The sequence below is a fragment of the Perissodus microlepis genome, chromosome 23 (assembly GCF_051167445.1).
Source record: "Perissodus microlepis isolate ML-2025 ecotype Zambia chromosome 23, ASM5116744v1, whole genome shotgun sequence".
NCBI classification, from domain to species: domain Eukaryota; kingdom Metazoa; phylum Chordata; class Actinopteri; order Cichliformes; family Cichlidae; genus Perissodus; species Perissodus microlepis.
Window position 1 is genome coordinate 24,242,837 of NC_140482.1, and position 106,846 is coordinate 24,349,682.

Sequence of the window (106,846 nt, forward strand, 5' to 3'; positions counted from 1 at the left end):
ATATATTTCTGGTAATTGATTAACTGTTTGAAACTTGTCATTTGGCAGAAATGGAGCTCTCAAACCTTTTTCTTTAATAAGTTTGAGACATTTCCTTTTAAATTTGGCAACAAAGTTATTTTAATGACAAAAACCATACAGGACCAGAAGCAGCAACATAAACAGACACTTTGTATCATTGTTTTTTAAACTGCACCACGTTCACGACGTACAACGTAACGTCTGACGACACAGACCCCTGCTTCCCCGAACGTCCTGTAGCTGTTAGCTTTAGCTTCCCACTAACTCCTCGCGCTGTTTTTAAAACACGAGCTGCAGCTGTAAGTCACTTCACGTGCACAAAAAGCCGCTCACAGACCGTGCTTACCGGGACTAAAAGCGGATGCTGGTCTCCGCAGACCCGGACCGGAGATGAGCTGCTGGTACGGACACGAACTGCAACCAACTTCCGCTTCGAACCTTCAAAGTAAAACTACGCAAAGCCTTACACAGATTTTTATACACCTTATTTTATTGTCACAGTATATATTTGGTTTTATCTTTAAACAACAAAAACAACGAAATAAACAACAAACAATATGAATAATCATAACAGAAACTAATTAAAATACATAATTGATATAAAATAATAGTAAATAAATAACTGAATAAATAAATATATAGCTTAAAACAATAATTACAAACTTAAATAGAATTTAAAAATCTGTGACAACAAGAAAAAAAAAACACAATCACAAATTAATTCATTTAACTGGTTATGAATTTGCATGTCCTGCGTAATTTAATATTACGGAAGTTCCTGGCAACTAATTTCTTAGTTGACTAAATGAGAAAACAAAACGCAGAGTAAAACTAAGGAACACTCAGATATTAGGCAAAATTTTAAAACTGTAAAATTAAATATGTCAAAAACTAATAATAAAGACATCCATCCATCCATCCATCCATCCATCCATCCATCCATTCGCTTCCGCTTATCCTTTTCAGGGTCGCGGGGGGCGCTGAAGCCTATCCCAGCTGTCATAGGGCGAGAGGCGGGGTGCACCCTGGACATAATCATAACAAAAACTAATTAAAATACATAATTGATATATAATAATAGTAAATAAATAACTGAATAAATAAATATATAGCTTAAAACAATAATTACAAATTTAAATAGAATTTAAAAATTTGTGACAACAAGAAAAAAAGACCACAATCACAAATTAATTCATTTAACTGGTTATGAATTTGCATGTCCTGCGTAATTTAATATTACGGAAGTTCCTGGCAACTAATTTCTTAGTTGACTAAATGAGAAAACAAAACGCAGAGTAAAACTAAGGAACACTCAGATATTAGGCAAAATTTTAAAACTGTAAAATTAAATATGTCAAAAACTAATAATAAAGACATCCATCCATTCGCTTATCCTTTTCAGGGTCGCGGGGCGCGCTGAAGCCTATCCCAGCTGTCATAGGGCAAGAGGCGGGGTGCACCCTGGACAGGTCGCCAGTCTGTCGCAGGGCCAACACACAGGGACAGACAACAATTCGCACTCACATTCACACCTAGTGACAATTTGGATTATCCAATTAACCTATCCCCACAAGCTGCATGTCTTTGGACGGTGGGAGGAAGCCGGAGTACCCGGAGGGAACCCACGCAAACACAGGGAGAACATGCAAACTCCACACAGAAAGACCCCAGCCTGATGTTGGAATTGAACTCAGGACCTTCTTGCTGTGCGGCAACAGTGCTAACCACCGTGCCACCGTGCTAATAAAGACATTTTAAACCATTTATCAGATTATTCAGTCATAAATTATGCCACTTAACTGTGCGTCACCTTGCATTATGCATTATCATTGCATGTTATACTCCCGACAAACAACAAAGAAGAAAAACACTGAAAACAAACCAATAATAAATATGATAAAACATGATACTGCAAAAGATGTTTATGTATTACTAAAATATCACAAGTTAACATCAGAAAAACTTACAACAAAACAGTGTGGCTCATTGTGCCGTGGTTTAAGAGTGATGCACACTTTTTGAAAATGAATAACAACCATTTCAATAAAAGTCAAAATCTAAAACAACAAAATGACAAATCATCTATCCATTTTCTTCCATTTATCTGAATTCGTATATAGTGGGCAGAAGCAGGGAATTCCAGACCTCCGTCTTGTCACCTCCTCATTGAGCCATTCCTAGGGTAGCCAATAAGCACAATCTCTGGGTCCTGGTCCTGGGTCTATGTTGGGGCCTCCTCCCAGTAGGGCATGCCACGTGGGTAAAATTCACCCACTTGTTAACAGTTGTAACATGGGGGGGGGCAAAATTAGGTCTAACAGGTTTAGACATGAATTGAACACAAATTCCACTTATGTTTGTTTAACATTTTATTAAGAGAAAATACTAACTTGAATGTAACTAATGCATTTATGAAATGAAAGTTTTGATCTGACTGACTTTTATCACGTAACAAAAAACTAAGACAAAGGACTTCGCATCCTACTGCGAAAAAAAAGCCTTGCCACAAACTGTCAAAAGGGTAGCGAGGAAATTAATATAGTTACGAAATCTAAATCTAATTTCTTTTAAAAAAAATACTTTTATAAATGTGTGTTTATACGTGATGTTCTATCACTTAAAAATTGCTGACAGAAAGAAGCTGAATAACTGCTTTTATTTTGGAAATACAAAGCGTTCAGATTTATGTATTTCCGCCTTTCCTGAGACTTGACTTGAACTCAGTCCTTCACTGAGAAAGCGGCCGTGCTGCACTGCAACATAGCTGACAACAGTTCCACCGAAAGTTTAGTATTCTGTTTATTTATTATCTTCATTTTCCCGAATTAAAAATGTACTTTATGTGCCTTAACTCTAATTAACACAGACGTAGACAGGAGAATACAGACAACTAAGGCCTTGTTTTATAACATTAAACTATATATACATGTATATATATTTTTTTTTAAAAATGCCATTATTAACAAAAATTGCATATGCAAAAATATAAATATAAATGTTCTGGGAGCTTGATTATTCTCAAAGTAAACTTCAGATTAGAATAATCTGTGCAGTTTTACTGTCTTTCTTTAATCTGGACTCAGACGTTTCAGGAAGCACCAACATGGTCAACAAAGCCGCCAAAAAACAAAGTGTTTCGAACATCTGCAGCAACATCTGCTGAGATTATAAAATTATTTTACCCACTTTGTTGTAATAGAATAAAGCTGTTAACCACATTGATTCAGTCAGCATTAAGATTAAAAAATCTTCATGTATTCACATATTTTGTGCTCTTCAAGATTCTCATTTGATAGTTTTTGTGTCTTACATTTCCTTCTTTGAACGCGTTGGTCTCCTCGGGCCTCTAAACTCGTAATCATGAGGAAGAAGCGCAGAGTATGAAGAATCGACCAAAGAGAGGAAGAGAGTGTGACCACATCCTGACACACACATACACATACACACACACACGGTCAGAGTCAGTCAGTCTGAGTGGATGATGTTTCAGGTGAGCGCTCATTTTTGCATTTCAAATGAAATGTTCGCTGTCATTCTTCTTGATTTTTACTTTCCGTTTGTTCGTTTGTAATATTTACTGTTGTGCATCTGTCACATTAACTTTTTCAGCATAGACGTTTTCACTCTAAATGATGCATATGTTTACAGTTAAGGTGGAAACTCTGTCTCTATATAAAACTGTACATTTTTTAAAAGGCTTCATTATCTTTTCTGAAAAAAAAAAAAAAACATTAAAAAAAAAACAAAACTAAAATCCAAATGTGAAAACAGAAGAAAAAGAATGAAATACAATGTTGGTGTTGACCTTCATGTAAAACTTGGAGGTGTCACTTTAAGAAAGGATGAATTTTAATCATCTCTGGGTGTGAATTCTTAGAAGTGTTATCACACATTCACACTTAGTCATATAGGCACCGTGTGGTCTACTTAGTAATGACAGGTCTACTTTGAGTTTAGTTGAACCTTCCATTACACAGTATAGGTCAGCAGAGCCTTTCTACGCACACTAACAGTGCTTAAACACAGTTATTTCTGACTGCTAACTTTCTTTTTGTACAGGGTTTCAGCCATTGAAGAGACAGTATTTCTTAACAAGAGCTATATTTGTTAAAATTAGGAAGCTATAGTGTGACCTGATGACGGCAACAGCTAAAATGCTCAACACGTGCCCTATAGCATAACAACAAAGAAGTTAGAAATAAGGATTTTCACTTGAAACATGCAATTCTAATTGGACCATAATTTCCAAAGTAAGCTTAAAGTTTGATTATACTGAAAAGAAGACTTGATGGAGTGGACTTGAAAGTAAGACTGACATATAAATTAATTGGAAAAGTGTTCACTAAGCTCAGAGACCAAGTGAGCTGTAGACTAATTTTTCATACACGTCTATAAAATCAGGCTTGTGCTGGAAAACAGAAAGTTGTCACATTTTTTTCTGAGGTCCTCAGAATATCACCCAGAAAAAATTATTAGATCCAGTCTGGGAGAGATGAATGAGTTCATGGAGTATCTAAATGGGTGTACATACCCACCAAGCACTGGACCTCTACTGATGATGTTTTCAGGGCCAAATTTAGGTAGCATTTGTGCAGCCCGAAAGTAATTGGAAATTGGGCTGTGTTTAGTACATCTGATTTGAACCAAATTTCAATCAAGGTGGTCATATTATGTGGGCATTTTCAGGTTGTTGTAAAGACTCTTAGAAAATGATGTCTTGCAGCTACAAGGGCTTTGAATCTGTTGATGAACTGGGGACTTTCTTGTTGGAATTTGTGGAGGTGTTGCAATGTTAAAAGATTTGTCTGCCTGCGTGGGTTAGTGGTGTAAAGTAATACAAATAAGCCACAGTCTACAAGTTGCAAAGGTGAAGGCACAACAAATCTCAACCCCTACATGGATACTTGTGGTGGGCACTTAGCCAATGATTCAACTAGCCATGTTTTCTGTTCTGCTAAAGTAAAAAACTATCCTGATGGGTCACCTATAGAGTTCAACCACTTTAATCTTGCAAGGTCTTGCATTGCTTATCCAAACTAATAGAGAAACAAACAAACAAACAAATAGAGAACTAATGTTGTGTTCTAACATCAAAGGTACAAAACAAGTTTAAGTCATCATCCAAAGACAACAACATCTTGTGTGAAACTCCTCACAATCTTGGCGCTCAAGAAAAACAATTAAAATGAGTTTAGGCTTCAGCAAATGCAAGCTAAGTTGACCACTGGCAAGTTCAAAAGCTCTAACCTTGCCAACTGGTTTGAATATCCCGGATGAGACCCCATATACCAGAAACTGGCTCTAGGTATATGGCAAAGAGTGCTTTACGTAAAATAGAATTTATCAGAAATAAACTTCCTTCCATGTCAGCCAGTTATCAGGAACTGTAAGCCAGGACCACCTGCAATACAGTAGGACTGCATTGGACTGTGTGGAAAGGCTCTATTACTAAGAAGAAGATGGATGGAAGGGCAGACCTTTCTCTTTTCTTGATATCTTTTTAGTGTAAAGAGGAAATGCCTTCTCACGTTTAAAAGTTGTTGAGTTGTTGCTCCTGATGTTTTTGCTTTGTGGGATGGAATCATACATTCAAGGCTATATCAGGGCTCCAAAAACACATCAATCTTTGTCTAAATTTGAACTAAACTAAACACTGCCCAGTTTTCAGTGACTGTTTTACAGCTAAATAAAGGCTAACCAGATGTTGCCCCACATCTGTTTTTTAGTATGTCTGTGTGCCTACACAAACTCTCATTAATCATTCATTATCACTTCAACTTAATCAACTTCAACTTCAAAATTTATTTCAAAGACAGAAACATTTCATTCTGACCAAAAACTTTTGAACATTAGTATAGCTGCATTTCAAAATCAGCAGACAACCCCTATCAAGACAGATTCAGATCTACTGTAACAGTAAAGGTTTTCAATTGATATTGTGACTAATGAACAACAATCTAGATGTAAAAAAAGCAAAAGAAATGAATTAAATCTTAATTATTTTTTTTACCTCTATTATATATTCTCAAAATAAGACCACACACACTCACAGAAAAATAGACATCAAAAGAGTTTGCTAATAGAGTTTTTTGAGATTTTCCACAAAACAGTAAGCAATTTTTCCTCTTCCTCATCTTTTCTAAGAACACATCCGCACTCATTCTCTGCACAGAACCCAGAGTGTCACTAACCAGGCTTCAATTGCATCACTGCAGATTCTCATGAAGATGCCATCCAGATAAAGCAGCATCTACTGACCACAATCATGCACAGAAACACACACACTTTCAGGTCAAACAAGTGTGCATGCGCATGACATCATGTCTGACTGTTGGACATATTCTTCATCATCTACCCCTCCTATCACCTACCACCCCTCCCAGACCCCACCTTCCCTCTCCTCCCCCCACTCATTCAGGAACCATGGAAATCCTCCACACGCCAAGGTCATCATTTTTATTTTTTCTTTCCTTATTTAGATAATAATTATTACTGTTAAAAAAAATCATCTTACTAACTTCTACTCATTTATTGATTTCCTCATCTTCAGGTTACATCCCCTCACCTCTTCCCCCAGCAGCAGGGATCCTCTTCCCCTTTCTTCCATCAGCCTCAGATAAGCTCCCCTCAGACTCCATCCCCTCACCTCCCTCCTCCCCAGCTGACCTCCCCTCAGTTTGCTTATCCTCCTGTCACCTCTCCCCACCTTATACCCCATGCTCAGGTGACATCCCCTCATCCTGAACAACAGCCACTGATAACCTCCCCTCACCTCCTCTCCCCAACTCAGCACGCCCTTTATCCTGAACTGCAGCCACAGATATCCTCCCCTCACCTCTTTTCCTCATCTCAGCACAACTTCTTCTGCCAGAATCCCGATCCAGACTTAGATCATTCAAACTGGGCCAAATGTGAATCCAACTCTGAACTTTCCTGCCTTCTTAATGGCAACAGTTTCTCCTACCAGGTAAGAAAACAAAAACGGAACTATTTTCTCTCATCCTGAACACAGATTGATCAATAACCTCTCTCCATTTCTGATCTAAAACAGAACCAAACCTCAGCTCATCTGGATTTTCAGAACCAGAACCAGTTCAGTTCTGGTTTACCTCAACATGAAGATTCCTTGGAGAACACACATAGATCTTACGATGCTCAAACGCTTCTTTTCAGTGGTGTGTGCACACATAGTGACATGTCTAATCCAGGTGAGGACAGCTGGAGGCACCTGGAGCCAACCGTTTCCCAACTTCAGTGTGCCGCATTGGACTCCATATCTGCAGGAGCCCATCAAGCTGATCCATCTCCCCACAGGCTCTCTGTGGGAGGGTGGAGTGCCACAGAGCTCAACCCGGCTGAAGACTTCTCCAGCACCCAGTTTTTCCAGGATGGCTACCTGAATGCTCCGCAGCCTTTCTGTAGCCCCACAACTCCTGGTCCAAGTCCTCATTACCCCCAAACCCCAGCAGTCTCCAGCCCCAGTCCTCAAATGCACCCCAGGGCAGAGAGAACAGGTTTTCACACCCAGATGAACAGTGATCAGACCTCTGATCCAAGTCAGTACCACCAGCATCAGACAAGCCAGCGCCTCCTCTCAAGCCAAACGGAGCAGATGCAGAACCTAACAGGCCTACTTCACACTGCTGGCACGTCTGAGACCAGCTTGTCCACACCAAGACGGGGCCAGCATGTCAGGAGTGCTGCCCAGTCTATGAGCCTCTCTACTGGGCTGAACTGGACAGAAGAGTGTGGAGGAGGGAAAGGAGGGAAAGGAGGAGATGATAGTCATGCAGACTGGAACTGGGTATGTTGTTATGCTAATTTAATTTTTATTAAAGATTATAGTAAATATGGAAGTATGTACAGTAAATATCTATTTGCTGAAGACAGTAGGTAAATAAATCTCTGTAACTAATATGGGTAAAACAGTCAAGTAACAGACACTAACTATATAAAAAAAATATAAAGTTAATAAAAATAAAAAGTAGGTGTTTAAAAGTAGAAACAATGAAGAAAGCAGATGAATAATAATGTCGCCATAAGTTTATTCTGTTGTTTTATTTTTCTTCTGTTAATTTTTAGATGCAAACAGAGCATACCGCTGAGAGTCTTGACACCAGGTAACCCCAATCCCTATCAATAATAAGTATGTTTATAGTTTTAAATGTTTATTTATACATTTTAATGTCAATGATTCCAATATGTGTGTCACAGGCTGCTGTGTATGGTGTGTAAGCGTGACTTCAGGAGCCTGCCAGCATTAAATGGTCACATGCGTTCACACAGTGGATTCAGATCATCTACATGCTTGAAAAAGGTCCTCAGTAACATCTAAAAAAATAAATGAAACAAATCTATAAATCATATATAGAAAAGATACCAACAAGTTAACCAAGTCATAATTCTGAAATCTAATTATTTATTTTATCGGGACAAGAGAGTCAGGTCCCCACACTGCCATCTATACATTGTCATCTAGGCTGCCCCTAGTGGGCTCTTCATGCAAAACAATACAAAGTAAGTCTTTAATATTTATGGATGGATTATTTATTAATTTCTTTGTTACATTTGTTTAGGACTCTGTCCCATCGGTTCAGCGCCCATTCACCATGGTGCTGCCTGTATCTGTCCCAGTGAAATCACGAAGTGTGTCAAAGGCAAGTAGGGGTGGTCAGACAAGAAGCAGCCGCCTCCCTCCAGCTACTGGAAGCACTGCACTCTTCCGCAGCCTGATGCGCCCGCAAGATGAGGAAGATGCTGCCAAAGGCATTAAAGATGGTGAAAAAAGAGTTGCTTCTGCACCTAACAAAGGCACCCGTCACTACACCCCCCCACCCATGCTGTGTCCTCAGAGGGCGGGGCCAGGGTTGTACTGCTCCCTTACCACCAGGAGGCAGCAGAGAGTGCAGACTGTTCAGCTCCACAGTAAGTCATAAAATCGCATTGACGAGCACCTATCTATAACCATCTAATTTTAGCCCATTTCAGCCTCCAAACACTCAACAGTTACGATAAAAACAAAAGCATCACGCTCATCCTGAGTCAATGAAAAAACAAACAATGAGCAGTATGGGGCTGTTCGATATAACGATATATATCGAATGACGATATAAAAACGTCTATCGTTTCATTTTACGCTATCGTTTGTTTCGTGGTGTCGCAAAATAAACTGTTTATGGCAATATTTTTTCACCGTTTTGATGGTCACTGTAGTGGCTATATTAATTTCTTAAAGTTCTCTCTTTCTCTTATATTTAATATAACCACACTACAGACAGACAAGCGCCTGTTTTTATGCGTTGTGGTTAGCAACAACGACAGTAACAGCATCGCGTGTCCGCTTGTTTATGTACCACATAAACCTTTCACAATAAAGCTCAAGATCCTGTTGAGACTTTTCAAAATTATTATTATTATTATTTACGGATGAGAAGTAAAAAAGAGCCGCCAGGTGCTAAAAAAAAAACCTTAGACTCAAACATTAGAACAGGCTTTTCCCCGCAGCACGCTGTGTAATAAATACTCACAAAGAAAACGGCGGCTGTTACAACTTATGTCTAAAAATTTATTGTTTCATGCATCGGTTAAAACACTCGACTCCAGCTACATGACACGCAGCTGGAAACACTTCCCGCAAGTCGAGCTGCACGAGATTCACATAATTTACAGAAAATGTTACATTTTTGTGATTTATATTGTTATCGGATGATAGAATTCTTATATTGGGATTTGAGATTTTGGTCATATCGCACAGCCCTAGAGCAGTATGATTGGATGATTGACATGACACAATGCTAAAGTTAGCATCTGACTGGCAGATGGAGCCAGGGACCTTGGTGCCAAAGAGACTGCCTTTCTTCCTCCTGGAACACTAACATCAGGAATCGTTAAGCCGTACGTAATGTTTGCTTCTTACCAAAATATCTTTGTTATTGTTCTATCTACTGATCGTCTGGTAATCTGGTACTGTCTATCACAGGCAGATCAATTTAGGGCGGGGCTTCCAAGCTGAGATCCCACCGCTACAAGACCAAAAATATGCCCACTCTGACTCCCACAATGCACTACTACAGTGGACTCCGTGGGATGATCTAGAGCGTCCCGTCAATCAGCACAGAGGTACACAAACACATAGAATGCACAGAAATCTTGCTGTTGTTTTCAGATGATCTTGGAACTAATCTTAGAAATGGAACCACTTTTCAAACAGTGGAAGCTCTGCTTATGATGGCTCGATCCAGCGTGGTCCCAGGGGGTGGAGCCAGCGCAGAGTACACTCTCCAAGTCTTATCAGAGTGCAAAGGAGACTTTCTGGTAAAATCTCTTTGACTAGTTGGTTCTTCAGTGTGGGCTTCATAAAAATGTGTTGTTATTGTTTAGAATATTAACATGAAAAATACAACATTCTGAACAGATTACCGAATGGGCCTTTTTTTCTACAGCACCAGGTGAACCAAAATGCTCAGATACACAACAAAAGCCTAAAAGCTTAAAAAAACATCACAATGAAGGTGAAAATAAAACATGCTCAGGAAGAACAAGAAACAACATAATTGGAAACCCGCAAAGAAACAAGAAGACCACAAAGAAACAAAAAAATACACAAAAATGTTAACAAAGTCATAGAAATAGTCACAAAATACAACAAGACACCAGAGTCTAGATTCTACCACAAAGACACAAACATGACCGCATATACATAATTAAAACCACACCACGAGACAGAAAACAACCAAAAGATACATAAAGCTCCTACAAAATGACAAAAAAAATCCCCACAAAGAGACAAAAACATCAGAGAGCCACAAAAAGCACTTACTAAGACAAAAAAGTGACAACAAAGACACATAATCCAACTGCAAAGAGGCAAGAAACAAGAGACAAAGAGACAAAAAAAACAGACAAAATCCACCACAAGGACACCAAAAAGAGGCAAAAACAACCTTAAAGACACAAACAGCTACTGTAAAACAAAACAAAACACACAAAAAAAGACCCAAATAGACTCAAATAACACCAAAAAGACAAAATCCACAAACCAAAAAACTATTTATCAAAAAAAGTATATCTGAAAAAGCAAAAATATTAATGGGACTATAAAAATCTATTTAATCTTACCATGTCAGGCATGACTAAAATGATGTCACTTTATGATGTCTTTCAGTTGACGGTAGAGAAGCTGCTATCGACTCCTGAACCCAACAACCACCGTCACCACACAGGTCAGCTGTTCTTCCATCTAACCACATACTCAGAAATTCACAGATATAAAAAACACAGCACATTTTAATTAATATCCCTATTTATACTGTAGGTGTGAGCTGGAGTGCAGCAGAGAAAAGGTCACTGGTGAAATCTCTGCAGCTCCATCAGAAAGACTTCAGTAGCATCCAGAAAACTGTGAGTTCCTACTAACTACTGTTAATGTCTTTCTGCAGTGCCACCAGTGGGTGAACCAAAAGTGGCAAATTTTGTAAATTACAATTGCTGTTTGTCTGTAACAAGTAATGATGTATCTCCATGATGTTTGTATCCTCAGGTTCAAACAAAGTCCCTCTCTGAGTGTGTTGAGTTTTATTATCTCTGGAAGAAGAAGCTGAGTCTGAGCACCAAGACATCAACTAGCCTGACAGTCTCTTTGCCCAACACAAATGTAAGGAACAAAAAGTTTTTTTTTTAAATTATTTAAATCAGAAGGGTTATCATAGCTGTAGTGGCCCTTTTAGTATATCTGAGTTACTGAAAAGGACTGCTATGACCCAGAAGTCCTTTCAATCCCCTAAATTTTATGGACAAACCAATGACTGTCTGCCACTGCTTTGTAAAGTCCAATTTTTAAATCCCAACTTTAACATATTGTGAACCCTTTGATCCCATTAAGGAAAGTGAAGTCATACGTTATTAGCTTATGCTAGCAAGACACATACGCAGATATCCGCTAAGTGTTAAAATCTATTTGAATGTTACTTTACTCATCACAACTGGGACACTTCTGGATGGTCTCTTAGTAAAATAAACTGCACAGCAAGACATATTATTGGTTAGATAAGTACATTAACAAGTCTGATCATCTTAAGCTGTTGCTATATGCTGATAATGTGATTCTTTATATTCCAGAATTACACAAATCAGTTCAAACAGAAGAACCAGTTCAGTTGTTGGCATAATAAGATATGAGGGTGGATGAATGGGTTGATTAAAACATTGGGCTTTAACATTGATGACTGCAGTTTGTTTGACCTGTTTTTCAGAATTAACAATTCAGCTTTTAAACCTTACTTCTCTAAATCAAACAGTAATGTAGCAGGACGTCTACCCTCATTCAAGTACTTATTTTATACCAATTTATTTTTTGTGTCTTTGGGAATTGACTCAGGACTTACTGGTATTTAGCCTGATTAGGGATTTGTGATGTTTTCATGGGACTAGAATTAGGACTAATTTAGACTTTTAAGCGGGACTTTATTGGAGTTAGCTATGCTGTCTTTTAATTGCTCTAAAGTTCTCTCTGTTTGTGTGTGGGTTTTTTTTTATAATCAAGTATGGAAAAGAGTCCTTTTGTAAAGATTTGGGCTTTCAAAGTTTACTTAAATCTTTAGACCAGGCCCTTTCTGTAATCTTAGTGATCAGTCAGTAAAATGTCAGGTGCAGTTCCTGTAGAGTCAGTCGCCTCAGAGTTTCAGGTCAGTGAACACATATGAAACTAAAGGCTGTGCGAATAAAAACCACAGAAACCAAATTCCTGTTATCACTCCACACACACACTGCAGCACAAAACACACACAAAAACACACACCGGACAGCCACTTCCTGTCAAGAGCCGTCACGTTTGTGAACACACTGTGACATGACATTTCAAATAGCCACCGTGTGAGTGTGGTCAGAGCTCAGCAAGTTTCCATTGGTGTCATTTAGAGTTTTATCATCGGCTTCGTGTTTTAGATTTCCATCAGTTTGATTCATTTCAGCTTCCTGTAGGTACACTGTGGTTTTAGTCTGTTTCATGAATCTGTAAATGTGTCTTTACTTTGTTCCATGTTACTCAGGAGGCTGATCTTTTGAACACACACAGTGACATCTTGTTCAGAATCCAAGTCTACAGGCAGCACCTGAGCTGTGTGAAGTTTCTACAGGATGTTTTTGGAGATGAAAGACTGCACACTTTACAGCTACAGATATTTGAAGTTGGCAGGCCACTAGTCAGAGTCATGATAGATAATTAATATGTCCCATACAGCCTTCTACTAGGTCTGCCTCATTGTAGCTTGATTATTTACCATGATGATTTATAAATATCATCTGGTTATTGAATATAAAAATATATGTTTGTAAAGGGGATTTCCTACAACTGCAAATATAATTCTAATTTAAAAAGTGGTGAGATTGGCATGGGGCAATTGGTCATCTGGTATGGAGTTACGATCTGACTGGGGGTCTTTTTCTTATCATAATGCCAATCTAATGCTCTAGTGGAATCTATGCAGTCCTATGAAAAACTATCTACACCCGAAGATTCAGTACCTCTAAGAGCCATCTTTAGCTGCAGCAATTCACAGTAATCATTTTCTGTATAACTTTAACAATTTCTTACATCATTATCAAGAAACACAATCATGACTGCAGCTTTTTACAATGGTGCTTCATGCAGTTATCGAAGCTTGTGGGCATTTGTTTACGCACGGCTCTCTTAAGGTCCCACCACAACATTTAAATCAGATTCAGATCTAGACTTTGACTCAGACCATTGCGACATCTTGAATCTTTTCTTTTTCAGCCATTCTGTTGTAGATTTGAAGCTGTGCTTGGGATCACTGCCCTGCTGCATGACCCAATTTCAGCCAAGCATCAGCTGTGAATGACCTGGTTCTGTGGATGCAAAACAAGTCCAGTTCATTGTGTCAAATCACTATTGTCAAATGTCTCCACTTTGCTCTTGCATGTCCAAAAGACATTTCTCCAGGAGTCTTGTGGTTTATTTAGTTGCAACTTTGATAACCTAAGCTCTGCTACCATGTTCTTTTTAGAGAAAAGACACCTTCTCCTGGCAACCCTTCCAAACAAGCCAAACTTGTTCAGCCTTTTTCTAATTAAACTATCATCAACTTAAACATTTAACATGCTAACTGAGGCCTGTAGAATCTGAAATGTAGCTCTTGGGTGTTTTGCACTTTGTCTGAGCATTACATGGTCTCACCTTGCAGTGAATTTGCTGGGACATCAACTCCTTGGAAGACTGTTGCATTGTGTTAACACACTCATTTTGGTGATAACAAGTATCACCTTCTTTTCTAACTTCCTCTTTTTATTTATGCAGGGTCAAAGGTCGTCAAGATCTCAGGCTGCTTCATGAACTGTTGGACCGTCGCCCTCTGGAGCTACACACTACTTACCAACACAAGGCTTGAACCAAAACAGCCAAACTGTGTCTGGCTTACTTGTTCACAAAATCACAAGGCATGCTCCTAATTTGATAAAAACCATCTCTAAATCACTAAATGAGCTGAAAAGGAAAACTCCACCAGGACAACCTTTCACCTTGGGTGTTCTGGTGGACACAACAACAGTCGCCTTGAGGTGTATAAATTAAATTGAATTGAATTGAAATCGAATTGAAAGCTTTACAATCCGTTCTGCAAACTGTAGCTTTTCTTTTTTCTGTTATGTCCTTTGACTGTACAATATGGTATTTTAAATGTAAATGTGTGTGTGTGTGTTTTAAATTACTGTCAGTTAATAAACCCACAAACTAAGAAAAGCCAAGAGTCTTACTTGAGAGCACCTCCAGACTTAAGCTCAGGCATGTTGGGATATTGTTTTTCTTCCTTAATCCTGTCAGTCTTCTGCCTCTGGGCCTCTGATGCTCAGTAGAGCTCTACTTATTACCACACCAGGGAACAACAAAGAGACAAAGCAGAAAATTAAACACGAGGGGCCGCAGGCTTTCTGTGTGAGTACAGCTCTTCACATCAATATCCTCTTTTTCAACATCAGAGGAAAATGCTAAAAATAAGTGGATGATAATAAGCCTGAGTAACAAGGTGTCAGACACATTGGTGAGGTTTTACCCTCACTATTGTGTCAGAGGTTATCCCAAAAGCTGTTTTCACACATTCACTGCAGACCTGAGATTTTTCTACACAAGACTTGACAAAGGTGCATGTATGAATGCAAACGTAGCATCAAAAACCAACTCAGACATTAATCCCCAGATCACTGGTATAATGTCTAATTGAGATCATGTGTGCTACCTCCTGCATGCACTAAAGAGACAGCCCCTATGCCCAAAGCACACTGAGTGTTTCCAGTTGTGTGGTTTATTGTGTTGGATCAGGGTTAGTCAGAGTTATATGCAAGTCAGCCCAAAATCAAATACTGAGTCAAGGCTAAAAAGTTCCTTGTTGAAACCTATGAGTCCCAGGTGAAGATATAAATCAAGGCATGTCAAGAGCAACAAGTCAGGTCAAAAGAATAAAACCAAAAAATCGTACTTGACCTGTGACCAGCAATAAATTCCATGTAGACTGGTCTTCCACACCATAGTGGGACAACCCATTCTTTATGTAGCAGGTTTAATATATAATAATATACAAGACCAAAATATTTACAAGCTGTTACCACAAAGTTGTGTGAAACGGCATATCATGCCAAAGCATTGTGTGACAGGTCACATGACAACAACCAGTGACAGTAATATCCAATCAGAACCATGTCTTACACAGGTCAATAAATCTGAGTAATACACACTGTGTTGTCATAAATGTGAAAATTAGTGCCTAGAAAGACAAAAAGGAAACTTACAAGAACAAGTAAATAAAGGATGATATCTCTACAAACCTGGAAACATATAGAAGGAAAGTAGGGGTGCAACGATACTCGTATTGATATTGAACCGTTTGTTATGGCCCTGTCCATAATCTGTTTTGGTGGCTGTTGTTGTCTGTGCCTTTAAGTCTTTGCAGGTCCCGGAGTGGATGAGCTGACGGCTGCTGATTGGTCCCCTGGCCATGTGATCTTCTTCAAATCCCTCACCAGCAGTTATCCTGGGGCAGCCACTGACAGCAACAGCAGACCTGACCCTGGCCTCCAAAACCTGAGACATGTGTGCCTGTGACTTTGTGCGACTTTTCTGAGTTTTGTATATAGTGTGTACATTAGTTTTCATTGTAAATAGCACTGCAACAGAAGGGGTGAGCTGCCTTATTGTTTTTCCTTGCACTGTTTTCTCCTGTTTATTTCAGTTAGGGAGTTAGGTGTAGCGCTTGTCTTTTGTTTGATGTTTGATTTCACATAGGGTTTTAGATAGCACCTCCTCCTGACTTAGCTTGTTTTGTTTGTTATTTTGGCCTTTGTTCACCCCGGAGCTTCATTTTTGCAGTGTAGAAAAATAAATCACGATTCACTAAGAAATTGGTTTCCCTCTGTGTATGGTTTTGGGGACCAGGGCGGGGCAATCTTTCCAAACTTGTGTTGCGTTCCTGTACCCCTAGACTGGGGCGTAACACCGTTTGATACAGTGCTTTCGGTTCGGTACGCATATGTATCGAACAATACAAAATTTTTAATTTATTTCATCAACTTTCCTTCTGACGATGCTGTCTGTGTTGAGCGCTCAGTGGATCTGCGCTGACAGTGCAGCCTAGGCGGAGTAGTCGAACGCAGATTCACTGAGCGCAGGGCAAGCTAGCAAGACAGAAGTTAAGCTCTCCTTGCAACATTGCAAATTGAGCCTCCTCCCCCCTCATTCAGATGTGGCGTTTGGAACTATTTTGGTTTTCATGTGACATATGACCCTGAAGGTAAGCGCGTCATGGACTAAAGTAAAACAGTATGTTGGATGTGCCACGCAATGCTCAATTGCATGGGGTGGGAACTAGTGTGCTAGCGCAGTTAGCTCGTTAACGTGTTGGCCGTCCAGGCCCATGCACGGGGCGATCCGCGGTAGCTCGTTAACGGAGATTTGCCGTGTTGTGGCGTTAACGTCATTTCAATGAGATTAATGCTGACAGCACTAGTGGGAACACAACGAATATGACTGCACATTTACTCCGACATCATCCTAGTGCAAAAGACAAGTGGAAGCAGACAAAAACAACAAGCACGCATGCTACAAACTTTACCCGAGTCATTTAGACAGCCGTTAGCACATGATTCTCCTTATGGGGACCTGATATGTTTAATATGCTGCTGAAAATATAGCCCAGAAGAAGCATATAGTATAGCTTTTATTTTGGAAAGAGCCATTTCTCTGTAATAAACTCTCTTTTCCAAAGACGAGTGATTCCTCAATCAGATACAGGGCTCGCAGTCGGGCTACCAAAATCTATCTCTGCCCTGCCCGTCAGGCTATCATAGGAAGGAAAAATATATGTCAATGCTTTTGCATTCTTTCGGAAATGTAGCTGGGTAATTATGTCATTGGCATCGGTGAGCCACTGTCAATATGTGACCTATTGAAATCGCCTTTGAATTTGCGCTTGTTTTTTGCTTTCACTTTCTGATTGGCGAGTGACGATAATTTGCGCACCAATTCCTCTGACATCGTCTTATCAATCGTTAGCTTACTATGCAAACATGACAAGTGAAATCTCCCGCAGCAAGCTTAAACATGTGAGAGGTTGATCGCGCAGAGAATCGCTGAGCGTTATGTGAGTGCGTGTGTAAAAGCAGCAGGATATATATTTCAGTTCTGCTGAGCCAAATAAGACAAGTCAGGGTGAAGAAGTGACCACAAAACGGAAAAGTTATGACAAATCAGACTATAAGGCAAAAAGAAAGTGCAGCTTTATGGTTTCATGGACAAAAGAATTTCTGTGGCTACAATATGACAAGCTATATAACCAGGGGTGCACATAAGTGGTCCGCAGGTGCGCATTTGCTGTCAAAATAAAAAACGCGCACAAGATAAGAAGTTAATATTATATAATTATACAATATTATACTTTAATGTATAATATTGTAAAGGAAACAAAACATCAATCAAAAAATTGCTCTCTTTTTTTATTCGGGCTACTTAAATTTATTTTGGGCTACCAAAAACTGAAGAGTCCCTGCCCGAAGGGCTACCAGGAATTTTGAAATTTTGCGAGCCCTGAGATATATATATTTATTTTTATTACTTTTTTGTTTCAGCAACATAAAATTTAAAAACTGTACTTTTGAGTTAAAATATATATTTATAATTTTAATAAATGACAAATTAAAAAGGCATGAACATTTTTTTTGTATCGAAAAAATATCGAACCGTGACACCAAAGTATCGAACCGAACCGAACCGTGAATTTTGTGTATCGTTGCACCCCTAAAGGAAAGATATGCATGTAACTGTCCCTGAGACAGTTAAAATAAAGTTGGTTATTTCATGTGTCTGTGATAGATTCATGCTTAATTTAGTTCATTTATTTATAAGATAAGATGATAAAAGTGTAACATTAATTAAAAAATGTCTAAAATATGTAATTACAAAATATGGGTTTGTTAAATATGTAAAATGCTGTAAAGTTTGTATGAGGTAAAGTTCGTAATTGTCACATGACTAGAGTTTGGTTGAGGGCACAACCATGGCATTGTGGAGCTAGCATGGATACATGGCTACAGATGCATCTACAGCCTCAGCGTTAATGTTATTCTGCATGTGGTCCAAGAGGCGCACACGGTATGGTTTCATGTATATTGTTTGTATAATGTTGCATACGTGTTCCACACTGGTAATGAGAGGACATTTTTGTGATATCCATTATTGTGCATTTTTTCTGTTCTGCTTGCACAAGACTGTTTATGGACACTGATATGAGAGACTGATAAGCTCAAAACATTTATGTTGTAAACTTTGTGTTTCTTCAGTTTTCACGGTGTCTGAAGACAATAAGAGTGAGAGAGAGAGAGAAATAAATTTCCGAAGACATCAGTATGATGCGTGGCCATTCTTTGTTGGACCCCTGTAGTTACAGTGAAAACGTACCGCCAACATGGCTGGAAGTTCGACGTTAGAAGCAATGCATGTTCCAGAATAAGAAAAGAAGAAACGTTCTTGACAGCGCAGTGTGTGTGGTTCGAGAACACAGCGGAAAAGAGGCTTGGAAACTTAAAAAGAGGAAACACCATTATTGGCGCTTTGGACGGCAACGACCGCGACTTCACCAATAGAGGGCGACATTGACCATCATAAACTACAGCTCTGCAAATCTCTGCTGCTGCACACAGCAAGAACTGTAAAATCCCTGGCGGTCTTCAAGGAAAAGATAACGGCTCTGCAGTCAGCACCAGGTTGGGCTGTGATATATGCACAACTTCACGGATGTTAGTAAAGTTTGGAGAGGTCTATTAAAATAATAATTTATTTTGTATGAGAAAGGTACTGAGTTAAAGGTAACCAACCTGTCATTATAGCCAAAGTGTTCCCTTTTATTTTACAAGTGGTGTTGTTTAAAGTGTTCTAATAATGTTTAAGAGTTCAACTTAAAAGAAGAATAACAAGGGGTGTAGTTAAGCAAATTGTTGCAAGAATCAGATTGTATTGAGAATTTGCCAGGATTGCATGTACATATAGCAACAACTTGTTTATGCAGCAGGTTTGCTGAAACATGTACAATGTCAGTAAACACAGAAAATTCACATATTGAAGAATGCAGAGAACAAATTGATTCCCTTAAGGAAGAGCTAAGTAGATTGAATGAACAATTGAAATTACAGACTGATGATGTTGAAAGGGAGAAATTGGAGTTACTCATAGGTGATATTCATGCTAAAATAGAAATCAAGCAGATAATGTTGAAGAAGCCTGCCTCTAATACTTCAAGACTAGAGCCCAGGAAATCCTCAAGGGAGCGAAAGTTAACGCCCAAAATGCTAGAACTTAAGCAACAAGAGTTCTCTCAGAAGGAGAGTAAATTTATCCAACTATATGAAAGCTGGAAAGAACAAGTTAAAGCTACACGTTCCAAACTTAAAGATGAGTGCTCTGACCAGGAATTAGCTGACATGATGGATACTGTCGAAGGGCTAGAGTCACAAGTGAAAAATACATACGAACATATGAGATCGCAGTCAGCCCCTTCTACTGAGACTAGAAGAAAAATTGATTCCTGCACAGCAGTAACAGCGGACTTGATGAGAATACTTAAAGTACGTATGAGTGAAGTGGGGCAAGAAGAGTTTGATGCTAAGGCAGAAAATGCGAGACTTCACATGGTGCTAGACAGAGAATATGCTCAGTCAATATTTGGGACTACAATCTCCCGACCTTCTGTACGTAGCTGCCGCTCAAGCTGTTTATCGGAGCAGCAAAGCATCAATGTAAAAAGGGCAGAGTGTGCTGCACAGCTTGCCGCGAAGCAGGCCGAGATAGAGATGGAGGAGGCTATTGCTACACAAAGGCAAGAGCTTAAAAGACTAGAAAATCAGCGAGATCTTCAGGTAATAACTACAAAGCTAAAGGCTTATTCTCAAGCAGATTCAAGTGAAGCCTGTGGAGAAGACAAAAGCGCAAACAGTGCGGTAGTCAGTTGTCCTCCATTAGCTCCTGAAGAAATCATACCAGAGCAAACCTACAAGAATAATAACAATGAACAACCAAACAATAATAACAATGAGTCATTGTTAATGCAAGCCTTGCATGACACAATGGTCCTCACCAGACTTCCTGCACCTGAGCCCCCAGTCTTCTCAGGGGACCCACTTAAGTTCTTAGAGTGGAGCACTAGTTTCAAAGCTTTGATAGAGCGGCGATGCACAAATCCAGCTGACAGGTTGTTCTACCTACGCAAATACATCAGTGGAGAAGCACGGTCTGTATTGGAGGGAAGCTTTTACAGAAAAGATGACGAAGCATATGACCAAGCTTGGGAAGCTTTGAATGCTCGGTATGGCCACCCCTTTATAATTCAGCGTGCATTTAGGGAAAAACTGAACAACTGGCCAAAGATTGGTTCAAGAGAGTCGCTTAAACTGAGACAATTCAGTGATTTTCTGACAGCCTGCAGCAATGCTATGCCATACATCAAAGAACTGCAGGTGTTAAATGACTGTGAAGAGAATCAAAAATTGCTCCAAAAACTTCCTGACTGGGTGACTTCTCGTTGGAATCGTCGTGTCACAGTGCAGTTACGGCAAAAAGAAGAATATCCAAGCTTCAAACAATTTGCTGATTTTGTTGCACAAGAAGCCGAAGTTGCATGCAATCCTGTAACATCATTTCATGCCTTGAAACACACTGAAGAAAGGTCAGCTAGAGACATAAAGCGTCCAAAGGCTAATGCATACATCACAAATGTGAAAGCATCAGAGAGAACAACCACAGGATACAGCGGAGTGGAGAACAATTCAAATGAGCCTGATATAGAAAGAAAAGCAAATGCTTTGCCATCAAACTCAGTCACATGTATTTGCTGTGGAGAAAGCCATTCTATTCACAAATGCCAGACCTTTGCTAAAATGTCCGTGGAGAACAAAAGAAAGTTCATACTTGACAATAACCTGTGCTTTGGTTGTCTCAGAAGAGGACACAATTCAAAAGACTGTAAGCGCAAGGCGACTTGTGGGGTTTGTAAAAAACATCATCCAACAGCTCTTCACGAAGACCGTCCAAAGACTCCAGTGAACACATCATCACATAGAATGCAGGCAGAAGAAAACATATCTGCACTTTCTTGTTGCATGGACAGAGGAGATGGTGGGAGCACATCCATGATCGTGCCTATGTGGGTTTCTTCAACCACCACTCCAGAGAGAGAGACCTTAGTGTATGCTCTATTAGATACACAGAGTAGCAACACTTTTGCAGATCAAGGGGTATGTGAGGAGATGGGGATGAGTTTAGAGCCAGTGAAGTTAAAGCTAACCACTATGATGGGAAGAGATTCCATTGTTCAGAGCGAAAGAGTTAGTGGGCTCAGAGTTAGAGGGTTTTCCTCCAAAAGCTTTATCAACTTGCCACTTGCCTATACCAGAGACTTCATCCCACTTGAACGTTCACACATTCCCACCTCTGAAACTGCCAAAAGATGGGAACATCTAATCAGAATAGCACAGGAGATGCCTGAGTTAATGGATTGCAAGGTCGGGCTGTTAATAGGCTACGACTGTCCTAGAGCACTGGCACCACGGCAAGTAATCGCGGGAGGTGATGAAGAGCCATATGCAATCAAGACAGACCTGGGCTGGAGCATTGTTGGCAGTTCACAAAAAATGGCAACATCAGCAGAAGTGACAGGCCTGTGCCATCGCTAATCTGTTAAGGAACTTCCACCCTTGACACCAGCCACCATCATCAGAGTGCTTGAGTCAGACTTCAAAGACACAGCTCCTGGAGAAAAGAGCATATCACAAGATGACATACAGTTCATGCAACTGCTAAATGAGAAAATACACCAGAATGCTGATGGGCACCTAGAGATGCCACTTCCCTTTAAGGCACGCCCTCAGCTGCCAGAAAATAAGCGTCTGGCTCTGGTGCGACTTAAGCACCTGAAAGGGAAGTTTGAGAAAAATCCCAAATTTAAGGACGATTATGTAAGGTTCATGGACAATGTCTTCAAGGAAGGTGATGCTGAAAGAGCTGAAGATGATCCCAGAGAAGGAAATATGTGGTATATTCCACATCAAGGCGTCTATCACCCAAGAAAACCGGAAAAAATCAGGGTTGTGTTTGACTGCTCTGCAAAGTACAGTGGCACAGCTTTGAATGATCACCTCTTGACTGGACCTGATCTCATTAACAGTTTGACTGGAGTACTCTGCCGATTTCGCCAACACCCAATTGCAATCATCTGTGATGTAGAGAAGATGTTTCACAGATTTCATGTAAACAGAGAGGACAGAAATTACTTGCGATTCCTGTGGTGGGAAAATGGTGAAACAAACACAGAGCCAAAAGAATATCGCATGAAAGTCCATCTTTTCGGGGCCGCATCCTCACCAGGCTGCGCAAATTATGCAATGAAGTATCTTGCGAGCCAAAATGAAAGGGAACATCCCACAGCAGCCAACTTCATCAGAAGTAGTTTCTATGTTGATGATGGGCTAATCAGTGTAAAAACTGTGAATGCAGCCATTGAACTAGTGAGAGATGTGCGGAAGGTGTGTGCAAAGGCAAGACTAAGGCTCCACAAGTTCATATCCAACAACAGAGAAGTCCTGGAGTCAATTCCACATAGTGAACGAGCTAGTGGAGCCCAGGATGTGGACATCAGTCATCATGAACTCCCAGTTCAGACTGTGTTGGGAGTAAGGTGGAGTGTAAGCAGTGACACCTTCTCCTTTAAAGTTGCCCTGGAGGAGAAACCAGTAACACGACGGGGAATTCTGTCCATTATAGCCTCTGTGTTTGACCCATTAGGCTTCTTGGCTCCTTTCCTTCTAATAGGAAAGAAAATTCTACAGGAAATGTGTCTAAAGAGCATTGGATGGGATGAGCCACTGCCTGGTGAATTGAAGCCACAATGGGAGAGTTGGGTCACTGATCTGAAGAACCTGCAGAGACTCCAAATCCCAAGATGCTTTGTACCTGAAAGCCTTGGGAAAGTCCAGAGAATAGAACTCCACCACTTTTCAGATGCAAGCAATCGTGGGTATGGTCAGTGCTCATATGTTCGGGTGATGAGTGAAGACCAAGTGCATTGCTCCTTAGTCATGGGCAAAGCAAGAGTTGCATCCACAAGAGTTGTAACCATACCAAGGCTGGAATTAACAGCAGCAGTGGTGTCCTCAGCAGTCAGCAGAATGCTAAAAGAGGAACTGGAGCTCAAAATTGACCAAGAGTATTTCTGGACTGATTCACAGGTGGTTTTGGGCTACATTAACAACGAAGCTCGCAGATTTCACGTTTTTGTTGCTAATAGAGTGCAAAGAATCAGAGAAGCAACTGATCCTGCACAGTGGCACTATGTTGACACCAATCAAAATCCAGCGGATCACGCTTCCAGAGGCCTCACAGTAGCGGAACTGATCAGTTCAAATTGGCTCATTGGACCTCATTTCCTGTGGGAAAGAGAGTTTGTCACACCAGACTCAACTCCAGACCTTCTGGTAGGTGATCCAGAGGTCAAAACGACACAAATACTACAAACAAAGGTAGTAGAGGACAGGAACTTCTTGGAGAGACTCAAAAGGTTCTCAAAATGGCATACAGCAGTAAATGTAGTTGCCAGGATCCAGCAACTAGCCAAAAGAACCAATGCAACAAAGGGTATAAATGTGGAAGACAGGAGAAAAGCAAGTCATGTGCTTATAAAATTAGCACAAGAAGATGCTTTCAAGGAGGAAATCCAAGCATTGAACCATGGTAAATTACCACAGAGCCATCCTTTGTTCCAACTTGACCCAATATTGCAAGACGATGTTCTCAGGGTAGGAGGGTGGTTAAGGAAGGCTTCCTTACCGCTTGACATGAGGCATCCAATAATCCTACCCAAACATGGCATAATTACACACCTGATTTTAGATCAGTGCCATGAGAAAACCCAACATCAAGGCAGAGGACAGACACTTAATGAGCTGAGAGCAAATGGTTTCTGGGTTGTTGGTGGGAGCAAAGTTGTGGCTAATCACATTAAGCAATGTGTTACATGCAGGAGAGCTCGCAGGCCAACAGAAACACAGAAGATGGCTGATTTACCGGCCGCTCGTGTTGACCCCTCACCACCATTTTCCTATTGCAGGATGGATTGCTTTGGACCTTTCCATACAAAGCAAAACCGCAAGGACTATAAGAGGTACGGTCTTATATTCTTTTGTTTGTCCTCTAGATCAGTCCACATAGAAATGTTGGAAGATCTCACGACAGATGCCTTCATAAATGCTTTGCGGTGTTTTATAGCTATTCGTGGAGCCATCAGACAAATCAGATCTGATCAAGGAACAAACTTTGTGGGGGCAAAAAATGAACTGACAGAGGCCTTAAAGGAAGTAGATAAGGACAGACTGCCTGCTTACCTGGCCAGGAAACAGTGTGACTTTGTCATGAATGTGCCTGACGCCAGTCACATGGGAGGTGTTTGGGAACGGCAGATAAGGACAGTCAGGGGTGTCTTAACCAAGGTCCTTTCACAGAGTGCTGGAAGATTAGATGATGCTTCTTTGAGAACATTCTTCTATGAAGCCATGGCAATTGTTAATAGCCGTCCTCTCACCACCGACAGCATCAGTGATCCCAAAGGCTTAGAGCCCCTCATCCCAAACCATGTACTCACCATGAAAACCTCTGTACCACTGCCTCCACCTGGAAAATTTGTGCCAGAAGATCTGTATGCCAGGAAAAGGTGGCGCAGAGTTCAATATTTGGCAGAGCAATTCTGGAGTAGATGGAGGAATGAGTACCTCTCAAACATCACACGAAGACAACGCTGGCACTCTCCAAGACGAAATGTTAGAATAGGCGACATTGTCATTGTGAAAGACGAAGGAATCCCTCGCAGTGAATGGAAGCTTGGGAGAGTACTGGATGTTTGCAAAGATGAAGATGGTCTGGTTCGGAAAGCCAGAATACAACTAGGAAATAGAAAACTATCGAAAGAGGGTGAAAGGCTCAATAAACCATCCACTCTTGAACGCCCTATACATAAATTAGTGGCCCTAATAGAAAGTAACTAGAATGTTCCAGTGGAGCTTCTGTAAATGTGTATGGGATGGTTAAAGTATTAGGATTGACTTGCAAGTTTGTCACAATTAAGTACTGTTTGGTTCTGTAAATTCCTAGATTTATTCAAATTATTTACAGATTTCATAAATCATAGTAATTTGGTGGGAGTGTAACTGTCCCTGAGACAGTTAAAATAAAGTTGGTTATTTCATGTTTCTGTGATAGATTCATGCTTAATTTAGTTCATTTATTTATAAGATAAGATGATAAAAGTAACATTAATTAAAAAACATGTCTAAAATATGTAATTACAAAATATGGGTTTGTTAAATATGTAAAATGCTGTAATTTTTTCTGTTCTGCTTGCACAAGACTGTTTATGGACACTGATATGAGAGACTGATAAGCTCAAAACATTTATGTTGTAAACTTTGTGTTTCTTCAGTTTTCACGGTGTCTGAAGACAATAAGAGTGAGAGAGAGAGAGAAATAAATTTCCGAAGACATCAGTATGATGCGTGGCCATTCTTTGTTGGACCCCTGTAGTTACAATGCATGATGTTTAATCTAAGATGTAACAAAAAATAATTATATGCAGTTGATTAGAAAAATATCAAACTTCCATTCATTCATTCTCTTCCGCTTATCCTTATCAGGGTCACTGAGGACCTAAGTCTAGGCCTGGATAGGTCGCTGGACTGATGCAGGGCTAACAGAGAGAGAGAGAGAGAGAGACAACCATTCACACTCACATTCTCACCTTTATCAGACTTACTCACCTAATTAACCACAATATGTCACATTCAGTATACACTATGCAAGAAATAGGTCAGTCATGAAACACAACATACAGTGTATCAGGGACCAAGCAGAAAAGAATATACAGGTACAGGTGTAATCATTAAAAAAAAGGGTTTTATTATTCTGCAGAAAGGACAAAATCATTACAAAAATTCAGAATGACAAAAATGAGCTATTTTAGGAACCAAGTGGACCCATAGAAGAGGACAACTTAAGAACTTCTACTTAAAAACCACTTCACAAACCATAACTCTGCAAACTGACCTGCCTAACTGAGAGACAGCTCCAGTTATATAGCAATTGAATGAACTATTGTATACACCAAAGGTGAAAACTACAGAGATAATAGCTAACCATAATACAAGAATGACCCTATTCCCCCCCTGCGTGGTCACAACAGATGGTTAAGTCCATTTAATTGGCCTCTGCAAACCAGCTCCACCCTCAACCTCCTCCTTTACTCAAAAAAAGAAGGACTGGAGCGGTAGCCAGGTAACTCAAAAAGAACAGAAAAGAATCCATATAGCGTGTACCTATGGTACCATAACAAACAATACAAAACAAATTCTGTGCCATCATTTGGACTATAGCTTAGTGCTGGCATGGATTAGAAACTAACTCAAAATTTTGAATTGGTTAACTTATAATCACTGAAGCTTTACAGCCCGAAGTAAAATTAAGACAGTAAAAGTTAACATGAATATTACCCGAGTATTTCAGTTGTGCAGTTCTGCAGCCATTGCACAATGTTACTGACATTTGACAATATACATCATGTTATATGCCATCAGGTCACTCTATCATCGAGACTAAAGCAGGAAATATCCAAGCTAAACTTTGTATAGGGACTCAGTCATCGTAGTCTAAGGCGCTTGGAAAGAAAAGCGTCTGGACTTCTTTAAGTTTTCTTGAAGACGTTTCACCTCTCATCCGAGAAGCTTCAGTTCTAAGCTCAACCGGTGGAGAGTCCCAGATCTCAATACATAAATGATAGTGTTGGACTAGGTTTCACTATGGGTTCACCTGAAACCTTGGCTGATTGTGACCCAAACCTGCTTTCACACCTTGGCCCATGTGGTTAGGTAGAGGATCTATAGGGGGTCCATGACCCTCTTGTGGACACTCCCATAGGGCTTAAAATCTGGGACTCTCCACCAATTGCACTTAGAACTGAAGAAATTTCTTGGATGAGAGGTGAAACGTAAAGAAGTCCAGATGCTTTCCTTTCCAAGCTCTTTAGATCCAAGCTAAAGGTTTTCAGAGTGCACAGTGATGTCCATGTATCTAGGAGGGCTTGTTCTTCATGAATGTTTGAGTACATCTGTCTTTTTTTTCCCTTTAAGACTTCAATTCCATAAAAGTTGTTTTGTCTGAGATTACTATAAAGCACTTTTTTCTACTCAATTTGAGCACTCAGAGTTTATCTCCTTTTGAGATAAAGTGGAAATGTTTTGTGTTTTTCAAACTAATGACTGAAGTCCGCTCAGCTGTTTGAGCTTTCTTCCTTTTCCTTCCTCTTATTTATTTACTTAATTGCTTAAAATAAAACTCACTAAAGTCAGTGTTTCCAGTATTTTCCCATTTAGAAATCTGCCTCTCAGCCATGTTACACTTTCATCTGTTTTTCTTGTTCTGTTTTTTTTTTTTTTGGTTTGTTGACCTAAAACAAACAGCAGATAAGCAAACAGGGAGGAACCACTGCTGTGCGCAAAACTTCAGATAACTTCAGCCTCAATACTGAGGAACCTCCACATTCTTCTTCTAATCCTGATTTTATGTCAAAGCTCAGAGTTTCCTGTCTGCGCTGAGCTTGGGGCCACTAATAAAGTTTGACTCCTCCTTGCTCCAAAGGTCTCCCTGCTCGAAAGCAGGAGAAGAAAGTCAGACGACAGCGAGGAAGGGATGGGAGCACAGGAGAGGGAGGAGGAAGACGGCGCGTCTTCAGTGGGGAGAAAGCTGCAGAAAACCAGCAAGGAGGTTTATTTCAGCGTCCTGCCAGATAAATATGAACCTCTGATTGAGGATGATGAAGAGAGAGAGGAGACTGCAGAGGAGGAGAAGAGGAAGAAGGAGGCGAGGAAGAAGAAAAGGAAAAATACATGCAAGAAGTACAGAAAGGTAAGAAGTCATGACCTTTGACCTGTGTATGAAAGATCCCTCTACACAGCAGTGGCATGTTGATGAAATCATGGCTTAGAACAGACTGTTAAAGACTAATAAGTACAATCAAGTTCAATTACATTCAGAAAATACATATAGTTCATATAGATTACATAGAAATAAAAACATGATGCATAATGATGTAAATAAACAATCTAATTTAATAAAATACAGAAATAAAAAACAGCTCACCAGATATAGGTAGTTAAATGAGTTGTTGGTAAAGGTTTCATATATATTTAAAATTAAAAACATGTATTATTGTAATTGAAATTTCATTAAATCACTTCTATCAAACAAAACAAAAAAGAAAAGGAAAAAAACAAATATGTATCTTTAAATAAATATATAAATAAGGAAATGAACAAAAATATTATTCAATACCAGATTAAAAGAGGATTAAAATTGTATTATATTAAATGCCAAGTTTAAAAATGACTGCTATATTATGCTGTCATGGGAATGAATTTCAGACAGTGGTGGCAGAGTGGTTTTGTCGAAATTGATGGAATTATGAACTCTTGAGCTAGTATTAGTATCAGACTTTGATCCACCATGCAGTACCATCTGGAAAGCATCTGATTGGCAACAGCTTCATTTTTCAACATGACCATGATCCCGAACACACTGGCAATGCAGTAACAGCATACCTGGATAGATAAACACACTAACAGTGTTTGGCCTCCCCAGTATTGACTTTGAAGCTCATTAGAATTGTACAAACTCCATTTCTGCTTCTTATACCATTTCCATGGGCACTTACATGTTTCAATGAATTACTGCACCTATTTTCATTTTTCCTAGTAAAATATAAAAAAATGAAGGGTGGCTCAAAACATTTACTCACTACTGTGTACAATATAAATAAAGTACATAAGAATACGCAAAATAAATTGAATTTAAAATGAATAAATGAATTAAAGTAAGCCTGGTACAAATAAAAATAAAGAAAATTAAAGATTAACATTTAAGATTTATAAGATATATAAGATTTTATATAAAACATGACATCATACAAAGTAGCTTAGGCAGTAACCACACATGGAGTTGTTTGCCTGCAGTGCAAAGGTGTTTAGTCTCAGCTCTCTGCAGTTAATTATTGACTTTTCAGCGTCACTACACAGTTCTGGCCTTTGGCCCCCAAAATAATGTGCTGTGATGATTGTATCCCACTGAGAACAGACAAACATGGAAGTCGTAAAACAGAACTTTTACTATCACAAATACCTTCAGTCAGCCTCAGAATGAAGAGTTGAAACGATAAATAACTCTATTGAGTCCACACTGAAGCAGAGGACCACAAGCAGTCATTAGATTCATTATTTTCACATCCTCTTTATTTATTTAAAAAGAGTCTAAAACTCTCCAAAATTTACTAAAACCATCAAAAGAAGTTGAAGTTGGGCCAGGCTGTACTTTCATTATTACCACTTTGTACTCATGACATTACAGTCAGTGAGCATATCCTGGTAAATCCTCCTTTCAAATTCTTTGAATGACCAAAATTGACAAAATAGGACCTGAAAGGATTGACCTAGTTCATTATCTCAGCAGGAAAGTGTTTACGATATAGAGGTCAGAGCCGAGGGGCATATGAATTTCTTAAGGACCAAAAGACTCAAAGACAGACTCAAAAATAGTTTCTTCCCAAAAGCCATAATCACCCTGAACTCCCACACGCACTGACAACACAGTACCACCCCCATCCCAAGGACTTCCCTCTATAAACAGACTACACAACTACCATAAACACTGTGCAATACTTAATTTTACGCGCAATAACCTACACTGTAAATACTCAACACTATTTGTTTACTTATTTATCTTTTTTATTTTGTTTTTTTCCCGGATTTGTATATTTATACATTTTATATGTTTTTTCTTTTCTAAATACTGTTCATATGTATATAGAGCTGCAGAAACTGTGCATCTCACCACCTTTATTCTCCCACATGTTTGCACTGTGTAGGAGATGCTCTGTATCTCATTGTACATCTGTAGAGTGACAATAAAGGCATTCTATTCTATATCTTTTTGCAACTACAGTGGTTACCCCCTAGTGGCCACCATGCAGAATGCAGGTTTAAGGCACTTCCGCTTTATTACCAAACTCAGAGGTTATCCGTGTTTTACACTGGCTTTGAGTAAGGCTAAAAAGACATTTTTCACCAATATTAAAGAATGTTACTGTTAATGTCTGGAAACATCTCACAAGTTAAACGTTGCCTCCTGGTGATAAAGAACTAGTTCAAGCATTTATTACTTCTAGGCTAGACAGCTGTAATTCGTTATTATCAGGATGTCCCAAAACCTCAGAGAAGCCATGAACAGATCCAAAATGCTGCACTGAGACTACTGTTCAAAATCCTGCTCCTCACATACAAGGTCTTCAATAATCACCATCTTCTCTTAATGACCTCATAGCGTGGTATCACCAAAATAGAGCACTTTGCTCTCAGACTGCAGGCTTATTGTTCTTTGTAGAGCATTTAAAAGTAGAGCCTTCAGCTTTCCGGCCCCTCTTCTGTGGAACCATCTTTAAGTTTGGATTTGGGAGACAAACACTATCTCTACTTTTACAATTTAGATTAAAACTTACTTTTTGCTAAAGCATATAGTTAGGGCTGTGTCAGGGTAGCCTGAATCCTCCCTTAGTTAAGCTGCAATGAGCAGTGTAATTAAAGCTTCTTACTGTTAAAAGGGAGTTTTCCCTTCCCACTGTTGCCACGTGCTTGCTAATAGGGGGTCATCTGATTGTTGAGCTTTTCTCTGTATTATTTTAGGGTTTACCTTACAATATAAAGTGCCTTCAGGCAAGAATTGTTGTGATTTGGCGCTATGTGAGTAAAATTGAATTGAACTGAACTGAAAGTTTGTTATATTTTGCAGACAGTAAAGCAGAAAGTTGACGTCCCAGCACAACCACAAAATGTCAATTTCAATAAATTCATAAATGTATATATCTCAAATATTGTGGAAAATGTTTCACCCTCTGAACCTTAACATTTTCACAAACTACGGACACATTTTTCATTGTAATATAAAGTAATGGACATCTATGGGAACAGAACTACCAGTGCTAAGCAGAGAAATAACTTGAAAATATCTCATCAGCTACCATGAAGTTCGTCTTTTATAAATCTGTAGGTCTGTGGTTTGTCAGTCAAACAATAATAGACAACAACTCAGTATGATGATGGTTTACGGAGCTGAGGTTGTTTGGTAATAACTGAAGAGTTGATACTAAAACTGGAACAGAGTAGCTTTCTGTTCTTATGCTCCACACCCTTCCCTTTCTTAACCCCATTTGTTCATTGTTCATCCTTTCTTCTCACCAGACGCTAACCTTTTTTGCCTGTTCTGTTCTTCTCTTCTCTATCAATAGCAGAGATAAAGGGGATTTTTGCCCCTGTCTTAAATCTATAAAGCTTACAACTTAACCTGGTATCCACCTCCTTGAAATGTAACGACTTGTTGCATCAAATCTGATTGTCTCGCTCAGTATCTTTCTCTCCTTCTAAACATTTCCAGCCACTACTTCTGTTATGTCATCATGTAGCTGGTCAGTCCTGCAGTAAAATCCATATTCCAAATATATAAACTTTATTCTAATCTACAGGTCACAAAGCCACCGCCTTTAGTATTTACCCAACACAACAAATGAGCCTTTGTTGTGCTGGGTAAATATGAAATAAATAGATGCTTTGTTTACATATTTGGTTCAGCACTACTAATTTTGCTTCAGTAGGCAACACATTTTAAAAAAAAAAATTAAAAAAAAGGTGCAACTTTTACCCTCATAGTGGTCTTTTGCACATGTTTGCTGATGAACAATATGCATCTGCATTAGCATAACGAGTACAACAAAACAGGAAATGACCATAAACTAGTATTACTCATTATACAACTTCAACAACGGCAAGCTGTGGCTAAAAAAAAAAAAAAAAAAAAAGTAAAAAAAAAACTGCCCAAGCTGACAAAGACCAATGCTAGAGACAGTTCCTGTATATTACAAGATAGTTTTTAATCTAGTTGTAATTGACCTTAATACCCGTGGTGGGTACAGAAAAAACAAAATGAAAGCACTAATGTTCTTCTTCTCTGGTCTGTTGCAGAATGTGGGGAAAGCACTACGCTTCAGCTGGCGCTGCCTGGTAACTGGTCTGCAGAGCATGGCGTCCGTGTACTCCACACCTCTCTCAGCTGTGGCCACCGTGGTAACAAATGTTCACCAAGCCAGTGGCAGCAAGACATGATTGGACTCGGAGGGACCAGGAGTGTAGCCCCTTACTCCTTGTGTTCAAGCTGACTTTGAATTCATCACCTCTGTTGTGCCTGTTTTGTTTTTATTCTATTTCTGAGATATAAACTGTATATTTACTCGATTTATGAAAACCATTGATACCTGTCACATCTATGGCCTCAGTTTTCAAATTTGAATCGAACCCTGCTGTTGTGTTAAATTAAACAATAGTCTTTCATGTTTCAAAATTCACCTCAAGCAGACCCTTCAGAACACTTTGGGTTTATTTACAGTGTTAAGAAGCTTTCTGTTCCGTGTGGGCTTTGGCAGCCACTGGCAACCAAACAACTAGCAATGTCTGTGTACAAATCTCAACCATAATAAAGGAAGCTCCACCTTGTGGTGCTTCTCCACAACTGCACTTTAGAAACTCATTGGCAGAGATAAATTTTCGAGGTTCTGGAGCACTAAACGGATATATTCCTCCAGTCAACCAACCATATTTGGATGAAGTAAAGATGCTCTAACAGGACGCTGACACACTCCTCTCCTTTCTGCTCTTTTATGTTTTTATCAAGGTTAGGAGAGTTAGTAAATGCTGTTAAAATAATCAGAATGAATTAAAAAAAAAAACTAATTTGTCTTTCATGATGTTTGTTTACATAATCAAAGGTCAGGTACTTTTTGTGCATTTCACAAGTGCTTATTGAAAAATAAATGTAAATATGACAAAAAAAGTGTGAGGACATTTGTTTTTAAGTGGGCGTATTTGTTGATAAGTTATCTGTAATACAACGCAGGAGGTGTAGCACACACACTTTTCCATAGCTGTGGACAATGCAGGCAATAAAAAAGCTTCCACAGCAGCTACACAAAAGAGAGGAGAGCTTTCACATCATCATATATGACAGAGTAAAAACGAAAAAATTTATTTTTTCCCCCCACGCATTGCTGCTTGCGTGTTTCTACATGGACACCCCTTAAAGCTTGTATAATTAAACTTTGGTGCTTTTAGGCACTAGAGTTGTAAAAGGCTATTTTAGGTAACTGCATCCCTCTCAGAACATGAGCTGATATCGATTAGATTTTCTCAGCCACGTTTCGGGTGTAGGATGCCACATTAGCTCTTTAAATGGGCCTCTAGATGCTTAAACGCCATTGCTGGCAAGCTGCACTTTGACCTAGAACATCACCCCTTGTCTTGGTTCTTTTCTTCTCCAGCATCCATATCCTCCTTTACTTTTACAAAACCCCTCATTTCCTTCTTCAGTCATTTTCTCCACTGTCTGCAGAGCTTAATTTATTTTTCTTTCATTGCCTCTTTGGCTGTACCCTCTCTTTTCCAGTACAGGTGGTCCTAGTGCCGGACCGCACATGACCTCCGGGTGTCGCTGTACCGCTGTACTGAAAATAGTCCCCCGCTGTCGGGCCTTATGGAGAAAAGAAGGCGTAATGAAGTTGGCCCTGAATATAAGCCGCCTCCTGCCTGACGGGTCAACCACTTTCTTGTGACAGCAGCAGCTGTTCAGACCTGACCGGCACGCGCTGCTCAGAGGTCTGCTGGAACAACATGTGGAGCTCCTGAAGACATCAAAGTTGTGAGTTTTGAAGTTTCCAGCATGGTAAAGGTCTGGATGAATCAGCTTGTGGGAGACCAGACAGGCCTGCTCATGTCCCCGCTGCAGCTCTCCGTCTACTGGCGCCTCGCTCTAATCTTCTTCTTCACGGCTTTCCTCTTTTTTCTGGACATTTTCACCACCGCCGTGGTCGCCGAGACATGTCGCCATGGCAATGATACTGGCACGTTTGCTTCGTGGCTTGAAAAGTTGGCACCGAACAAGGAGGAAAACCAATCAGCGCTCAGCAAGGTTTTAAAAGACGACGCCGATTGGAGGACAGAGAGCGGGACCCGAGACGTGAGTGAAGATTATTTCCATTGAGAGGTCTGAAGTTGTAACACAGTCATGAATACTGTGATGGTGCACCTGGGGATATTTTTAAGTGCATGTTTCTTATTCCCTTTACTGTTATAGTTATCTCATGGTTTAAAGTGTAGGCCGAAATATAGTTTCAGACACATTAGAAATGAACTGTAATGAAATGAAAAACGTGCAATTAATAAACTAGATTTTCTAGTTATATAACTTTCAGTTTTTTGACACCACTGAAAGGCCAGCTTGTGGCCTCTTTCACTAAACATTGTTTCAACATTAAATGATCGGTTTAAAGTCTCAGCCAACATGCTAACTGGACAGTAATCTGCATTACATAACAGCAACTCTAGAGATTAACATGGTGTTAATGATCAACTTGAAGCTGTTAATGAACCATTTCTGAGGGTAAAGTAAAAAAAGCTAATTTTCTGTAAATTGTCTGTCATTAATCATAACTGAATTTAGCCATGCTTAACATAAGCACGTGTTGTAATCTTTTTAACTCGTTATAGACATTTGTAGTCATGTCTGGACCTCTATCTAGGAAATCCAAGAAAGGTTTCAGTATTTTTCAAGCACAGAATCAAAAATTTGCTAGTTCCGTCTTCCAAATGCACCTGTTCAACTGCTTGTTAAAGCAAATTTCTGATCAACCAGTGGCAGCAACTCAATGCATTTACGCATGTAGACATGGTCCAGGCAAGTTGCTGGGCCAGCACCAAACTATGCATCACAATAGAAAAGAAAGGGTGATTTAAGTGAATTTCAATGTGGTTGTTGTGTTGTGCTCTTCTGGGATTTTCCCCCTCAACCATTTCTAGGCTTTACAGAGAATGGTCTGAAAAACACTGCAGTTTTCTAGGTGAAGAGGAAGATCTTGGAATGCACAGCATGTAGGTGCATTCCTGGATATGTTAGAAGTCACAAATTCTGAGTTCGCAATTTGAATTTTTTTTATGAAATGCCCCTTTAACTTGCATTTCCCACTCAGAAATCCAAAGCAGACCAACTTACCACGGATTACTAACCCGGCTGAATAGGGCTGTGCGATATGACCAAAATCTCATATCCTGATAAGGCATTTATCGTCCTGATAACGATATAAATCACAAAAATTTAACATTCTCTGTAAATTCTGTGAATCTCGGGCAGCTCGACTTGCGTGAAGTGTTTCCAGCTGGGCGTCGTGTACCTGGAGTCCAGTGTTTTAACCGATGCACGAAATTATACATTTTTAGACATAAGTTTTAACGGCTGCCGTTTTCTTTGTGAGTATTATTACACGGCGTGCTGCGGGGAAAAGCCTGTTCTAACGTTTGAGTCTAAGGTTTATTTTTTAGCACCTGCCGCCTTTTTTTTGCTTTTCATCAGTAAATATTCTGCATCTTCCACGTGATTCAGTTTATTTTTAAAAGTCTCAACAGGATCTTGAGCTTTATTGTGAAAGGTTTATGTGGAAAATAAACAAGCGGACACGCGATGGTTTTACCGTTGTTGTTGCTAATAACAACGCATAAAAACAGGTGCTTGTCCATCTGTAGTGTGGTTATATTAAATATAAGAGAAAGAGAGAACTTTAAGAAATTAATATAGCCACTACAGTGACCATGAAAATGATGAAAAAATATTGCCGTAAACAGTTTATTTTGTGACACCACGAAACAAACAATAGCGTAAAATGAAACGATAGAGGTTTTTATATCGTCATCCGATATATATCGTTATATCGAATAGCCCTACGGCTGAATATAAGTAGCAGTAAACTGTAAACTTTTAATCTGTGCTTCCACTATTGTGTATTTGTGACTCATTAAATAAGCCATACACAGAGCAGTGACCAGGCTTGATCAATTGATTGATACCTTGCTAAAAACCAAAACAAATCCATTTTTTTCTAGAATGTTCTAACTCCAGAGTGACCTAACTCCGGAGTTCCAGCATCCGGATTTAAATGTGTCTGAAACCTGACATTTAACCCCTACCTTCTTTAAATCCAGCTATTTTGGTACTGGTTTGTGCTGCAAAAATTGTCATATGTGGCACTATCATTTTAAAGATATTAATAAAAGTTTCTAGAGGTCGTCAGAGGTCAGAAAGCAAATGATTACTCAAATGTTAATGTTAACTAGATTGCTGAGATCAGCATGTGGGCCATCACTAGTAAGTTGTATAAAGTTAACATACTCCATTCTGGAGCAGGAGCTCAAGCAAATCTGACTCTGTCAATGCTACCTAAAAGTCAGGATTTCAGTGCTCCAACAGAGCACTTAGATCATCCAATCACAGGCTCCTAGCACAACCTAGGTCTCGAATGAAGTCGAGAGGAGACCGGGCCTTTGCAACCGTGACACCTAGACTCTGGAATAACCTCCCTGTTCATATTCGTACTGCCGAGTCTATCCAGTCTTTTAAATCACGTCTTAAAACTTATCTTTTTACTTTGGCCTTTGATTCTAACTAGTTGGCTATTCTAGCTTATTGTGTTGTTACCTATTGTTTGTTGTCCTGTTTTATTGTTTGTTTTAATTGTCTCATGTTTTTACTGACTGTGAAGCACTATGGTCAACACTGTTGTTTTAATATGTGCTATATAAATAAATTTTGATTTGATTTGATTTTTGATTCAGTTCTTATTCAACTAGTAAAACACATCCAAACTGATTATGGCCAAGTTAATAAACCCCCACAGCTACACATACACATCATGTCTCTCATTGTAAACAGAAAAGTTAATCTTTGTGAAACTTGTTTCATTGCATCTTATATTTTGGTTCTCTGAGTGTATTCTGCACTTGAACATCTATATTTGCCTGTGTGTGTGTGTGTGTGTGTCAGTCAGTGTGTGGTTGGACAGACTGGTTGTCTTATGGTCAGATGCTCTTCATGACTGGTCTGCTGCTGGGATCTCTGTTTGGAGGAGCCATATCTGACCGGTACAACACAACACTTGACAGTCTGTAATACACTACTGGTCAAAAGTTCGGACCTTATATTTTGGATTCCTCAAAGTACATGGTACATGGCCTGTATTTGTATAGCGCTTTACTAGTCCCTAAGGACCCCAAAGTGCTTTACACATCCAGTCATCCACCCATTCACACACTGGTGATGGCAAGCTACATTGTAGCCACAGCCACCCTGAGGCGCACTGACAGAGGCGAGGCTGCCGGACACTGGCGCCACCGGGCCCTCTGACCACCACCAGTAGGCAACGGGTGAAGTGTTTTGCCCAAGACTGTCCAAGCCGGGGCTCGAACCGGCAACCTTCCAATTACAACTCTTGAGCCACAATCGCCCCTTTGCTTTATTGACAGCGCTGCAAACCCATGGCTTTCTGTCAATAAGCTTCATGATGTAGTCACACTTCACAGGTGTGCCTTGTCAGGGTTCATTTGTCGAATTTATTGCCTTCTTAATGAGGTTGGTACCATCAGTTGTGTTGTGTAGAAGTCAGGTTGGTACACAACTGGCAGCCTAATTTGACAACTGTTAGCATTCATATTATGCCAAGAACCAATCAGCTAAGTAAAGCGAAACAACAGTCTATCATTACTTGAAGAACTAAAGGCCAGTGGGTCCAAAAATTTGCTAAAACTTTAAATGTGCTTTGCAAAAGCAATCAAGCGCTACAATGAACCTGCTTACATGAGGACTGCCCCAAGAAAGCTGCTGAGGATAAATTCATCCAAGTCACCAGCCTCAGAAATCACAAGTTAACAGCACCTGTGTAAGGGCTATTTGACCAAGAAGAGAGTGATGGAGTGCTACACCAGTTGGCATGGCCTCCACAGTCACTTGATCTAAACCCAATCGAGATGGTTTGGGATGAGGTGGACCGCAGAATGAAGGCAAAAGGGCCAACAAATGCTCAGCATCTCTGGGAACTCCTTCAAGACTGTTGGAAAACCATTTCAGGTGACTAACTCATGAAGTTTGACGCCTTCAGTGAGAATCTACAATGTAAATAGTCATGAAAATAAAGAAAAACATAAAAAATTAGAAGTTGTGTCCAAACTTTTGACTTGTAGTGTATATGTCAAGTTTAAGTTAAAATAAACATTAGTCATCACTCATCTTCAAACAAGAAAAATCTCGCTGATGGTTTCTGTGCAGGTACGGAAAGCGTCCAGTACTGCTGATTTCCATGTGCGTGCACGCCGTGTGTGGCCTCGTTCCTGCTGTCTTTCCTCAGCCACTCCTCTTCCTTATTCTTCGCTGCCTGACTGGAATCTGCTGCTGCTGCATCAACATCTGCGCCTACAGTTTAGGTAACACAAGAAACCTAAAAGCATGATTAAAATGTTGTATCACAGATCTACTTTCATCCCGTTATATTGAGCTGTGGTCTTCATTGGACATTTTCTGACCATTAATAAGTTAATTAAAGAAAGTCAGTTAAATGTATGAGTATCCAACTTCAAAATGTTTTTAGAAGTGTCTCACAAAGTATGTTGGGGAGCCTGCAGTGTTTTGTGAGAGCTGGAAGGTGGTTCGTTATCAGACAGCCCTCAGTGGGCTTTGGGTCACTGGCTGGATGGTGACTTTAATTGGACCGTGGTGGGACATACTTACATAAGGCTGATAAAAAGCACGTGTTCCAGATAAAGCCATCTTGACCAGGTTGAGGCCTAATGAAGCAGGATTGCTTCCAGCAGCTTCCTAACCTTTGACCCCTACAGTGTTATGTGCAGACTGGAGGAAGCAGTCTATTCCTTCAGCTTTGATTTAATTTAGCAGCTAGCCTTTACATAGTAAGTCATGGACCCAAAGTGTAGGAAGACTCAGGGTCTTATAATTTAGCTAATTCAATATTTATTGTATTTATTGTATTATATTTCTATCCATTGCTTCAGCATTTATTGTCAGTTCTGACGTCCCAGCCCATTGTTCCTCAGTGGGCTGGTTTCAGTCATTATGCAAATGTACTGTTTATAAGTTTGGGGAAACCTGCAGTCAGCTGAGACTGAAGAAGTCACTTGGATGAGTGACGAAATGTTTCTCTCACAAAACGCTACGTCCAGGTGAACAGAATCAACTTTTGGAGGGGTACCTTTAACACCTTTTTTTTGAAATGATCACATTTTGTAAGTGGTGTTGTGGGTCAAAGAAACAAATACACACAGACAGAGATTTGGTTTATTATTCATTGTTTATTATTATTGTCAGTTAATTTTTATCTAACTCTAATTACCTTAGCTAACTAAGGTAAGTCATTATGTTTAAAGATGACTCTATGGAGACTTTTTATTATAGATTTATTATCTTTTTCCTTATGCATGTTATCTGACAGTGCTGTGTGCTAAAGATGAGTTTTAAATTATGAGATAAATGTATGTATATTTAAGTTGGCCAATCAGAAGGAAGTGGGCATTTAGGGACTGGAGCTAAAACAGTTGGGCTTCAGCAAGGTTCAGTATAACATAAAGAAGGGTAGTTTTTAAATAATAAATCACGTAAAGCTACTCTAATAAATCTTTAGAAGCTTTGGAGAGCAAGTTCACATTGAAGATAGCACTGAAACCTGCAGAATTTAAATTGTAGACTGTTTTAAACTGTTTGCGTTGCAGCAGTGGAGTGGACTCCCCCTGATTCTCGGCTGTGGCCGCCGGCTTTCCTGCCATTCTGCTTCAGCCTGGGGACAATGGGTGGAGCTCCTTTGGCCTGGCTCAACCCTACCTGGACACGTCTGCACCTGTCACTGGCTCTGCCTCAGATCATTTGTCTGCCACTCTACCTGTAGGCCAACACACCTGTTCACCTGTGGTAGCCTCATTTAGACCGTTAATAAAGGAAGCAATAACAGTTTTTCTCCTTCAAGTTCAATCCCAGAGTCTCCCCGATGGCTGTTGTTAAAGAAGAGGACAGATATCCTGGACCGTTACCGGAGCAACAGCCCTGCAGATAACCAGCGCTTGGATCTGGTAAACAAACATTTGCCTCATTTCAAATCATAAATGTCTTGTGTTAACAAGTAGAATTATTCCTTATTATAACCCAGCTCCTCTTTGTGCTAGTTTGATAATGTTTAACAGCAAGATATAAAGAAACAGATGGTCTTCTAAAATAAGTTGGAAAATGGTCAACAATAGATGGAAAGGTTATGTAATGAGAAAGGTGCATTAAAACTTCTGCCGTCACTCTTTACGATGCTCTTAAAAGAACATCTCAAAGAAACTAACTCTATCAGAGGTAAACTGGGGAGGGGTCGACCACTGTTTATGAATTCTATCATCTGTGGTCTGTAAAAAGGCTGTAGAGCTTTGGTGTCTATGACGTCTTGTAGCACTAATGTGCAGGAACACTGCTTAAAACCATTGTTTGATGGATTGAGGCTGACCTGACAACCACCCTCTGGTCTGACCAGAATCTGAGATTCTCTTTGGAAATTATGGTCTTCTGGGACCATACTGCTTATTATCAGCACACAGTTTAAATCACTGATGATAGGGGAGGGAGTGGGTGGGTGGGGGTGTTAGTATCACATGACAGCTGTCTGAATGACAGCCTGAACATGCTGTCATTCAGACATGCCTATTTCAGCGAAGGCCTTGCTTTCTTCAGGAAGACAAAACCACGTCGTACTCGTACTCCAGCAGCGAAGAGTACAGATGTTAAACTAGCTGACCCCTGAAAACATTTGAAGAATTTTTCTACTGAAAACTACAAAAAACAACAGGCTCCAAACTCATGCAGGGGGGGAAAATTGCAGCTGCTTTTTGGCACAGCTATTACATAACAGGGGATTCAGTGTGGTGAAAAACATTCCCTGTATCAGCATTTTTGAATGTGTTGGCATCAGAAACACAGACTAACAAATCGATTGTTCTCATGGGAGTTTTTTCTTTCAAACATTAGGTCAAAAAACAAACAAACAGTTTTGAATCAACAGCTGGATCATTTGTAAGTGCTTCCAAGCTGATAGCCACCGAATCAGTGATTTTTGTACAGTAACTTAAAATTCAAAAATTTACAGCTGGTTCAGTCTGGATCAGGTGGGAGATATATATATATATATATATATATATATATATATATATATATATATATATATATATATATATATATATATATATATAAAATAATCCAGCTGTGTTTGTGTGCAGCTGTTGGACTCTGCCTGGTCAGACTTGCAGAAAGCCACCGAAGCTCAGAGAGAAGACCCTGTGACTGGAGATCATGCCTCCAGTGACATAATCCACTTGAAGCACCCAACTGTCCTGATGCGATTGTTTGTCATGAGCTGTGTGAGGTACCTACTGCACACGCTCCATATGGGACACAGCCCTTTATAACAAAGATAAATAAACATATGAATATTTTCACATCAAATTATTAGATTTAAAGTCACAATATTTGGATAATTATATCTCATATTAAATATATTAGATAAAATTATTAACTATTTGTAATATAGTTGTATAATAGAAGGCAATTAACCAATTAACGTGGTACGACAAAATGCCCGTGTAACGAAATCCGTTTGCGAAATGTGTTTCGCTGCTCCAAGTGAAAGACGTATTGTTGTTGCAGTGCGCTATTTCGTGTGCTTTTCGTTTGCAATTAGCCTGTCGTTCATTCATAATGGGGCCGGCATAAGGCATAAATATGAGCGAGTTTAAAAAAATGTTAAAAAAATATAATTGCACAGTGTACATTAATTAACGTAAATGTAAGTTTTAGTTTTTAGTGTTTAGAATTAAATTCCATAATGTTATTTACATGTACACGTACGTATGTATGCATGCAAACGTATGCTTTCTTCAGCCTCCACCAAGAACTTCGTCTTCAGCCACCATCGCCTCACTCAAAAGGCGAAGGAAAAAGGTGCTTCGACTTACGAAAATTTTGACTTACAAAAGACCCTCTGGAACGAATTAATTTCGTAAGTTGGGGTTCCACTGTATATATATGTATGTGTGTGGATAGATAGATAGATAGATAGATATAGATATATGAATCTTTTAGTATTGCATATGTATGCAGAATAATTTGTAAAACTGGAATAAGGGAGTTTAAGGAACGAGAATAGACTGTTCTCAATAAGTCTGAGCCTCCTCTTGCTTGTGGCCAAAGGTAACAGGGTTATCAGGGTTAACAGCATTTCGTCATCAGGGACCTTTGGTTTGTGTGAGTTATAACACCAGGCACACAGGAAACTTAAGCTGATATCATTAAAAGTCCTACACTTGAGTGAGTGTTTGATGGATAAAAGGCTGCTGAGGGTAAATTTGTATTTACTAATTTCTATTTATACGGAAAACTGTGAAACAAAATGGAGGAAGTGTAATACTCTGTGTGCAGTACAACCAAACTGTGGTTAAGTATGAGCAACAAAAAAAACCTTCAATATGCTGAGTTAAACTTTTACAGGTTTATGTCAAACAAACCTCAATCAGAAACATTGTCACAGTTTTGTTTTAAAATTCATCATTGTTTAAAGTGTTCACTTACAAGTCCAGAGGAAACCTCGATAGATAAATTAATAAATTAATTAATAAGGTGAAAGTGAAATAAAAAAAGAAGAAAATTCACAAAACAAAATACTGGTAAATAAATACAATAAAATAAATAAATAAGGTGAAATAAATAAAATTAATGCAAATCCATCAAACAAAATAAAGGAAAATAAAATAAAAGGAAAATAAATAATAATAAAAGTGCAAAAATTAAAATTCACAAAACAAAATATTGGTAAATTAAAAACATAATAAAATAAATGAATAAATACATAAATAAATGTCCTGTCATCCTCCAGTGCGGCATCAGCTTTGACATACTATGGAATTTGTTTGAACATCGGCTCATTCGGTGTTGGCGTTTACTCCGCCCAGTTCTTTTCTGGGCTATCAGAAGCTCCCTGCTTGCTTGTCCCATTGGTTCGTCTGGGACGCCGGCCAATGAGCATGCTTGCTCTGTTCCTCAGTGGAGCTGCCTGCTTCGTGTCGTTACTCCTGTCCAGGTACAATGGTGAGTCCTTATCCGCATTTTCAGTATTTTAGGTTAGTTCATAATCACTTTTAAGAGACATTAAATATTAAATTAAATTAAACTAAAATGAACACAACATTAAATAAAAACATTAGAAAAGCATCTGTTCTTAGGTTTCTATTCTTGAACGCCACAAGAGGAGACTGTTAAAAGCTCCTGATGACAGTTGCTCTTTGTCCCAGGCAGTCGATTTATTTAATCTGTATCAATATTTTTAGTGGGAGAAAATACTGGTATTTAATATTGGTAGAAAAAACATAACATTAGTGGGAGTAGGTGGAATCATTCTATATGCAGTTTGCAGCCTCCAATCAAATCTGACCACCATCTCTGAGACTGGTACTCTGATACTCTGGTGCAGGTACGCCGATGCTGGTTATGAGTCTGGCTCTGTTGGGGAAACTCTGCGTCCTGGCTGCCATCTTTATCTCCACTCTGTACAGCATTGAACTGTTCCCCACTGTGGTCAGGTACAAAACAACACAACACTCTTTAATGCAGGTTTTCCACAAGCAGACATTCCTCTAATGTTCTCTTGAGCCTGGCTTCAAACTTAAAATGTCCAGATTTACTGCAAAATAAACATGTTTATAACCTGTTTAATTTACCTCTTTCTAACAGCCTTATGGGGGTGGAGGTACATGTCTTATAACGCTTGTATTAAAAATTAGCTGTTTTTTAAAAATAGGGGCGTGGCCTCTTTGACTGACAAGTAGGTAAAGACACAGACAGCTGTAACTGCTAGCTGTCTGCTAAACTTCACTTAAGCTAAGCAGTCTGTGGACTGGACCCCTGGACCAAGGATGGATCAAGGATGGTAACCGGTTCTGCTGTTACAAAGTGTTTGTGTTATGAGCCACGGCAGATGTTGTCCTTACCAAAGCGAAAATATCAGTCAGATTATAGTTTTCTGTTTTTTGGCAATTTGGTTACTAAATGGTTGTGAACTGAAATCTACCCATCATCTTTTTCACGTACACAGACGAGCAGTTTCTGGAAACTAAACATCAGTTTAACAGCATGTATCTTCTGTATGAAACTTCTCTTTTGTTGCATGGTGAACCAAGGGCACCATAAACCCCGTCCAGTTGTACACATTAGTTAGCTTACAGAGGTATGATTTAACTTGAAAGCAAAAGTTGTAAGGTTGGTTTACTCTCATTAAGCATATATTTCCACAGCATCTGCTTCTTACTTCCAATACTTAGTTGAACGATTTGTTTATGTATGATCTTCTAGCTGATATTGAAGTCTTGCAAATTTAATTGGTCCTATTGGTTTTTGAGCTACTTTTCATCTGAGATTAGATGTTGAGATGTCGGGGCAATTAAACAGCATAGCAGAAATCTTCTCTAGCCATTGTTCAATAAGAGTATATATTTTTTTGTTTTTAAATCCAGGCAACGCTGTTTATCACTGGTCAACCTGTCTTTCCGGCTCGGTTGCCTGGTCAACACCCTCGTCCCCGCAAACCCTGACGGAGCAATCTCCTTGGCTGCTATGGTTATCTACAGCAGTGGACCAATCATATGCTGTGGACTGTGCCTGCTGCTGCCGGAAACCAGTGGTGTCCCACTTCCTGACTCTGTGGCGGACTGCAACAGGCAGCTACAGCCCCACCAACCTGCCATGGATGCGCTCTGGAGGACAGAGTGAGTTTTGGTCGTTTTGGTGGCAATAACTTTCTTTAACGTTCTTATTTTTTTAAGTAGTTTACAAAAACCAGTAATAATGGCTGTAAAACCCAGAGATGTACATTTGTTTTTCAGAAAAACAGCTACATTTGTAAAATACAAAGAAATATAAAGAAATAAAATATATGACATCACATGTGAGTTGCCTGGCTCGTTCACAGCATGTCCTGCTGTGTGATTTTTCAGGACACTGGTGAGCAGCCAAACCAGCAAAGTGGAAACGTTCCCTGTGGAGAAAGACAGCACAATTTCAGCACTGGTGATATGAATGCAGCCGACAGCTTTCAGTTACTGTTTTGATATTAATTAGACCAAAAACAAACATGAGTTCATGTTAGAGAAACTTCATACTTTGAAAATACCAGCCGGCAGGTTAAAATTATTCCCTCTTAGAGGATGTTGGAGGATTTCCAAGACTTGAAAGGAAGTGTGTTTTATTCTTATGCTGTTTTTTTCTATTTGTTACCACTTTGCGTTTTTATTATTGTGAAAATAAATTGAACCAAATGCTGATTTCCTTTTATGTTCGTTAATCAGCAGTTTTGGGTTCATTCATTGTTTTATGAGTGTAAAAAGACATTTTAAGTTAGAGTTTTGAAATAAGTATGCTTGAGCCAGTGCTGTGCATAATCATAATCTCCATTTAACGAGAATCGTTTAGATTTGGTTTTTACAGGGATTTCTCTGACTCTTTTAACAATGTTACAAACTGTAAATGATAACATCCAGAAATACTTAAAACTCATCCATCTCTTTATTTCATTCTTATCCTGTTTTTGTACTCAATTAAGGGGAAAAAAGGACATATTTGAAAAATGGTCATATTTAGTGGTTTCCTTGTTCTCTTTTTGTTAGCTTTATGTAGTGTTTCCAGTCTTTTTTTTTTTTTTTTTTGCCACTATCCCAGTTTTACATGTTGTAAGTATTAAACTCAAAATCAGACAATATATTTATGGCCAAAGACCACAAATATATGCTTGTATACACAAAAAAGACAATACTTCCTTCCACACTACCAAGTGTACAATGCAGGTTTGAGCTTCCACTAATGGATTCTGCGGCATCCCATTGGCCCATTGAGTACCATAGATGTGCTGAGTACACAAACTGTAGTAACTAGTTGTTGTTACAAGTACATTCAGGAGATGCCACTATTTTCCCATGTTTCATTTGTTGGTCCTGTCCCAGACATGTGAATGTCACATGCTTTGTAGGAACACATTTTGGTTTACTTGGAGTTTTCTCAAAGAAACAAAGAGAGACAGAAGCAGGGTGTTATGAAGTGGAAACAATAAACAGCTGAAATGTGAAGCTGCCAATAAAGTTAAAATAAAAAATAAAAAAGCTGTTTCATGTTAAAGGAGCCACAAGGGTAACAAGTAGGTTTAGAGTATCTTCATCATCTCTAGTATCAGTTTCTCTTAGATTTAAAACTAAAAACAGACAAAAAACAACAAAAATGTAGATTTCAGATGTAATTAAATGTTTTTAACAACTGCAGGTATGTTACAGTATTGTGCCTTTGTTGTGGGTGTTAATCTTTAAATGTGTTTTTTTTTTATAAATTTGTGCAAATATAATATAATTGACCATAACAGGAGCAGACACTGTGACACTATGTATTATTATACACAGTAACAAAATCATAATAGTAAAAATTATTGTATTATTGTGATAAAAAAAAAAAATTGTTTTTACTTTGATGTCATTGACAACGACTTTAAATAAATGTGACTAATTGTGATGATGTGAGGGATTTCAGTAATGTAATGTTTTTCTGTGAGATTAAGCAGGAAATATTCAAATGTCAGCCCAGTTAGCTTTTTTTTTTAAATTTCTGTTGTTCTCTCTGCATACAAACAAGCGCATATTTTAGAACACATAAGGTTTATTAATATTTGCATCGGATCCAAACAGTACATTGTACTGCAGCTATGAAAAAGCCCCCCCCCCCCCCCCCCCCCCCCCCCAAAAAAAATACCCACCCACACCACAATTATTAATCTGAAGACATTGTTAAGATTAAAACATTAGCAGATCCCTAAACTCATACTTTAAATGTCATTTTAAAAAAGTGCAAAGTGAAGAAAAACAAAATATTTAAACTGATATGCATATATTAAACTCCTTAAAAATTCCTTCATCCACCTTGTAACCCGCTCCATTTAACATTATTACAACATTATGCGTAACCATATTTACACGCAGAAAAAAAAAGAAAAAAAAGAACAAGGGTGCAGCAAAGTCAGTATAACCATCTCCACGATAATTGTAACAAATTGACTTAAAGAGCTAAAGAAAGTGCTTAACAGTTGGTGTTGAAATTTACAGCCCCTTAAAGTTCCCTGATCACAGCAGCTGACAGTTAAATTTAAACTTTTTGTTCGATTTTTAGACTTTACAGCAGTTTTGGTGGTGCCACTGATCTTAAACTATCAAGACTTTAAACTAGAAAAGAAACTAAACTAAACTAAAAGAAAAACAAACAAACAAACAAACAAATGCTTCTCTTGGCAGCCAGCCTTTAGGCAACCAGCCTAAAGTTGCCATTCAATTTCAAACTAAACGTAAATAATAATAATTATGATGATGAAACTAATAATCATAATAATAACAATAATAATGGAATAGTTGATTTCATTTAATCCAAGTGGTTGTCTTTTTGTGATTCAAATTTGTACCAAGAAACAAACAAACAGTGGTACTTCAATATTAAATGTGAAACATTTGAAATGGTTAAAAATGCCAGTTAAAAATCTTTTGTGAAATATGTCAAAATGTATTTTGTCTGACAAATGTTTCAAAATTTCCAATATTACATTTACTATGTGAAAAACCGAAGGATTATTAATTCATTTACAAATATATTAAGGCAGTGGAGTGTTTACGCCTAACAGAACAACCACGTTCCAAACTCATTTTACCCAATATTGGTTCTTTCAGATGTTTTTCTGTCAGACATCCAGAGGGTAGTATCAATATGTAACAAAGTTTGCAGGAAAGATCCCAACCCGACCATCTTCCAGTTGCCCCTCCCACCAATCATACTGGGAGTCGGTCTTCGTGATGACAGTGATACGGTCGCCTGGAACAAAGCTGAGGTCACCTGGCTGCTCCCCTGCAAAGGGGTGTGTCGCTGTGACAACCATCAGCCCAGTGGCTCCACCCTCTGATGATCCCCAATCTACAATTAACAAAAACAAAGAAAGTAAAACAGAAACAAAACAAACATTTGACAAAAGCAGATTTAATTTACTGCAAATTCACTGTTTAACATAGGTCTGATATATTTATGTTGTACAATTCAGAATATTAATATTTATTTACAATAACACATAGAAAACAGATGTTGAAACTGAGACATTTTACTATTTCATGAAAAAAGCTACTTTTGAATTAGTTACGAAACAAAAGCTGAAATAGTAAGGGTTACTAAAAAGAAACAGCTGGAGGCACATTTTTCATCTAATTAGATCATCAGAAAATCTCATTCTCTAAATTACATAAAAACATCCAAAGCTTAAGAGAATCTGGAAAAAAAATTAAGGGACAAGGCTGAAAATCAATATTGGATGCCTATGATCTTCAGGCCCTCAGGTGGCAGTGCTGTAACTATTCTGTCATGGAAATCACTGCATGGACTCAGGAACACTCACTGTGCCATCCAGAAATCTGAACATAATTCATGTCTTGTCTAGACCAAAGTTAAATTGAAGGGGATCGAGGCAGAGAAGAAAACTGTTTTGTGGTCAGACGAATCCAAATTTGAAATTCTTGAAATTCTAGTGCATGGGCACTACAACCTGGGAACTTAAGAGAACTTTGATAAACAGGCTCCTTATCACTATTTAGTCCGAGAGGTATGGGGGTACATGAGTGCCTTAGGAACCGGCAACTTGCACATGTGGAAAGGCACCATCAGTGCTGAAGGTATCTAAAAGTTTTAAAGCAACATATATTTTTACACATTGTATCTAGACAATGCTAAACCTTGGAAAAAAAAGACTCAGCACTACTGAGCAGCTAGAATCTTCTACCAGGCAATACATTGCCACAATTCCTAGTTTTATGGACTACTGTTAAATGAAGAGGTGCTGCCATCAAATATAAAATGTGCTTATGGTTTTTTTTTTCAGTTTAAACATTTGATGTGTTTGTAATGCTTTATTGTGAATATGGGTTTATGAAATTTGCAGATCATTTCATTCGACTTTTATTTACATTTTGCACAGCACCTCAACTTTCTTGTTAACTAGACTCATTTTTTGTGTGAGATGTGTCAAATATTCATACCGTTCATCTGAGAGTTTCTGGAGGCAAACTGACCTGAAAGAGAAACAAAACATCAATTTAAGTCACAGTTAATGAATCTGGAGAAAATTAATCTACAGCTGTGAAAACATTAATAAAAATAAGTTCTCAAACAAGAAATATGAAAGACTAATGTTCTTTTTCCATCTTCCTCCATTAAAATGTATTCATTAGTGTTTAAATAAAGAGCTTATTTAAAATAAATAGCGCTGCAGTTTAAGTTGCAGATATGTGCTGTGAACACTAGAGCGAGCTGCAGCCCCAAAGTTGATAACAATATATTAATGTGTTTATCACTGCACAAGCAATCATACTGACTTACATTAATTTGCTGAAGACTCACTGACCTTAAACCACGTCTTCACCATAAAATTAATCATTTACCTTGGAGGACTCGTTTATCAACACAAAGGGGTCAGGTCCCCACAACGTAGCTGTTTGAACAGGTGTGTGTCGCCGAAGTATGCACACGCACATACGTACATACACAAAACACTAGGATTATTAATGGGTTTTGGTACTGGCTGCATCAAGGTCGTGGGTTAATAACAGACTTGAATACACGGTGTGCCATGTGACCACATGAAGATACAAAACAAGGTAAATACAAATGGGAGACAAAATTACTGAAAACGATGCTAAACAACCACATGGAGAGTTGACAAACTGAAAGAAAAGGGATACAAAATGAGCACGAACAACTTTTGTTCTTTTTGTTTTGCATCAGTTTAACCATTTCTCGAGCAAAAAGAACCCAGGATGTTGTTAAGCCGTCCATTACAACCACAATGCCGTGCTAAACAATTATGAAGGGACACAAACTGACCACAGAAACACAATACGGCCACAAAAGGCATGGAAATCTGCCTGAAATGGGACGCAAAATGGTTTAAACCAAAATGACAACAAAAAGGATTAAAAAAAAGAAAAAGAAAAATGACAAATTCTGACTATAATAAGATGCAAGCAAAAACCCAAAGAAAAGAAAAATATGTTTGTACTAATTGGTTGATTTGAATTCTCCAGACCCAAAACCAGTTACTAACATGGGCAATAAAACCAAGTCAGAGGCCTCTGAGTTTGAAAGTGAGCTCAAGGAGTCACAGCGGTCCTCACAAAATGACAATGAAAGAAAAAAAAAAGAATAGCTGGTAAGGAGTAAGTAATGAAAGTTAATGTAAAACTTACTTGAGGTTTCAGATTTATAGACAGAGACACTTGGGTAGAGAGTGTTTTTAGTCCTTACTCCAGCTCCTGTACTCAGACACATAGACGCAAAAACACACAGACACACACCCCATTACAGACAATTTCGTCCATAAACTAATAGCACCTGAACAGTTGTATTTCTGAGCTTTACCGGCACTGGCTGCTGACACCTCGGAGTAGCTTGGTGGCTTTGACTGGATCGGAGCTGGTGGTCTGGCTGGGCGAACGGATGACTGGAGACAAACACAAATGTACACTTTATGTACTGCATATTAGATAAAGGCAAAAAATAAATAAATACATAAATTAAAAAACAGACAAAAAAATAAATAAATAAATAAAATCACATGACATTCAGTATAACAGTCACTGAGCTACACTTAATTTGTGTCTCCATTGTTTGTTTGTTAGGCAAATGCGTAAACCACTACACTATTGAGCCACTATGTAAAAAATAAAGCACAATAATTGTCAGGGTATTTTAGATGGATGCTAAACTGCATACTGCCTCTATTCCAACAGCATGGCTTTGTATTAGAAAAATCTGTGTGCTGAACTGAGCTGCCTGCACTCACCTACCCTTTAGTGAGCACACTGGAAACTATTTAGGGCATCTTTTGAAACCATCCTCACTTCACACATAGCTGCCTTTCCTTTTTGAGTTAAGCTTTTGGTTTGCCTACCCTAGTTTGCAAGTTCTTGCTTGTCCAGTCGGTGGTATAGGCCTCAGTGTAGACATCTAGGATGTGGTAGAGGTCATAGCACTCTGACGGCGGTTCCACATCACCATTCAAAATGGCAGATGCGCGGATGTCTTGGGAGTAGAATCTGCAACAACACTACAGGATTAAAGACAAGCACTTGTTTGGAAAAGACAGAACTAGTTAAACTTCTGACATGTAGCAGATTGATTCGTGTTTTTTCCCCATACTTGCGGTTGGTTTCTTTGCGTTCAATGAGGCAGGATCCCTCCAGAGAAATACCTGCAAACAAACCTCTGGACCTGCAGTAGGTGTACACAGCTGCAGTACTCCGCAGAGCCACATCAGCCTCCACGTTCCTAACAAGCAGAATTTATTCTATTGATCAAACTGGCAAAGGTGAAGTTTAAATGGTCAAGTAAAATTTTAGAATTTGAAAACATTAACACCTAATGACCGGTTAATTAGCACTAGTGATATGTTTCACAGAACATGATCCTGGGTCCTATGCTCCTATGCCCTTTTTAATTTAAAAAACATTTTTTCTGCACAAAAAAAAAAAAAAAATGTTTTTCCAAGCACAGATTTGTTTTACTGGATGAAAAAAAACCAAACAAACAAGAAATAAATAAAAACAAAAACCAAACAAACCAAGCTGCAACTTGGTTCATAACTACCCCCCCCCCAAAAAAAAAAAAAAAAAATCAAACAGCAAAATAAAAAAAACTGCAAAACTTGCTTCAATGACCAATAAGTCTGTGTTCCAGCTTTTGTGAGTGAAGTTATAGCTTTTTATTGGCTGTTATGACTATTTAGCAGTTTGTACCTCTGTAATGTAGCTTGCTAGTACAGTTAGCTGGCGCTAGTTGATACCTTAGCTTTTCAATCTCTCATCCAAAGATGGCCACTTCTGGCTACAAAACCCCAGCATAGTATAGGGGAATTTAAAAAAAAAAAAAAAATCACAGTCCTTGGTTTCTCCAAGGACCTGCAGTCTTCTTTAGGTTTATTTCCTGCTGTGTCTGTAAAACTATAGCTGGTTGCGGGTTATTCAATCACTGTGTATGTGACTAATTTCATAGTACCATATACACTCAAACATAAACTAACTGTAACAACTGACCATCTTCTTCAAACAAATTCAGCTCTGGCTACCATTTGTTGTCTGTCTGTAACATTTATTGAGAATGAACCGACTGACATGTAACTCGCCACGCCCACAAACACCTGCCAATACATGAGCACCAAAACCGGTTAACCCACCCTGAAACCACCTTATTCTAAAATTAACCTCAACATCTTAATTGGCCTCTAAAGTAAATCACGGGTGATTTTTTTCCCCACCTCAGACAGTTTGGCTATCTGCTTCAGGCCTCAAAACACAAACTGTCATTAAATGTCTCATAAATCTCTAAGCAGAATAGGACAATCAAACCTAAGCTGTAATTTACATAAACAGAAAGCATTCAAGGCAATTAAAAGACAGACAGACAGATTGTGTTTAGGAGAGGTGGGGAGTAGACTCACCTTCCAACAGGTCCCACGGCGACAGTGGCGTTCCCGCCAAGCGTCAAGTTCCCACCCTTTGTGAAGGCTTCGACGGCTCTCCGGTAATTCAGGATGATCACCAAGTCTGACACCTGAGGCGGGACCAGAAAATTAGCTTTTACTTCTGCTTTCCAAAAAGGGATGTGGTGCATTAAAGGACAAATTGACATCTCAGTGATGCAAACCGCTGCATTCACAACCTTTAAAAACACTATTGATACATTTATGGCAATTATTGTGAACCCCTAAATTCAACACAAATACAAATGTTTCGTCTTGGAACGCAAATCAGAAATCAAATAAATAAAATTATAAGATTTGGGATTATACCTCCACCCCGATTTCGAAGCCTCCACCCAGACCAGCGATGCCAATAGCTGAAGGTGCTGACCAGCCTGCAGACACAAAAACACACAGAATAAAGCTCAAGCATGGATAATATTTATGGCTGAAGCCAGGATGGATTATTCACACTGACAAGAGCTGGACTGTAAAGAATGGCTTGGCCTACTGCTGGCGCCAGTGTTTTCAGATGTGGTGAACTGCTCCTTTAATGTGAAAATCCAGAAAACCAACAAAAGAGCCTGAAGGAGAAGAGCAGGGGTGGTGGCACCACTCATTAAGGCCCGTGTGACCCTCGGTGGGTTCTGGCACCACGACAAACTCAAACATCCGCCACCGCCGGACCAGTTCACTGACATCAAACGCTTGACGTGTCAGATGACTACAGCACACTCCCAACACTGCAGGGAGGCCTGGTTTTTAACCACAGGAGCCCAAAATGTCACAAGACAAAACAAAACAACAAAAGGATTATTGAGAGACTCAGGAAGATCAAAAACAGCAAAAACTGAACCAAATAAGAAGAAAAAACAGGACAACAGGCAAACAGCAGCAAATCACAAGAATTGCTTCGTAGACTGCAGCTAAATCCATGATTAAAAACCAGCTATTATTTCCTCCTCCAACATGACACCTCTGCTGTTGAACTCTCTTTACCTTACTAATAAAGAGTACAGACTTTCTAGAACACATAAAAAAAATGTGTACTCATCTTATACTTTGTGACAATCAAATAACAGAGGAATAATAATTCAGTCACTCAGATCAATCATGCAGATAAATTCCAGAAGCAACATGTTTCTACAAACATACAAAGACTTTGCTTGGAAGGGTAACAAAAGTATACTACTGTCAAAATGCCATCTACAATCGATTGCAATCTTTTTTTTTTGAAGTTCAGTTGCTTTGTACAACTGTTACATCACACAGACACATGCTAAGAGATAAGAGCATATAAATTCCAAGAATTCCACTACAGTTTTAGCACAGAGTTCTTGGACTGTCCTCGTAGTACTGCACAGCAAGTAATTTTCCTCAGATATTTGGATTCGAAATGCTCCAAAAAGGTGCCAACAGTACAAACATAGACCAGGGTTCAATTGGACTCCAATTAGCTAACATGAAGCCTAGCAGACAGCTAGTAGCTACAGCCACTGTGCCACTATCAATCTTTCAAAGAACCCACCGTGGCATAATAATGCAAACTTTAAGCTTTTATACAATTTAAACTGGTGATTTTATAATTCACAGCACTAAAATTGTATAAAGGGGGGAATTAGCTATAAAAACCAAATCTACTTTTTGAAGCAAGCTGTAAAAATGTTAAATTCTGTTGTAAAATGTCTTCAATTTCTCCAGACTTTTGGTGCTTATATCCTTCAGACAAATACGAGCTTGCAAAACCATATTTATTTTGTGTAGAAAAACAAACTGTTATATCCACAAGTAAAAACAAACAATAGAGGACTCAGAATCGTGCTTTGCGGAACACCATGCTAGTACTGCTGATGCCTCAATAGCATTTAATTTTTTTTTTCTGGAATAGCTTAATTTCTCAGGACTGGAGTTTGATGCTTGTGAGTGAATCATTTTATTTGTCGATGAGGCTGAAGTGCTGGTTGGAAGGAGCAAAACAATTGTGGATTGATCGAGCACGGCTTTGTTCTATCTGACAGATGAAAAAAAGAAAGACAACATAAGTCTCCACATATTTTGGCATCTGGTGACTTACCTGAGCAGCCTTCTTAATTAAAGTTTATATTTTTTGAAACACACCGACAGTTGCCTGTGCAAAATTCCAAACCTTTACAGAGCATGGAAGGAGTGGTGATCTTACGTCTGTCAGGAAGCCTGGCGATTACTACTCCGCTGCCTCCTCTGGCTGTGATCATGAAGCCTGCCTTGATGACGGAGATGATGGCCAGACCCTCAGCCTTAGCTATTACGTGAGCTACAACAAAAATATGGTAGAGTACACGCTACAGTAAAATACTTCACATTTTAAAATATATTAAAAAACCCAAGTATTTAAAGAGCACTGGACTAGCCCTCAGTATATAAAGCTGACAATATGACAGGTTGTTACCGGGGATGAGTTTGTCTGGTCCATTTCTGCTGGAGATCTCGGTGAAGTCTCTCAGGATCTTGGCAGCTTTCTTGGCCTCAGACTTCAGGTTGGATGGGATTGGGTTACTCACTGCAAACACCCAAATTACATGGCTCATTAAAGGCATCAGCAGCTCATTCAAAGCTGCCCCCTTCCACCCTACCCTCCTCAACAGCTTGAAAAGTTATCATCCTGGCAACAAACCGAAGAGTAACATTCTTCAATGAGCTCACTGTTCACTTTAATTGATCTTATCTTATCTCCATCTGCAGCAAACAAACTTCCCATTACGCTTTTACTGTGAGGCTCAAAAGCTCATTTATGCTGATAACTGGCACGTTATTTTAAGGGACATGTTTACTTATTAGAAAAAACCCCCAATCATTTTGCTCACGGCTGAAACGAGCTGAAGAGGAACATTCAGTCCAGAACAAGAAGAAATAAGGACAGATATGAGCTTTTCTGTGACATAAAAGGAATTCCCTTTTTACGCAGCTTCCTGGCCAATAACTAATCCATTAGTGTAATGTCAGCAACACTTTATTCAAAGAAAATATGTGCATATCCAAATAAACTTCCATTAAGGAGGACTACCCAATTAATGCACTGAATATTTTCTTGCCCCTACTTTCTATATTTGGATTTATTTACCTTAAAATAGAAAACAGACAAAACTTCTGTAACTGCAGTGGTAAAAGCAAATTTTGAAAAGTTTTTTAGAACATAAGTATTTGTACTAGTTAAACCCTCATTAATTTTTACATTTGTGTGTAACATTTATAAAATGTGATTTTCACAATATCAAAATTAAGTCTATTATTTAAATATATAAATTTTAAACTACTAAATTTGTTCACAGACAAAAAAAAGAGAACATATCTGAAATATAAAGAGATTTAAATAAAAACAATATTAATAATTTTTTCTAGTATTTAAAGAGATTTAAAACAAGTCTTAAAACTTATTACTCTTAAAACATTAAAGTCTAAAATATATTAAGTATGAAATAAAATATAATTAAAATATTAAATACATTAATAAAAAGTCAAAAATGTTTTGATTATCTCAGAGAAAACAAATAACAAATATAACAAAATATCTGAAAATAGAATCTCTTTCTCATATATAGTATAACACACACACACACACACACACACCTAATGATTTATCATAATATTAATTGATGGATGCCTAAACCTGTAGATGATAACACATATGACACATAAGTCTGCAGGTGCAGGACCTTTTCATTCTTTTCCAGAAAGAATTAAATGAATCATTCACACATATATATCATTATGATCGTGTTTTATTCTCTACCAAGTCATGGGGATTCTTTGAACTCTTATTTGAAAACAGCAGCTCAGTGTTCACATTTAAAATATATATTTTTTAAAGTTAATACCAGAAAATGAACTTGTATTTCTGCTTTTGAAAACAGTAAGAGATTAATTTTCTTCCCATTTTCTCTGTATTTGATTTTTAAAGATTAGTTGACTCTTCTTCAGGTCACACGTCATAAGACTTTCCAGGAAATCTCTGCAGTGAGAGTCAGAGAGCTGTGACCAGTCTGCCGACATGCCAAAATGCACTCCTGCTGCAGCAGCAAATTCCTGACACATGACACAGCCTGAACAGCACATCCAAACGTGCCGCTGACCAACAACACGCCAACATGGCCAAGTGCTCCTGCAGCATCGCCTAGACTCCATCACAGCCTGCAGCACTGATGGAGAAAACACTGACTCCGAGAAACCACCCAATCCTCCATTCTGAACGTGAATCCAGTGGCTTCAGTTAGACTCCACAGGGCTAGCACTGAGGTGGTGTTAGTTATAGCCATCTTTCAGACAGAATCTACCTGTGTATGGAAGTTCTATTGCTCTTTTTAGACAATTCTAGTCAATCATGCAAGTTTAATTAGTGTCTAAGGAGGTTGAAACATTCCTTTATGTTCTAGTTGTTGGTCAGAAGTTCTGGTAATTAGACTGTGATCATCTACATAGAAGTTTGACTCATCTTTGGAGCGGTTATACAGGATTTTAATTGGTTTTTTGGTTGGCTATGGGTGTTCCTTATGCCTGCAACAATGTTCCTTTGGACTTTAAGATGGTACAGTTTGTTAAAGAGATGTCTAAATAGGTCACTAGGGAGGTTTCCAAAGTTGCTGCATGTCAACTGATGATCTATGATTTCCCTGTGATTTGCTCATAAAAATGTTGAAGGGGTAATTTCAAGTCTTTTCAAGCCTTTCAATTGAGCTATTTTTAAATAGCTATATCTAGAGAACTATTTAACCTATGTCATTCAAATTTTTAATCCAAATATTTATTACTATGACCTCAGGAATATGGCATTTTGAAAATGTAGCTGAAGTCCAACATAAAATTCTGAGACCTTGGATTAGTATATGGCTTACAGGAAGCTTAAATTCCACCATGTGTGTCATGAACTAGATCATGTTATATATAAATTTATCATATTTTAATAGGTTCTGCATTACTTTTCATATACTTGACAAAAAAAAAAAAAAGCAAAACAACAGCTTTGTAATTTAAGTTTAGTTTTGGTGTTATTTATAATGGTCATTGCAACATTGCAACATCTATCCACAAACCTATCTAGTGAGATAGGTTTGTGGATTAGCTTGATTAATACAATGAGAGAGGCTACAGTTACCACAAGTGGGCGTAGGTATACAAGGAGTATGACATCACAACTGCTCACAACAACAAGGTAAATAGCTTAATGTGAACACGATGCTTTGATGTAGGATAGTAAAACACAGTTATGATGGTCAAGCTGGGAATGTTTCTTGGTTTGGTCAGTTCTCTGGCTGTTCTTGATGATGGAGTTCCTCTTAGTAGTTTCTAGTGGTTTATGGTTTTGATCCATGCTATAGTCATCAGACAGGATTAACTTGTCTTGGTTAGTTAGTCATTAATAAGAACAGTCAGATTTTTGGCAGAAGTCCTTTAGGTTTTAGTTATTTAGGAGCTGGGTTGTCTTTAAAGAGGTTTTAGATGTAAATGAGGAGCTTTTGCTGGGAATTAGCACAGGTTTCTTGCTTCTGTTACCTCCACAAGGAAGTTCTGATTATTTTTCATAAGATTCTGGTCACATATGACGAGGTCCAATGGCAATAAACTAGTATAATTAATCTTATTAATTTCACTCGTAACATAACAAACCCAGCAGCACAGAGAAGCAGTCACTCACAACTGATTAACAGCTAACGATAGCCCATTAACACTAATGAGATGTCACAGATTCTCCACAACATGAGCAACCCTACCCAACCCAACCTAACCCTATGGCCAAGGCCAAAATAGGCAGCATGTAAGTTTAAAAAAAATAAATAAATAAAATAATATATATATATATATATATATATATATATATATATATATATATATATATATATATATATATATATGTATGTATTTTAATGTCTGAAAAATATCTTTTAAAAAAACCCAAACAAACTGTCAGATGTCTTGTAAAGTATGCTTTTTTTTGTGTACACATATTTTAATAAACAAATATTTATTCCCCTAACCCACATCTCCCTCTGCCCGTGACCCCCTGGGGGTCCTACTCTTCAGTTTGGGAGCCAGAAAAACTAAAACTGCCGTTTATAAGGGAGTAAACATTAAACTGTAAGAACGTTTCCTGGTAAAACTGGTCTTCTTTTACTAAACCTAACCCTGTAGGTGTACAGGTAAAGCAGACAGGTAGAACAGACCGGAAACAGCAGACACACACATAAAACAACTCCTTGTGTACTTAAATTACTTTTTTATCTTTAACTTACTTTTTTTTCTTGTTTCTTCTCTGTCAGTTTGACTAACGACAGGTAAGCAGTACAAGCCTCTTCACTTCACTTCCGCTTCACCTGACGCTTCTCACAGCCGGAAACTGCGCGCGCAAAAACTACGTAAATGAGAAGCTCTAAGCGGAGGCACGTGGTTAGGTGAGGGCAGTTGGAACTGTGTCGGTTTGCTGTGTGAAGGCTGGTGCTCTCTATCAACTAGGCGCGCTCTCGCGTGTCTGCAAGGTAGTGCGACCGGGCGACTTTTCCCCTGATTTCAGACTCTCAGGTGCGCGGTTAATGTGGAGGCTTTTAATTTGGTACTCAGATGTTTTTTGTTTCTCAGGTATATTGATATCTGACAGTAAAAATACTGCATCCAGATAATGAGTTTTACCTCTGGTAGTTGCACATTGAATTGATTGATTGTAATATATTATTACAATATCTAAAAAAAAGTCTATATATAAAATATACTGAAGATATTAAAAAATATATGTTATTTTTTATCAATAATAAACAATAAAAATGTAATAAAAGTGTCCATTGATATATAAAGCATCCATCCATCGCTGGGGGCGCTGAAGCCTATCCCAGCTGTCATAGGGCGAGAGGCAGGGTACGCCCTGGACAGGTCGCCAGTCTGTCGCAGGGCCAACACACAGGGACAGACAACCATTCGCACTCACATTCACTCCCGCATTCACACCTATGGACAATTTAGATTTTAAAACTTTTTTTAAAGTATTTAAATAAAAAAAAAGTATTTACTATTTAGTAAGTAAACTATCTCGACAACAATAACAGAGCTACTATTAGACCAATATAAAACAGAAAAATTATAAATAGAATTATTAAAATATCAGATATTCATATACTGAATGAAGAATTTTTTGTATTTTGTTAGCAAAATGGAAAATAGGTGCAGGGTTTTATTGAGACATGTGCAGGAAAAAAATAATGCCATTTTTAGCCACTCTATTAATCATATTCACAAGAGCTCACTACAGCAGATAGCTCCACATGCTTTTTTGTGGAATGTTTACAGGAAATGCTCTACCTGACACAACCCCAAAGGAATTTGTGTATTTTTTTGCTTGTTAGGCAAATGTGTAAACCACTACACTATGGAGCGGCTACTGAAACATGTTCAAACATACATGGAAGTAGTCATGGCATGCCTCTCCTCTTTGCCTTTTCTTTCTGTAGTTTCTCTCTTTCTTTCTCTCTCACTCTCACGTGGAGTTGTGGCCAGTGTTTCCTTGCTGATGGGTGGATGATATGGCACGTTTCTGGCTAAGAGTTTTTTGTGGAAAAATACAATATTATGTCTGTTAAGCTGTGTTATCATTGGTGTTTTTTTTTTAATTGAAGAAATTATGTGCGTTTGTGGTAATCTGCAGTAACAAAGTGCCTAAAGATACATTTAAAATTGTAGGCATCTTTAGGCATCTGTAAATCTACACTGGTTGATATCTTTAGTTAAGTGCCTGTTTTGCCTGAATGTCTTGTTGGTCACTGTTAACTGGTTCAACAAACAAACAAACAAACAAACAAACACACAGAAACAAATATTCCTCTGAAAGTGGTCAGGTACAAGGACTGGACTGAAAACAAGTGAAAAATCTGCCAATGTCCAAAGAAATATTTTAAAAGATCTTCAGAAAGCGTGGAGAACAACTGCTGAAGATCACTTTGAAAAACTATAAGAGTGCCTGGTTCATTGGAAGCAAAAGATAAAGAAAGGAGCAGTGGCTCAAGACTTTTGCCAAGTAGTCGCCTTGAGGTGACTGCTGTTGTGATTTGGCACTATATAAATAAAACTGAATTGAACTGAATTGAATAATATCCACCACTGATACTACTTGTAGTCTCAAACTGATTATAGAGGGTGATTTGCTTCTGACTCTTAAGGCATTTTTACACTTGGCTGAATTTTTAAATTATATTATTATGTTTTTTAAAATTTTAAATAATGACATTTGAATGGGAAAAGTTTAAATTCTACAAATGTAGAAAACAAGATAAAGGTTTCCAGAGGCAGTGACTTCCTGACTAGAGATAAATATGATTTTCTGGCATCTTTAGCTGGACTTAATGTTAGCTGCCAGCATCGCTGTGGCTGATATAACAAATCACACAGTTATATCACTCAGTAGTAATGTTGTGTAACCTGTAAGTTCACGACTCCATCTACTGCTGAGAAAATGCAGCGCGTAAATATTTAGAGAAGGGAGCTTATTGAATTTAGACATAGCTGATCTTGAACCACCCAGTTTACCAAAAACTTGTTTTTGGACAGTTTCATACCTTATTTACCTGTATTTACCTGTATACCTTACCATACCTGTATTTTCATACATTTTAATGCATATTTTGTACGAATCATTTAGACTTTTTAAACTATTTTATTGTAATATTTGCATGGTTTTTTTTTTAGTATTTCCTAATACTTTATTCTGACATTTGATATGTTGCAATGATTCCATTAATATATTTCTTCTTCTTCTTTTTATTTTTTTATATTTATTTTTATTTTACATTTGCTGATGTTTAATTCTGACATTTTAGTTAAAAAAAATGTAATATCAGTTTTGGACACTAATATTTTGCTAATATTTTCTGGTATTTTTGAACAAACTCAAAACAGGTTTTGATAAAGTATTAATGAGGGTTTTTTTTTCATTTGTGCATAATTTTATGATGGTTTAAGATGCTTGATGATTGAAAATGTTACCAATAATTCACTAAATTAAATATTCATTAAATTTCATCAATAATTTCCAATCAGGCTGACCTGTAAAACTGGCATGTTTACATTAATTAATGAACATTGTCCCTTTCAAATAAATGTAAACATGAACAAAATCATATATTCTTAAGTTTGCTTTAATCTAGCATTTTACTTAAAAAATTTTTTAATTAAACATTCATCAATCTTCCTCTCGTTATCCAATTAAGTGTTGCAAAGAGACTGCATCCTATCCCAGCTACCACAGGCAGGAGACAGTGTATATCCTGGACAGGATGCCAGTCTGTGAGTGTGAATGGAAAGACAACCATTCACACCTATGGGCCACGACCAAATTAACCTAACCCACCAACTACATTTGGACTGTGGACAGAAGCCGGAGTACCTGGACATTAGATTTGGATGGAGGACGTTCTTGATGTGAAACAACAGTGACAAGCACTGGGCCACTGTACTGCCCCATAAAATTAAACAGAATGATCAATGAAATGCATAAAAAGATTTAAATAGCGAAACAAATCATTAATGCCCTTCCTTATCCATGTTTTCCAGCCTTGATCTCTCATTTCCTCTCATCCCACCATCTTTATCTTTTTCCACAATCGCTTCTCTTTAAATAGCCTGCTGGATAAACATCTGTCTGACTGCAGCCATTTGTCTTCCTAATGTGTTTCCACTCAGTGTGTATGCGTGAGGCCACCCAGTCTGTACAAAACAGTTCAGGGCTCCCACTCCTCCAATCCTCTACAGGCCTCCTCAAAATCCTCAAAAATCATTTTTCAAGTCCTGCAGTCCATGATCTGTCTTCTTTAAGACTTTCAGTTACTCTTCACGTCCACATAATTCAGTCTTTAAGTTCTCTTAGACATCTGCAGAACACCCTCACCACCAACCTCCAGGTTCAGATCTCTTTCCAAATCATCCACAAATCATTCTCCCAGGCCTTCAATTCAAGGAATCCAAAATCCTTGTAAGTTCTTGAATCTATCTTATGTTATCCTATGGTAAAATGAGTCTTTAATCCTTAGTGGTCTTAAAAGTCAAATTCAACTAGAAAAATTTGCATTTCCTGTGAAAATGCTGTGTGGATGCCTTAACGCTGAAGATGTCTGCTGAAAAAAGCTGAAAAAGTTGAAATTTAAAAAAAAAAGGTCACCCTGAGCAGGATTCGAACCTGGCCCTTCTGGTCTCAAGGCAGCTATTCATCTCTCTAAGCCAAAGTCATTCGCACAAAGAAGAGGTGGAGAGACTGACAATTCTGCTGAAATGAGCAGAAGCTGCTGAGAATTGTGCTGATAAGAGGTGAAAAGGCTGAAAACTTTTAAGCAGAAATAAGCAGAATTTCTACTGGAAAGAGGTTTTTTTGAAGGAGCTGGAATTTGTGTTGAAAATGGGTGAAGAAGCTAAAATCTGTGTTGAAAAGAGTTAAAAAAGTTCAACTGTGAACTGAAAATACTGTTGCCACAAGCGGGATTTGAACCCGGGCCTCCCACTCCGAGAACGGCTGCTCATCTCACTGAGCTAAAACACAGCTCAACCCGGCATGCAAAATCAGTGACCACATTGATAACGTCTTCCATTCATTTCAATGGTCAAAAGTCATAACACACATTAGCAGAAATAGCAGAATTTTTTAAGGTTTAAACATAGTATTTCTGCTAAAACTTAGTATTTATACTAAATAATATTTTTTTCCTGCCAAATCATAGCATTTGTGCTGAAACACAGAAAATTCTGCCAAATCATAGTATTTGAGCCAAATCATACAATTTGTGCTAAAACATTATTTATGATTTATGATTTAGCAGAAATACTGGGACTTGGTAGAAATACTATGATTTACATGAAATACTTTGACTTAGCAGAAGTACTACAATCTAGCAAAAAGTACTACAGCATAGCAGAAATTCTATCATTGAGCAGAATTACTAGGATTTAGAAGAAATACTAAGATTTGGCACAAATACTATGTTTTAGCACAAACACTGATGTGGCTCAATTACCTTTATTGTGCAGTTATACTATGATTTGGAAGAAATACTATGCTTTGGCACAAATGCTATGATTTGGCAGAAATACTACGATTTAGCAGTAATACTATGTTTTGGTACAAATGCTATGCTTTGGCACAAATGCTATGATTTGGCAGACACTATGATTTAGCAGAGATAATATGATTTGGCAGAAATACTAAACTTTGTCACAAATACTATAATTGAGTACAAGTACTATAAGATTACAGAAATACTATGATTTAGCAGAAATGCAATGTTTTTTCAGAAACACTGTAATTTCGCTTAAATAGTATGAAATAGCAGTAATACTATGATTTGGCAGAAATACTACTTTTTAGCACAAATACTATGATTTGGCAGAAATACTATGACTTAGTAGTAATACTATAACATAACAGATTTCCTCAAAATACTTTGAAATTGCAGTAATTCTATGACTTGGCAGAGATACTACGTTTTAGCACAAATACTATAACAAAGCAGAAATACTATGACTTAGTAGTAATACTATAACATAACAGTTCAATGTTCTTGCACAAATACCACAATATGGCAGAAATACTATGTTTTAGCACAAATACTGTGATTTGGTATAAATACTATGATTTGGCACATATACTATATTCCGCAGATACACTATAACATAACAGATATTCTACGACTTAGTAGTAATACTATAACATAACAGAATTATTAATTGGGCCAAAATACTATAATTTGGCACAAATACCATGATTTGGCACAAATATGACGACATGGCAAAAATACTATGATTGGGTACAAATACTATGATTCCGCAGAAATACTGCGTTTTAGCACAACTACTTAGATTTGATTGAAATACTATGATTTAGAAGAAATACTATGACTCCATACAAATACGATGCTTTGGGACAAATACTATGTTTTGGTTCGAATACTATGATGTGCAACAAATACTATGATTTGGCACAAGTACTATGATTTAGTACAAATACTACGAATTGGCAGAAATAATGTGACTTAGTAGTAATACTATAAAATAACAGATATACTGTGATTTTGCAGACATAGTATGTTTTTGCACATATACTATGATTTCACTCAAATACTATGAAATTGCAGTAGCACTATGATTTTGAAGGAATACTATGATTTGGCAGAAATACTATGCCTTAGTAGTAATACTATAACATAAGAGATATACTATGGTTTTGCAGACATGCTATGTTTTTGCACAAATACTATGATTTGGCAATAATACTGCGTTTTAACAACAACTACTGAGATTTGATTGAAATACTATGATTTAGAAGAAATACTATGACTCCATACAAATACAATGCTTTGGGACAAATACTATGATTTGGCACAAGTACTATCATTTAGTACAAATACTATGATTGGGCAGAAGTACTATGTTTCAGTACAAATACTATGATTTGGCAGGAATACTCTGATTTAGCAGAAATACTATGTTTTAACATAAATACTATCTTTTGGCAGAAATTCCTGCTAAAAGGTACTATTTCTGCTTTTTAGCAGAAATACTGTAATTTGGCATAAATACTATGATTTGGGATAAATACTATGATTTGGCACATATACTATATTCAGCACATATACTATAACATAACAGAAATTCCTCCACTTAGTAGTAATACTATAACATAACGGAAATATTATGATTTGGCCCCAAAACCATGATTTTGCACAAATACCATGATTTTGCAAAAATACTATGATTTAGCAGAAATACTATGATTGAGCAGAAGTACTAAGATGTAGTAGAAGTACTTTGCTTTAGCAGAAATACTATGATTGAGGAGTAATACTTTAACATAGGAGAAATATTGATACACAGACACACATACACAGAGGGTAAAGTGAACAGGGGCTGTTGAGTCTGGGCTTGGTTTATCTAGGTCAGTTAAATTAGCTGCACCTGCTGTAGTCAGCCCTTACACACACAGACACAGAGAGAGGTGTGAGTTTTCTTCAGTGTATTTCTGACATTCAGGATTCCCCTCGAACAAATGGCCATAATTTCCTAACCGTAGGGGCTAGAATGGTCATTCAGACACCGTTTTGTTCAGAAGACATGGGGGAATCTGCAGGTCTTCATAATTCAGAAATAAAATATAAATTATTAAAGATATATGACTTATAATACACTGTAACTGAGTAGAGCCGAAGCAAAAACTGCCTTGACTTGCCCTCAAACAACGTTTTGTAACTCTAAATCTATATGGAGCATCAAAATCATTCTTTCACCGTAAGAGACAGCAGGCTTTGGTGAACAATCATGGAAGTTTTCAGGGCTCTGTTGCAATCCATCAAAAAGATATGACGAGAGAAAAAAGTGCCTCATTTCCAGAGTTTGAAATCTGAAGAAATCTGAGCGAAGGACGAATTTCCTACTCTCAAACAAGTGTAACTCATCTCAGAACGGTAATAGGTGAGAAAAAACTTCTTGAATTGTGAGCATCAGGAGTGTCTTAAGATATATTGGCACAAGCCTCATGTCTCAACTTTGTTTCGTTAAGGAGATATGACGATTTGAAAATGCCTCTCATTAGAGAAATCCAGCGGTGATTTTGAACAAACTCTCCATTGACTTTCAATGGAGAGTTTTCAGACTTTGTGTTGCTCTGAGGAGATTTGCAAAAAATCTATAAGTCTCACAACAAAGATAGTGACATTTTCTGAAAGCCAGCAAAAATACCTACGTTTTGATGTATAATTTGTGGGGGTATAGTGGAAATTGAGCGAGTAGCAAGAAGTTGTTTGGACATGAAGAGAAAATTCACAAAGTTTCACTGTCCACTCTGAGTTAATTGCATAGCAACCATAACAATGCATGTATTTTGTGAAAAATCACAATTTTGCAACTGAAAACTTAAAGATGGATAAGATTAAAACGGTAGAAGATCTGAAAAAGCTGAATCATACAGGAATAGCCCAAAAATCTGAGAACATTTTAAAGTTTGAATGGTTGTTCTAGGTGAAAGTATGAGGAAGTAGTTAAGTTTCAAAAACAAGCAAGTTTTAGCAGAATTGTGGAAGTTTTCTATTCATTTCAATGGGACAAATTAAAGGAAAAAAGTGTAATATTTTTTAAAAGTATAATAGCAGAAAATACCAAAAGTCATAGCAATCGTTAGCAGAAATAGCTGAATAGTTTAAAATTTGAATGGTAAAAATCGGACAAAAATTGTGGGAGTAGTTAAGCGGTGAAAAACGTACAGGAGCAACCAGAATAATAAAGAACTAGAAAAATTTGCATTTCCTGCGAAAATGCTGTGTGGATGCCTTAACGCTGAAGATTTCTGCCGAAAAAAGCTGAAAAAGTTGAAAAAAAGGTTGTCCTGAGCAGGATTCGAACCTGGCCCTTCTGGTCTCAAGGCGGCTACTTCTCTCACTGAGCCAAACTCATTCTGACAACAAAGAGGTGGAGAGACTGACAATTCTGCTGAAATGAGCAGAAGCTGCTGAGAATTGTGCTGATAAGAGGTGAAAAGGCTGAAAATTTTTCAGAAGAGGTGAATAAGCAGAATTTCTGCTGAAAAGAGGTAAAGAAGCAAAAAATTTCGCTGAAAAGAGACGAATCAGCAGAATTTCTGCAGAAAAGATGGAAAGAAGCAGAACATTGCGCTGATAAGAGGTGAAAATTCTGCTGAAAAGAGTTCAATCAGCAGAATTTCTGCTGAAAAGAGCTGAATGAGCAGAATTCTGCTGAAAAGAGGTTTTTGCTGAAAACAGCTGAAAAAGCTGGGATTTTCTGCTGAAAAGTGGTGAAAAAACTGAAAATTTAGCTGAAAAGGGGTGAAAAAGCTGAAAATTGTGTTGAAAAGGGTTAAAAAAGTTGAACTGTTAACTGAAAGAAATGTTGCCATAAGCGGGATTTGAACCCCGGCCTCCCAGTCTGAGAACGGATGCTCATCTCACTGAGCTAAAACACAGGTCAACCTGGCAAGAAGAAAAGCTGCTATGTTAAAATCCTGCCAAACTGATGTTCGCTTCTTTCATGCAGTATTCGCCCTCTTGTTTACCGCTGCCGACCGATGACATCGCAAACACAGAAAAACATACTAGAAAAATTTGCATTTCCTGCGAAAATGCAGTGTGGATGCTTTAAAGCTGAAGCTGTCTGCAAAAAGTAGCTGAAAAAGCTGAAAAGTTGCAGAAATTGTAAAAACTTTGCAGAAGCAAAGGAACTTTGCTAAAATGTAATAACTTAGCAGAACTGCAATATCTTAGAGGAAACATAATACTTGGCAGAAATACAATAGCACAGCAGAACTTAGCAGAAATATTGTAACTTACCAGAAACATGATAACTTCTCAAAAATACAAGAATTTAGGAGAAATAGTATAAGATAACAGAAAGAATATATTTAGCCAAAAATACTTAAACATTACGGAAACACTATGATTTAGAAAAATAGTACAGTATAGTATAGCAGAAATACTGTGATTTACCAGAGACACTGTGATGAACTATGAATATTGTAATTTTAAATTAAGACTATGTTTTAGCACAAATACTATAATTTAGCAGAAATACTATCATTTGGCAGAAATACTATGTTTCAGCACAAATACTCTGGTTTAGCACAAATATTATAACATAGCAGAAATACAATTATACAGCAGAAGTGCTATATTTAGAGAGAAAAATATAATATAGTAGAAATACTATGATTTAGCAGAAATACTGTAATCAGGACATATACTGTAACATGACAGAAATTCCTCCACTTAGTAGTAATACTATAACATAAGACAAATGTTATGATTTGGCACAAAAACAAAGATTTGGCAAAATACTATGATTTAGCAGAAATACTATGATTGAGCAGAAGTACTAAGATTTAGTAAAAGTACTTTGATTTAACAGAAATACAATTATGGAGGAGTAATACTTTAAAATGGGAGAAATATTGATACACACACACATACACAGAGCCTAAAGGGAAGAGTATTTGTGCCATGGAGTGTTAACAAGAATCTGAGGTCCATATTAGAAAAGCTGGTAAAATCATAAAAGTTTGCAGAATACTGTAAAAGGCTTTCTCTCTCTCTCTGTGGTTGTCTCGCACACACACACACACACACACACACACACACACACACACACACACACACACACACACACACACACACAAGATCCAATTCAGTCAACCAGTCTAAATATATTGAATTTAAATCTTACAATGAGATCATCCCATAAAAAGGCTTTCTCTCTCTCTCGCTCGCTCTCTGTCACACACACACACACACACACACACACACACACACACACACACACACACACACACACACACACACACACAGGGAGAGAGAAGTAAGTTTCTAGGTCAAAGCCTGGGAGCTGATGAATTTGAATCCACCAATCAGAGAGCCTGTGCACTTTTTCCCGCCAAAACAGGTGCACGCAGCACAGAGAGACACAGGATTTTTGCAGTCTATTTCTCATAATGACGACTCCCCTCAAACAAATGACCATAATTTCCTAACCGTAGGGGCTAGAACGGTCATTTTTACACCGTTTTGTTCAGAAGAGATGGGGGAATCTTAAAGTGTTGACAATTTATCATTAAAATATGAATTATTAAAGATATTTGACTTCTAATGCACCATAACTGAGTAGAGCAAAGCAAAAACTGCCTTGACTTGCCCTCAAACAACGCTTTCTAACTCTAAATCTATTTGGAGTATCAATATCATTCTTTCACCGTAAGAGACAGCAGGCTTTGGTGAACAATCATGGAAATTTTCAGGTCTCTGTGGAAATCCATTAAAAAGATATAACGAGAGAAAAAAGTGGTTCATTTCCAGAGTTTGAAATCTGAAGAAATCTGAGCGAAGGACGAATTTCCTACCCTCAAACAAGTCTAACTCATTTCAGAACGGTAATAGGTGAGAAAATAATTCTTGAATTGTGAGCGTCAGGAGTGTCTGAAGATATACTGGGACAAGCCTTATGTCTTAACTTTGCTTCGTTAAGGAGATATGACGATTCGAATATGCCTCTCATTACAGAAATCAAGCGGTGATTTTGAACAAGCTCTCCATTGACTTTCTATGGAGAGTTTTGCGATTCTGTGTTTGGTCTGAGGAGATTTGCCAAAATTCTATAAATCCCATAACAATGATAGTGACATTTTCGGAAAGCCAGCAAAAATACCTACGTTTTGATGTATAATTTGTGGAAGTTGAGTGAAAATTGAGTAGCAAGAAGTTGTTCGGACATGAAGAGAAGACTGCAAAACCTTCAGTGGCACACTGGAAGCCAAGTGCATAGCAACCATAACAACGCATGTATTTTGTGAAAAATCACAATTTTGCAACTGAAAACTTTAAGAGGCATAAAACTAAAACGGTAAAAGATTTGAAAAAGCTGATTTATACCTGAATAACCCAATAATTTGAGAACATTTTAAAGTTTGAATGGTTGTTCTACGTGAAAATATGAGGAAGTAGTTAAGTTTCAAAAACAAGCAAATTTTAGCAGAATTGCAGAAGTTTCCCATTCATTTCAATGGGACAAATTAAGCTTAATATTTTAAAAAGTATAATAGTGAAAAATACCAAAAGACATAGCACACATTAGCAGAAATAGCAGAATAGTTTAAAATTTGAACGGTGAAAATCGGCTGAAAATTGTGGAAGTAGTTAAGTGCCAAAAAGTGTACGGAAGTCCCAAGAGGAACTCAATAGTGTGGATGCTTAAAGCATCCACACAATGATAAAGCCTTCTCCAAGTTTCCCAGTTCTCAGTGATTGCTAGTTCTGGACCATTTTCCCACTCTTTCAGTTGTTTGTTCTCTATTCAGCCTCTTTTCTATCGTTAGTCCCCCCAAAAGTCTCTTTCAAAGTTGTCTTTTACCCTTTGTGTCATTTCCACAGTTTCCAAGCACTCCAATACCCAAGTAACGTAATGCCTTTTTTATATCTCCCTTCCAGTCGTCTTAATCTTGTTAATTTACTATGAGTACACCTCTAAAGTCACAGATGAATTTTTGAGTTCTTCCCTGGGTCTTTTAGCCTTTTCAAGTCATCTTCTAGTCTTTGAGTTCTTCAGATGTTCCTTTCAGGCCTCTTCTCCCCATAAAAGGTTGAATTTACTTTAAAGTTGTTTTTCTCTAGTCCAACGTAATGCATAATCTTCAGAGTCCTCAGTTTCCACAGATATCATCTAAGTTGCCAAATCCTCTAGTCCAGCGGTCCCCAACCTTTTTTGCGCCACGGACCGGTTTATGCCCGACAATATTTTCACGGACCGGCCTTTAAGGTGTCGCGGATAAATACAACAAAATAAAACTAGTGCCGGTACCGAAAAAAGAAGGTTTATTCATAACACACGTGAAAAGACCCAGGAAAACCGAGTAAACGATAAAAACGATAACAAAATAACGCTGAAAACCGATAAAAACCCTGAAAACTATACATTTCACACCTGAGCCTCAACTCTCGCGGCCCGGTACCAAACGACTCACGGACCGGTACCGGTCCGAGGCCCGGGGGTTGAGGACCGCTGCTCTAGTCTTCTAGTCCCTTCTAAGTCCTATTGTCCATTAATGGTCATCCTCCCAGTTCTGCACTCCCCTAATAGGAATCTTGTATTAAGCCTTGACATTTGTCTTGTCTTTACCAAGTCCTCTCACAAGTACTACAGTTTCATACCATCTCTTCTAGATATATCATAGTCTGTGCGGAAGTCGATTCAATTTTCTAAGCTACTAAAATCCATCTTAAGTTCTAGAAATAGACAGAAATGTGTTGAACATTTCACCCAAAAACACCCTCAGTGGGCAAATCAGGACACAACTGCTTTTACATCTGTGACAATTAGTGACAGACTGTTAACGAACCTTCCTCACACGCACAGAAACCACAATGTTACCGAGTCATGCTGACCACGCCCCCGGGCTGTCAGTCAAACATCCCCTCCCAGGAATGTAAGATGCACAGCGTGTGTGTGTGCGCACACTCAAGTCTACAAACGCAACAACTACAAGAATGTGTTTATTTAGAGTGTGTGTGTGTGTGTGTGTGTGTGTGTGTGTGTGTGTGTGCGTGTTTGTGTGTTGGGATGCAGACAGTAGCAGTGCAGTTCTGGCAGACGTTCAGGAGTAATCCATCACAGATTAGTCATTACCTGCTTCAGTTGTTAGTCACCTCATTTCACCGCTCCTGCTCTATAGCCTCTGTTGTTTTTACAACTATTTCAAATAACTACCCCAAAACAGCAACCATTTTATGTTTAACTGTTTATTCTAATACGTTTTTAAAGTGCTGTTTAGATTTTCACCACATACAATGGAGTTTTTTCAGTTTTTTACAGGTTAGATTAATCTTTAAAAGTTAAATTATACAATTTCTTCACTGATCCACACACATTGTAAAAATAGAAACAGGCTTTGGTACGTTCTGTGCATGTAATAACAGTAAAATACTGAAATTTAAATGAAACATAAACTTCTCAATTAAAACTTTAGAAATCTTTTTTTGACAGGAACTGCCTCAGGTATTCTTGAGACTGATCCTTCAAGATTCCCCATCTTCTCGGAACTTGATTGTTGTTTAAATCTCACCAGTGTTGCTCTGTTCAGTTCAGGCCTGGGCTTTACGAGTTTTGTATTAGAGAGTTAAATTTCTTTGCTGCATGGATGATTTGGATCATTGTGTTGGTTAAATATAAACAAAGCATGACAAAGCGTGTAATAAACACACCGGTCCACTGTGTCCATTCCATGCTTTGCCTCTTCAAAATATGAAATGTACACACATGCAGAAGTTGCAGTAGGTTGCAGTAAGCTGCAGTAACAGCAGAGATATTTTATTTTAAGCAAATATTAACACATTTACATGTAAATACACATTAGCCGCCTAGCCTAATAATTTCTGACGATTAAGGACCCTGGAATGTTTTTGCTCACTGCTTTAAATATATTATCTCCTCCTGCTGGTAAGACAATTTCTCCATGCAGTAAAGCAATTTCTGCATACATGTCCATTTCGCTTTTTGGAGAGGCAAAGCACAAAGTGGACACGGTGGACCAACATGTCTATTACATGTTTTACCGTGATACTGGGTTGGAGCATCCAACCCGGCCGATTTATTTTAAAACTCATATTTCATATTTTGTATGGATATTTCAGTCTTTAACTCATAATGAAGTTTTCTATTGCTGGTTTAGAAGATTTTTAACTAACTTTCCAACTCTTCCAGCAACAAATCTAATAAAATCCTTTTACATTATTTGTTCTTTCAAATTTCATCTACAGTCAACCTTCAGTCAAAAATAGACAACTGGGACAAGTGTAAGATCGATGACATAATATAAATAGGAAATCCACTGGATGGCAATTAGGTGCAAGGAGAGGCCTGTGTGCAATCATGTGGACTGTGGCAAGTCAGAATTTATTATGCTGATATCATGTGAAAGCAAACCAGTTTTCTTCCCAAACCTCTTGTGAACTCTGCCACACAGAGACACAGTCATCCGCAGATCAGCTGCCTCCATCTGAACAGATGGGAGCTGGTAAAAAGTATCAAAGAGAGAAATGAAGAGAGTTTACTCAAACTCAGAGCAACAAAGCAGCTCTCTCCAAGTCCACAAAATCCATGGTTGGACAAACTCAAATATCCTCAAGAGGATAAAGAGTTGGTCCAAAGATCTGTGAAAGGACAAAAAAAAAATCAGATTGTCAGAAGGTTTGACTAATGGACAGATTCTCCACTCTCAAACCTTGGAATAGACCTTCCTAGGGAGGCTGAGGAGTGATTCCTAGGAAGGAGTAATCCCTCTGTAACTACAGCTCACCATCCAGCTCTCCTTCTTCAAAACGGGAATCACCATCCAAATCTGCCAAGACTAATCTTTGTCTTGGTGCTGCCTTAAACTTCCTCACGATATTGCGAAGGAATATTAATCAAAACAGAGCTGCAACATCCAGAGCCTAAAGGAACTGTGGGTGGCTATCTGCCTTAATGATGTCACTCCTAGTAATAGGCAAGTCATCTTCCTCATCCCCAGACTCTGCTTCATTTATGGAAGCCATGTCATTGAGGAGGTCCCCAAAGAATTCCTTCCACAGCCCAAATATATCCTCAGTTGAAGTGAGTAGCACCCCTGGCCCAGGCACTTATCCTTGGGCTTCCCTTCATTGCTGTTTGTCTGGCCCCTCACCCAAGACCAATTTGCCTTGCGACACCCTACAAGAGGAAAAAGCCCACGACAACACAGTTCCTGGGATTTTTGGGAAACATAAACCTTGCCAATGCAAAAACGCGGCATTTCAGAGAGGGATCCATTAAATTTTGATGTTAATGTTTTTTGTCTCGTGAGACTCTACCAGAGGAAAGAGCCCATGACAACATAGCTCCTGGGGTATAAACAAAAATCTGTAAACAAAAAATGTTCACATCAAATATTAATGAATAAAAATGACCACGTGCTTTAATGTCTTTTTAATTTCATATTCTCTCTCCAAAATTTCACAAGTACCTTGGAGCTAAACCAACCAGTTAATCAACTTTTTACGCTTTTCTGTTTCATCATTTAAGTTTTTTGTTTTTTTTTTAGAAGAACAAGCTTCTAAACAGTTAATATCACCCTGTTTTCACAAACACTTCTTGTATTGACTAACTACTCCTGACATTTTGGAGATGTTAGCTCTTTATACAGTAAAGTTACAGTGGGATACAAATAACATCAGGCTGATCCTGCCACAATTTGTTCCCTGGGTTCAAATCCCAGACAAACAGTATCCCACAGTTGTTTATGTTTTTGAACCCATTTTGCACAGAGAGGCATGTTTTGAAAAATGTATTGATAGCAATGTTGAATATTATTACACAGGAAAAAACACAACTACACACCGTGACGCCTCTGCCGTTCTAAATGGAGGGACAGTAACTGCGTGTCTGTATGTAAGCGTGTAAAACCTGCAGATGGTAAGATTAACAGTAAACAATAACGTGGCGCACAGCGTGACGTCAAAAAAGGCACATACCTTTGACGTTGCGTGACAAACTCTGTATTCCTCGTCCACACGTAAACGCAAAAAATGGGTTTTAAAAAAATCTCTGTTTTCGGTGATTTGAAATGCTGTTTATGTGTGGACGAAAGGCCCAAATGCATAGAAACAGCTGCGTTTTCAAAAATACCCGTGTAGGTGTGGACGTAGCGTAAAAGAGTTAGTAGTGTATTTTATTACTACCTGTAATTTATTGCAGTTTACTTGTATTTGCTTAATTGTTTACTAAATGTTTGAGGTGTGAAATAAACCGCAATGGAGCAAAATATGGGTGTGTGTGGTTGGTGGATGTGTGCACAAACACATCCTCCAACGTGGGGGGGCGCGAACATTTTTCTTGTAAAACAAAGGGGAGCCTAGCAAAAAAAGTTGGGGAACCACTGCGTTACACTATCATTGTAATGTATGATGCGACAACAGCATGGCTTTCTCAGTCCAAAAGCGTAAAATTGATAATAAAAACCGTCGGTTTAACCCTGCCTGTACTGACAAATACTTTTTTCCGCCAAATCCAAATGCCAAACCTATGTGTTTAATTTGCAGTGAGTGTGTTGCGGTACTTACGAAGGCACCACAATGACAAACACCAGACTTCCTGCACAAACTTTCCAGAGAAATCTCAGGAGAGGGCTGCAAAAGTACAGTTTAATTGCGAGTTTAGTAATCTCACAACCGGAGTTGTACTACCATGATGAGGGTCCTGAACAGCCCAAGAGAGAGCTGCAGCAGCTTCCCTTCTTGTTTGCTGGATCTTGGCGAAGAAGAAAAGGCCTTTCACAGATTGTGAAACAGTGAAATACTGCATGCTGGCCATGGTGGATGTGGTGATAAGTGACGAAAAAATTAAAGTAAGAGTGACATCTGCTATTAATAACGTACCCCTGTCAGACAGTTCAAATATTCGTAGAGTTGAAGTTCTGGCTTTAGACGAGTCTGAAATGCTGTTAGATGATCTGAAGAAAACTGATGTAATGTCTATAGCAGAAGATGGGTTCACAGACAGAACTGATAATGCACAGTTGTGCATATATGTCCGTTTTTTGGATGGCAAATTGCTCGGCTTACTACCGTTAGAGGGACACACAGCTGGCGAAATAATGTTTTAGAAGATTTCAGCTTTTTTGAGGAAATGGTCTGGAAATGAAGCGTGTCTGTATACTTGTATACTCCATCCATGGCAGGAAAAGTGAGTGGCCAGCAAAATATTTATTTTAATTTGAAAGGGAATTATCAAAATGTTTTTTGTTATTATTTGAAATGTGCAAAAACAAAAAAAAAGGTTTGGTTAGAGCTCCCTTTTTTTAAATGGACCTTTTGATGTGCATTTGTGAGAGGTCACCAGATTTACAGGGGGAAAAAGAATAAAAAAAATACTTGTTTTTCAATACAGTTGTGTGAGTTTGAAATTGATCATGATCTGCTGCTTACTGGCTGCCAAAAAATATCTGGCCCAGATAAATTCCTCGGTTTGAAAATCTGGCCCAACTAAATTTTTAGTTGAGTAGCAATGATGTATAATATAATGCAGAATTGGTCCTAGGACAGAACCCTGTAGAACTCCATAAATAAACGTTGTATGTGAAGAGGAATCCCCATTTACATGAAGAAACTGGAGTTTCTTAGATATATATGAATCAAACCACTACAGCGCAAAGCTTTTAATTTCTATGGCATACTCTAATCATTTTTAACTTTCACTAATGCTCTGTTACATATACATATATTTCTACTTGGACAAATTTAAGAGGTTTATCCCTCAAAACTTTAAATACAAAAAAGTTGCAAAAAATAGTTTACAACAACAGGAAATTTATTTTGAGTGTCTTCATAGTTTTATTTTTGAGATACACCAATTTTTATATACTGCAGGAAAAACGAAAAACAATCCTATGATGCAAATTTGCAAAGAAAATAGCATGTGCATCTAAATAAACTATTTCCAGCAGTGCAATTCGAGTTCTAAGCATCTCAGAAACTATTCAGAAAAGCATAAAGTCAAACATGACTTATAAAAACATCAGTATACGCTTTTAAGGCCTACAAGTAAAAAACTACATTTTCCGTGAAAATGACATCACTTCCGGTTTCGGGCAGGTAATGGCGAACATGCGTTTGCGCTGATGTCTGTTTCAATGTAGGAAGTGTTATGAACAGCTGATCGGATCGGCAAAGCGTGTTTCTGGAATATTATGTTTTGGTTCCTGCAAGCACTTTTTATGCAGCTTTTGCAAAGGTATATGTGGAAGGAAACCGTGACCTAGGACAAGCTGATGGCATAAAATGTAAGTACAACTCTTTAAAGGGTTAAATAATTCTTGAGGTTTTGCTTCCAACGACTCCTGGGTTTCACTAGATGACTTGGATTTTGAATTACAACCACGCTTCTGTGACCCATAAAGCTAACCTAGTTAGCAAGTAGTTTCTACCCATTTGGGAGCCTCAACTTCCAATTTGTCTAACCCCCGCAAAATCTCTTATTTACAGATGCTTGACTTTAAACGCACGTGTTCACTGAAAGAATTTGGAGAGGTTTTTTTCTTAGTATTATCTTAGTGCTTTTTTGGTTTTAGGAAATAAAGTTGAATTTGGGCCCAGAAATGGTTAATAATATCAGATTTAATAAGCAGACATATCAGTGAAGTATTTCTCACTAGATAACATTTGCATTGTATTTACAGTCATAAAAACATAACTGTCACAAGCTTAGTAACTGTTTATTTGATCAAAACTCACATGCAAACAAATTGAAACACAGTCAGCTTGGAAACAGAAGTCCATATGGTCTCTGAATGCTTGGTACGTAACAGGTTTGATTGTTGACCTTCGTCAACAATCAAATCGTATAAGCCTCAGTTAACCAAAGCAAATGGAAAAACAGCTCAGTTCAAGCTCAGAACAAGACGAATGGAAATGGTTGCCAAAACTGCAGTAGAGCTGGTCGAACTACAACCACACACACACACACACACACACACACACACACACACACACACACACACACACACACACATTTGACAGTTTGCCTAATTATTATAAAATTTCTTGAAGTAATATTTTGGGAACATCAAGCTAAAAGCAAACAGGCAGACAGACAGGTCATTACCTTGTTAAAGGACTTGCGCCATTTCTATTATTACTCCAGCTGTGTGTTATTGAACAGTCAGGAGAAATTCCTGCAGCTGCAGACAGGTTTGTGTGAGTTTTTTTCTTTTTTGAACAGGATAAACAAAAGATTCAAATACCTGAAGTTTTAACAGTTTTTAAATGTTCTATGGTTATTCAAAAGTTCAGTCACGCACGTGTTTATGAGTGGTTTGTTGGCACTAAAGTTGAAAATAAAGACGTGTGCGTGTTGTGTGAAAAGGTCAGAGACATTAGTCAGATTGGCTCAGAGACAAGAGAGGAAATATTCCCTTCAAACATGAAACTGTGCAGCAGCCAAAGTCAACAGTTCTGCTATGTTGTTCACCCTGTCAGAGACGAACGGCTCCTCGAATGGCAAGTCACACATTCACATCCAGGCTCACCAACAGCATGATTTACCTCTGATCTACTGAACAAGACGACAGGACAAAGGATCCTTAAAGCCACTGGCTATAAAACACCCTCAAAGAGATTAAAAAATGATAATGAATGATAAAAATTACTTTCAAATTTAAATAGAGTTGCAGTAAGTAACCACAAACTGATATATAATGAACATATAATGATAAAACTTATTGTACCTTCATAGGTACAATGGCTTTGTAACTGGGACGGTAACTTCTAAAGAACTGCTGTTATACACTTGACTCGGTACTTACTATATGTTGTTTACATTTGTTGTTTGTACCTTCTAGAGACCAATCTTGAAAAAGGATAAAAAGAAATACATTTAGTTGAGTCTTGGCTAACAAAATACTAAACTCAGCTTGCCCTAAGGCTTTACAGGGTTGATCTTGGCAGATACTCATTTAACAAAAACCAATGAACCACTTGCAATTTTCACACAAGAACCCACAAAACAACAACAAAACTAAAAGGAGTACTGTTGTCTACAATCATAGGAAGAATAAGATGACAAAAATATCTTCAGCTCCAAATATAATTACATATTAATATAATGTGTCACTCAACATGCCTCTCCCATCAGAGCACTCATTAATTTCAGAGCACTACCAAAAGGAATTCCTTTGATGTCATTTTGATGAAACCCTGCAAAGAAATGACGCTACTTTAGTGCGCAGTCCAGCACAAGCACGTCAGAATACTGTGCAAATCATTAAAAGCCCATTTTAATTGAAAATAATACAAAAGCAATATGTTGAATGTTTGGTTTTTGAAAAAAAAAAAAGAAGGTTATTTTGAGTTTGATGCCAGCAACACATTCCCAAAAAGACAAGAGTAGCTAAAGACAGCATAGGATGTGTGAGTCATCAAGCATTAAAGGGAGCATCCCAATGAAGCTGAGTCTTTCAGATATTAAGCTGTGGACGGGCTCACCACTCATAAGGACTCTCAACATAAAAGCACAAAAACCTAGTGGATTCTATCATCTATGGTTCATATTATCATTAAAAATTCAAAGGATCTAGAGAAGTCTTTGCACACAAAGGAAAATGCTCCAAACCAATACTGGACATTGATGGTGTTCAGGTACCACTGTATTAAAAACGAACATGATTGTATGGTGGAAATCACTGCATAGTCCCAGAAACGCGTCTGAAAACCATTAGAGGTGACTACCGCTCATTACTTCATCATACATAAACGTTCTCATGCAAAGAACAGAAAAAAATAAATCAAGCTAACTTCTCTAAATCCATGCTCATTTTAGATTGACTGAGGCCAAATGGGAAACTGTCTTATGGTTTGACCAATCAGAATCTGAGATTCTGTTTGGAAATGATGGTCACTGTATCTTCTGGGCTAAAGAAGACAGGAACTATCTAGTTTCTGGTTAACACACTGTTTAAACCCAGCATTGTCACAAACAGGAGATGAGCGACAAGCTTGGAGGAGTCCAGCATCCACTGAAAACATGCTTGACTTTGTGTGAAGGATGTGGAAACAGCTCTCTCTTTGGTTATACAGGGTGGGCCGTTTATATGGATACACCGTAATAACATGGGAATGGTTGGTGATATTAAAGTCCTGTTTGTGGCACATTAGTATATGTGAGGGGGCAAACTCCTCAAGATGGGTGGTGACCATGGTGGCCATTTAGAAGTCGGCCATCTTGGATACAACTTTTGTTTTTTCAATAGGAAGAGGGCCATGTGACACATCAAACTTATTGGTAATGTCACAAGAAGAACAATGGTGTGCTTGGTTTCAATGTAACTTTATTCTTTCATGAGTTATTTACAAGTTTCTGACCACTTATAAAATGTGTTCAATGTGCTGCCCATTGTGTTGGATTGTCAATGCAACCCTCTTCTCCCACTCTTCACACACTGATAGCAACACCGCAGGAGAAATGCCAGCACAGGCATCCAGTATCCGTAGTTTCAGGTGCTGCACATCTCGTATCTTCACACCATAGACAATTGCCTTCAGATGACCCCAAAGATAAAAGTCTAAGGGGGTCAGATCGGGAGACCTTGGGGGCCATTCAACTGGCCCACGACGACCAATCCACTTTCCAGGAAACTGTTCATCTAGGAATGCTCGGACCTGGCACCCATAATGTGGTGGTGCACCAGCTTGCTGGAAAAACTCAGGGAACGTGCCAGCTTCAGTGCATAAAGAGGGAAACACATCATTATGTAGCAATTTCAAATATCCAGTGGCCTTGAGGTTTCCATTGATGAAGAATGGACCCACTATTGTTGCACCCCATATACCACACCAAACCATCACTTTTGTTGGTCCAACAGTCTTGGAGGGATCCACCCAATGTGGGTTAGTGTCAGACCAATTGTTAGATTTGTATTGTTGATTGTCATTTATGCTTAGAAATATCTACTCATATATGCTTAGAGTTTTATAATCAATGTCATGTTGGTAGAGGTTTGATCCTTAGTAGTCTGTGGAGACTCTGTGTGCCTCCCAGAGCACTTTGGCATGCACACGCAACTTAAGGTCAGGAGAGAGGTTATATCTGCTCCTACTGATTTATGGTATAGAAGGACACCTACTCTGTATCTGGTTAAGTACAAGAGCCTTTCGTTTAGATGGACCGCTAGACTCCTGGCACCAGCTTTGGGGAGTCTTCACGGGGTCACATCTTGCCCCCCCCCCCCCCCCCCCCCCCCCCCCCCCCCACACACACACACATACTTACACAACACACACGGACAAGGTATTCTTTGTCCACATGTATACCTATATGAAACGTCATATGTTAATGAACCTATGCATATTCATGTAACCACAATAAAAGGAGTGCTATGGGGAACCTGGCTGAGAGTCTGACGGAGGTCAAGTGGGTGGAACGACACTTGGCTCCAGGCAGGCCTCCCTCATGCATGAGTAACACAAAGAACTTTGCCTACTTGTGTCTTGCTTTTGCTGTGTAGTAAATTGTCTTGAACGTTCCAGCGAATAGGTTTATGCTACAAACCTATCACCAATAGCGGTGGTTTTGTTTGTTTGTTAAACATAAAAGTTTGCCTCATCACTGAGCAAAATCTTCTGCGTGAACTGAGGGTCCTGTTCCAACTTTTGTTTTGCCCATTCTGCAAATTCAGTGCGCCGATCTGGGTCACTCTCGTTGAGATGCTGCAGTAGCTGGAGTTTGTAAGGGTGCCATTTGTGAGTAGCTAATATCCGCCGAAGGGATGTTCGACTAATGCCACTCTCCAGTGACATGCGGCGAGTGCTACGCTGTGGGCTCTTGCTGAATGAAGCTAGGACAGCCACTGATGTTTCTTCATTAGTGACAGTTTTCTTGCGTCCACATTTTGGCAAATCCAACACTGAACCAGTTTCACAAAACTTAGCAAGCAGTTTGCTAACTGTAGCATGGGAGATGGGTGGTCTCGTAGGGTGTCTTGCATTGAAATCTGCTGCAATGACCCGGTTACTGCGTTCACTAGATATCAACACAATTTCGATCTGCTCCTCATGTGTTAACCTCTTCGACATGTCAATGGCTGTGAACAAAGAGAAACTTGTAAATAACTCATGAAAGAATAAAGTTACGTTGAAACCAAGCACACCATTGTTTTTCTTGTGACATTACCAATAAGTTTGATGTGTCACATGGCCCTCTTCCTATTGAAAAAACAAAAGTTGTATCCAAGATGGCCGACTTCTAAATGGCCACCATGGTCACCACCCATCTTGAGGAGTTTGCCCCCTCACATATACTAATGTGCAACAAACAGGACTTTAATATCACCAACCATTCCCATGTTATTACAGTGTATCCATATAAACGGACCACCCTGTATAATGACAATGGACGCAAGACCCCACACTCCTGCAGTACACCCTATAGGTGTCCCCTTGCAAACCAATTGTAAGCCTTCTCCAATGCCACAAGTTCATGCAGATTGTATGGTCAAATTCCCATGATCCCTCCAGATGTTGTGCATGGCTGAACATCTGGTCCACTGTCCCATGGCCAGGATGGATTCCACATTGTACCGCCTGAACACAAAGTTCAAGAATTCATCTTTCCCCAACAACATGAAATAAACTCTCCTGGGGAAGCTGAGCAGGGTGATACTCCAATAATTGACGCACATGCTCCAACTCTCTAGTTCCCCTTTTTTAAAAATGGGAACTAATTTCATGACCTACCACTCCATTGCTGCTGTCCAGGATCCAGGGGGTTTAAGGGGTGTGTCAACTAAGTCACCCTCACAAAATACTGGACACTAACCAAACTTAATTTAATGGTAGTGTAATAGTATTCATGGCCATCGGGTCTATAGGTGAAAATTTGTTTTAAAAATTGCATTATTTTTATTTTCTATTTAATATAGGCTACCAGCATTTTATGAAACTCTTCATTCATCTTTTTTCCCCCTAAGAATAAAAAGATGGACTTTACAGATTCAAAAACAAAAAATGAATCAAAAATGAAATCTCACACGAGCATGGATATATATCAAATGATTATCTTTAATCCTTTTTCTGTATTTACATATTGCACACTGGGCTGCAGCTTTAACAATATAAATATATGGAATATTATTACTTTAATTATAAGTAATTATTATGTATGATGTCACATAAAACACATTCAGCATCCACTCAGAGGTTTAGTCCATTTTGTTTCCCCCTGCGTCTTCAAATAGAAGGTCAAACCTTGGCCCTTTGTCCAAAAAAAGACATTTTGTCCCAGGTAAGTTTTGTCTCTCAGTTCCATGTCCAAATAGCTCTGTTATAAACCAGTAGAGTGTCTGAGGTTGTCCAGTACAGCAGGAATCGACCAAAGAACAGAGTAGAGGTAAAAAAGGCAAAAATGATTCGACTAATGCCGAGATGAGTCTACACAAAGTTGAACAAAACTCAAGTTTTTGCTCGAAAAAGTCCAAAAATCCTGTCATAGAAAATTTACACCTGTTTGTAGTGTGTATACAAGGTGAATGGTTGTTGGAGATAAACAGGTGAATAGAATAAAATAGAAAACAATCATTTTGATTTCCAATTGTGGATCAAGTCGGCTGAGCTCACTGGCTCCAGCAGATTTTCAGAGGTTTGTTTATAACTTTTCCTGCTGCTGGTCAACAGAGAGGATGAACCTTCTTGCTGCACCCTGGTATGCCAAAACTTCATGTCCAGAGCCTGTGGAAGAAAGACACGAACATGTAGAAAAAACCTTTGCTAAGATGAAGACTGAAGAAGAGGATTCAGAATAAGCACAGATAAAAGGTACTTGTGATGGCTGCATGTACAGCCACACAGTGGTAATATCCACCATGTTAGTGTAGAGGCTTATATATTGCATTCACATTTGTCTTTAAATAGGACTTAATTTACAGGACAATAAATAACTGGTTTTGGTTTAGAATTAATTCACATGTCCACATAACAGTGCATTCTATAAGAAGTGCGCACATTTTAGTTTACACTGTTATGTATGATTTAATCTTTGTTTTCTGAGTTACCGTAGTTGCAGCTGCTCCAGTCCCTTGATTGAGGACCCAAGAGGTGGAAAAGGGGTGGAGGGGGCTTTGATGGAAGACTGCAAATTAGCTCATTCCATAACTCGGGGCCATGGGGGGGGGGAATTGGAGTTCATTATGTTAGTTCCAGTTAGGTTTTGTGTGTTTTACCCCTCTGTGTTTTTGTGGGCTGATCAGCCACTATTTAAGTTTCCCCTTTGTCTCGTTAAGTGAGGTCAGTTTGTTTGAGTTATCAGTATGGTTTGTTAACTTTGAGTTCTGTTATTTTGACCTCTTTTATGGGCCCAAGATTTTGATTCTTTTTGCATGATTTAACCAATTATGTTTTTGGATTAAATAAAAATCATTTTTTTGGACTTTAACCTGTGCCTAAGTTTCCTTCGCTGCTCGGTCCATCACAGTACTGCAAATTGTTTTTCAGGGGCTCACGGTTGCTACATGTTCAAGTAACTGTACTATATTGACTTTATAAATTAAACAAAGGGGGAAAAAATATCCAGGCTTTTAGTTTTTAGTATGAGTCAGTTAGACAGGCTCTGTAGAACTTGTGGTTCTGTGTGGTCTATAGTACAAGTACAGGTCGTACAGGCTCCAAATAATATCTTACTGGTTATACAGGTTCCACACGTTACAAAAGATTTTTTAATTCAAGTTTTACAGGTTCTGCTTGATTTTATTAGATGTAGATATTAAACTTAGCAGATTCTACTTACTCAAAACTATAACAATTTTATGAGAAAAGTCTGAAAACGTCACATTTAACAGGTTCTACAGGCCCTTTCTGACACTGGGCTTTACAGGTATTATTGTAGGGTGCACCTACAGGCTTTACAGACTGGTTCTACCATATAGGAGATCAATAAGCCAAGGGAGTCATTGGCTTATTTTCTCATAGACTTCTAAACAATAACAGTACTTTTGCAACCAGAGTTGCTGCCCCCTGCTGACCATCTGAAATAATGCATCCGCTACTTCCGCATTAAAAATGATCCATTAGTGAAAAATATGCCTGTCAATGAATATTTTAATTTTGTTAAGACAAATTAATATTTTTTTCAAAAGGAACATTTGATTCTGAAAATTAATCAACACTACCAGTAGCTCACTTTTTCCTGAGTGGTACAGATTGTTAAGCTTTTCCATTTGTTAGAACCAACACTGTTGGTGTGTTAACAAATCACCATGAGCTATTTGGCATCAGCTGATATAAAAGTCTCACTGCCTAAGGCACTGCTGCCATTGAAAGGAGAGAGCCATAAAGATTGGGCCTAATGAAATATTTGAATAGTGTGATATTAAGTATGATTTTTTGAATGAATAACTTAATAAATTTGATTGCTCAGGAAGAGTAGAAAAGTGCTAAATGAGTACCTGTTCATTTACCTTAAGTATCAGCACTGGAGACAAATGGTTTCCATCTGGTCCCGTCACCATAAAGCCTTGCAATGATATCTGTCTTACTTTAATGTTCTACAATCAATACAAAGATACACTGGATCTCAATACTGGTCACTAAATTCTTGTTTAGATGATTCCCTAAGGTCTTATGCCTGACTACTTACATGGTTACCATAGATGATGGTTTCAAAGGACTGCTTTAAAACTTATTATCCTTTTTGATTCTAATTGGCCTCCGTCAGTTCTAACGTTTTACATAAAAGGACATAATTAAAAAATCTAGCCCTTGCTAAGTCATCAAATTAGCTAAATAGAACCTCACTAACTGATCGTCAGCAAGTGTAACCAGTATGCAGGTCTGTGCTATAAGTTCTACTGTCTATACAGTAATGATTTCCAACTTGTAGTCACAACGCCATTAACATGTGGTTGTTTAATTGAAATCTATTTTTAAACAACTTCTTGTCATGTTTTCCTTGATTGTCTCTGTTTTTAATACTTTACATTTTGTCTTATCCATATTTACCAGTTCTATAGCTCTCAGGGCTCTGAAATATTACCATCTGATCAAAGTTCTCTTATTTTAAGGCTTCTTAACGATTTTTTAGGTTCTCTTGATTCCTCATATTCTACAGACTTCTGCTAGTCTCAGGGTCATTTTGTGTTAAACTCTGTCTGAACTTATCTCTGTAGTTATTTGGGTGCTAGATATAAGCCTAACAATGGTCACATTGTGTTGGGGCTGTTTATGTTCTTCTTCTGTGGTCTTGTGGTCTGCACTGAAATGGCTGCTCACTGGAAGCTTGCCCGGTGCTTTGCACCCTTAGTGATTTCACATAATGCTGTTAATACTGCGTTTTAGTCTGTCTTCTTGAGTGCATCAACAAACAACAAACATTTTCTCTTTCTTTAGCCTTGGGAACGATCAGCTTCCCTGGTAGGTTTCTGTCATCAGACTTTAACCTAACGGTTCATCAATAACATCTCTTCTTTACTGCTTCTACCAGCTTTAAACTTTGACCTGTATATATTTCCTCTAACTGCTATTTCCTGCCTTTGGGGTTCAGATCGAAATGTAAGAAAAGGAGTATTGACAATTTAAACATTTATCATGAGGCATAGCTGCAAGAAAAAAAAGTTTATGAACGCTTTATTTCCTGATCAAATGAGATCTGACCTTCATCTAAGTCAACTATAGATCAAAATGTCATTAATGACAATAGTCCAGTATGCAAAAAGAAAGTGAAGCCCTTTTTAATTAGAAAGTTACTTCAAGGCAGGTGTTCAAGCAAAGGAAAATAAGATTAGAAGTGGAAGGCTGCTGCTTTGCCATAGCTAAAGTTATACTTTGATCATAAAAACTTAATCCTACAGAGATCACATCATGAGCACAATCGTGACAGAGGTAAAGAAAAAACCCAGAAGTAACAAATTTTCCTGTTATTTAATTGCTTTTCTGTTAGTTGATTACTTTGGTGTAGTATGAATAGCCATAAAAGTTAAAAAATCTACGCAGTTGTTGGTCTTACCATTTGTCTGTTTATCTCTCTGAACAGCGAGGGCTCTTGGCCAGTTGAATCAGGAGACGAGCACATCTTTTATAGTCTGCAGAGAAGCAAAACAACACACTGTGTTTAACTGCTGCTTGAAAAAATCAATTTACTAAATTTCCAAAACCAAACACGACCTGCAGCTGCAGTGTCACGAGATGTTTAGCCTAGCTGAGCGAGAAGACTGGTAACAAGAGGAACTGTTAGCTAGAAGCCATCCGATCTGTCTAATCCTGGGGATAGCGGTAATTGATCATACATCACCAAAATGTAACTATTAATAAAGTGAAAAACTTGTTCTACTTGGACTTGTCATGAACAAAAGTGCTTAAATACTCTGTGAGAATACTGCCCTTTTAAAAATGAATGGTTTTCCACACATGACTAATTTCCTAATTGATTTAACTTAAATGTGAGTTTGTATGTGCTTGTTCAAACATTTTATTTATAGACATAATTACAAAGCAGTGACACAAAAAGTTTGGGTAGTAAATAAACTACTGTCTTGAAAGCAATCTACTATATTATATATTATTATACATAAATGTAGGACTATCAAGGTGTAACCTCTGATGTATTTAATTGTGTTTAGTTCAGTACAAAACTCTCCCCATACATCCTTTGATTGTCCTAGTAATGCATCTGCTTGTTAACCTTGAAAGTCTGCAACGAGAAGACATAAACTTTCCCTCTTGAACAAACCAGGTCAAAAACTCAATATTTTAGGGAACACAAAAAATTCTTCTGTAACCTCTGTAACCAAGACGGTGCCCATAACTAAAGTATGGGCACCTTCTTGGTTGCACTGTTTGTATAGATGCTGCAATAAAGCTAATTTCCAAAGTCACCACCATGAATTCACAATGACATCAACTTCAGATGTGAATGAGATAAGAAACTTGAACTTAGATAAACATTTTTTCTTCTCTGTCGTCTGACAAACATCCAGCCAATAAACCGACGGATTTACTGTGTAAACAGCCTCTGAACAAGTTTGAACCTCCACAGCTCCTGTAGCGTTCACCTTTAACATGCCTGCCACTGCCTCCACACAAATGCATACACACACAAACACATTCACATTTTTAGCTGTATCTCTGTGAAAACCTTTGTTTAGATACTTTAATCCAAGGAGATTCCGGCTACTACAGCTCACTGGTTTAAACTTTATTGTAAAACAACAAAAAGTTCCAGGTAGGCATCAAATGAAAGTGGGAAAAGTGCACCTGTACAAATAAAGTGTATGACTAATGATTCATCTAATGGTTCAGGGCAATAAGAAAAAGAGAATATTCTAATCAATGTGGGTATTAAATGAGAATTATTATGGATGTACGCTACATGTCTGAGTGTCCTCACAATTAATAAATCAGGCTCAATCACGAGCCTTAAATTTCACAGCGGTCCTCACAAAGGCAGATCTACACAAACTTGCTTGGGCACACATATTTCTATCCACACATACACTCACTCTCTCCAAGAAAAACAAAAAGCTACATGCATGATTTAATATCATATGAGCTGATGCTGTTCTGACATGATTACACTGATAACAGTGTAACACAGTGTGGTTGTGTGTTAAAACACGTCTTATCCTGTTTTTTCAATCTCAACAAACTCCTGCAGCAACACATCACTGTGACACACACACACTAACAAGAAGGAATCTAACCAGCAATCATTGGTATGACTCTCAGATCATTCGGTGCCTTTGTGTGGATGAATTCCTGTTTAAAGATGAGACGTTGTTTTTGCCTACATCACTACTCTACAGGTCTTTTTGAGCGTTCAGACTGTTTTAGACTTCATCTTTAAAGTTCTGTGGGCTGAGAATGCCTCATAAAAGCACGAGTCTTCATAAGGAGGAAAAACCAACATTTTGTGTGTGTGTGTGTGTTAAAAACAGGCGCTAAATTTCAAGAAACTTGGCAGAGAAGCAAAGCATGACCAAAGGAAGAATCTATTTTATTTTGCTACTGAATCATTTTCCTTTAACGTGGGGAAAAAGGACATTGACCTTGGTGGAGGATTTGCTCTTTCAATCCAATCCTACTTTTCTGCAACAGGAAATATGCTTTGAAGCAAAATATGACAGGATCCAGACATAACTTCTAAGATATTTCTTGAATTTATTTACATATTTGACATATTTTCCTTTTCCCCAAATATTCAGTCCTGGATACTCGTACATTCCTCAGTCTACTTCGGAAACCTGTTTGTTTTTTCTTTCTGTAAAATTTTGCCAGAGAAATGAGAGGGTGAAATGAACAAATATTTTCTGTTACTACTGGTTAATTCTTGTCGGTTAAGCAGATTTTAAGCCTACATACAAAAACATATAGAAATATTAACTTTTAAGAAGCTAGTGCAAGTAATTCCACTACTTCAGCTTTCATTTTTTTCAGGATAAGATAATTAAAAGACTCACAGGCTGGCTCTGTGCAGTCCCTGGTTTTGTGGTACAGTCGGTGGAACTGTTTTCGGCACTTTGGGCTGAAGTATAGAGGACCTGAGGAGAGAAAGAAAAGTGGTAAGTCAGGCATAAAAAGTCAACACAATGATGAGCTTTGTTTGTAGAAAGAGCTATGAGTCCTTTAAGAAAGGCAGTGTTGGTGGTCTTGTAACCACAACTAGTTCTGGCTGCAAATGAAAGATTTGGCAGCCAAGCATCCAATAAACTTTGAGCTACCAAAATTTGGACTTTATTTGATAAAGTACTGTAGCCCACAAACACTTTTCTGTTCAATGCTGTTTCAAAAACAAAAAAAGTTGGGAATCAGAATGCAATAATTTGTAATTAAAGAGAATACAGCGATCTGCAAATCAGTGAAAGCCTATATTTAAATGAGAAATCTTTTAAATCTCTCATTTAAATAAACACACAAATATATATATATATATATATATATATATATATATATATATATATATATATATATATATATATATATTAATGTCATTTAATTTTAAAATGTGATGCAGCATCGTTTTTAAAAGAGTTAGAATATGAGTAAAAAGTGTTTTAATACTAAACTGAAAAGGTTATTTGTAGCATTACTGGATATAAAAAGTAAATCCTACAGAGGCTGAGTGAGAGGCTGAATGTCAGCACTGAATTAAAAACAAATATTAGTGCACATGTCAGGAGTCACTGTGAAGGCATCATTAATGCTAAGCGATATAAGCAGGTTTAGGAGCAATGACGATGCGTCTAAACCTGCTCCACATTGTGTCTTTTCCAGCGGAGGCCTCACCTCATTCATCAAGAGGATGCCAAATGACATTGTATAACTCTCCAAACACCTGTGGTCTTATGGTTTTCATACCTGTCAGGTGTATGATGAAATTTTGCTTGCTGTGTGGGTCTTTGGGATGAGCCTCTGAAAAACAAATAAAAATCTATGATAACAGAACAACACTGCAGTCACTATAACAGCAGCAGTATATAATGGTATAGACAAATACTGGAGTCTGTTTATGCCACAATTTGATTTTATATGTTTTTTCCAGACACATAACATATTTAGACCAAGTGGGAATGGGCCCAAATGTTCACAGTGCTGTACTTACTACAAGGGTGTAAAATTGTCAAGGAGGCCTTTTTTATCCTCTAAGCGCATTTGGTTGTACAGAAATCAGACAACTATGAAGGAAATGGTTATGAATAACCAATAAATATACCATACCCACACGCCCGGAGATCAGTCAGCGATCCCCTAGGAACCATCACTTTTGGGGGAAAAAAAAATCTTTTCTCTAACCGGCTGTTGAGTGGTTGCCGGGCAGTCACTTGGTGAAATTGGTTACAAAGACGTATAATGTATCACACAGTAAACGTCTTGCAATTGCTTTGATCACTGGCAGGTTACCGGTGTTGCTCGCAGTTTGCATGGAAGACAAAGATTGTCTGCACACACTTGTCAACTACTTATACTGAAGAGGTCCTGAAACTGTGAAAATGACAAAAGACAAAAACTGAACCTGCACGCCTTCAAAGTACTACAAAGTACAGTTTCACTTGTGGACAGCCAACAACCATTCTCCAACCAACAGGGGAATAGACAGACCTGTGGTTTCAAGGAGGTTGTACGACTGAGCCTTTGATAAGGTGTGCATCAGTATTGGGTGAGTGGGCCTTCTTCAAAGTCCTCATCTCATATAAGGAAGTTCAAGGTAATACCTGAAATTTTGCTGCAAACTTTGACTATACTTTTCAGTCTATTTTTGTTTTTTATGTTCAGTAACTTGTATCATCAGAAAAAATGAGAATGTAAGAACAATTGTTCTCATAAAAGCCATCAACACAAAAATCCCCCATAAAGATTTTGATAAACGTGCATGCACTGGTGAGCTTTTCTATAGACAGTATTCACATGACACTCAAAGTTCATTATGTTCATTATCTTTAAGTCGTGTTGTATCAGACATTAACTTTAGAGGAATTCCAGTTGACCATAGTGTATACATCTACTAAAATCCCATTTTAAAATGCAATACATGGATATAGATTAAATACCTAAACAATACGACACTGCTACTGTTTCCTTCCCCTTTACCCACAGTAGCAATACTAGTTGAATCTTACCTGTACTACTTTCATTCAAAATGGCATCTTCAACAAATAGTTGTGTCATTTTCGTTATGCAGAATTTGAGCGTATATTTGAGAGTATATACATGTCAAACCAAGAAAAATTATATATGAGTAGCTCTTTGCAGTGGATGCACAGGACGTTATCGCTGGATCCTGAAAGAAACTAAAAAATACAACTATTCTCAGGCAATTTTTGCACTAATAGGGATCATCTTTCCTCTTTGACTTAAAGCAGATTTATGAAGGATTATGAAAGTAACAATAATACTGATATTACTGATAAATAATACAGTTTATTGCCCATAGTTCTGTTAACATGAAAGTTTGGAGATGTGAGATTGTAAGTGAAATCACATCAATTAAAAGAAAGACTGAGGCATAGAGGACAATTTAGGTTAGACAGGTTTAAGATCAGTTTTATATGTCAGCTGGTTTGTGTTTGATGTACATTCAAATTTCAAATCCAGTCATCTATTGTTATTGAAGTAGTATTGAGGTTGAGGTGAAAGAAAGAGTTTGTAAATCTGTTTATCTTTCTTATTCCAATTATACAGTGGTTGTGGCAGAGGTGGGGTTCTATGTTGGGTTTTTGTTGAGAAAGCTGCCACTGAAAAAGAAGGTGCCTTAGGCTGCTTACTCCTCTGTGTCCATGCAGAAAAGTTGATGTATTACTAATGTCAGAGAGGAGTGGAAGTAGAAGGAGATAGACTCCACCAGGCAGTGACAGTGGTATTCATGATGTTAAATCTGAAGCAGCTGTGGGTGTGAACAGAGTTATCTTGACACCTTTACAGATGATCTGTTGAATATAATGAGCCTCCCAGGCACCAAAGTAGTAGGAACATTTTTAGATATTGTTTGTTTGGGCTTTTGGACCATAGTTATTTTAACTGAGGGCCTTTTGACTTTGTATTGTAAAATATATATAGAGTGTTAAACTAAGGGAGAAGAAGGAACCTAATGATGGATTAACAAGAGTCATGCAAACAGAGTTTAAATATACAGTTTCATTGGACTTTGTTTAAGCCTGGATTCCGATGTATTAATGGGTTGAGTATCCCAATCCAAAGAGTTTAGAGAAAGAATTTGGTAATGGAATATCCGGAAGCATTGCCAGAGTTGAAAATCAGACTGTGACCTGACTGGAGGGAGATGGAAGGACGGTTGGTTACATATACCAAAATGTCATCGGCATATAGACTCATTTTTATGATAGTGTGAAATGGCAAATAATTATATGAAATGTGTAAATAATACTGGTAATAATAAGATACCACACTGTGGAGTCAAACTCAGGAACTTCTTGCTGTGAGACAACAGAGTTTAAAGAAATATAGATCAGCAACTAGCCACAGGGGGCCACAAGACGGTTCCTACCAAAGCCTCGATAAATGGGGAGAGATGCAGGAAAGGTCTTTGCCAGCTTAAACATATGGATCATCACAAATAAGATTTCCACCTTTTTGAGTGAGTTAGAAGGAGAGAATCTCTTTGCTTCCATCACAAGATCAGACTGGATAACAGTGTAATAACAATAAATCAGTGACACTGAACCTTTATTATTTTTGTTCAAAACACAGTGGAAGAAACTGGGAGGCTTCACATTCTCATCTGACTCAACCATAAAAAAAATCACAGAAATATGAAACAGATGTAAAAACTCCTGAAGGCCAAACTTGTGACATGACCTTGCTGATACATCAGCAAGACTGTTGTTTTAAACACAAGGAACTTACAAGTTCAGCTGCAGAGTTACCCTCTTTTCTCAACAGACACTGAAAAGGTCAAACGTGTCTCACTAGTTTTCTTTGCTGAATAAATGGAGGTCACACTGATGTGGAAACCCCACAGACAGGCCTGAAGTCATTTATTCTGTCATATTTCTGTTCTTTGGCAATTTATGAAGTTAAACGCTCTGGGATTTAAACAAAATAAAAATAGGAGCAAATATATTTATCGTTATTAGGAATTTAGATGACCAAAACCCCCCATAAATTTGGTCTCCTACAACAGTTGGAGGTCCAGGATCTCTATGATAGATAGAAGGACTCAATCTTTGACATTAAAAGACTTATTTTTAACACTTTTATCCAAAACATTGTACAGAAAGCCATAAGATAGCATAGAGTCCTGAAATCATTTGCAGCAGCACCTGTTTCACTGTTATACAGATGGCTATTAAAACCTCATGGGTCTGCTAATAACACCTTTAAAGCCTTAAGTGAGCTTGAGGAATTTCTGTTAGCAAAAAAAATTCCCAAATTCACAAGCTGGAACTAGAAGTTGAACAATCTTGTTCAACATTCATGAGATTTATTAGTACAAGCAAATCTCTTTGCTTCCATCACAAGATCAGACTGGATAACAGTGTAATAACAATAAATCAGTGACACTGAGCCTTTATGAAAAGAACTCAACTGCACTGCAACTCAAGCGGTGCATACATCTAATCCAGCTTGTTCACAGTCTCACAGGGTGGAAAGGATTAAGAGTTTAAGCAAAAGTAACAACATAATGGCTAAAAAAGTAAAAGTCCTGTGTTGTCACGCTTGACAAATTTCAAGATAAATGGCAGCGGGTCACATTCTAATAAAACATAAGGCCCATTCCAGTACCTGGACGACATGGGGAGAAAAAGGATTAAATAGAGTAAACAATAGTCCAAATGTCTGTTGGAGAATAAAATCCCAGAGGCTAAAAGTTAAATGTGAACACAGCTCTGAGGCTGATTCAAACAAGAAGCTCTTTTTATTAATCTGCACTGTTTTACTGCTGGACCCCTTTGCCTGCTTTTTAGAGAGTATAACATTTTATGTTGTTTTCCAGCTGTGAATTATGAATCATTTTCAAATTAAACTCTCAAAAGCTGAGTGGAACTGTGGAAAAGGATCAGTCATTGGATGGATCAGCTACAACATGGTCACCCCCCTCCTAAGCTGCCAGTCTGGCATGGGGGCGCTGGTAGTGTTGGGTCAGGCTTGTTTTAGTGCAACCCGCAGGTGATTGAATGAATCTGGGAATTTTTTTACGCTTGTTGACATGTTTCTTGAGTTGCTTCCAGGCAGTTTTTGTGGTGTTTGATCTATGCATGCAATGTTGTTTCACCATGTTGATTTTCTAACGTTTTTTTTAACACTAACAAAGCATATTGGGAAGTCTGCTGACAGGGTAAGGTAGATACTTTAAGCCAAAATAATTTACACTTATGACTCTGACATCATCTGAAAGTAAAAAGTGGACACTGCTTGTAACCATCATTAAAGCCTTAAACTGTTCCTGTTGTGAGGTTAAAGTACTTTCTGCTGTTTTAAATCCCAATGTATTGTTCACACGATGCAGTCCTTTCTAAAATTGGATACATTTTCTCTGCTGAACTTTTTTCACACATAAGATGAGAGTGGACCCTCAGTAACAGTTATTCTACAAATTTTGTGTAGGGGTGGTTTGAATCTACTAAATACAAAGCTTTGTAATGAAGAAATATTGGCTTAAAATGATGCTAAAAGATAAAATGATCCTTTAAGAGGTGCCCTGGCTGATAGTTCCTCAGATGTGCAGAGGACCAAATGATGACAGCAGTCTGCTCTGTTAAAATCATCCTCACAAAAGTTCCTTTAAGGGTCTGGCCTCAGCTCGCAGTTCTAATGGAGCCAGCTGTAAATGCTCTGATGATTTAAGAGGGATTTGTCTTGCTGATCCAAACAACGGCTGCAAGTCTGACTGATTGCGCCGTCACTCTTGAGGCATTTCTGCCTTTTCGGCACCAGCTGGAGACGAATGGACCTCACTCAGATTTCTCTGTGACATTGCTTTTGGTTTGTTCACGCAAACAGAAATATTTGGATTTTCTGTCGTTCATCACACAAGACAATGCTTCAGTCTAGTTTTACTTTTTCTTTCATTTGTTTCACATAAACTGAATCTGTTTAGCTTGAGAACTCTTACAAAACAGACTAGTCTCAAAGTGTTCCATTAAAAATAAAAGAAGTCCTCCATGCAAAGACATTGTTAACGTGACAAATTTACAAATTTTTTCTCAGTCCCTTGATGCTATTTATCCATCAGGATTGTTTTAGTGTCAGTTGCTTAGTTTTGGAGATATCCACTGTTGAGATGTTTGTCTTTTCCTGAAAATAATGTTATTAAATGGCATTCACTTGGTGGTACTCAAAGCCCCAACTAAATAAATAATTCATAAATAATAGATCGAAATTAAATCAAATAACAAACTCAACATTTCTTACAACAATAATGCTCCTCACGTTTGGCTTTTGACTGGCTCTAACCCAGCAATCAAACCTGTAGAAGAAATTTATAATCTGAAAAGATAATATACATTATATTTGGGTATGTTCCTTGTAGCTATTTTAAGAGTTGAGTAAATGGGAGGAAAAAACAAACTAATTGACCGGTTGTAAAGTCACAAAATTCCAGGAAAGTCAAATTGAAGCCCTAATAAACTATGTCTGTACAAATATTTAGACTGTATTTGAAATTCATTTTAAACTATCGATCATATTTTTTCAGTGTTCTTTAATTAGTATTTTAAACTTTGCTCTGACACAGTTTACATACAACCATTTGTCATCTGGACCAAAGCGCTACAGAACCACATTAGTCCCTGGAACTATCATCTTTCTATGTTGGATTTACAGTCTAGCGTTGGGGTCCAATATTCTAAGCTTCCACTATGCAGAGCCGAGGATTATCAGCATACAAATATCACAGATATATTTACGTGCAGTCCTCCAAAAAGCCAGCAGTGTGCAGCCAGACTGCAGTGATTCTATGACAGATCAATAAAGCTGCCTGACGCTGCGTATGCACTGGAAGAAATTCAGAGCAATGTGATCACCAGATAAGTGAATGACACGCCACGACTTCAAGCAACCATGGGTGAAATAACTGCTGGTGATGGGAAGTAGGTGGGATGAGATAAACTTTTCTCAACTTCCAGGGGAACGACTGTAGCGACCAACAATCAGAGTGAAGAACACTGTTGATTGACATATTCCCTGGTAGCAAATACATTAGAGGATCACCTTGGCAACAGAAACCTGGAACTTCTACAAGTGACTGTTTGTTAGCTTCAAAGCAATGTGTGACAAGTAAATTGCTTCAGTTGTTGATGCAGCTTGAGAAGCCTCAAGACGGTGGTTGTCATAGACTATTTTATTATTTTTAGGCTCTTTCCTGTCTAATCTTGTCAAATAGCAGCACAAACAAATGCAGACCCATTATTGGTACTGTTGACTCCGCCCACTGGTGACACTACGCAGCTGCACCATGATGGTCTGTAGAGCTCTGAGTAGCTCTTAGCTTGTTTGCACCTTCATTTCAGAGAAGAGGGTGCTGCCTTTTTGTAATGAGGAACTCGATAACACTCAAGAATCAACAATTATCTGTAACTACTGGGGTTGGGTTATTTAGGTAATTCTAAAATTGCCCTTAGGTGTGAATGTGAGTGCGAATGGTTGTCAGTCTCTATGTCCTAGCCCCTCATCAGATTGGCAATCTGTCCAGCATGCACCCCGCCTCTCGCCTGTCGTGGTCCTGGGTGTCTGACCCAGCGTTTTGAATTGGTTGTGGCCTCACGATTCTTTCTGTTCATTTAAGAGATGACTTAAGTGTCACTGCTTTAGTGTCCTCTAGTGCATCTGAGTTTATTTCTACTTTCTGGCTTTGGTTATTTGTTCTGTTTATCCCACGTCTCAGAGTCACTGTGTGTGTTAGTTCCTGTTTTATTTTGATAGTCTCCTGCTTCACGTGTATTATGTTCAGTTTCGCTTCTCCTGTCTTATCAGTCAGATTAGTGTCAGCTATGTTCCCACCTGTGGCCTGTTTCCCTCGTTATCCTCTTTGTGTACGTATTGTCTGCATTGCCCTCTGTTCTCTGACGCGTTCTTCCTCATGGTTGTGAGGAAAGAGCAGGTAGTATGAACACATTTTCTGTGGAGCTCGACTGGCTGTAGGGGGTCCCCGTAGACACCATGTTTTTCCATCTGCTGCCTTGCCTTTACTTGGTCCTCCAGCAATTAGAGTGCATGGATTCAACCTGTCACCTCAAGCCAACTTTTTCACCTCAACGACGCTCAGAATTCCCTGCCTCTCTCCCAGGGTAGAGAGTGGCCAGGCCTGAACACTAGCTGCAGTTGTCAAAGAAACAGGCTGTGTGTCCTGTGCAGCCCCAGCCTGGACCTGGGGGCAGCAGTCTGAGCCAGAGGTCCGCCAGAGGTCTCCGTGTCGCCTGATCATGTGCCACCCAAATCAGAGGTCTGCACTATGCCATCTGATCCTGCTCTGTCCGAGCTGGAGTCAGCACTGCCCACACCACCAGTGCCCGAAACTCCGGAGCCAGAGCCGCCAGGACTAACAATTCTCCACTTCGACTCCTGGCCTCCGTTCCCATTGTCTGCGGGTATCTGCTGCCCGAGCCAGATGCTCAGGCACACACACACACATACACACGCCTTTTGGGGGGCGTTGTTCTGTTTCTCATGTGCCCTCAGGTTTTTTGGTTTGGACTCGGTCTCAGCCTCCACGCAACCCTCATGAGGACAGGTCAAAGAGAATGGATGAATGGCAGGTTGGAGATTCATAATTATTTTATTCCTTGCATTTCTGGTACTCACTAGCAGGGACAGCACCATTTAAATATTTAGTCATACTAGATACTACATATTACTTTAGTCAAACTGCTACCCCCCGTGACCCGAACCCCGATCACTGGAAGAAAATTGATGGATGGATCTTAGTGATATATCTGCACTAGCAGATTATCGTAGGCTAAACTTGAAAGCTTTGAGTTCAGTTATTAACTTTGAAGTTACACTTTGCTACATTTGGACTGGCGTCAGGGTGCGGTTTCGTACAAATGTTGAGTCTCAGGATGTGCAGAAGAGCAATTTTGACAGTTATGAGTAGTTATAGAGCACTTCACATAGAGGTGAGTGAAACTCTGAAAGTAAGTGTCAAGTATAGGGGGTAGCTCCCTAAAAAGGGTCATGGGATAAATGTGAGTGCCCGACAAGCATTGTGGTTTACAAATGGATAACGAACAGTCCTTTGACACACATTTTAATTCACTGGAGTATGAATGAAACCACCTCAGGAGTTTAATTTAGCAGTTTAGAATCAGCTTTTTTGTGCTAAAAAAAAAAAAAAAAGCCCCATCTAGACCGTGAGAGGGTATCTTGGGCGACACAACAGGTTCACGCTCCTCCTAAATCAAAAAGGATTTAATGAAATTACAGCAGGAGGGGCCCAACAGGACGTGACGCCCTGCAGCCTTTTGCTTCTGCACCCATTCATATTTTTTGACTCTCTGAATGGATGAATAAAGTTCAAAGAGAAACCGCAGACTGCGGCGTGATTACGATGCTATCTCACTGTTTCCGCCATCAGTACTGACCCAGTCCGTGCTGCGACCCATGCTGTACTCCCCCGGGCGTCTCCGTCCTCGTCCTCGGGTACCGGCCGATCAGCTCCACCATGCTGCGGCTGTCCGTCTGCGTGCCGGAGCCTCGGCGAAGGGCCGCCTCGGTGAGCAGCAGCAGGAGGAGGAGGGCGGACAGGAGCGTGAGCCGCGCGAGCAGCATCACCGCGGACCTGAAGGTGCAGATGAGCAAAGTTCAGATTTTTTGTAATAATGTTCCTCCAAGGAGCCAAAGCCGTTTCCTCCCACGTGCTGGATCTTCTGACAGAATCACATGATCTTCATCAGGACTCATGTGGACCCAACTGTGAATTTAACAGTTTTTAGGTCATAAGAGACTTTGAGTCAAACTTTTTTGTAATGAAAAATAAAGATCATGTGATATGATCAAAAATGAACTTCTAATGAAACAAAACCTATTTTAATAAAACCAAACTTACCTGAAATAAAACAAATTTATCTAAAAAAAATAATACTGCTGTCTATTTAAAGAGAAGGCGTGATTCTAACGTGAGTTTACTGCTTTTAAAAAAAATCCAAGTAATAACGTTTTTCCGGGGTTTAGTTAAAGATTCAAGTTTAAAAAGAGGTGCGTTTTACGTTTGCTTTTGATTCATTCAATGCGGTAAACTCTTTGAATAATTCTGAAGCAAAAATGAGTTTCCAGCAGTAATTTCGCTCCTAAACGCGCAAACAAAATGTGTCCCAGTAAAAACACGTTTAATGCTCTCGCTGCACTTTAAAACGAAGCATCACCCTCACACATCCTGCAGTTATTACAGAAAACTGTTTAACATGTCACATTTTACGCCTAGGAGAGGTTTTCTGTCTGCGAACAAATTTCTTCACCGTTCGGCTGCTCCCTCAGCTCACACACTAAGCTCACCTGTCTTCCCTGCGCGGCTCTCGGAGCGTCTCGGTGCGCCTCTGCTCCCCGGCGCACCGCTCTCTGATCCCGGGCTCTCCCTCCCGGGCTCCTCCCGCCGGATAATTACTAAACTTCTGCTTTCTGGTGTGTTTTCTTGTCTCTTTGTGCGTGTTTTATTATCCCGGGTTAGTTTCGAGCCGAACCGCGTGCCGAGCTCCAGAGGCCGGTGGCATCTTAGAAAAGCGCTGAACTTTGACGGAGCGCGTGGAGCTGAGGGAGCCCCTTCCTCCTCATCCTCATCTGGTCCTGTTCGCAGCAGCAGCAGCTGGCAGACAGCTGGACGGGGTCATTCCTCTGCTTTGCGGACCGAAGAGAAGAATTCTTGACACCCGGACAGACTCTGGAAGCGTTTGGCACGAAGCACCTGCAGCCCGGGACACTTGCTGACCTCCGCTCCTCTGTCGACCAGTGGGATCGGCTCTGTGCCACGCGCTCTTTCCTCTGTGGAAATAATCCACCGTGTCTTCTACTCTCCACACGCGCAACTCCGACAGATTACGGAAATACGGGAGGAGGAGAAGGAGGAGGAGAAGGAGGAGGAGGGAGGTGCGTGCGTTTGGCAGCTAGCATGCGCACACACAGTCAGAAGATGACAGATGAGTTTCTGCCTGCAGACATCAGCGGTGCACCACTCCCTCTCAGTGGATGGAAAGAAAAATGCTTTGTGCGTCTCCTCCTCACCTCCTCTCCTAGTTGATCAGTTTCTGGGCTTCCACGTTTGCTGTTTTGACGAACTGTTACAGTGGTACTGTGTGTTCATTTGTGTTACACAAATGGTTTTTATTGAGGAAAATATAAGCGATCCTGGTTTCAAGTGACCGAGTGAACCAGAACTACAGCTAACTACAGCTATTTAACCACCAGAGCAGACCCACCTTCAAAATAAGCAGAAGAGAAAATATCCCAGGGTTAGGGTTTAAGTCACTTTAAAATCTTGACCTGCAGCAAGTTTTTTTTTTTTTTTAGAAAAACAAACATATATTTTTATATTCCATAGTCAGCATTTGCTAGTTTAAATTTTAATTCAAAGTACATTTCATTCAGTTTTTTGCTACTCTTTTTTTCTTCTTTTTTGACATTCATAAGTTAAAGTATCTCAAATTTTAAACTTAATAATTCAACATTTTGAACAACTGTTATTTTAACAGCTGTGGATCTGAATTGGAGGGTGAGCTCATTTCTCAGACTGTGTGAAAGTCTCCAATAAAGAAAAGGTCACAGGATACATGCTAATGGATTGGTGACATCACCCAAATTGCCAGTGTCATTCATGCTAAACCCACAAAAACAGACAATATTTCAAATGTTTCAAATGTTACTGAGGCTTTTTTTTTTTTTTAAATTCTGTAAAACAAACAGAAATTGTGACTAGACATTGTGGCTTACCCTTTGTTTCAAGTACTCTTTTGTATGATACCATAGGTCTGGTATCTGGAAGATTGTTCTTGAAATATTTTTATAGCTTGTGTTTTCACACTGAGTGTGTGAATCGGTCTGTCATCATGGCAAAATGCCCTGAGGCAGTTGCGAGTACTGTGGCAGGTGTTTATATGTCTGTCTGTCAGTTGGTTTTCAACATTATAGAATTACATCTGTGCAAGATACAGTCACAGAATTTTAAAGGTGCGTATTTGAGATCAAAATGAAGGCCGGGTTTGACGTGAGGTGGAACTGATGGGTTGAAATATCAGCATGTTGATAGGGAAAAAAAAAGTTTAGAGGACATATGAGGTTCAAAACAGATTGAAACCAGAGACCATCTTGTCAGGGGATCACACCAGCCGCTATACCAACAAGTTTTCTGACCACACCCGTCTTTGAGCTTTACCTTCATTTTGATCTTGGCTGCATACCGTTAATATATTGCGTAACTGTGTCTTGCACTGTTGCAATGCCAATGTGTTGAAGAAATGTGCCTGCAGATATCCAGACAGACATCACATCAAGTACTCAAAACTGCTGACAAACATGTTCACATGGTAAAAACTGTGTTTTTATGGCTTCTACTTCCACTTCTGAATTATGACTTGACAATGCTTGGGTAAAACATTTGTTAGAGTTAGGCATAAAAAGCAGTTTCCCATGTTAAAGTCATGTGTTGTCTTGACCCATCCATTCACCCTGGCCTCCTCTCTGTGATGAGTTTAAAGCTGTAAAGCAACATCACCAGACCCCCCTTTTGCACCACTCATAAGTTCTTTGATTGCCAGTGGGCACTTGACATTTTATCTAACTAGGGGCTGTAAGAAGCAGCTGCACAAACAACATAAAAAAATCTTTTATGTAACAACATGTTTTTGATTTGTTTTTGTTTTTTTCTATTCAGGACTCCTGCAACCTCTCACATGAGGATTTGCAGATAGCTGAACAATCCCGAGAAGGCATCTAAATAACCCTAAACCCTCTTTTGCCTTGCATGATATCCCATTAAAACCACAGAGGAGCTTTTGGAAACTGCTCGGGATTTCCTAAATTGCTTGCAGGGACTCAAGGAACATTATGCTGTACTACAAGAATCCATGTAATGACCATAAACTACTAAATTGCCCCTAAAATGCCACACAGTATCCTAGAAAATCTTATAATCCTTAATACTAAATAAACTGTCTGTCAGGGTCCTGGGTCGGAGCGACCCAGGGTCCCTGAGCAGTTATGAATTATATTATTATATGTTATAGGTGATACTGTGCTGCTGTTCTGTGTCCACATTTCTGTATAGGCAGTGTGGGGGTGTGTGTGTGTATATATATGTGTTTGGCTGTAAGATGGATGTCAAGCACCTGCAGGCCTGGTGGGTGTGGCCCTGCTAGGCGACTGGCCACACCCGAAGCTCCTGCCACACACCTGCTGCTGATCAGGGCTCGTCGGGGGAGCTACATAGCAGAGTCTTGGAGCTCCCACCGGTGTGGGATCATTTCGTGAGACTTCCCGTCAATTCTCCAGCTGGTCTGTTTGTGTGAGCCTACCTGTGTAGTTGAGGGTACTAACGGCTGCCTCTGTTTTTCCCAGGAGGATTGCTGGAACTAGAGGGCAGCAGACAGAGTGCACTGGCACGAGGCAGCGGACACACGAGCACAAACACTGGGAGAAGACACGGAGTGGAAGTCGGGAGCACACAGGGATGTATTGTTGTGTGTACAGTTTTCACTGTAAATAAAGAGCACTATTTGCATTGCAGAGTACCGTGACTGGGTCCTCCTTTCCCCACATCCCCACGGTCTGCCAACACAGACCATGACACTGTCTGTTTTTCACCTCAGACTATGCCAGCACCAATGCAAAAACACATTTGTAAGGAGGTGTTGTTGGAATATCAAACCTTTTAAATATCAAACCGCACATAAATAGGCCAACAACATGTCGTCTGTGGAGACTGGGAACACTAACAGAGGTCTTGAAGCATTTACAAGTATTTTCTTTTTTTTTTTTTAACACAAGAAAACTCACATGACATAAAAGTTCAAAATTGATTTGCATGTTATTGAGTGCAGTCAGTCACTGATTAGTTGTGTGCACGCATGGAACACAGATTACAATCAATCAATCAATCAACCAATCAACCAATCACTTACAGATACTCTTAATCTTAACATGTTGTGTGTATGAAGACCACCTGTCCACATATTCAGTTTCTTCTATTCCAACCTCTCCACTAACATTGGCAAGACCAAAGAGCAATCAAATGACATCAGGAACAAGACTGTAGACCTGCAGAAAGCTGGAATGGTCTACAAAACCATCAACAAGATGTTTGGTGAAAAGTCAACAACTGTTGGTGCAATTAGTGTCAAATAGAAGTCACCATCAATCTGGTCTGGAGCTTCATGAAAGATCTTGCCTTACAGGGGTTAATCATGGTGGATCAGCCCAAGACTATATCAGAGGATCTTGTCAATGATGTAAAGCAGGTGGGACTACAGTCACAAGAAAAACATTGGTAAAACTTGTCAAGTGTAATGCGCATATGTCACTTTACATTTTCCCCTGGTCAAAAGGCACATGTACCGGCCCATCTTAAGTTTGACACTGAACATCTGAATTAGTCATTGATGGTTTGGGAGAAAGTTCTGTGGTTTAGTTAAACTAAAATCAAGCTCTCTGGCACCCGCAGTTTTCAGTATGACCCAAAGAACACCACCCTCACAGGGTGGTGCATTGTGCTTTAGGACAGCGGTCCCCAACCCCCCGGCCATGGACCGGTACTGGTCCATGAGTCTTTGGTACCGGGCCACAAGAGTTGAGGCTCGGGTGTGAAATTTATGGTTTTCAGGGTTTTTATTGTTTTTTTATCGTTATTTTTTATCTTTTCTATTGTTAACTCAGTTTCCCTGGGTCTTTTCCCATGTGTTATGAATAAATCTTCTTTTTTTTGGTACCCGTACTGGTTTTAATTTGTTGTATTTATCTGCGACACCTTAAAGGATGGTCCGTGAAAATATTGTCGGACATAAACCGGTCCGTGGCGCAAAAAAGGTTGGGGACCGCTGCTTCAGGGTACAGAACAACTTCATCACATTGAGAGGCCAATGGGTCGGAACATGTACCATAAAAATTTGGACAGGAACCTCCTCCTTTCCTTCCCAGAACAGTGAAAATTTGTGGATGGGTCTGCTAGCATGACAATGACCCAAAACATACCACCATGAGAACAGAGGAGTGGCTAAAGAAAAAAGTACATTAAGGTCATTGAGTGGTCTAGCTAGTCTCCTGATCTCAGTCCTGTAAAAAGTTTGTGGAGGAAGCTGAAGCTTTAAACTATCAAGCAGCAGCTGATGAACTTAAAGGATTCATCAAGTTTCTGTAAAGTGGAGTGGGCCAAATTCCTTCCTGAGATGTGACAAAACCGGCTGACCAACTATGAGAAATGACTTCCCACTGTTCTTGCCAACAAGGTTTTCCGCACCAAGTACTAAGTCATGTTTTGCTTGGGGATACATATTTTACTCAATGACATGCAAATCAAGCCATAATTTAATGAAATGCATTTTGTCTGATTGAGTTTTGGTTGATATTTGTGTCTCTCTATTAAAATGAAACTATCATAAAAATGAGAAAAAGTTAATATCTTTATAAGTGAGCAAATGTACAAATTCAGCTGGGGAAATAATTATATCTTCACTGTATAAAAATTTTCATGAAATCACTGAGGAATTTTAGAGAACTTGAATTTGGTTTCAAGGGCTTATTTTTTATTTATTTATTTTATTAAATTAGAGATATTTAGGATATTTAAAATATGACACATCTTGAAAGATGTGATTTTGAAACTTTCTGGGACTTCTCAGGATGTTTTGTTGGTCTGTAAAGTCCCAAGTATGAGACCGAAGGAGTTTTTAGGCAGGAGGTTATCATGACCTGTTTTATTATTTAGTCTCCTCTAGCAGTTGTGATTAATCCATGTTCAAAACAATTTTATTTTAAAATATGTCTTTAAAACTAAAAAACTCTGAACTTTTTTCAAGTTGTTTTTATTACAAACTAACACATTAAAATGTAAGTAGTACCGTATTATCAAATTTTTCAGAAGAAGAAGAAAACCCTGTTCACAGTCGCACAATTATATGAGGCATCACGGGTCTAAAATGTTCAGGTGAAGATGTCCAGGCTTCTGTCTTTGCCTGGCATTCTGTCTTCATAGTATTGAGTGTCTGTCCCTTGTAGGTGATGGTCATTTTTTGACCTCTGTCCTGCTGAGCCAGATTCAGGCCCACCCAACAAACACTCCCCAGTGAGCTTCCATCCTAGGTCTGGCTACAGGATAAAGCCCTGGTTTCCCACCTCAGAAGTGATGAAGCTCCCCTGTTCTGAGTTGACTTCTATCCGTAAGTCTGGCTTTTCTCCTGAATACAGGTTATCTTGGGACCAATTTATCTTTCCTATAAACAACAAATTTCTCCCGCTAATGGCATCTAGTTCCAACAAGAAGTCTTATTGAAATCCAGTTATCCTGCACATCTAAAAAGGATCCTAAGGGGTACCCAGTGCTTTGGTATCTAGATAGCATTTTCACAGCATGAAAACCAGGATGCATGGATGCATTAAATTTTACCTCAACTAGATAAGGCTGTACAGAAATAATAACTGAAATCTAATAACAATGGTTCAAATTTAAAAACACACATCTACTGGCAGCCTGTACTCAAAGTTCCACCCTTATTTGTTCATCTGCTCTATCAGATATCAAATCACTCAGCTGCTCTAAATGTGTGTGTTGGACTGTATATGTAAACACATTTGCACATTAGCTCATGCACTCTTGTTTAGGAATGGGGATTTACTAGGAATCAGGATTTATCAGGAATGTACGTGGGGGACATTGCAAGGTCATATGTATGTGTAAATGTGGCATGTGTGTGTTTGTGTATATATGTATGAGCGAGAGTAGTAATGTTTTTTTAAACCTGTATTTATACAGGGTTTAGTGGGAGGGCTGCAAAGGAATAATGTCCTGTATCTCCAAGTGAAAGCTGTTTATTCATGCAGGTCATTGCAGTACAGACAAAGTTTTCTCACGGTCATTAATTCTGCTTAGTACATATCCAGACCTGTACCACAGTACTGCAGCTTTTACTACATTCCCTGCTTTGGAACATTACCAAGAACCTCTGGAACCTCCCCAAGGAGCTCATTACATGTCTTTAAAAA

At 38.6% G+C, this 106,846-nt stretch overlaps 6 protein-coding genes across 9 annotated transcripts in view; 3 read left to right on the plus strand and 3 right to left on the minus strand.

The window, feature by feature from the left end:
• Positions 1 to 471, minus strand: part of lipt1 (lipoyltransferase 1) — a 2,703-nt gene extending 2,232 nt beyond the window's left edge. The window contains exon 1 of one of the 2 annotated variants that reach the window (XM_084920752.1): positions 368 to 471. The gene's annotated coding sequence lies outside the window, so the exon portion shown is untranslated. The other variant, XM_084920753.1, reaches the window with a different exon arrangement.
• A 3,032-nt stretch (positions 472 to 3,503) lies between these two features.
• On the plus strand, positions 3,504 to 16,432 carry LOC146361508 (uncharacterized). Its single transcript, XM_084920781.1, has 13 exons — positions 3,504 to 6,467; positions 6,572 to 6,988; positions 7,073 to 7,825; positions 8,104 to 8,141; positions 8,236 to 8,338; positions 8,598 to 8,946; positions 9,840 to 9,915; positions 10,001 to 10,140; positions 10,232 to 10,335; positions 11,186 to 11,243; positions 11,336 to 11,421; positions 11,561 to 11,674; positions 14,336 to 16,432. Exons 1-13 carry the CDS (start codon positions 6,342 to 6,344, stop codon positions 14,369 to 14,371), a joined length of 2,400 nt encoding a protein of 799 aa, XP_084776907.1. The 5' UTR covers positions 3,504 to 6,341; the 3' UTR covers positions 14,372 to 16,432.
• An 11,683-nt stretch (positions 16,433 to 28,115) lies between these two features.
• Positions 28,116 to 33,535, plus strand: LOC146361509 (required for drug-induced death protein 1-like). The gene is made up of 2 exons (XM_084920775.1): positions 28,116 to 28,513; positions 32,671 to 33,535. Exons 1-2 carry the CDS (start codon positions 28,298 to 28,300, stop codon positions 32,809 to 32,811), a joined length of 357 nt encoding a protein of 118 aa, XP_084776901.1. The 5' UTR covers positions 28,116 to 28,297; the 3' UTR covers positions 32,812 to 33,535.
• Positions 33,536 to 34,229: 694 nt separating this feature from the next.
• On the plus strand, positions 34,230 to 47,275 carry LOC146361510 (solute carrier family 22 member 6). Its single transcript, XM_084920732.1, has 10 exons — positions 34,230 to 34,714; positions 37,568 to 37,665; positions 38,846 to 39,000; positions 40,300 to 40,468; positions 40,551 to 40,653; positions 41,836 to 41,981; positions 43,488 to 43,699; positions 44,082 to 44,190; positions 45,121 to 45,372; positions 45,601 to 47,275. The coding sequence occupies exons 1-10, from the start codon at positions 34,418 to 34,420 to the stop codon at positions 45,680 to 45,682; spliced, it is 1,623 nt and encodes a 540-aa protein (XP_084776858.1). The 5' UTR covers positions 34,230 to 34,417; the 3' UTR covers positions 45,683 to 47,275.
• On the minus strand, positions 45,367 to 59,632 carry sh3yl1 (SH3 and SYLF domain containing 1). 2 transcript variants are annotated; one of them, XR_014799389.1, is made up of 12 exons: positions 59,447 to 59,632; positions 55,612 to 55,722; positions 55,363 to 55,476; positions 53,514 to 53,578; positions 53,163 to 53,275; positions 51,866 to 51,994; positions 51,618 to 51,762; positions 51,086 to 51,167; positions 50,914 to 50,979; positions 49,708 to 49,740; positions 48,339 to 48,598; positions 45,367 to 45,641 (listed from the first exon to the last, which is right to left on the minus strand). XR_014799389.1 is itself a non-coding variant. In XM_084920756.1 (11 exons), coding segments are annotated over exons 1-11 (1,068 nt in total). In that variant the 5' UTR covers positions 59,448 to 59,631; the 3' UTR covers positions 47,401 to 48,389. The 2 variants fall into 2 exon arrangements, 1 of the variants encoding a protein (XP_084776882.1); XM_084920756.1 differs by lacking the exon at positions 45,367 to 45,641 and having other exon boundaries at positions 47,401 to 48,598; positions 59,447 to 59,631.
• A 23,640-nt stretch (positions 59,633 to 83,272) lies between these two features.
• Positions 83,273 to 100,688, minus strand: alkal2b (ALK and LTK ligand 2b). 2 transcript variants are annotated; one of them, XM_084920773.1, is made up of 6 exons: positions 100,160 to 100,688; positions 99,250 to 99,446; positions 90,572 to 90,625; positions 89,674 to 89,754; positions 87,225 to 87,300; positions 83,273 to 83,956 (listed from the first exon to the last, which is right to left on the minus strand). In XM_084920773.1, exons 2-5 carry the CDS (start codon positions 99,434 to 99,436, stop codon positions 87,236 to 87,238), a joined length of 387 nt encoding a protein of 128 aa, XP_084776899.1. In that variant the 5' UTR covers positions 99,437 to 99,446; positions 100,160 to 100,688; the 3' UTR covers positions 83,273 to 83,956; positions 87,225 to 87,235. The 2 variants fall into 2 exon arrangements, with proteins under 2 accessions (XP_084776899.1, XP_084776900.1); XM_084920774.1 differs by lacking the exon at positions 100,160 to 100,688 and having other exon boundaries at positions 99,250 to 99,508.
• Positions 100,689 to 106,846: the final 6,158 nt, after the last annotated feature.

What these genes read in the sequence shown, in the direction of transcription:
- LOC146361508 (XM_084920781.1), top strand. Translation starts at nt 6,342, where the DNA reads ATGTCTGACTGTTGGACATATTCTTCATCATCTACCCCTCCTATCACC. An exon ending in TCCCGTCAATCAGCACAGAG is followed by an intron (nt 10,141 to 10,231) that starts GTACACAAACAC and finishes CTTTTCAAACAG; the next exon opens with TGGAAGCTCTGCTTATGATG. An exon ending in TCAGTAGCATCCAGAAAACT is followed by an intron (nt 11,422 to 11,560) that starts GTGAGTTCCTAC and finishes TTGTATCCTCAG; the next exon opens with GTTCAAACAAAGTCCCTCTC.
- LOC146361509 (XM_084920775.1), top strand. Translation starts at nt 28,298, where the DNA reads ATGGGAGCACAGGAGAGGGAGGAGGAAGACGGCGCGTCTTCAGTGGGG. An exon ending in CATGCAAGAAGTACAGAAAG is followed by an intron (nt 28,514 to 32,670) that starts GTAAGAAGTCAT and finishes GGTCTGTTGCAG; the next exon opens with AATGTGGGGAAAGCACTACG.
- LOC146361510 (XM_084920732.1), top strand. Translation starts at nt 34,418, where the DNA reads ATGGTAAAGGTCTGGATGAATCAGCTTGTGGGAGACCAGACAGGCCTG. An exon ending in CAGAGAGCGGGACCCGAGAC is followed by an intron (nt 34,715 to 37,567) that starts GTGAGTGAAGAT and finishes TGTGTGTGTCAG; the next exon opens with TCAGTGTGTGGTTGGACAGA. An exon ending in CTGTTCCCCACTGTGGTCAG is followed by an intron (nt 44,191 to 45,120) that starts GTACAAAACAAC and finishes TTTTAAATCCAG; the next exon opens with GCAACGCTGTTTATCACTGG.
- sh3yl1 (XM_084920756.1), bottom strand. An exon ending in ACCAGACAAACTCATCCCCG is followed by an intron (nt 55,477 to 55,611) that starts GTAACAACCTGT and finishes TTTTTGTTGTAG; the next exon opens with CTCACGTAATAGCTAAGGCT. An exon ending in GGTGTCAGCAGCCAGTGCCG is followed by an intron (nt 50,980 to 51,085) that starts GTAAAGCTCAGA and finishes GTCTGAGTACAG; the next exon opens with GAGCTGGAGTAAGGACTAAA.
- alkal2b (XM_084920773.1), bottom strand. Translation starts at nt 99,436, where the DNA reads ATGCTGCTCGCGCGGCTCACGCTCCTGTCCGCCCTCCTCCTCCTGCTG. An exon ending in TGGGTCGCAGCACGGACTGG is followed by an intron (nt 90,626 to 99,249) that starts GTCAGTACTGAT and finishes TTTGTTTTTCAG; the next exon opens with AGGCTCATCCCAAAGACCCA. An exon ending in TTTCATCATACACCTGACAG is followed by an intron (nt 89,755 to 90,571) that starts GTATGAAAACCA and finishes TTCTCTCCTCAG; the next exon opens with GTCCTCTATACTTCAGCCCA.